Source organism: Danaus plexippus, chromosome 4, assembly GCF_018135715.1.
Source record: "Danaus plexippus chromosome 4, MEX_DaPlex, whole genome shotgun sequence".
Classification (NCBI taxonomy): Eukaryota; Metazoa; Arthropoda; class Insecta; order Lepidoptera; family Nymphalidae; genus Danaus; species Danaus plexippus.
Genome location: NC_083538.1, coordinates 5,533,470 through 5,639,530, shown reverse-complemented (window position 1 = coordinate 5,639,530; position 106,061 = coordinate 5,533,470). Strand labels below are relative to the sequence as shown.

At 32.3% G+C, this 106,061-nt stretch overlaps 1 protein-coding gene across 5 annotated transcripts; it reads right to left on the bottom strand.

Moving 5' to 3' along the window:
• Positions 1–662: 662 nt before the first annotated feature.
• LOC116768381 (dachshund homolog 1) lies at positions 663–101,939 on the bottom strand. Of its 5 annotated transcripts, none has more exons than XM_032659088.2 (12): positions 101,336–101,939; positions 84,424–84,450; positions 60,152–60,291; positions 49,933–50,119; positions 47,849–47,908; positions 36,802–36,872; positions 36,461–36,718; positions 33,587–33,805; positions 23,886–23,969; positions 7,385–7,531; positions 6,553–6,750; positions 663–2,451 (listed from the first exon to the last, which is right to left on the bottom strand). In XM_032659088.2, the coding sequence occupies exons 1-12, from the start codon at positions 101,902–101,904 to the stop codon at positions 2,321–2,323; spliced, it is 2,091 nt and encodes a 696-aa protein (XP_032514979.1). In that variant the 5' UTR covers positions 101,905–101,939; the 3' UTR covers positions 663–2,320. The 5 variants fall into 5 exon arrangements, with proteins under 5 accessions (XP_032514979.1, XP_061382241.1, XP_061382235.1 ...); XM_061526257.1 differs by having other exon boundaries at positions 36,461–36,706; XM_061526251.1 differs by having other exon boundaries at positions 60,152–60,285.
• Between the last annotated feature and the right edge of the window lie 4,122 nt (positions 101,940–106,061).

Genomic DNA, 106,061 nt, shown 5'->3' with positions numbered 1-106,061 from the left:
ATCGCTCTCATTCTGAACCGAGTCTCGCAGAATCTGCATATCTAATAATATGATTGATTTTCTTTTGTATTCAATTAGATAATTGAAAGTAACATTTTCGGATATCACTACGCGTTTTTTATTACGTGAACTCTAGTTTCATTGAAGCTTCATACATATATGTATGTATGTATTTGTGAGGCAAAACACTTGCCCTATTACATTTTATAGCCATTATTTTTCTTAGATTCGTTTGGAGATATTATTCCAGAAATGATGTACAAGCAATAATATACTTTCATTATAAAAAATAATAATGAATAATATAAAACAGGTTATGTGTTATAAATTATTCTAATTTTAGTAATTAAAATAAAATTTTTATCATGATTTTTTGCGACAATAATTAATTATAATTAAATTTTACAACCATTTTTTGTACGTTCGATTAAAATGAAAATAAAATGCATGCGTCTTTGAGAAATTCTTTTAAGAAATAAATTACTTATAGATTTCTCTGTGGCATCTTGAGTTCAAACCGGAGTAAGGAAGAGGTAATTTTTTTTTTGGTCAAGAAGTTATTTCGTATGCAATTCCTCATGTAACGTTACTAGTTAAGAGGACATCGTAGGTAGGTACTATACATAAAATAGCAGGATAAGGGAATAAATTAAACAAAGCTGTGATAATTATTTTTTAATCTTGATATTTTTCTCTACGATACAAGGCACACACACAATTTTAAGTAAATTAATAATAATTATAATAGAAATAATAAATAATAAGTCGCTTATTAAACTGCAAATAACCAAGTCATCAACGTGTACTGTCAAGCCTCGACATCTAATTGACAAAGGAACTCTATTCTAATAATGCTATAAGTGTACGGAACTTCACAATTAAAACTTTGAACAGTAATACTTTCTCACATTATATCGTCAAATTAACGAACTGATATGAAATTGCCGCATTCACGCACTGTATACAACCACGCACTCATCCATCTAAACATTTATAGTAACAACTAAGTATTTATTCATTACTTTATTACCCATTACAGATAACATTTCAGAATAAACGTACCAAGCCGTATGACTCGGCGCCCGACTGTTCTCACTCATGACACTCGTCGAGCGTCCCTTTTAACAGCGGTTCAAATGCGTGTAACAGCCGAGCGCCAATATCCCGATACAATGTCTAAATCTTATTTAAACTATTTTAGACATTCAAAGTCATTTCGTAAACTAAGCATCGATATAAATAACGCTATCATTTATAGTTTATCTATTATATTATAATTATCGCACTTAATAAAATACTGCCCGCTTTCACCGGATCATGGATATGATGAGACGTTCGATATTTATATTACAATGTATTTTATATGAAATTTTAAAGGAATCGCTTACATTACATTGTACGTCAGAAGAATATCATTATGGGCATTCAGTCATTTTATAAAATGAACCATCGGCACCGCTGTCTTAACATAGCTATCATACATTTCTATGTTTTTTTTTTATTATCATTAATCTATTATCAGTTAAATCTAATGATTGCACTAAAACTGAATACGTTAATGATATTGAAGATCACATTGCATTAGAAAAACTTTATATACGTTCGTCTGTTGTAAATTTTTAAATCATATGCGCTTTATAGTTGAATTTATACAAAGCAAAAATATTGTTCAAGTGTCATGAATCGATTAGCAAGTACAAAAGCAGACCGTGGTACAAAAGCAGTCTTAGGTCAATTCCAAACGTTGTTGCGATCAATTACAAAGCTTTCTTTATATTCCACCGTGTGTTCCATAATATGTTGTTACAAACAATACGCAGCTAAGGCTGTTTCTTAATTTATAATAAATCGTAAATCATCATACTTAACGTATAAATATGGCATTTAACAATTAATTTAAAGGTACATTTCGTAAACGATTAAATGTTGACGCGTAAATTATGTGTATCGTTAGAACTGTCAAGACTTATATCTAAAAATATTATGAAATATATACAAATTTCACTATGGAAGAAGAGTTCAGCGACCTCGCGTCACATCACGAAATCTACGGGCTTAAATCTAATTTATAACAGTATTTACAGATAATCTCAAAAGTACAAATACTCGGAGATCCGATACACAAAAGAATGTAAAGCTAGATAATTAGTTATGTATTCAATGTACACAGACGTATTGATCGTTTATCGAGAGGACACTAAAGAAATATCAGAACGGCCTACTTCTCTCTGAACTCGGGTTTAACGCTTATGATTGGTTTCCTTGTGTCTTCGTGTTTATCGTGTTGATTGTCGGGGTTCACAGCCCCGGAGGTCGCCAGCTAAGTGGCTGAGCTAAACAACACTGAGTTCTTGTAGTAACCAGCGCGGTCTGACAACGGACTCTTGACATCACGCTCCATCGCCTGCTGACGAGATTTGCGCTCCATCTCCAACTCCTGCGCCAGGGATTCTGTTGGAAATAATTGCCATTTTTAAGTTATATATTCATCGTATAAGTATCGGATTTCTTAAAATTACTGTAATTATTAATGTATATATCAATATTACGCGTAAGATTAATGACTTCACTTTATCATAAAAAGTAGAAAGATTTTCAAAAAAGTATACCAAAAGAGAAAAATATTATAACAAGGTTACATATTTGTTGCAGTACTTCTATTATTAAACAAATTTTGTTTAAAGTAAAGGTTAAACAAAATCTGCATTCGAATGGCGTTACCTCATTTAATATCAAATATAGCTGTCAATGAAGATTATCATTTGGTACAAAGGTCGCTTTCGTTGTATAGAATATATGACTAAATCACATCTTTAAGGCATATGTATTCGCAATTATTAGTTAATTTCCTTTCACCATGAATATACAGAGAAGTAGTTAGCCTGACTGAAAAGACTTATAATTAATAATTCCAAATGATACGGTATAATATAAATATGCTTTTATGGTTTAATGAATATTGTCTATATTTTGATAATTAAATCGATGAATAAAACTCCCTTTTAATATTTGAAATTATAAAATGAAAACCTTTGACTTCATGGTTATGAAAAAGTAAATCATAGCTCCTTTAAAAAGATGCTCACAAACGAATGAAAAGATGTTAAACGAAATACGTCTAAAGCAGTCAATATTTTCTAATAGGATTTTTTGGTAAATTGACAAAGTTCGCGGAAAGGTAAGAGGTGAGGTAAGGCAATTGTCTCCCAAAACGTCTACGTTTTACGAAATATGCTTATTCAATTTCATGCAACGCTTGCCGCCTCCTGCAATTTACGAGATATAAAAGATATAAACGGAATCACGTTTTTTGCTTACTCCCATGGAACATTTTCTCGACAGAGAATTCAATTTTATGAGATATTCATTTATTATCTTTTAAATAACACGATTACATCTCCGCTTCTAAAGATATGCTGACTTGAATGTATGTTTAGTTATAGCCAACGGGTGTGATACATTTTACTGTCATTTGTATTCACATTTGACTGGTGTTAAGTTAAAGAAACAAAGGGTCAATGGTTGTATTTGTTTTACATTTGTCATTAAAAAAAACTCAATTATAATCCGATTTGTCTCAGCGGAGACTTGCTGCAGGGCATCACACTCGCAAGTGTCGCTTATCGAGGGTTGTCCCGAAACAGAAACCTATTATCCCGGGCGAGATTATACGCCTAGGGCGTTACAATTAAATATTATACACTTAAAAGCTTCGGCCTTTGCCGTTTCACTTCGCTGCCACCCCTAAATGTCCCATTAGATCTGTTTGAATACGTAATATTTTTGCATTTGCCGCTTCTAAAACAGAATTGCCGGTTCCTTTGAGAGCTATAATCTATTTGTTCTTTGAAATAAATGTTACGCTCGAGTGCTCCAGTTAAATAAAAAGTTTGTCTTTCATGTAAAATCCAATTAACTGAATGAAGTAAATCCTTTTTCAAAAAAAATTAATAGCTTCATATACAAATGACGCAGATACAATAATTGTTATAAAAAAACTATTCAATTGATGAAGTCATTGATAGATTTGTGACGAAACGAATCGATTTTGTAATTACATTGAAAATTGAATCAAATGAAGTTTTAAATATTCATACATTTTCATTTAGCAGCAAATTGTCTTCTAGCTGAGATGTACGGAACCAGCCTCGTATTTTATTTACTATATAGCACGATTAATTTACTTTTGAAAAGAAGATCATGGAATGATCTAAGGTTTTTTTGTTCATAAAACTCATTACTTTTTGAAATCAAATACTTCAAACAGTCGCCATCAAAGTCGACATATAATACTTTATAATTTGGGAAAGTAATTAATGATAAAAAATGGTCACTTGAAAATATTTAAAATTTTATAAATTTGAGAAGGTTGAATACAAAGGGTTATAATTATAACCGAAATGATTATTCATAATTATAATTTTGTTAGTTCTTTACATTGATAAATAAATATTGTATAAACGATTTTTTATTTATAAATAATATATTTAACTAAAATAAAAGTTTAACATTGTTTTCAGTGTTTAAGTTTTAAGCAAGATTTTTCTATTTTGTAATACGTTCTGGTGTTGTTTTAGTATTAATAAATTAATAAATAAAAGAATAAAAATGTATATTTGTTTTCCATAAAAATATCAAAATTAATATGATTAAAAAAGATTATGTAGTTTTATTATATAAATAATATTAAAATGAATAAATTAGATAATTTGTAAATAATTGAATATCAATAAATATTAAGTACTTTATAAAAAAATAAATATTGTACAAAGTAAAACCAATGTTATATAAAAGTTTTGTCGAATTTTAATTTGATTTTGATTAAAAATTTTTATTGAACATTATAAATATGTATAAAATTAAATAAAAATAAAAATTTATTTAATTAAGCTTGAATTTATTTAATATAGGAAATTTTCAGTTAACATATATTTGCATATATAAGTGTATATAAATATAAAAGTATGTATTTTGTTAAGAGGGAACAAAATGTTAATATCGTCAAAGGTTCCGCGCACCTGTGTTTTACAATTTTATTTCCATTCATTTTGTAAGCGCACCTAAAAAGTAGCCGGAGAAGTTTTCTCTTTATTAATTTTTCAACTTTATATTACTTAACATCATGATTTATTTATTTCTACGAGGCACAACGAATATGCTTTTATATCTTCCCATTTATACAATATATTAAAATACTATTTGATAACGGTTTGACTGTTTTTTTTTTAATTATTTGTTGTGTAAGTACAGAACGTTATTTATTAATTTAGACGGCTGTGTTATCACAACTCGTTTATAAAAAAAAAAAAATAACTTTTGGTTTATCTTGTTTCATCGGAGGGAAATGTTGAAGAACTTTTCTAATTTACGAATAATAAAATATTTTTTTCTGTTACCGGCGGCATTAAAGGAAGTTTATAAAAGGCCAAGTTTTAATTTCAAATTTAATATCGTATCAGCCTATTTGTATTGACATCGCTGTGAAAATTGCAAGCGTGGATAGTAGAGCATAATTATGCAGTTTGATTTATGTGCGTGCTCGCGTGTTTTGTACAAAGGGTAAAGTGAAACTAAAAGCTACATTTACACTTGAGATCTAGATGGTGGTACTTGACAGTTGAAACGGAAATGAACTTAGCACTGTTTTATAAAAGCACAGTTCATTGTTAGAAAATACGATGTATATTCTAAGAGAAAGAAAATTCATATTCTGTACTCATCCCGCAGAATATAAAGCTTTAATATTGAATGAAGATTTAAAGGGAAAAGAACGACAGGTTTCATATCCATCAAAGTTATAAGGGAGTATCTGCACACAATAGTATTTGGTGCTTCACAGCGCCGGTGCATTTTAATGAAATTTCTGGGCTTTCCACAAAGAGGAAATGAATGAAAAAAACTATTACTCGTTACGGTGCGAGAGTGCCTGGCTCTTGTTAGTTAGTATTTGATTTTCTTTTAGACAAAGACCAGGTTATTAGTTATCATAGACATTTGAGTTTTTTTTAAGTAATTTGTCAATTTAAAATCCTTCTTTTTAATACGCATGATATTTTGGTAATACGTGTCACCACCCTGTAAATATTTCTTTAAGTTTCTGGAGTACTGGTTATAAAACGTGGATAAGTATTCGTATGTTCCACATTTCATAACTGCAGTAAGAGTTCTGATTATCAAAATAGCTCCCCAATAAAATTTCAACCAGAAAATAGCAATGCGTGTATCGTACATTTTGTACTTTTAAATACTTGACATTCTCAATTCGCTTCGGTATGTAATATGATGAGTATAAATTTCGTTAGTCCATTTTTTTTAATTTCATTTCCGAGAAACCCTCTTGTACGCCCATCGCGGGATGCATATTTTATGAATCTTCGACAAATATTACAATATCAAAAATTTATTGTAAAAAAAAATAGTGAATTATTAGTGTACTGTTGGTAAATTCATGTTTTTATATACAATCACAACAGATCTTGGATTTAATATATCAAATTAAATGTACCAGGAAAGTAGTAGTTTTTGTATCAAATTTAATTTAAGTTGTCTTACCGGAGTAATTTTGCCAGAAGGCTGCTCCTCCACTCATGATATCAACGGGTGGTGGAGGGTAGTTCCATTGTGGTTTGTCTGGTGTGCGTGGTGGGTCACGCTGGAAAGGTGGTGATGTGGTGGGCGGCTCCGTGCTCGGTGGCTTGCTCTCCGTACCATTCTCGCGTTCCCTATTCTCTGGGGGCGGTGATAGATTCTCTGTTGGCAAAAAATCGATATTTGGTCAATTTTATATGTACTATAAGCCGCATCGCGAGCACGATTTCTGGATACGTTATAATTAACTTTGCCCTTATAAATGTCAGGACCCTTGTCTGTTCCGTTTACTTAAAATAGGTTGCCAATAAGTTTAAGTAGCAAACAGCGATTATACAAGAAATTTAACTCGAATGCGTGTTAGTTCAGCTCTGAACCCTCATTTCAAATGGTCTGCGAAACGATTTCCTGACACGGAGATTAGTACAAGCCTTCACTACCGTTTACCACCCCTCTTACGTCACGCACTCCGCATACAGAGCGATCAATTGTGACTTAAGCGAGATTATCCAGCAATTATAAATAGAGTCCTATCACATACGAATTATAGTTCAGATTTGCATAATGTAAGTATATAAATGTGTTATTTTGAATCAACCGGTTTAAGTCAGTTTTAACTGATATGGAGATAGTTCGACAGACGGTAAGTTAACATGTCAGAGGCACTCTAAACTGTCGGTACGTGATGTATTTCCTTGGTATGGTAATTTAAATTTCATTTTGAATTACAATTACATTGTTTGAATTTAAGTTTTAGTATGGATATATTACTAGTATGTGTGATATGGGAACTGACCAGTGACTATTCTGAGTATCTCAGAAGGCGCCCCCGATTGCTTCAATGCTTCTTCAATCTTCTGTCGTCTCTTAAGTTCCATTTCTAACTGTTCTTGTATTTGTTGTCGTTGTTTTCTTTCCTTTTTTAGTCTCTTCTGATACATAACTGTAACAAGAATAAATCATAAATATCGAAACAAAAAAAATTACAAATATATATTTACTTACGAAAATATTATTAACAAAAACAAGAGTTCACAATAGATGTAAACATTCCTTTATGTAGAGACTAACAATCTCTAAATCAGTGAATGGATCATCAATATTTATGGTAAAGATGGAATCCATCTTGCTCACTTGTACCGTATCGAAACAACAATTGCCTTATAGCGAGAAACAAAACAAAAAATCAAACTAAATAATCGGTTTAGTCTCGCATCGTGGTCCATCAATACTTTATACAAACATGGACGAAATTATAAAAACTAACTGTCTCTTTCTATCCTATCTTAAAATGTATCCAGTTTAATATGAGATAACTCATAGATTGAATGCTTGGAAAGATAATCACGTTTTGTGAATTATATTCTCAATAATCGTTAAAGGTTTTAAAAAAATATTCCCTTCTCTTTCTTTGAAGAGTTATACCGTCCAATGACGTAGTCAATGTTTAGGCCTGCTCGCAATATATGTACATATGTATATCAATGATCGATCTTTATTGTGACCATACAAGGAAATGTAGTCAACTTACTTATTTTCTTCGTGGAATTATAATTAAAGAATGTTTTAGAAAAATCTCACTCGACTCTATATTTTTATTTTACAAATATTTACACCTTGTAATTATTGCAAGAAAAATATATTTTTAAAACGAGATATATGTTTGAAAATTTGTAATTAAGTAGTGTGAATTAAAGCGTATTGAAAATAAAAGGCGATGTTTCTCATTACGTATTCGCTAGTAATTAATGTTGTTGCTAATGAAGCGGTCGACGGTCGGGGTTCAAGCGACTCCTACGCATCATTTGTCATATAAGACGCGGCTTAATAACGTACCACAGTTTTGTTCTATTATTTATGTGATTAGAGAATTTTTTAAATATAATTCGAATAGTTATTACTTTTATTTCCTTTAAAAGTTAATAATGTCAACGCTGCACCTAAAGATTTTAACATAACATAAAACCATATTAAGGATGAAAGGTGATCCCGAAACAAAGGTGTGACTGTGTCCAAAGGTCCAATGAGTGGAAAACTTAACGGACCGACGAGTCCGAACATACAGACCAACACCTCTGAAAAACACTTTCCCACTCCAATGACGTTCATTTTTGGATCTTTTCATCTCACCTCATTTGTAAATAATGCGTCAATTTAATCATACACCCATAATAATCTATTTATGAAAATTCATATTCTTATTATACCTACTCGTCCTAAAGCAATGGATGTACTTCAACGGATCAGGAGCATTATAAGGCCATTGTTTTTATAAGTCAATATTTGTTCGATCGGCGGCGCTCTTTGAAAGTAATACAGCATTTAATTCCACTGAGATAAGCTCGTGAGTAAAGATGAATCGTAATAATTCTTGAATAGATTATTCATCTCGTCTGGATGGATGCGTCTATAGAGTTTAACCTTTTGTTACTATTGTATTAACATTTATAAGGAATCAAATTCTAATTTATTACTAAACATCTTATCTAACCTTCGACCGATTACGATGAGTTTCTACTTTCAATTTAATATTCTTAATTCAAGTATTCTATATTGTTAAATATCAAACATCGCATTCAAACATGACGGCATATGATATTAAGCAAAACAATTCGACGTATGAATAAAAACGAACCACCGAAATATTGAAGGAATCCGTTCAAAGGGGAAAAAATGCAATAAAAAGTCCGACCCGATACAGAATGAGTGTGGTTAAAAAGCAACGAGCGAATATGGTTGTGAACATCCGCTGCAGACAAAAGTTCGGCTACTTTGCTATGCAAATTATATTTGCGGACCGCGCCGCGCCGCGGCTGAGAACGATCTACGAGTTTCCGTTTCACTTTTACGTATAACGTGTATTCTTTTCATATTTTCATCCGATTTCCTTCCCCTCCTACGTTTTGTTCCGTTTTAAAAGTCTCAGAACAATACAGCTTTCTGCGGGGCTTTAGCCGCGAGCACTCACCGTGCACGGTTATTTTTCTTATATCTCTTTGTATGTATTCGGTTTCTTTCTTTAATACTTTCAACTCATACTGATACGGGCCCCTTGGGTTCGTTGCGCAAATAACATGTAAATTAGTCGGTTTGTGTACACGTCTTTATTTCCCCAAGCGTTATTAAAATTATTAAAATATACTGATACAACATATTTTTGTAAAGCTTGCCAACACAATTCCAAAGTGTTTCGATTTAATTGGCATAAAGTATTTACTTTTATCTCCCGTAACTATTCCGGTGCTGGGGATTCTTGATAAATGTTAAAGATTAAATTATTGAAATACCAATAAAGGATTACTAATATTTTATTATAGATTAAATTAAGGTATAATATTTTTACAAAATGGAATTGTCTTTATTATCGTTGTGTTGTATTTTTAATAAATCAGAACAATATTTTTCCTATTTCTTCACTAAAAAATAAATAGTTGAGTTATATTAGCGAAAACATACATTTCCTTACAGTCCAAAAATATCTGTAAATAAAAAGATCTAAACATTTTAATTATTTTTTAAACAAGTTTTATTCAAATACTTGAAGAAGCGACATTTGACAGAATATATATATATATATAACTCATTTTTAATGTACTTGTTGAATTTTGATGTAGTGTAATATTTTAAGAGTTAATATGTTTATCTGTTGACATAAAACACAATACAAACAGACGAATCAAATAATTTGAATAAACTTTTAATAAAATATATTGTAAATTATTTTAAAGAAATAATACTATGTAAGGTATAAAAACATTGTTAATGCAAATGAGTAATTATGTATGCGTCACCTGCATTTCAAATAAAAGACTTAGTTTCAAACGGACAAAACAGGTGGTCTGCATTGAAAAGATCACTGAACATTCACTATCTATTCATTATTCGTTATTTATTGTTAAAAAAATACTAACATACTGCATAATTTAAATAAAACTCGAAGCACTCATTACGCAATGCATTAACAGGCATACATTTTTGTTATTTTCTATAATTGTAGAAACACAAAAACAATTTTTCTCACTCAGATTTAACTTAAATAAATATCGACATTTATGACAGCCACTCCCCTCAGTCTGCCGAGCCATTTAGATAAGTCTTTTTATAGTTCTTTATTGAAAATAAATTGCGTAGAATAAAATCAGACACAGATGAAATGGCTTTCCGATAGATGAGTATGAAATAATGTTCAAAAGATAAGATGTGTCAGTTATCAGCGTATGTTCGCTTCTAGGGATATTATTTGTGAATAATGATGTCTTTTTGGAGGTAATCTTTATATATATATATTCATTTGTATATATTTGTAATCAAAATATTTAGAACCGAACAAAATTCTCCTTTTAAAGTCTTCCGCGATTCAGGTGTACAGACCGAGTCTCCTTTTTTTGCCTCAAATGTTTTACTGTATCGTGAGATTGGGGCTCTCGCGATAAACATTTTCCTTAATATTATCTGGATTATTGTTCTTGTCAGATGAGTGGGGACTCTGAGTTACGAGCTGTTGACCTTCACCTATAAGTGATATATTCACTTAAGGTTCTGTATATCATCACAGCCATATACGACGACAGATACGTTGCACTGTCATTATTTTTACATATAGTTTTCATAAATATAAATTTATGAAACCAATACTCGAGCACTGTCCAAATGCGAGATAAGTATAAACATTCCATCCATGTTCACTGGTGCGTTAGCAAGTGAGATGAAACTAATATAACATTTCTAAAATATCTGTAACGTACATTCCATAACATGTTTATCACAATAACAGCAACGAAAACTTTTATGAAAAAGTAGTACGAGGGAAAATTGCAGGCAGTTTTATCAAAACGATCAAAGGGCCGATCGGACATTCCGACTTCTTACGACGCTAGTAAAAAAATACAATCTCTCTTTATAGTTACCATTCCACTGGTTATTATATCCGTATCGATACGGTTAAAGTTACGGAGCGTGAAATGTTGGATTCTTGATTTTGCAGCCCGCGCCGTGACGGACAATTGTAATACAACGAATTTAGAAAAACTTTTTACTGATCGGATTAACTTTCAATTTTCTACTATTGCTTGATGTCTGTTTTTGTCTGTTTCAGCTATTGTGTTATTATGGTTGGGTAATAAAAAGCTTACAAAATTCTTAAGGCAGTTAAAGTACTTGATTAATTTTTAACGATGGCTGTCTTTTCGGAATATGTTGACATAGCACATAATCAGTATCATTTTATTGCTGGTATTTTTTTCTTACATCAAAGTTTCCATGTATGTTTATATGGTCTAAAGAGATATTATTTTATCTAAACATCTAAATATTGAGGTCTTAGTTATTAAAAAAAGATTAAAAAGAAATAAAAAAAAATCTTTCCAGACATCAAGCAAAAAGTTCCTAATAAATTAATATATTCGGGATCGAATGTATTATTTTCGTTCGAATAGCGCAACGGTCCATGCTTCCTGTGACACGAGTGTGGTCGTAACAGGACACCTTTGTTAATATGCCTGAATTAATAACGTAGATGTATGTTGGAAGTCGCGTGCAAATGATGATATCATGAGGCTTCAGTGCAATCATTTGAGAAAAAGATCCATTTACATACGATTGGCATTCGTATCATGGGGAGTCTGTTTTTTACATGTTATATTTTAAATCGCCTAATATTATAAAATGTTTTAATTAATGAAAATTATTTATCTCCAGTTAATGTTAATTAAATTAGACTGAGACTTAAACTTATATGTAACGTTTCATTTAAATCAGTTTATAATTATTGTCACAAATAAAGAGCAAATAAAACAAATAAACATTTCATTTATCAAATTTTATCAAGTTAACAGTTGACAAACATTTAGGCTGAAGTTATAACTATAGTTGGATATTATCAAATATTTATGTCGTGTTTTTATTATAGTGTCGACGCGATATAACTGAAATTGGACGTCTCGTCGTTAATCGTTATGGCCGACAAAAAATATTTAATCATTATTTATGACACATTGGACATTTAATTTAGGGATGACATTTCATAGTGCCATAAACATAGAATACAGACTTTGAATATATCGTGTTTTATGACGAACATTTTATCAATTATTATTAATTTTCGTCGCTTTTTCATATGAAATACAGGACTGAAACTTTTTTTATGTCTGATCAATAATGTACATAGCCGAAAAACAGAAAAAGAAACGTGCAATATGATAAAACAGGCGCAGGTAACATTTAACAAATATTGACAATGGATGATTGCAGCCGGCTAGCAATCCCCTTGGCAAACTGCGAATTAAAATGGGGACGAGAAAAATTAATCCTAATGCGATTTTAATGAACCCGAAATGAATGAATGTAATAATGAATTGTTAAGCCGCTGAAGATTCTTTTTATCAAAATGAAATAAAAATGTCTAAATCTTTAATAAGCTACATTTTCGTGTTGGAAATATTCTTGAAATTACAAGAGTTGTATTTCAGTTGAGCATAGACGAGATAAAGTGTAATAATAATTAAGGCTTAACATTTTAGTCAGACGTGCGCCTTAACATCGAGTTTAAAGCACACAAGCTCTGAAATGTACACCTGAAGTCTTCGCCCGCTTTTGCATTAACGAATGCGGAAGCGGCGTTGTGCATACAGGACGCGTGGCATCCACCCTTTCCACAGCCGGTGCACCTCCCGATCCCCCTCACCCCTCCCCTCCTTACCTCACGAACCAGACGCCTCCAGCAGCGAGCCATGTCCCGCCCGTGTTCATTACCTCTAGCGACCAACAATTCAAGTTTGCTTTCCGCCACACAATCTACACTAGACCCTCTAGATTGCGACATACACCAGCCACTCGAATAATAAAGATGCAGAAATTAAACCTGTCTGCAGTGAAAAAGCGGAAACTAAGTGAAGCTATCTCGACTTGAATGAAGGTAATTCGAAGCGAGCACTCGTAGAACGAATGAAAGAAACTCGTCGGGAATAGGATGAGTTTGTTGAAACAGAGGGTAAATGTTAACCACGAAATAAAAACAGTCAACAGATAAATGCCCACGATAAACACATGTCACAGTTGTAAAGGTAAGATATAAAAGTCAATGTTGACATTTCACAATGAAGACTTGAAATGTTTTAAATATTGTGTCGGTTCATGAAACTTTGACGAAGTTTCATTTGTTCATATATTGATGCAAAACTAGAAACCAATAAAGTTTAGCCACTAAATTTGCTTTAGCCATAAAATATTCAATTACGCATAAGCACACATTTGCTAAGGCCAACAACGACCACGCGGCACCCCCATTAAAGATGCCTAAGGGCCATTTAATCGGTCAGTGGATGTAAATTTGGCAGCCCCAAAACAAATATCCCCAAACTAATAAGGAAACGAAATATGTAAATCGTTTGCCATATTGTTTCACAAGTGAAATCTTCCTTTAATCTTATAACAAATCCGTGTCCAAATGGCCGGTTGGAGCTAAATTTGAATACAGGAGGGATATATTTAAGGGTTAGTTTAAGGTACGGTGTTCCAAAAAGGTGGTAAATGTATGCAAGACACGCACTGAGAAGATAGCGCTCATAATGTCGTCCTATGCACATATTGCAACAAATTAGTTGTCTACTTGTAAACATAGCCAGGAAGGTAAGCCCGCTAAGACGTAGTCGCTGGGTAGTTTGCATGGATATGAGGACGGCAATATGGGGCTTCACAGGTGCTGGCGGTACTCATTAAGATGTTTTATGGTTGGCCCACCGGACCGTGTTGCCAATTTAAGATATTTCTGTTCGAAATGGCGTCGCGTTAGTTTGGCTTCCGATTAGGGGATTAAGGTAACCCTTTTAGGGCATTAGAGCAATAATTGTAGGGTCTGTATGCGGTTACGTTTCCATTTACTCCCTAGACAACTATTGTTAGTATTAGTAAGCATTAAATAATAAATATATGACTTATAGACCAGAAATAATAATGAATAGGGGTACAGACAAAACAAAGGTAAATTTAGTCCAATATGTCCTAAACCCTGCACAGCAAGTAAATCAAAGGGTGTTGAAACTTTACACCCACTTAAAGCCGGACACAGTAATAAAGCGTCCGAACTTCATCGACCCTGGACATCAAATGGGCACCCCTTCTCGCATTTTGTTCAAGAGAAAATTAAAAGTTTGTAGATGTCTACCGCATGAAGACTAGCTATATGAGGTAATAATAATATGAGCAAAGTAGAATGGTTATATAAAGTTATGATTTCTTTAACGAAGTAAGTTCTTTAAAAGATCTATATGTAAAGATTCCAAAAATTATATGGTTATTTAGTGATGAGAAATAACTTTTTATAAGTTATTTTTGCAATATTGCTAAAATATTATTACTATATCATAAAATGTAATAATTGGAATAAAATATAAATTAATAGCTATTTATGATGTCTGGTTTGAACCGGTGTCCAGTAGACACCGTAGAGACATCTTCTAAGTGCAAGCCTTAATCAAGATAGAATTAATTGTTTCTAAAGAGGTGATTTTGTCGACTATATTCCCTGATTAAGTGAACAGGTTGGGACCGGGCTGAGGGTTATTAAATAATTTATTGTCTGACAACTATTCGTAAGGGGCACCGCTCAAATGTTCCACTAAGATTCTGCAAACTTGTGTTATAGTATTGCTAGTAAACTTTGTCTGCGAAACTTATATGAATTCGTAAGGTAATCGTATTGCGATGTTGAATAATTAATTAGTTTAAGATTGGATATTGTTTACACAAATGTTTATTCTTGTTAGTTTTAGTACATAATGGTTGAAATACAACTTAATCACACGGATAATTACATACAATATTAATGGAAATATACTTGTATTTATACTTTATAATATTAATTCATTTAAATACTCGGGTCTTGGATATGTATGGCACGTGAAATTAAAAGTGGAAGCAATATATTTAGCTTTTTGTTTATAGATTCACACAGAATTCACCCTGATTGAGTTTTGCCCAGTCCTTTATAGCTTTCAATGTACATTTCATCCTGTCAGTGGCAAATTACACTGGCTGCCCATTCACGCTCAAAAATCACTCTCAATCGAGTCAAGTGGGACCAAATAAAAGGTGAATTCATCATGGGGGTGCGATTTGGCGCCCCCGACGGGAAACCAAGGCGGGAAACGTATGTCCGGAACATTTGTAAACACAAACAGGTGCCGACAGTTAGTTTATTAATTTAAATTGCGCGTATCATAAAAAAGCGGTTCCAAAATCGTAAATTGTCCATTTTGTTAGTGTATATATTAAACATGATTATATTACAATGCAAAATTGGTTCAAAGACAGTAGACGCGTTTCGGTCAGATTGAACACTTCAATAAAGTATATTTCACGTAAGTAATTAATCGAAAAACGTTGTGTAAGTAATAAATTTTTATCAGTTATTTTATAAACGCTGAAGTGGCATCAAGTGTCACCCACGTTACCATTTTTGAAATTTTCATTACTTTTAATTCATCTAGAGTAACCATTAAAAAATTGCACGTGTGAAGAGCTTTTAAACGTATATTAGTAAATAAAATTTTGTATTTTGGTACATAAAGAACAAGTGTCCGGAAAGGGTTACCATAAATCAATTCGGTTCACGTGATCTGATTATGGCCACGTCGAGAGCGCCCAAAGTAATTCATTTTTGTTGTACCGTCTGGTCCATGTACATATATCTATTCGGATACTATCGATTAAAGTTATATTTAACAAAACAAATTATTAAAAGTTTTAACTTTTCAATTGTAAGAATAAAAAAGTTACACTAAAAAATATGGGTAACAACAGTTATTGTTTTAGAAGTGTCAAAAATGCCCATAACCATACAAAAGTTATGCGTTTCTATTCAAGCAGACGTATTTGTTTACGTTCGTTTCAATTGGAGAAGCGATACTATAGCAGGCTCAAAATTAGTCGTCTAAATATGATATTAGCAACATAAATACGATATCCTGCAATCAAATCAGTACGGCTTCAACGGTTTCGAAGTCTGCTTGGGTGGTCTTTGTAAACAGATCTCTAAACGTCTGTTTTAACTATCAATAGTTTACTGCCACAATCGACAACGAAATTACAATAAGACGTATGGATTTGCGTTCATCGAACTAACGTTTGTTTGAGTTCAACGCTACGTGTAATGTATTTGTTAATGTTTCGAGTTTAATTTTAATATTGCATGTTAAGTAGTACCTATATTGCATTCATATATAAATTTTAATGTCAACGGAGCGGTATTTCAGATCTATAAGCAATTTCCCCAAGACACCGGATGCGGTCTAGCGAGCACAAGTTGAATTATTATTGAATTTCCTATGGACGGGGACAAAAAGCAGAGGGCTGTGATTCCTTTGAAACATTTATGCATGTTAAGTGCATAACTGGGAGGAATATTTTAGCGTTTGGGTGACCGAAGTATCAAGGTGAAGTAAAAAAAATTAACTTTTTGCTTTTATTCAACTTAAACAAATCATTCCGAAGTGTTAATTAACAATGAACAGTAAAAATTACCTATTTGACTTTATAATTAATCCAACTTCATAAATTTAAAACCAAACCCTTTTTTGTTTATTTGTGTAATTAATTCCATAACTTTTCTTATTAATAAGATGTCACTCGTTGTTGTTGTTTTTTAATAAGTTTTACAAGGGATCACTTCTTCGACCAATTTGTATTGCTAAAGATTAATTCTTTGTTTATTTACTTAAAAACTTTGTCGTATTCCTGATCCTTATAATTAAATAGCATCATTATACTTCATAAATAAAGAATTTACTTCAGTGCAATAAATAATAATTAAGATTCTTATTTTTTTTATATATTTTTTTTATTTTCTTAATTCAGTAACTATTTAGTATGGGTGCTAAATAGATTGAAGTGGACACATTACTTGCGAATGAGTCATTCCAGTTTTGAACCCAGTACTCCCCGCACGCAACGTGGGACTAACTAACTCATACGCTCCGGTGACCAATTTAGAAAATGAAGCTTAATTTGAACTCGTATTATATTCAATTTTACCTACGAAATGGGAATTGCAGCTCTTAATGAGACGTTTAACGAATAAAATTAATTTAATCATCTAGACACTGGAAGACTTCGTATTTAAATTTTTTTTTTTATTTCTTTTAATTAAACTTAAATGATTTTGGCTCACAAGAAGTGAGTATTAGATTACCGGTGCGATGTGGTGGTCACATGGCGTGTGCAGTCAATTGAGGGCAAATCGACGTTTCGATCGTGTCGAAATAGACATAACATCCAGAATTGAATATTTCAAGCCTATATAAATAATAACTCTGACAGAATAAAAATGTTTCTATACATCTTAATATTATATTTATATCAAAGCAGAACCTTTCATTTCGCATTAAAATTCGCATCATGTATATTGAAACCTGTTCTAACAATTTCACATACAATCATAAATTCTAATTTAGCGTGTGGCGGATCGCGTTACCTTCAGTTTGAGACTCATTGTATGTACTCCCAAGACGAAGCAACCCCGTAACGTATACAAAATTAATTAGACAAAATCTTGTGCTCTTGTAATATTTTATTATTATTTCCGCTACTGAGATTTTATTAGCGTTTTATATTTATTGCTCTTCTCGTACGTTGGATCTGAATAGGGTCTTGATTAGCATCGTTGTTGTATGTGTTCTCTTTAGCTACAAGTTCGTAATTACAGAAGTTGTAATTACAAGGCTTATATTGAGAAACCTTCGCAGGCTTACGTATAGTTATCGCACTGCGAATGTTGAAGGTTTGTTAAATTAAACGTCTTATATTCTGTTACTTTTGCTCTCTCAAACGCCTATCTAAATCATCTTATAAATTCCAGTTTATATTGGTTTCACATTAAATTCTCGGATCTTAGTTATTTCAAGTTATTCAGTGGATCTACAAGACTTTAGTAATAAAATAAAATTTATAATAAATTGTATTCATTTGGTCAAAGAATTCTATTTATCTAATAACGATATAAATAGCTTAGAACAATTAGCGTTCAAGACGGGTAAAGGTTTAAAGGAATACAGGAATCACTTCTTATAAGGTAGTCCATTTGTGTAAAGCTCGTCCAGGACGTACATCGTCTTCTACTTAGCGGTGAAATGTGTAATGCCTTTCATTTGAATCTTTCTTATGCCGCCTTACTGTTCCTTACACGACTCACGGTTTTCTGAACACTCGATAATATATAAAGAAAGACAGTTAACTTAATGTCACGCGCATAACACAAGAATTCACGCAAGTATGCCATCTAAAATGAGAAATAAAAAACAAAAACAAAATGAGCTTTGAAATAGCTAAACATATGTTTGGATAATAATATTATAATAAGCTCTTGTAAAATACGAGTTGAACCATACTATTCCAACCTTACATGGTTACATCTACGTTGTACATTAGGGAGAGACGAGTTGACCAGTCAGCTAAATCTAATCATCTGCATTAGTCATGCGCGGCCGAAGCCCATACTGCGCTTCATTTCACCAGAACATCCACCCTTGATCCGATTTGTACGTTTGTAGCCTCTCAAATTGAAATTTTCCTCAAAATAAAAAAAGCAAGGAACCTATTAGCAGCGGTTAAAAAGACTGCGGAATGAGGAATTATCTCCGACGTCTAAATTAAGAAAAGGAAGAATCAACGGTTTTGCTAATGAACTTAGTGTATAAACCTGTTTGTTTTGTACTTATTGTGGTATTGGATCTATAAAATTTTGTTTCAAAATACGTGTAGCAATTACTAAGTATTAAGCAAACGTGTACTGTAAAGATAACCTTAAAGTTAAAGTTGTAAGGCAGCGACAATATTACATCTTCGTGTATCCCCCGGCGACGTGTCTGGCATTATTGGCATTAGCAAGACGGTCACGTAGTGAGTACTCCGATCAAAAGCGCTATCAATATCATAATCGATTTTTTTAATTATCTTTATTACATTTAAAATATATTTTCACCGACCATGAGAACATTTCAGAAGAGTGTTTTTAAAGCCGCAGCGTGTGTAAAAAATATAAAAAATATTGTGAATTGTTTTGTTGCAAATATTTACTCCACGTTGATTCAAATTTCGTAGCGTTGGTAACTCCGCGGTATCATGCCGCGATTGTTAAAAATTATAAACGAAGTGGCTCGATAGAAACTACGCCTAAACGTTTATGGTTCCGTAATTACAGCTGATATCCATATCAGGATGTTTCAGGTAACGTGTCTCTCTTAGTATAGGATTACAATTGGTATTTGGTATAGGCCATTGCGATTGTAACACAACCTTTCTTTGTTATTATATCTGATGAATTGGTAAAACGTAGATCCTTCTAACGTATCCGATAATCATTGTTTCAAAATGGAGGGTTATGTATGTTTTTGTTTAACTATATTAATTAATGATTAATTTTATTTATTTATACGGAACCAAAATTTTTCGTTTATTGAATTCTTTACATGACAGGCCTTAGCTGTATTCCGCGCACGGAGTTCTCATCCTGCGGTCTGGATTTACCGAATATCGGAAGAATTTATGTTTTCTTCAACTTCTCTCCGGGATGTTTGTGGTATGTCTGAATGCATTCCAATATCTGACACGAAATCGTTTCACACCTCCTTTGGTCGCTTATGATCCTCTATGATTATTATTGTTAATGTTAATCAAATGTATAATTCTTAATTCTTATTCCAAATATATTATATTTGATATCAAAGGTTTCGCATCAATAATTCATTAAATTAATATCTCATATAATTATAAAGCGTTTGCCAACTTGACATGCTATAAGACAGGACGTAGCGGACACATTATATTAACTTGGAATTTTGAGGTAAAACTACGCTATTCCCTGTTCATTATTGTTGGACTTCTATACACAGTGAACGTGTCCATCACGTGTGTTATTGGTAAGTGTTTGCAGAGGGACGTCGTAATGGGAGGTTTCCGTCTAGTGGCAGCGCACAATGCCACCGGTGATGCTCATTCGAGAGTGCAGATTGCATCCATTACCTTCGGATGACCAGACTACGATGTTTGCAGAAACTGAATCAATTTCGTGCATATGACGTTATATAACATTTGTATTGTTTTTATAATTATATTAGTATACAACACAATTATCAATATATCTTAATGTGTATTTCTTAGTAAAAATGTTAATGGAAATTAATAATATATTAAGATGATATATCTTAATATTAATTAAATATCGTTTTTGCTTGTTAGTAATATATTATTTATTTTAAGTTGTATACAAAAAAAATGTAGGAAGCTTAATTATATAAAATGATATAAACTTTGGCTGACTACAAAATAGCTGCAGTTGCGGAACCCCTCTTGTTTTTTCCAGTGTAAATTCTATATAGCCGTTTTGATGAATGCAATCCAAATGTTAGGGTTGCATTAGGTAGCCTAACAATAGCCTAGTCTGACTACTGATGTACGTTGATACGATTGTTTCAGAAAACAATTCATTTGAATTTAACCACTCGCCTGTCCAATTCCAGATAATGATTTGGATTGGGGGATAATTTAATGCGATACCTTTGATATTTTTAGTTTCCATACCAATTAACAATTATATAAACAGTAATTTTTATCAATTCTTTAATTAATTAAGATACCTTTGAAAGATCAATTAATGAATTTCATTTCAATTAAAGATAAAATTCTAAAGGGGTGTACATTCAACATGAGGTACATCGATATCCCTCCATTCCGAACATAATGTTCACATAATTGGCGAAACATTCCTATTCCAACCCTTTCAAGACGCCATAATGTCTACATGTTATTTAATTATACAATCTCAGGCACAATGTAATTCCGTCTTGTCTTCAACAGAGAATTGAAATACAAGGAGCTTCACTTCACATAATTATAATGTAATATATTAAATATATTTTATTTTGACATTGACATTAACCTGTTGAAATTAATTTGAATTATTAAATTTCTTTAAGTATTTTAAGGACCATTGTTTAAATTTGAATATATTTGTTTATGTTCATGAAGTATAGAAAATGAGAATGTCATCAAATATTACGACTAATGAAACGTAACTTTGATTAAGTATTGTAAATTTCCAAGCAGTATCTAAGGATTCGTGTTCGCAGTCCGACTACTATCTTGCGGTATTTAATGATAACCCTTCTAAGATATCCCTTACGAGACAGTGTCCATGTTAATTATATACGTATAAATCAAAATGATTGAGTAACTTTAAACTAGTTGCTAATTGAAATAGACATATGATTTATTTGTAACGATAATAAGTATTAAGTGCGTGTTATTAAAAGTTGTATACACTTTGTATGTTTCTCAATCGAGTTTGATAAGAGAAGATATGGAAGCAAGTTTTTATTCATCATTTAAGCTCCATAATGCCTATTTAAATGAAACCGCTCAGTACAGTATAGACGTGAATGCGATAGTGGTCTATTCATACAATATCTATTATGAATGCCCGTCGGACGTTGATTAGACTCGGGCTCTATTCCAATTTTCAAGCTGGCCAGAGAACCTCCCTGATTGATTGTTATGGAGTCCGCGGTGTAGCTTAACACAAGTCTATTTAGCGAACTTGAAAGAATTGATACATTTGCTGAAATAATGAAGGCAACTACCTCAAACTTCATTCTTAAAAAGTGTAAGATATTAAATGTACCTTTATTAATTTACGTGATTATAGAATAAGTATATATAATTACTATATTTGAACTTTACCGTGTCTAAAAGTGTCATTTGGTCGAATGAAATTTGTTTTTTGATATCTGTAATGACTGTGATTGGTGTTTTATTTCGTATATTTTCTCCATTGGGTAGCATATTGCATAGCTTTTGTAACCGAAGGCGTATTTCACAGCGTGGACACATGCGCTATCTGATGATTGGTTTTTGGCAATTACCAGTATTGCTCACGTCGGAATCGAGTTCATTCACCATGTGAATTATGTATGGGATGTGCTTTACGTCTCTTTGTTGCAACATACCATTGCTAATAATGGTTTTCTATTCAAATTAGGACATTAATTATATAACATTATTGGCATCTAAGTGTTTGTATTAATATGCAAATTATGACGTGTTCATTTTACGTTAATTATAACGATAATTCGCTATTAACCTCAGTGATTGTTAAAGCTTTATTACCGTTAAATAAAAAATACATAATTCTAGATATACCTAGATTAAAAAAAATTAACACCGTCAATTATGAAACAACTGGGGACGCCAATAATTTTAATTGGGCAGCGAGTCATTGTCAAAAAGCTTTTAGTGCATCGGACACAAGATTGTCAAATATCGGGCGAAAATCCATTAACTGTCCACGATACTGACCAAAAAACTGAATCGATCGTTTAGTTGAAATCTAATATTTATTTTAAATAGACTGTAAGATCCCCGTCAGTGTGTATGCTTGAAAAGTCAATATTTCCACTATTTACAAAAATTATATGAACAAATTATACTCTTCGCGTTATTATCGATGTAAAAGCTGACACAAACTATATTTTAATTTCATTGTATATAAATTTGAAGACAACAATTGGATTTGAACTTTACCAGTTGATGATAAAATCGATATTAGTTTACAGTCAGCGTAAATAAAAGACATAACCCTTTGTCTTAAGGCTACAGGTTCATCGCTACCGTGTCGCTTGACATTTTCGCAAAGGTTACCTTCATTCAGTACGTTTCCTTTGCTGACACACTACTTTATTAGCGAAGAAAGGGTGTTATTGTGTTGCCAGCAATTTAACCTTTCAAGTTCTCGAAAAGGAGTTATTAAATTTAATGTTACAACGCTGTTTATCATATGAAATTACTGAGTTATCATTCGTACTATCGATGAACCTATAAATATCTAATATCGAAACATACAATCAGGTGGGAAAGTAAGAAACTTATATTATAACAGTAGGATCGGAATAATAACGTGTGAATGTTAGAATAAAAATGCATTTTAATTGTACATCCGTAACCTATTGTGGTGCACAATTATAGTGGAAAGACCAATGATTTGATGGCACGGAAAGAAAATTAGCTACGGTCGTTTTATAAAAGATAATAGTTAATGTAGGAAATAAATAACGTGTCTTGTAAGAAGACAATGGTACCGTAATAAGATATGCTGTTAATTTTGGCCAATACGGAGCGCGCTCGTGATCGACGATTTATGAAGGCATTGAAATTGGCGGGATCTTTGCCCTTGTCTATACAAATACTTCTAGGGAAGCTTTTAGTTGTTTCATTCATTACATACTATAATATGTGTGTAGCTAATGACTCACCTCTCATCTTCTGTTCATCGAGTAGTTGTCTTTCCAAATTGTCTTTCACTTCTCGTTCTCTTAGGACGTCCATCTTCAGTTCGGCTGTAACCAGAAACAATGAATATTAGAATATTAATGATAATCTTAATAAAAATATTGTTTTGAAATACATTTTCTTAATAATAACTGTTCCTGAATTCCAAGTGTTTGTTGTTAGCTATATTAAATAATTAATCTACAACGGTTCGATATACAATGGAATTGATATCCAACAGTGATTGAAACCCGTAACAAGGCCGAAACAAGGGGCCGATTAGAACATAAACACGGATTAAGTCATTCGGAATCCAACCATTGTGAAGGAGTTGATTTGAGAGATTTGCATAACTTTCAATTAAATCTAATCTGACTGATATTATTAGGGGGTAAGTTAGATTTGAATACGATTAGCAATGGTAGTTCACCTTGAATGTGTTTACAAATACAGTTCAATTTATATGATATAAGACTATTGAATAACGTACGTGTACAATAATAAGATACGTAGGTACACATTTATATGATGTTTAATCGTATAACTAATATATTAAAGTCTTGTAGAAAAAAAAGTCATGTTTTACTGCTACATTCGTAATTTTTTTAGGAATTTTTTCGTAGGTAACATACAAACACACATAATTTTTTAACACTTGTAATATTAGTAGAATTAAATAGTAACATTAAATTATTTATTGTAACAATTACAATAGGTTTTAATACATTGTTTTTAAAAAGTTACTTGCTACCAATTATAGGCCTCACGTATTTCGAATAGATAGTGTCTATTCCTGTAAAATGGATCTGTTTCATGATATAGAAATAAAAATGTTTTTTAAATTTCAATTTTAGTTTAATATATGATAAATAAAATCAACAAACGTCAATCTGTCTTAAAGTAATTATATTAGCGAAATATGTAGTGATGTTTCTAGGTTTGTGTTTTAATATAATCAATGATGATTTGTTTGTAAAAACTACAAAAACTTAATTAAATGGCACTCTGGTCATAACATAATGCATTGGACATTCATTAAATTATTATGTTACCTTTTACTTGTATTATGTTACTATAGTTACTTTCTTGGTTGCAATGATACGAGTATAATCTATGGTCCCTAATTATACTCACCGAGTGTTGTATTTATTTTTCATTTCTCACTTTTACTTATTGTTTTATAATGCTTTATTTCATCCCGTTAATTCATTAAGATATAGTTTACTTCTGGACAGAATGTCTTCGCTAGGAAGGTTTTGAAATTGAGTTCTAGTAGTGCTTTATTTTACCTCATTCAGAATACAATACAAATCATTTTAATACTGTGACTTAAAGTTTTTGTGCTTTAGTAGCGCCAATAGCGGCTTTTTATTTAAAGAAAGTTCTTGTATGGATATATGATCATAAAATTTAATGGGATTTTCTTAGATTGAGAAAATTTAGTGTAAAATACACCGGACAAAATGTAACAAACCGTGATATTTGCTGGAAGGCTCTGGTCGCTTCCATATCGACAAACAATAATCTTTAAGATAACGCAGAGACAAGTTAACTTGCTCTCGTATGGCGTGTAATAAGGAGCAGGAATAAAGCGGGTCGGACGATATCTCCACGATCTTATAAAGTGAAACATTGTCTTGTTCATTGTTTGTTCAATTTAACTGCTAATGTATGGCGTAGAGTAAAATATTTATATTTTATCCCATTATATGTTACCCTTCAATTATATAAGCAACCTGTTCACACACCTCCTTTTACGAGATTACAAATAAAACTTTTTTAAAACCACTAAAATTTATTAAAATTAATTCATAATTTGAAAATAATAAAATAATATCACATTTATTTCAAACCAATTCAGTTGCATGGTATAATTTAGTGGGCTTTTAGTTAAAAGTGGTTTCGCACATGAGACGTAATTTAGCTTCAGCGAGGCGGCCATTAAGGTCCGCGTCGGTATGCCTCCTATCAGCAAATCTCGCGATTTGTGAACTAAGGCGTCTTAACAAAAGATGCACCCGGTGGTCTTTGAGCCAGCGAGATCTATCTCTGTATTGTTTGATGGTCGTGTTATAGATACGAGTAATGAGTGCTATTATTACTTACTCGCAACAACATGTATAATTAAATTAAAACCACGACCGAATCCATTCAATTCGTTGTGTATGTTTAATGTTAATTTCTTTTTTAACTTTGTAACAACTGAGACAAAAACATGAGGGTCCAGCCAGCGGAACACGATTATAACTAAATCGATCTTTATATCGAATCAATCAAATTTAAAAACATGATAGAGTGGAGTCGAGTAAAAAATTACCACTTTATAAATAAAATAACAATAAAGTGATGCGCCGTTCAAGGGAATATATAATTATGGACAATTATTATTATACCGAAGCTCAATGGTTGATAGATGATTGAAAGGATCGAAACCCATAAACAAAAGGATCGATTTCGGTTACGCAATTTAATAATGGCCTAAAGTAATTAACTGATATCGTAATCGATTTTCGAAATATTTTGTTCCAAGCATAAGTGGGCCTCGTGGATTGAAAATTTGTTTGAGTGTATTTTTATAGAATATAGTCGAAGCAATTCAACTCCCAGAGGGTCGCAGCGGGCAAATTTTATTTCTCTTCAATTTCGTGCACTCAGCAAAAGCAACAACAATATTTAAATTACGAATATCATAGCCAAAGAAAATTCTCAATGAAATTTTTATATTTTAAATTAACATTTACATTTGTTTGAAAAACGAAATATATTTTTATATCTGTTGAATTATAAACAAATATTACACAATATTTTAATTAAATATAAGACATTTGGAGCAATTCAATGAGCCTTAGCACATAAGTCATAGGGCGAGCGAATTAAGACATATTTTCACCGCCCCTATTGCAAGACTAAGTTGTTCTTGCAGTTAAAATAACAATTAAAGTCCGCTTTAAATTTACGACACAAAACTGGCAAAATAATTTAAACGAGCGTTAAGGTGAATGCGAGTAAAACGAGGCTTTGAAAAGGGAAACAAAAGAACGCATTCACTTCTCCCTCTGGTGAGTCTTTGGTCCTTTTAAAGGCGGATGAATGGAAGTCTTCAGCGGTTGAAGGTAAAATTTTAACAGTAATAGCATAAGGAAATATTACTCTGGAATATCGCTGATTAAAATGCTTAAGAAAGCGGAGAAGTGCGAACAAAGCTGGATTAGGGAAGCAATGTTAAATCATAACACATCTTTATTTATGTAAAAATATTTCAGTTAGCTTCAATAAAATAATTGATTTAACATTTTATAAATCAATTATAATATTGACGATATATTTATTTCGTGTAAACTCAGAGTAATGGTAATGGTTGTCACGGCGCTCGAAACGAATTTTCTTCCCTATGCTTTTTAAATTTACAAACCGTCGGCAATTTTATTTTATTGTTATTAGATTTTTCCGGCTTATGTCACAGTGATGTTACTGCGAAGGATTATTCCCGCAGTCTCTACGATAATAATCATAGGAATTGCCTTCGTTTATTACGTGTGAAATTTAGATCGTAAAACCTTTGCATCCATTACTTCGGTGGTTTTTCATTTATTTTTCCACTTGAAAAATGTGCTGCGAAATATTCGTTTTAACGAAGAAAAAGTAAATATACTTAAAATAAAAATGTATGTAGTATTAAGTATATAGTAGGGATATTCAACCGAATGTTTTAATTAGTTGTGATATATCACGTTTATTATTTTTGTCGTTATTTATAATGTAAGCAATAACGAAGATGTTCACGAAAAAGATATAAAAATAGCAAAAAAACAGTAGCGGCGAAATATCTGGTGGTGTTATCAGCGCACGCGCACCCAATCTGCGATCGAAACACACCGGATAAGATTATCCAGTAGCCCTGTATTATTTTAATGAGACTACACGACTCCACGAGATTCAATGCGATACAACAAAAGCTTAGGTAATGAAGCAAAAAAATCTATACGGGTCAAAAGAGATATCACACGGCCACTGGGAGATGACGACGTTTACAATGCGAACGATCCACGCTGTGGGGATTTTTAAATTAGCCACCGAACACGATAAACTCAGGTACATCTACATACCAGCTGACGGCAGATCGGCTGATACCATTATGTCCCCGGTATGGTACCGATTAAAAAATATCTACATTTATAAGTGGACAACATCTGGTATTTAAATAAGATATAAATACGCGTCTTCGCGGCGTTTTGTTCTTCAGTGCAATTTTTTCATCTCCCCGTGGATGTTCCCCTCCGCGGATATATTGGTATTAAAAATGTAAGGGAGATTTATGCGAATGGCTCTAAGCTTTCATTAGTTCTTCCTTATGAGATGTTTTTGCGGTCTCTCCCTGACCGGTAATATTTCATTTTTAGCAAACTTTGTGATGTAATGGGAGCGTTGTTAAAAATTTAACTGCATATAAAGAATATTTATTCAGCAAGAGAGTTCCAGCTGCAGGCTACGACTCATAATGTTACGATTCCCTGTTCCTATTTAATAATTGAAATTATGATAAGTCTTAATGAAAACAGATGTCTTTATATTATTGCCTTAAAGAACTAAATAGGCCCAGTGAGATATTTATCTACATAAATAATATAGCAGATATAAAAAAAAAAACATTCTTTAATGAATCAATTAGAGATACCTGTTTTGAGAAATGTATTCCAATTTATAAGATTAACCCTGACATCTGTTAACATATTTGATGACATTTAAAAAAAAAACTTGTTTATACCATAAAATAAATAAAAACAGAGCAAAATTGTATCACGATTATCTTACTTCATAATAATATACTGAGTCATAAACATATGCAACAACGTTATTCCGGCATGTAATTCTGTATGTAAATTACAACTAGAACAAGGGTTCTGTTTCACCCCATAGAGACAACCAACTACCAGTGATACGTGACCTTATACCAGTTGTGATCATTTTAAATGTAGGGCTCGTGGTAAGCTGGATGGTGTATAACTGCTCTTAAACCTCATTTTATGTCAGTTTTAAATATTAAGATCAGTGGGATTCACCTAGATCTGTGATGATATGTTTACGTGCAGAGGATATAGTACAACCATATATAATCATATCAGGAATATATTTAAAACTGACTCTAGTTGTAGTAATAATTTAAATATTCAAATGAAATTTATGAACATAAAAGAAAGAAAAAAAGGTTAACATGAAATATATTATTAAAACAGATTATATGGCATTTCGAGTTCACTTCTCAATAGACATCTTGCACATCATGAATAATTGGGCGTACGTCACATTAAATTATTTCGGCTAAGTAATTCCGAGCGGTTAATTATTGCGCACAAGCCGGGAGGAGAGTTGAGAATGTAATTATTATTAAACTTTACGATTGTCTCACTTTACCCCTTTATACCAGGTGAAGTATTTATAATGTCGAAGGACGAGTGCTTATTACAGTGGATTTTAAATACTATTGACGTAATGGAAAGACTAAAATCGCTTGTTATATTTATGAATTTGTGACGTTTGAATTTGGTGTTTTGTATTTAAGATCCTAAGGGAGTATCTTAGCTTGTTGCGGTACAGGATTCATATTTGAGCTACCGTTTCACTATTTATAGCTGTATGATGTATGAATCAAGGAAATTTGATACTTATATGATGCTTATATGTATATAATCAAAATACATTTAATTTAATTTAGATTTTATATTATTTAAATATGATCACTTTGTTTTGTTTTAGTAAATACTTGATATTTGTGTATCTAACAAATTTTATAAGTAAGAATGCTACGTATCTGTAATGAGGTTTATGAAAATTAATATCATTTAAATAACTAGGACCTTCGAATTAAATTTAATAATTCCGATGTTAATATTTGCCTAAAGCGCCTTGGGGAAACACGCTCCAAATTCACCCTAAGAAAATTTTGATAATCATTTATTCTTACACAATCATATTAACGTAAATATTTAATTGAATTTTAAAATATTATTTTTATTTATTATTATAAAGACACAAACGGGAGTGATCTTCTTTCTCGTAATTGATCAGTATTAAATCCATTTCAGCATATTACGAATATGGAGCCTTTTGAAAACCTGAGAATTACATATTTTATTAAATTCGAATTCTATTTAAGTTATACAGTTACATTAAATATGTATTATGTGTTCGATTTGATGTGTACCAATATTGAAGCCATTGATACACACGTCGCCGCCGCTAGATGGCTTGCGTGTGGTCAAGTCGCGTGCGCACTGTAACCAGAGCGACACGCGCAAGTAATCCAATATGGCCGATGTCTCTCACATATCGGTAGATTGCAGGAATGGCATTTTAATACCCACTTTAGTGTCACTTATTGTTTACTTGCACCCATGGCCGATTGGCAAAGAAACCACATATCAGTTTATATTATAAAACGACAAATAACTGTTATATAAGAATAGTTTTGATACAAAAAAAATCCCTTGGTTTATCAACTAAAAAAAAAAATTTAAACGAGAATACGACATATGATTTAAAAAACTTTAACTATAAACAACCATTAAAATTTTGTGTGTTAGATTAACATATAATAAGTAATGTTAGAATCTCCCCATAAGCTAATACGTAAAAACCAAGTAAAACGACTACAATATTCCATAACAGCACGTCGAAGTAAACAAACAAAGATTGACTTCAAAGATTTGGCACTCCGGCACAATGGTGCGAAAGCTGGCGCGGTCAAAAACAATGCATCGTTGGTGTATCTGCGCCCGCGCATCGCGCAGTGGCTTGTTACCTGAGGGCGGTTTGCAACTTGCAAGGTATGTGCATGATATCAAGTTAAAAAAATGATTTCACTGAGTTTAGATATTTTACATCGTCAAAGTTAGTTAACTTGATAAAGTAACATATGTTTAAATTTTTTTAATTATTGAAATAAGAGCGCACTGCTTTATCACTATACTAAAAGTCAAGTATTAAAAGCAATTCTGTTAATTTGGTTACGTCGCAGTACAATAGCAATGTCCATGAAAGTATTGTAAAAGCTTTCATATCAATTGAATCCATTAGCTGAGTACACAAGTCCTGTGTGTCTATTTGCTCATCAGTTTTTATCATTGGCCAGTTCTTGTTTGTTAGATCGGTCACTTCCACGTTATTGATGGGCTGTTTCCCTTCAACGCAACGCGATATCGAAGTAAATTATATCATAAACACATCGCAATAAGAAACTTTTCATTTTATTTGCAACGTCGCATTTGTGTATTGACTTTGTTAGACATTTCAACTGTAAAAGCTTGTTTATACAATTTCGTATATAGTTGTCCATTTCATAGTTCAATCAGCGAACAGCTGTCATAAAGATAAAGTTATTGAAAACTGAAGTAGCACTTTACGTGTTTTAAATATTAGCTTACTTTAAATTGGCTACTGACGCTAAAATCTTAGGTACCGTATCTAAAGTATTGTTTAATTTTCATGAATTACTTTTTAATGTCATTCCTTTTTACTTTTGAATTTAAACTTAATAAGATTGGTTGTTTGAGATGTATGTAACAATAATAAATCAAAGCTATTGTCAATATGAGCATGGTCTTCGACATAGACTATCTCTAGATATGGAAGTGGAATTCCCTTTCTAACAGAACCCCATAAAATACGCTTGTCCTATCTACTTGCGCATGTGCCATTTGTCCGTAGAACAGCACTTAGCTTAACAAAAACTGATAGTTGTAAAACAAAAGAGGTGAACAAAACCGGGTACAAGACCGGACCATTTTGCTTCAGAAATAAACTAAGCGGACGAATTAACAGGGATAAAGGATTAAAGAGTAGCCGATGCAGATTTATGTCGCGATGATTGCGATCGGAAAGATTCTGCGTGTTACGAATGTTTTTTAAAGAGAGAACTTTAGATGTGAACAATTAAAAACACTTTGGAATCGGAGATATTCACATACTTTATATTCTTCAACTATTTTCTTTATTCGTTTATTTTATTACTGCAGTTTTTTTTCCTCTGAATACGTGCCATCATGTAACTTTGTTTTTCAAACTAAAAACACATACGACGAGACGGTATCAGATTACAAACATTTGAAATGTTTCACTCGAAACTGTTAGCTTTGCCGCGCGAAAATCATAACTTCTATTTTTCATTCAATGCCAAAATAGACAGAAATGGAAGGAGGTACGTCATGGTCCTTTCAATGAACCCTCTAGTCTTATCTGATGATGCAGTACATTTGTCTGCGACACCACTACGCACGTCTAGTGTAAAAATTGTTAGCGAATGCATCTGATAGCGATCTGCCATTTGAGAGCAACGGAGGGGCGAATCAGTTATGAGTTATGTTTAGCTCAAAGCAATATACACCTGTTTAAACAGCTGATGTTGTATTTCAAGGTGCTTTCATAAACTACATAACACATAAAGTAAAACAACTATTTAACGTTATATACGATTTAAGCCTTACACCTATCAATTCAGCCGATAATCGAGCGAGTGATTGCTGTAATTTCATTAAAAAAAAATTAACGGTAAGGTTCGCCAGACACATCGATTCGAAAAAATGTTTCATCAATAATAATTTTATTATCTTAATAACAAAATTACCGGTTCAGCAAATAGATAGACGATTTTAAATCTTAATAGTGTTCTGTTAGGAGGGTATTCCTTTAGCTCAGTTACATGTCAAGGGGAGAAATGGAACCTTTTGTTAGCCTATAGCATTATTATTTCTCATTTTATTTTGTTTATTAAAACAATTGGCTGGAGGCGCAATATTGATATTCAAGTTTGATGATGACTCGCGCTACGAAACATCTCATCCTCTGTATTTTTATGGCTCTTATAACAATTGCGTTTTACTTCTATTTTGTTTAGACAGTGGTGAACTTGTGAATACATTTTAATATATTATTTTGAATATGATTAAATATGAATTCTAAGTTCAATGAGAAATAATATGTAGCTATAAAGAGGCGTCTGTAATAACATAAAATACCGTCGGTTATAGTATTTATTAAAGCAATCGATTTCGTTTGAATTCTTATAATTCTTTTACTATACACAGCCATAACGCACGACTACATTCTCATGGTGAAAACGAAATGACGAGAATAAATAACATGCAGAAATATCAATTAAACAATTATGCTGTCTGAATGAAATCGTGGGTAATAATAGTGAATTGTGCTATAACTCAGATGCATCTGTTCTACGATTATTCGCGAAGGCACGACATGAGCCGGCTTACTACACTATGAAATATAAACACGGCTGTTGTATGTAGATAAAATTATTCAATTATTATCTTTGTACTGAAATTTTCAACCATTTTTAGTGTAGAAAAAATTTATGAACTGTTTAATGCAATATATATTTTATTTACGTATAATGAAATTATAATATTGTGTAAACGATAGAAACCTTGGTGTTTAGGCGAGATGATTCATAAAACTTGTTCATTTTAATGTGCGTGATTCTAGCAACTAACTGTGAACAAATCTCGTTTTATCGATTACAGTGAATCGATTCAAACGACACGTTAACTAATATCGATAATCTCATCGACATTGGCTGTTTTTATAAAATTATTTCTCTCTAATTCAAGTCCTAATATCAATGTTATATCTTTAAATATCAATATACCCAAAAAAAATAGGTTCTAAGATTTACCTTTTTCGTAGCTAATCTGTCGTTCTTGCTGGCGTGCGTTATCTGCTGCAACCTTGAGCAGCCCCTGAATGTTCCTCAGGAGCGTTTCCGTTGAGGAGACCAGGGTGTCTGCGGACGGGTCCACGGGCACGTTTGAGGGAGATCCTTGAGTCGGGTAGTTGACAGCAGCTGGTGATGTATTCGTTGGCATATCACGCTCACCGTCACTCAACTCAGCGCCTATATAATAAATAATTAACAATATTAATAATAATAAATTGCATTAAACTTTAATCATGTATTTAATTATTTAACGTAGCAAGAAGTTTGAGATGCAGAATGCTATTAATAATAAATACGACAGTATGATCGCGTGCGTGTATCATTCGCATAACAATTATTATAGCAAGGTACATGGAAATCGCGTGGTAAATCCATGCGGTACTTTGATGGTCAGAGGAGGCCTATTCGATATTAAGGAATGTAACTTAATAAGGTTTTACATGTATAACTTCCCTTCACTACATTAAAAATGTTAAACAATAGTTTGTTCAGTTTATAATATTTTGTTTTACGAATATTTTAGTTTGCTAATTTTTATGAACGTATGTATTTTATTATTTCACTATTATAATTATTCATTATTCTATAACATAATTTACCAAACATTTACATTACAAATGTATGAGATATTAAAATTTATAGTAAAATACTCTCAATTACTTGAAGCCATTAAGAATGATAGTTGTTACCTCCGTGAAGCATGGGACATGGAAGGGGCTGTCTATTCAATTTATATGTATTGCAAAATAAACCGTTAACTGTTCTGTGGGAACTAAGATCAACCTGCAATAACAACTTCAACTTCCTAACAAATAAACAAATAACAACTGATTTCTCTCAACTTATTCTTATAATTTGTTTCAAATAAAAAAAAAGACTAATTTCGATGACGTATCCCACGATCCGGAATAATCTATCGATACATATAATTTAACTGACAAGATAGTGAACGCTCATCACATAATGAAGACAACATCTTTCGTCATTGTCGATGCTCACGATAGCACTTTCAAGTTGTCACAACACCATCTTCCTAATAAGCCCAATTAACAAAATTTATAACAAAACCGACAACCCATAATGGACCTTTTGGCTTATTGAATAAAATTTAAAATCGTTTTCAAATAAATCGTAACCGATATTAAAACGCGGATATAAAACCAGAATAGGGTCACAAATAACTCTCATGATTGAAAGAAAGAGGTATTGGTTCGACAAAGATCAAAGTTGAATGACATGAGCATTAACTGAGGTTTTTAATGATCCGATGCGATCGTGAACGTAAGAAATATATATAACAAAAAAGATAAAACAAACATAGAGTCAAGTTTAATACTGTTTCAATATCATAAGTATAAACACTCGTAGATATTTTAAGGTCAGCTAACAAAAAGATCAGTTAATGAGTAATTTTTAAAAGGGAATATTACAGCGAATGCTTTTCATTTATAATTTATATTTAGTCTTTGGTAGTTTACGTCTAACCGGTTCCCACGGTATCGTAGTATTAAATATTGAAACTACAACAAACAGACATCCTTATTGTTTCGCCTACTGAGCTATTGTGTTTTTGGTATAGATGTTATGGTTTTCATCGCGTTTCCTATAGCTGAAAATATTCCCATATTCGGTTCATGGTAATAATGAGGCTTTATTTCACCTTATATTATATTAAGCTTCCTTATTATAAAATAGCAAAAACAGTATTATATTGAACATTTTGACCTATGCTATTGACTATATATGCAAGTTAGTTATCGACAACTTCTAATAACAAGAGACTGTTTGATTAATGATCTATTGGTGAGAGAACGTACTAAATTGATTAAAAATATTAAACCTGCTAATAGCTTTGATATACAAAAAGCTTGAAATAAAACTAATGTCGGGAGGTGCGCGGTTAGAGAAATAGTCATGCCATCCATCATTGGTCTTTAATAATCTTAATAGCGCAAGATCTTCTATAACGGCAAATCTTTCTACACAGCACATTAATGTAAACATTTGTAATCGCAATTTGCATCTTCGTAATATCATAATTCATCTTCCTAAATTTAATGTCACCAAAAATTAACATAAACGTTCATATAAGTTAGCTCAATACATTGATCTTGTGTTTAGATACATTTTATAAAAAAGCATTTTAAATTTGTAAGGTGTAAAATAGAATTGATCCTTTAAGTGCTATTCATACATCATTAAAGGTGATTGCGTCTGATACTTGTAATAAGATTTTATTATATCAGACCATTACCGGTAAACGTGCAATGCCCCGGGATCGCGATGAGAAATCATTTAGGAACTAGCAATCTCGCTACATTTGCAAGTATCATTATCAAATGTTGCTTCCTATATCCCTTTAATAGTCGTCAGTTATAAAAGGATTATCTTGCATTGCTTTTATTTCTTAGCTTTTACTGCCTTATCTTTAATTATACGCCAATAAACGTTAGTCGCCGCGTTACAATGTATGGTAAGATTGTTAAGTGTTTCAGTTAAAATAAAACAGGCTTTATGGCTGATAATGTCCGAACTACGATTGCCGAAGGTATTGCTATTACTCGGTAATTTTGTTCAGAAAAACATGCCTACATGGCTGGTATATTAATCAGGTGTACCAATGTTAGGATAATATATTCTCGTCCCCACTGAGATTACGGATAGATGATTTAGTAATAAGTGAAAGCAATTACGATTTATTGTTATAAATGCATTTTACCATACATCACATGCTTGCATCTACCATGGATAATTTTAAAGTTCAAGATAATAACTTAAATTATTTTATTTCAGATAATGGACTATATTTGGAGATTAATATGAGGAACTTACCGTCATCTTCGTCTTTAACATTATGGTCTTCTTGGTCAGAGAGACCAGGATCACTATCGTCAGTATGAGATCTGGGTGAAGCAGCTGCTGCTGTGGATGGTATGCGGGGAGGTTGGGGTGTGCGGCGAGAAGCTGCTGAGCTTCGACCACTGGCAGAACCCTCCCCCCTTTCCCCACGTTCGCGCTCTCGTTCTCGTTCCCGTTCTCCAGAACCTGATTTCGAGAGGTTCAAGACAGGACTGTGACCTGGAGAGGAGCCTGAGGGTAAAATTATAATATGTCTTCTATAGAACTGCAGATTCCTCGGGACATATAAATGATATAACATTACCAATACTCACCGTTATGTGAACCCTCGCGTGCTTTGTCCATCGCTATCACACGTTCGATATCACCTCTCTCATCCCGCAACCTGCAACGATTTAATTTAGTTTACAACTAAACAAAACAATCAAAGACCCTTAAATTAGACAATATCTTAGTAAATTTATCTGACTGAATCTCAATCAACTTGGAAACTATATCTGGTTTCCTGTTTTTCATATTTGGTTTCTTACATAACTGTAAGAAACTAAATATGAGAAACAGGAAACTTGTTATTTAAAAAGGTTTCAAATTAGGAGTTAAAAAAAAGATTTAATGGGTGGTGTTCACAACATTGGACTATTGTGACAATGTATCATAAGTCAGCAGCTCGTTAGAGATACAATCGTAAACACAGCCCATCGGACACGCTACCCCGCGAACCGAATCTAACAAAGTCACTGACAAACAATTTTATCATTTGAATCCATAAAGCATGCTACCCACTGAGTTGCGGAGCTTCTACAAAGGGAAAGGTATAATATTATAAGACCCCGCTGTGTTCTTTTGTGAATGAAGACGGTACGTGTAATCATGTTGTACGGATACCGCTACCCTATTTCCGTGGGTTCTTTTTGATTGTGAGTTATTGGGCTTTTGATGCCTCTGTTTTTGCTGTGCGGCTGTTAATGCTTGCTATTGTCTACTTCATAATAATGATTTATGACATAAGAATATCAAATCAAATAATGGAAAAACCATATATTTTTTAACCATACTAATCTGATTATAGCCTTGAGTATATAATCAAGTATGTAATGATTATCAGACTCTTTACTTGTCTGATTTTCATTGTTAATTATAAAATTAACACACTTTCTTTTAACAGCTATGAGTCATTATATTTAAAAAAATCTTGAAAAATGATTTCCCTTGTCGGAACCAATTTCGCTCATTTCAAAGGGGTTAATGCTACAATTTTTGCCCAGTAATGCCTTTTGAGCATTTGAATATAAATGACGTCTGAAAGTGAAATGTAACATACATAATAAGTGGCTGTTTTAAGCCTTCGCGGAACCCTTTTGCGGATTACAGAGTAACATCAAACGGGAGAATCAAATTTGTATTTAATTCCTATTCCACTTCTAACTCAAAGTTTATATTCTACAGCTTCTAAGATACGGCAACTACTTTCGTAACTTATATTGTTTATATATTTACTTTAATAGCGTTTCTACCAAATCACCTTTAAAAAAAATCTGTATTTAACCTTTGACGTTTCTAACAAAATATGCTACTTAAAATAACTGAAAAGGTTAGAGTTTCCGTTATTTTAAATAATTTTTAAATATCAAGTTCATGTAAACACATAAACTTAATATTTAGAAATAACTCTACATACAATTACTCTGTGAACGTACCCTAAAAATAAAATATCTGACTACTTTGACGAGTCACGGAACTCCGTTTGAATTTAATATATTTTTCATTGGCACAGCTATTACTATGCTAATCATTCCTTCAATATAAAAAAAAGTTGTCTCCAAATTAGAAAAGTTCCATTAAAATATAATCTTTATAACGAAAATCATTATAATATCTACTTTTAATATTTTAAAACAGGATGTTTTTGACAAAATAAAATTAATATAAAAATAAACGAACATCTTGATCGAATTGAAAAGAAATGACCAAATCATCGAAACGCGATCGGTCGAGAGATAACGCCTGTATCAATGAAGTAATAAATTATTTCAACTTCCTTCGTTTTATTTTCATCATTATAAAACTGTTAAAGTGATCGATGATGCTTAGAATTTGTGTAAGATATAATAAGAACGACAGAGGATTTGATTTATCAATAAACTCATTACAATTAAATATATACGTCAAAACGTGAACCAATTTATAAACGTATTCATTTTACACGCGTCAACAAAAAATGGCGACAGTAATCTAATGCGGAAAATGTAAAATGCGAAGCATGTCACAAAGGGAAGTAAATTAAAAAATGATTTCGTTATTTCCGGTCCTTTATTTTGAAGAGTTTCGTTCTTTTGAATATTTTATTGGCATTGTATCTTCAGTTTTTTTGCATTCTAAATCCCAGTATCATGTGTCCCACGTGCAAAGTATGTCCTATTTACCAGGTGCTAGATATGTATATGTTATGGGAACAAAATCATGAAGGTTAACTAAGTTAGTTAACGCTAACTATGGCATTACAGAGCGCGCAGTGGCCTAAACAGATATTCCGGGGAAGCGCGCGCGGACAATGCGACGCAATCACCACCAAAGCCAATGTACGCTGATTAGTTAATTCGGAACCGTTCACAACCTAATATTACAGCGCACCACGTTCCAAACCGTTCTTGTATGCATAATCTGATTAGAGTAAGTATTATACAGAGCTTTTGGTAACGGTGTCGTCGTTTACACTTAGCTGATAAAATGCATTATTAGAACATTGGAATTACAATCCGTGATCCAGTAGTCGAATATGGTAGATATCGATTAAGAAAATAAAATCCAATCTAAGCGTTGCTGCGTAAAACATTTGCTTGACACCCAAATCAAAAATCGTTTTAGTCCACCCTCCCTGGGGGATGCCGGGATCCGTCGACGCCTCAACATTTATTATTTCAGACATATCACTCACATGCAAAACAAACTCAGTCCGATCTATCAAAAAGTTTCTTCCCCTATTCTCCTCTTGACACAAATCGAGTGTGTAAGTACTGCGGTTTGAGAAACTAGGGTCACACATACCAACGTCTATGACTTCAGGAAGAATTTGCCGTGATTGTTCCATTTTCACTCGACTGACGCATGATTAATTTGCGGCAACGACATAATTACTAAGTTATCAACAACCAAACTCAAGTCACCAAGCGGTATATTGAGATTTTGTTAGAACACTCCAAACATTTGAATGTTTCATTATAATAACCTTCAGATCTACTCAAAACAGATATTGCTTTAAAATAAATAAGCTTGTTCATCCAAGAGAAATGAGCATTGTTACCCCCGTAACAGTCAACAAAGCTTCGAAGAAAATCGAGCGAAAAAAGGCTAAAAACACCTTAGGGGTTTACTAATCGAATAAAAAATATCAGCGACCGATGCCAATGTATGGGGGAGAAATGGAATAAATTATAAAGAAAATACAAGTAGCAAGGGGCTGGGAGCAAACAAAAAGTTATCCATATAACGGAACTTATGTTTTATCTACTAAACAAAATGTCTAGACGTTTAAAATTTCGCTTTGTATATGCAACATCGTCCATCCAAAAACATTTAAATATGCATCTAGTTTTGATAATGAACTAAAAATGAGAAGGACTACTTAATACTAATGAAAAGAAGTTGCAGTATTCTGCTTCTTCTTTTCATAGACCGATTAACAATCACACGACGTATTTGAAATTTATAATAACAAAATCCTTATTAAAATACGGTAAATTAAAAATAAACTCAAATTATTTCTAAACATAATATATATTATATGATTAGATTTTTTTGTTAACAAGCTTATCGATGGTAAAGAACCAAAGAAAAACACTTAGGGCGGAAGAGGCTTGGGGAAATGCAAAAATATTAGGAAAGAAGTAACATGATGACTTGTCGGCACCGCGCCCCTCGCATAAACGTCACGATGTCATTTGTAAAAATTGCGGCCTTCCAACTTCTTCGATTTTGGAACAATAACATGCGTAGAGTAGCTATGATATAAAAAATATACTTCCCGATATATTTTTCTCTCTGTGTGTGTCAAGAATATTTTTTTTATTATTATCGCGGAGAGACGGTCTATTTTAGGAATAAAGTGTTTTATATAACTTTACTCATTATTCTTAATTAATTAAAAAAACGGAACTCTACAGGTTTCTTGTTATATAAAAACATCTTAAATTATAAGTAGATTCTGAGGGCGACAACAGAATCGGTAGTCAGTGGGACCTCTGTGGGGGAAACCGGAGACAGTTATTTAAATTTGAATAATATAATATGGAAAAAATTACGTCACTTAATACCGTAATAAAAGTGCACTAAGCGACCGGGGCATTACGCTTGCCAAATGTAAAGAGGGACACGCAAATTTCGCTTATGAAACGTGAAATGAAAAATAAAATACGCCTCGGAAAGAAAATAAAATATGTCTCTGAAGCTTTAGAGCTCATTAGAATATTAGAAAAACGTGAGAAGATTAAAGTTGTCGCTGTTAGATGAGTGATTGCAGAAGATCGAGGGGTTTTTAAATTCCAATGAGATATATTTAGAGGTTTATAGATATGACTTGTTTTTTACCTTTAGTCGAATTGTTTATGTATAGAAAATAATAGTCTATTTGTTCGCAACAGATTACAGTGGCATAACGAGATTCCGATCGGATCTGATGTTATTAGGATTTAAGCGCCAACGCGTCGCCTGTCTCCCAGCGCAATGTCGGATAATTATGCAAAATTGCTCCTACAATTCGTAGTCCTGACTTTTAAGGGGCATAACCATTATCTATAATGGGAATGTTTTTTGATTATGTTAAATTTGGCAGTAATATCTTTGGGGAAATGAGAGTTGTATTGCCGGTTATACCGGTGTGATTTAGAATGTCGTTCTTTGTAACGAACTCTAGACATACAATTGACTGACCACATATTGCATAAATAGGGCTTCAAGGCATGCAGCATAAGGAATAACCGCAGAAAATTCACATACATCGACACACTTCCAATTCAATTCCTTGGATAATGTGACGCGACAAATCCTTCCTTATAATCTAGCAGCTGTAGCGCGTTCTTTGCTGATATAAGTTTCTCTTATGTGGACGGTCAAGTTTGTTCATCGCTGTGATCGCTGGTTGCACAGGGAGCAGTCGCATGAGTAATGATTGCAATCGAAGTGATCGTTTGCGTACACCGCAACATGTTTCCAACTAGATAGTAATGATGTGGTGACACTTTTTATTACAACCTTATAAGTAATCTACTATTATGTACCATCTTGTTGTTACAGAATTAAAAATATGTAAGGCTTAATTAAATTATTGTATTACAAAAGAAACTTTGCTATCATGAAATTATTTTCTTAGATATAAACGTCCGGAAGATACGATCTTACAAACGGACGCTTTATCTAGTAGTTTGCCGGGACAGGACACATCCATCATAGTATTGTACATTTCATTGATAACTTAGAATTATCTTCGAGATAAAGAATATTTTAATGAACTTTTTAAATAAAAAGACGTCCGTATCGATTTAATACGACATTATGCTTTAATATAGATTACTTGACACAATACAACACCATAAAAAACAATGAAAATACATTTGAATAAAGCAATAACGAAGATTATATCAGAAGCGTAACATATTATTGACTGTTGTTAGAAATGTTTGCTTTTGTCCGATAATCAGCGCAATAGAAACAAAGCCATCTGTTCTAAACGGTCGATATAGGGAGTTTGGCTGAAAGTAAACAGAAAATATAATTTTGAAGCAATTTAGCGCGATATGTCCGCAATCAAATTGTCTCGTTAATACCACGGCGCTATCAAAACATTTGATTTGTGGCGTAGGGTTGGATGTGGTTATTTAGCCATACGATGCCTCGGATCACCCTTACTTATGTTCAATCAATTATTTATCCGCACGCTTTTTATCGATAATTTTGTAATTTTAATGAATTACATTATGTACAAAACGTTTAAGAACTCGTTTTGTTCGGGAGCAATGTATAGCTATATACGAAAATTACCTGTATGTTAGTCAATAAGGAATGAATTTGTGTATTGCAAATATTTTTCATACTTAATTTTGTAGTGTAAATTGGCATTCGTCAATAATTACACGTCGACGCCAATAGGTGGCGCTTTTTGAAATCTATTCATAACTAGATAGAGACACTTTAAATTATGTAAAATATTGCATTGCATATATTAAAGTGAAAACCAATTCAATCATTTTAATTCATATATGTAACGTTATCGTTGATTTATGCGCGCTCACACTCAACTCAGTCGGCGCGAACTCAGCATGTAAACAGAAGAATACTTTTTATTGGCTTTATAATTTCCCAGCTGGGATTTGCATAACAAAACGGAAAACGGGAAAAGGTCAGGAAGCGAACGAAATGGCAAGTGTCCGGTTGAAGCCAGTCAGCATTGCTGGTGACGGAAGCTGCGTTTTAACGGATGAGTATACTGGAATGAATTTAGAATCTAAAATTCCTTTATATAGGACTATCTGACAAGTAAAAAACAATTATTACAAATGTTTTGCCTAATAATAACTACTTTAATGGTTTCAATATTGCATTGAATAAAGAGAATAAATTACATCCATGGCTATCGGCATCCATGCAAATAACTTGAAACAGTGTAAAGGAGGCACGGGATGTCCGGAGTCAGGCTTCGGGATGCATATTCATTACTTTGCGCCACATGCAAATCGTGATTTACACACTGTAATGAATTCTTTTGATCTGTGGATTCCATATTTGGATTTACCCCATCGATGTCAGTATTAACATGATATTTAAGTATTCATAGTTTTTCTGATGAAACGTCCGATTGTTGAATATAAATATAGAATTAAAATTATTGCTAATACGTTTTGCGAGTCTGATTCGAGTAGATTAATTTAAATAATTTTTTAATAGAAATTATAATGTTAAAAAAAAGTTTATTAATTATTATATATGTGCTAAATAAAACTTCGCAATCGTTAAAACAAGTCACATTAAAATATTATATATTATATGCCATTAGTGTTGAAGTACATTTTACACATATAATAAATACGTATAGAAAATAAACCAAGATGTAACAAATTACAACTACAATATTGATGTAAATATCCATACTAATATAACAATCACAGGTCGATTGAAAAAAGTCCACTTAAAATTACATAATTACTTTAGCGATACAACTGTTCGAAAGAAACGCAGAAATGACAAGACGATGACAAATGAGCGGAGCCCGCATCCGACGCAGTCGGGTGGCGGACCTCATCAAATTATTCCCCACTTAAAAAATCTCCGTAAACAAAAACGTAGCATGAAAAAAAAAGATCCAAGTCGCGGGGTAAAAAATAGGTATTGGCAACATTGATTGATGCGTACTAATAGGGCGCGAAGGAATGAAGCCGCTACGTAATTAAAGGAAAAGTGACATCTTCTGTCATTGACAATGTGACCAACTTCTAGAAATAGAGCGGTCACGCCTTTTGGGGAGGAAGTGATTAGTACTGTAAAGTTATTAAAAATTACTGAGTGAAGGCAGCTAATTGATTGCCAGCTTGCCCGTCTCGTCACACTTCGTTAGCTATGTGACTTATTTTCTATTCTACCGTTGGTAACTTAATTTATATTGTTCTCTATATACATGTTACAATAAAAACAAAATAGTTGCCATTCTTATAATAGAAACTCATTATCTCTTATAAATAATTCAACGGTCATGAAATAATCTCCACTAATTACAATACGAGTTTTTTTTTGTGAACAATATACTAAAAATATAACAACCTATTTGCAAATCCATTTTCAAAGTGACACCCGAATAATGAAGGGAACAATAAATCTTTTTCACTCCGAACGCGCTACCGCATAAAATTTAATCCTAATTTTGAATTAGCATTCCGAGGTTTTGATACGACGTGTTTTATTTAGAAAAAGCAATGTAGTATGACGATGTTTCTAAATTACTCCAGAAGAATGACTTTCCATTATTATAAAATATTGTAACATCAGCGAGTTAAGGCAAAATCGATAAAGAAAGTTGATACCTCAGAGGTTTTTATAAAGCATCCCTTATCGCTGTGTACATATCATTAGTAATGCAAAATAATGGGATACGGACACCTCGTGCTGTTTGCGAGCTAATGATTAATGCTGTTCGCCATTAATTCTTATTTTTGATGAGAAATTTGACTTGTGCTGTCAGGCGCCGGATCCAGATTAATATTGGCTGACGGTGCAACTAACAACAATGTTTGTAACTCACAGATAATAAAATATCAACGCTGTCTTTGTTTTCTTTGAGTTAACTATGGGAAGAGTTAAAAGTACTCATAATACAAAGAAAAAAGCACACATAGAAAAAAGGAAAAAGCTTAGATGTTTAATTATATAAATACATATGTAGGTTGAAATTCATAAATAGTAAAGAGATTGCTAATAAAACTGAATTCCAGTTGAACATCAAGCAAATACGATAAATAGTTCGGTTCACCGTATAAACTATCCAAATAGTTTGAACCATAAAAGGGCAAAGCACAAAGAGCTACATAAAATGCCAGTATGACCACATCGGTGACAAACACGGGAGGTATTCAGGGTTGTCCGTGACTCGGCCCTTTATGAAGCACCCTACGCATATTAGCCGACTGAAAATCAAAAGTCGTTATTATTAATGACTTGCGTGACAATATAAATATCTCTGCCTAACACTAAACGCGAGAAAATCATCTCAAATAGAGGACTGACGTAAATGTACAGTCACCAGATGCTATCTCGGATATCATCCTTCAAATGGTAGGAAGCATTATTGAAGATTCGGAGCATTCAGCATCTTTATCTTTCGAATATAAGAGTTCATTTTATGACCATTAATTTTGTCTTTTCCTCGGGTGTTTTATCACAACGACGAAGCTCTGTCGCTAGTCTCATTAATCAAAAGCATTTGTTTACAACGAAGGGAATTTGATTTGATTAAAATAATTCGCAATATCCTTGATAAATATCACCCTCGGTCTTCGTTTGATCTTCGTTGAAATTAATGGTGGAGGATTCAATCACGCAAATGTTACCAATGAGATTCTTGACGTCTCCTACTAAAGACAGTCTAGTAAAGCATAATTTATACAAACAGGAATTGATTTGAAGCGACTACAATAACAACACCAAAAAAAAAATTTGCTGGAAATAATCGAGGTTCAGAAGCTGATATAGATAAGACGTAAAAAGATATATCATAGAGTAATTAAATTATTTTTAAAAATGTAGAATAAAGGGTGACCAAACTGAGCTATCTTTCCGGCACAAGGGTCCAATGAGTAACGAGACCCGTCAGTGCGATGTGTGCATCGTGTGCCCTCCCGGCTTAACCCGCCGTACGCCGATTAATCGCAGCTAATTCGATCCGAAACGGAATTAAACCGGACGAATGCATAGATCCCAACGATTTGTTGACTGTTAATTGAGTCACCGTTTGATTTACAGCGGATTCTGCAGCGCTCCGAATTGGGATTTTGTTACCATTGCGATACAAACTGGGGTTGCAAACCAACAAAAATAAAAAGAAGTGAAAAACTGAATCCAAAAATATTACCCTATCTCAACTGTTACTTAAAAAACTTAATTTTATAACTTAGTTATTTATTTAATAATTACAATTCATTAAAATTATTTGTTTATACACGAGATACTTATTCTTTTATAAGGATCAAAACAATTTATAAATACTTCAATAACCCTTCAATGTTAAAGTAAAATCAAAATAATCGTTTTAAAAGCGTCTAATAAGCACGCTCGAGTGCACTTGGAAGATGCAAAACAAACAGTACCTACAAATTATATTAAATCAAAGATAATCTTGTCAATTAATTGGACTTAGGATCGAGAACCGGTCGGCGCCTGCGCCAAGCGAGCGGAGGAACGAACGAAGTTGGTATTATTAAACAGTGTTGCTTGTTATAAATGTCAATATCGGAATGATACGATGTTAACATCGGCAATCAATTCATATTCACGTTTCAATTATTCAAAATCTTTTAATGATTTAAATGCTAAATCTTTATCAGTTTTTAATTGGACTATTAAATATAATTTTTAGATCAAGAAATACTTATGTTTACGAATGGAAACGAAATCACCTTTATAATATATAGAAAAAGATATAAATTCTTGTATTATAGGTATAATATACCGTTTTAGTCATCGATTTATCACTAAATAACAGCCCTTACTTTGAATCCATACAATCATAAAATGTGTTCCTAATATCTTCATTGTATAATAATATAGTATAGCAGGTGCTAGTTCTTTTTATTTAACATTACCATCTACAAATTATTACAACCATTTTTTAACAACATTAAAATTTATATTTCAAGGAATTATTTTATATATTTCGTAAAGCGTAAATCAAATTTTACAATTCAAAATACTATATATAGATTTTACGCCAAAAATACATTGTAATTTCTTTAAAACAGCCTTAATCCTATACCCGTGGCTGCGATCTGACAGTGACACATCGGTACAAGGCTGGCTGTCCGACTGTAATTCTACCCAACTCGCATGGATACGTTTATTTTCAAATCTGGAGGATTAATTGAAAAAAAAGAAATTAATTTAATTGGACACCCAAAAATTTAAAACGCTATCTTTAATAACCGCTTGTTAATTTGTGATTATGATATCAAAATATTTATTAACATATATATAATGATACAAAACGAAATAATCATTAACAACAGATAACTATTATAATCCGAAGTTAGGTACTATTTCATTAATTTTATATAACAATATTTAAAATTTGAAAAAAATAAATAACCAAAAATGACGTAACTGTTTTTCATTTCAATAGCATCCAAATTGAAAGTGGTATCGAAACACTCAATCGCGGCTCTTCGAAATGAAGTCAAAACCGCGGATTTCATTCGATCCCGCCGATCAATCACCATCCATTAAACAAGAAAAGAAAAGCGTTTCCCCTAACCATTGGCCCTCGAATTGGCCCAATTTACATGAGAGCCGCATTTTCCTCGCATCGAGATTAGCTCAGAATGAGTTTGATGAATTGTTCGCACCCCGAGCCGACGCCAACCGACCGGTCATTTGTTAAAAATACACCCGATCCAGCGATCTAATTGTGTCCTCTAATTTCACACTCCCCTGATATCTAGGCGTTTAAATTAAAAATGCTTTTATTTGTATCTCCCTTGCTCGTCCTTCGGCAATGATGAAGTGAAAAATTAAAGTAAGAGTTTCAATATAAAACAAAGTAAATAACAAGAGAACTTAAAACAAATGGCTAATGAAAAACATTATCTTTTGATCACACAATAATCTTACCTTTCTAGATGTTTTACGATGTCTTCGTAAGCTGCTCTACAATTCTCCCAAATACCAGATCTGTCGACAAAGAATAAAATAAAAATGAGAAAAGAATACGGAAAATGGGATATTAAAATTAGAAAATAAGGCCAATAAAGATGAAAAATGATGGTTAGACGGCTCCGCGAAGGTATAAATTGAAAATTATTTTTTCACAAAGACCTTCCCTTTACCAATTTAGAGTCTACAAGAAGACAAAACTTGCAACAAAGTGCTCTCGAGTATTTAAAAATTAAAGTTTGCAAATAAAAAAAAGGGTTTGAATGTAAAAGGAATAATTATGAGCACTCAATATTAAATGTTCCGTTAGACTGAGCGAGGGGTCGAAGAAATTAATTATGTTTTTTAAAACAATCGCTTATATTTGTGTCGTAACTAGTGATGCATGATCGTCGAAATTGTTTCTCAATTACTTTAACACTTTGTTTTCATTAAACTTTTCTTGAAGGGAATGCTTCTTACAATAGTTAGAGAGTTCTGTAAGGGTTCATTCATTCCAGTCTGATACTCGAGCATACTTCTGTGTCCCTTCGTAGGATCCTTTTCGATACTTAAGTGTACTCCACCCGTTGTAATATTTTTAAACATTATTATATTAACTGCATGGTTAATTATTGAAAAGCCTAAGAAAATAAAACCATTGAAGGTGAATTTGCTTTGAGTTGTGACATTAAACTTATATAAGGTAAGGTGTAAGTATATCAGTAACCTATGTAGGTTATTGTAGCTGGCTGAATCAGACGACAGTAAGACAGTGGGGTAAGTCAAGTGAAGTGAACGCTGCGGGTCTTCGGGCGGAAGCGAGGGCAGTCAGTGTTTGTACTTTTCTTATTGGATTAACTCAGACATTTAACCTGTATCACTTGTGACCCGCTTACAGGCTTCCTTTTCATTAGCGTATGTTTAAGCTCATTATGTGTTAATTGGGTAAAATTGTTTCACAGCCTTAATGTTTTAATATTTTATTTTCATATAAAATTAATCTGTTTGAACTTAATATCTTGTTTTAATTCTTCAAACACAATACAAGATCCGCAATAACAAACTAAAAAGTCACTAGAAGTTATTAAAAAGCATCTCGTAAACAATTTAGGTTATTAAAACACAAATAAACATCGAGCGTCTGTCTTTACTAATCAATAAAACAAAAATAGATCTACCTTTTGCCCGTATGATTTACGGCAAATAACTATAGAACTCTATACAATAACGATGGATAAAATACATAACAGTGAATTAATTTAGGCTCATGCCGTGTTTGGGAAGCCACAGTTTTACGTAACCAGTATCCGCTGTAAGCTCGCTTATGTTTATTTGTTCATTGACGTACGTATATACGTAACGTAAAATCTCTTAATTAATATTTATTATGTTGCATGTGGAGGATCTAATTCTTGGAACAGTTCAGTTCTTAATTTGTTCCGCTCAGACCAATGTATTCCGCAAATGTCCTATAATTGTATAATATATGTCAAAATTTTGGTTAAATGTAATAAAAAATATACAGGACACACGTTAAAGGCATAAATTAACATATTGAACAACGTTAAGGAAAGCTTAAATCTTTCTATGGATTCCTCTTTAGTTTATATAATACTTACTCAGGATATGTCTTAACCTTATTACCTTTAGGAATTATTAGCAAGAATAATTTGATTCCATTTAGATTTTTTATTTCTTGTTAACAATACAAATATATATATAATATATATATATATTATTTGCTTGCAGAAAATCTCAAGATACCTCAAGTTGCAAGTTAACATAATTTATTAAACTATTTCTGGTATTATTTTCAGCTTTAAGACATTTTTTTTTCAGGCACTATGGTTGTGTATTCGTCATTGTGGTAAATAATTATATTACCTCTCCAATATATCTTCTTATTCTACAACTAATACAAACATTTAGTATCTAGAGAATAAATAATTAATTCATGCCCTCAAAAAAAATAGAAGTATTTATAACATTTATAATGCAGGTAATATTAATTTCCACAAATAAGTTATTGTTTATGAAAATAAACCAAAACTACGACTTACCTCGCCAGTGCCTCCATATTGTGCATCGGCTGGCCTTTGATGATGGATCCGTCAGGTCGAGGGACTCCGTGGTGCATACTGGGGGACATGAGCGCGTGCTGATGCATGAAGCCCATGGGTCCCAGGTGCGTGGGGGGCGCGTTGTACCCATTAGCGAGCAGGGGGGACTTGTCCATACGAGCCATTTCTAGAACAACAATTGTTATAAGTATCGTGCTTTTCGTTGAATCCATATTTTTTATAATATAATCACATATTTATATTTAATTTCCAATACCATTAACATTCTACTTAGAATTTCCAATAACATTTTGTACGCAAAATTCGTACAAGAATAAATAAATATAATTATCACCGACATATTTAGAAAAAAAGCAAAGGTCTAACAAAATATTTGATGATGGAATAGAATTTATGATATCAATTCTCGTTTCCTTGATATAAATAGCGCAGCACTTAAATATAATCACGTACCTACTCAGGTAAAATCCAATTAATACCCGGTATTATCATTTAATTACTCGTTCCAATAATCGAATCGCCCGTAAAATGGTGTATCAACAATAATAAAATGAGCAATGAATTTCGAGACCATTGTTTTCTGGGCACCACAAACAACCTGTGTAAACATGAGGGAAGGAGGGGGGGGAGTCGACAAATATTCTTAAAATGACTCCCTATGGGGGGTTTTGGTCTTTGTCCACCCCCGGTCACCAAACGGACCGGGGTGTTGGAAACAATTAACAAGGTGTCGAATTAAACACGAATTAACGTTTAAATCGTTAACGAAAATACCCTTTCCCATTGTACTCTCTACAAAGGATTTTAGGATTGCTGAGTATTTAATATGTTTTACTTTGTTACCCGATTAGGGTCCAGGTATATTTGGTGGCGGTACAAAAAGTGTAAGATTACAAGTCACCATGGTCACCATTGAAATTTCACTTAATTATTCCAGAACAAAACTACGTTTAATACTCTTCAAATGATACAAATCAAATAAATATAGCAAGTGACTAACTAAATGAACTTAATTTATTTTAATTTTCTAAAAAAATATATGTATCATTTTCGTCTAGATATAAATAAATCCATCTAGCAGAAAAAAATTACGGTTCTGTAATACTAAATAAGTATTACTGGATGTACTACAACAATTTCTAACCTTACAAACTTAATTATACACTAAAACGTACTCAAAGCAGTAATACCCATTAGAAAATAGATTACTACTATTATTTTATGTATTATACTTATTTATAAAGCGTTGTTAAGTGGTATTTATAGAATTAGTTTTATATAATATAATTCAAAACACAAAGCTACTTTCATCATTTTTATGTTATGTTACTGTTTTCATTACTTGTAATATGTTTAATTTCTGTAAACATTATATCATGCTTTTAAAAAAATATATACATGATCTATTAATACAGATTTTATTCAAATTTACCGATAAAACAATTATGAACTAAAGTCATTTCTTCAACTTAACCCTGGTCCGTTTGGAATACAAACAGATACCATCATTATTTATTTGTTTTCACAGTTTGGTGAAGCGTAAGTTGGGTATAGTATATATATATAAAACGGGTTAATATAAAATTTCATTAAATCACTCAAACATGTATCCACTTCTAAGGATAACACAAAGTTAACAAACAACCATCATGACCAATGGGCCCTGAATTAATTGATGGGGTGTATTTACTTAGTTAACCGCCTCGGTTATCTTCAGAACCATGCGCCGAATTTAATGTATTTGTTGTTACCTTACAGTTTTATAGTTGTTCGATAAACATCAGCTTTCTATGAATTAATGAAGCGTATAGATTCAAAAGCATAAATTAATATACACATACATTTAAAATTATTATTGTGGAATTAACTGGGATATATTTAAATGAGATGATTATGGATCAATGTTATGATAAAACCTGTTTTTATCGTTTATTTAAATTACAATAAAAAAAAACGGAAATAAATATCACAATAATTCTGGTAATTATTAATGAAGAAGCTTCGCTTATAATAAAATTATCTGAACACGCTAACCACAACTGGGATACTTCACCAAAAATCATATTTACATTGCCCCATTCGTACAAAGAACCCGACCGCACCGGTCAACCGCACTTACTAATTACCTAAATACGTGTTAAATCTCGTAATAACGTGCGGTTTCAACAACCCTTCTTCGCTGTCTCATTTACACTTATTCCTTTTATATTTGTTCGTCCTTTTTGATTTGAACTAAAGACTAGTCTTAACTAGTCTCTCAGGAAAAATAAACACCGACTATTATTTTTTTTCGGTTTGAAACAATTGTTTAAGTCAATTTTTATAAGACGAATTTAATCGTCAAGAGTAAAAAACAAAACTACCGATCAAAACATTCCGTAACAAAGCACCATTATCATCTATTATACGTATTATTAAGCGAATCCACTGATAAGCCATTTAGAGAAATGAAACGTCAATCGTGAACCGCCATTATAACAAAATTCATCGATTTATTGATCGGATATCGACTGTCCTCGACAAATGATCGCAGGAAATTATGGGCTATTATTTAGAATTATAATCGATAGAATCGGAACCCCAATTATATCACTTATGTGTTTAAAGGAGGCTGGGATAGAGGCAATCATAACCGCAAACTTTGAAACTTTTTATATGTTCCGTTTGTTAAATAATTACGATTTATAGTATATTTATTTACTTTTTAAGATGAACAAAAGAATTTGACGCTTCCAATCTGATATAATAAAGCGTACAATTTAAAAGATAATTTATTTAACAAGCCATAAGCAAAAAATATATAATAACCATTGAGTTTTATTACAGACAGATTACAAAATGACCAAACGGTCGAGTTATAAGTGATTGACCATAAAGTGAAAAGAAAGAAGCTCGCGGAACTCGATCAACAATGTAGCGAGTATATGTTATCACTTTAAATTTTACTAGAATTTTTCGTAGGAAATATCATAATTTTACTTTATTACACATATTGAATGATACGTAATTTATAAAGTCAGAATCAAAAAAAGCATAATATATTAAATAGTATCAATAAAAAATAAAAAATTGTTGTATTCATATTTTTTCATCAAAGTATTTACATATTATGTTATGTTATGTTATAAATACAAGTGTCTCATAAATATCCTAGGTTTTACAACTCAGTGATTAAAATGGAAACTTAACATTATGGTAATGGCCCGTAAATCACACCAAAGGAATAAATTATTGATTACATTAAGGTTCGAGAAATAAATACAGAGGTTGTAAAAGTACAAAGTATGCGAATAAATAACGTGCACTTGAATCATAGACAATGTTAGGTTAAACTACCAGATGTATATATTGTTACACACTTTACATCAAATGTATATAAAAGTAAAAATATTAAAAAACAATCAAAGGTCGAGGAAAACGACTTGTTAAAATTTATATGCAAAAAGAATTTAAACCTCCACTATGAGCGGCCAGTTCTACAGCCATTGGCAAAATAAAGAAATCCGAAATGATACAAAACAAGGCGAATTAAAAGAAAATTACAGTCAGCCGGCAATCGTAGCGTTTACAATAAACACATAATTGTACGGTCAGTATACAAATGGCATATACGATTGGGCAAAATAATTGTCTGCAATTTTAAGAATAAATCGCAGCTTGTCGCTTGCATGCGCGCTGTAATAAAAATATATATTTTAAAACGATGACTACCGATGCGATGCGATCATTGAACAAAAATGAACGACCCGTTTCGATCATCGTAAAATGATATGGGCTCAATAAAAACTATTAATATAAATGAAAGTCAACTTCAAATTACTTTAATAAGTAAAAACAGCTATCAATTTTGAATATGATATTTGAAATTATTCCAATTTGTTTTGCCACGTATACAATGAACTGTAATAAAACGTAATAAAAACTTTTAAAACAAATAAATGTTTGCATTAAGTATACAATTTCAAATTATTCCATCAATTAAGTCAATCAAACATTGCCGCTACTTGATTATACAAGAGTATAAAAAGATGAATTTCTTATTACATTTGTACACTCGATTGTCCATAATGTTGTACAAAGCTATGACCATATTAGAGACGGGGTATAATCGTCAACACAAGTCACGTGCGAAGTACAATCAATAACAGTAATACACAATCGCTGCACAAACGGACGGTCAATATCTTGAGTCAACAAGATGAATCAGACTGTGTTGCCAAACTTAAATTATTTCAAATTAATATAAAAATTAAAATATATTTTTCTTTAACAGTTAACTTATTATTAGAACTAGAGTTAGTTTGATATAGAGGTGGAGCAATTAAATTTTCTCTTACATTCTAATTAATCACAAATATGTATACATTAGTCTGTAATCACTGAAGCTTGTAATGAATGTTCCTACATATCTATCATGTATCATTCTAACGAGACAATTATCGCGCGAGACAAAAAGATACCCGCAATTTCTATAAAAACCGGGAGAACTCCCTCTAGTTGCAACACCGACAGACTTATGTGCTAGCCATAAACTCTTTCATTTGGCTCGGACGAGTCTTATGAACAATAAAACGTCGAGGGCTGGAGATTTGGTCTGTAATAAAATATTTGCCCAGGCACACGCTAATCCGCGTCCCTTACTTACGTACGCAATTTGAGATGTTATAGCCGACGTCTAGTTATACCTATCTACGCGATTAACGTACTTTAAAACTGAAGTTTCGTTACTATGAAATTATAACTTTTAGGTTGGTAGTTATTTTAAAAACGTAATAAAATAAAAGAATTCCATAGAAATTCCTACAATCATAAGCAATGGTAATAAAACGGCTCGTGACAAACTTGTAATATAATAAGAAATTATGTGTAAGCGAATCCTCATTAAGAAGACATGTTTATACATCCATTTAACGTCCTAATACCAATCATATAGAAGTTTATCGCATTCGGAACCATTTCTACGAGCGAAATAAAACTCCCTCTGATGTGTGAAAGAGGGTCAAAGTTAATTACTCGTAAATAGACCGGGGTACAGTTTTATCTGAGTTATATACATACATATACCGGGATTAGTATGTTCCATAACCGTTATTATACGAGAGACTTGGTGTTGAAAGATTCTAAGTTTTATGTTATACTAACATCTCCCTGTGGCTTTTCACGCTTTCATTTTATTATTACGCTATGATAATCCAATAGATAATTATATATAAAAGTTTTACTCCGGTTGTTAATGGAAATCAAACTCATACAACACACAAAATCAATGTTGCTTATATGTTTGGGGAAACATGAAAATCTATGACATTCTTACGTGGCTTTCCAACAAGACGCATTGTATTAGTGAGGTCAAATGTCAAGAGTACCTAATACTCTAGGCATGTAGGCTTAGACCGTACTACTTGTTAATTCTAGTACAGAAGCCATATCAGTGCTATTTTCATAATAATTACATTTCATACTTTTGTTCTTACTATACTAATATACGATTATTAACTAAAACTCTGAATAATTATATTTTTTTTAAATTGAATAACTAGAAAATCAACCCGAATATGTCTGATAAAATAATCAACAAAATAGTTTTATTGAAACGAAACAAAATTATAATTATTATAATTCCAATAAAACATATTCTTTACAAATCGTACCGACCTAAAACTCATCAAGATCAACTCATCCGTGAGTTGTATGAATGGAGGCACGCCATTGTTACATAATAACTATCAAAGATACAAAATCGTGGCATATTTTTATTAATATTACACAAAAGACGGATTATGTACGAACATCCAATGCCAGCTGCAGCTACCGAATGGATTGATATTCCTTATTCTATTTATATTTATCCAACGTTTTGTAATGATTAAATTGATAGATACTTTAAAATAATTTTAATCATTCATCCGAATTGATATATTAAAAAAGAAGACCTATAAAACAACGCTGTAAACATAAGAAACGATTATCGAACATACGTATGTATATATTGAAGAAAAAGTAATGTCAGTTTTTTTTATGATTTAATCAAGCAACCAAGCCAATACAACAATTTCTAGAACTGCTGAATAGAATGCTCGAACACGGATCTTGAAAAGTAAATTTTAGTTTTTAATATATAATCTAATGTAACTATTCGATAGAAAAATTTAAAAATTCAATAAAATAATTCCAATATATAATTAAACAACGAGTTATATTAAACCACGGACGTAGAAGTGGGAATAAGTTAGTTGACACTAAACATTTTATATATAAATTATACAAAATCCTTTATGCTAAATCGAATCTAAATAAAAAATAATTGACAAATATCTTTGAGTCAATAACTTCGTGACGGGCGGTTACTCTGATGAATTAATACAGTGTTATTAAAGTCGCTGAACTGAGTTATGACACAACCTATAATTTTGTTATAACTCGATCGATAAGTTTTGGTAATTCTGCCACGTACGGAGACAACTGTTTTATTTTATTGCACCCACCGTAAAGAAACGTACTCTGTCTGATGAAAATAAATAAAAATAATATAAATGTGATGATTTGTTTGTTTGTTACTCTAAAAGGCAAAGTCTGTTGATCGGAATCTTTTCATACTTTTGCAGTTTATCTTACAATTAAAGATAGATATTATCTACATACATAACTTCTAGCAGCAACTTAATTAACCGATGGTAAAGATAGAGACGAGAAGTTAAACGTACGAAAAATAGTACAACATTTAGAACGTTAAAGAGCAAGGATTAAGAATTTTAAAGAATCACCTCTGCCGACTATCAAAATACGCCGGTATTGCTAATTAAAAGAAATACCATCGTTATGCTTTTACTCAAGCAAAAAACGAAATGAATGCGCCATGATGACTGCGAGGTGTGAGTAATGTCGTAAGTGGAAGCAAAACAGCATTTTAATTGTAAACCTCGTTCCACACGACAAACAAAACGATGGGAATTAAATAGTTTATTGCTAATGTTGGTATGGAAATACAGCGCTGACGATGCTAATGACGGACAAGAAATTTTTATTGCTCGTTGCAAACTAAATAAAAACATATTCTTCTTCACGTTGCAGCAGACAAAAGAAGTTACTAATAACTACATTCGCTTTATAGTTACAGTTGCTCAAGCTATATATTATAGCTCGGCTTATTTAATTCATAGCAACAATGAATAAACATTTTTGCTCCGATAAAAATTATAATTGTATTTCATAAAATCTTCTACGATTATTTTAATTTTGCATAATACGTGTATATGTAAAATGCGATCCTTTATATCTTTATTACTTATTTGTATCCATCAAAACATTTGTATATTGAGATGACTCGCATATTCAGATCGTGAGTACAAACGCTCGGAATGCGTAACGGAGTGTCCTACAGAGGGAGTCCTTCCCTTTATGATATTCACTAAAATATTGGGTCACATTCCGTTCACATCAATGTATGTTTTATATATTATTTGTTATATTGTTTATCTTTCATTTTATACAGAAGATAAATATTTTTATAGATCTGTTATTTAATTTACATCGCTTGTTGTGTTCATTGGTAAATTAAAACTCCGTATAGAGCAAGACATAATTTATATTTACGAGTAAATAAATCTGTTTATCAATTATTTTGCAATATGATCTAAAAATTCAAATCGATTGCTGTAACTGTATTCGTTCGTAACAGTTGCTAATGGCATATTATTACCGTTGCCAGTATTTATCTCTGCTTCGAACGTGGAAATAACACGTGACCAGTTGGCCATCGTAACACTTCTACAGTTACGCCTCACTTCGGCGTTTAATTGTATCAGTTTTATTTCCTTGTAGTTCTGTAATTTGTTTTATTATCATCAATGGTAATTACATATGCAAGTCATATATACGATTCCGGCGATGTTTATGCACCGATTTGTTAAAAAACAACTAATTGTCGACTTTCAAAACACTGAATGCAGAACCCGTTCGTTTTTATGGGATCCGATAAATGTTGTATTGCGTGTTGTGTATGTGTTCACGTTTTTATTTGATCACTTACTTAGATATTAGTACATAGATGTAATGCATGAAATTATCAATTTGCGTAAAATAAGCGAAGCTAATAATATGATGGACGGTTAAAGAAAAAAATTGGAAACTAACAAGTAAGTATGTTGTTATAATTAAATAGTTTTTTTTAATGTTGCATGACAGACGTGTTTCAACATTGAATTTGAAACAATTTTCTAAATAATTAAATAAAACGGCACAGACTTGTAAGGCAGTTAATTAAACCGTGCACTAATATTACGAGTAAATAAACATTACGATGTAACATTATCCGTAACATTTGAACAATCGCTACGAAATCGGTAACAAAGGCGTGAACACAAGACTCGCAAATTGACTGATCCATCATATCCCTCTCCCTTAACATAAACAGGCAAATCCTTACTTAATTTCAGTCGCAGAATTCAATCAGAATGTAAAGCTTTATACCCCTACTCGTAATGTTATAATGCCTCACATTATCCCCCCGTTTATATGTCGAATCGCGGCGACATCCCACGAAACCTTTAATTATTATCAACACATAATTTTCATGCCAGTATCAGATATTATAGAGCTACCCCTGAAAAACAAAATACCGGTAACAATTAAACTCACTTGGACGCACCTACATATTTTGGTGACCAAAGACAATTAAAACTATTTAAAAAATTATTTAATGTAACATTCAAATTGTTAAAATTACAATAATAAATGATCGTAACTGTTGAAAACTATTTAATTTTAATTTCATAAAATAATAATTTTTAAAATTTAACATTAACGAGATAAAATAGGCATCGAATTTGATTTATCATTAAGAGATAAACATCAACCCTTTCAAGGCACACGTGGGCCGACACGTCCCTTCAACGCATTTCATATTCCTACTTCCATTCCGTTCAACCTTCCGAGGAGGATTATATTCTCCGATGTTTTCATATCCTATTATTTCACGGGGTGAAAATGGGCCACCCGCCACCTCACTCAAACATTGACAGTCGTATGCGAATGTACATATTCAAAATTATACACGTGTGTGCGTTTGCCCCAAGAAAATGTATTAATGTGTGAGTTTGTTTCATCAACTTTAAACCACTGTCAACGACTCGTCAAAATAATATTGGCTTAACATAATGGGACCGTTCCACTGAGAATGGAAAGCATTACCTACTTACACATGAATTTAATTTTGGAAAATGATTGATTCATAATTATATATCCGAATAGAATATTTTGTGGTTGGTCGTTTCTAGTTTTAATACGAGTATAACACAGGTCATAACATAAGTCGGTAACGAGCTGGCATCAGCAATACAATACCAACGATAGAATCCACTTCAGGCTGTTTCGAATTGCAAATTTAAGGTAAAAAAGCGAACAAACTGCACTTAAAGTCAAATGCGGCAGTGCGCGATAAGCAAGTGTCGCTTATGCAAGATCACGAATGTAATTGCTCCCTTGTCTGGCACGACACTTTAAGCTAAAACGGGAAAGAGGATCCAGAACATATAGGCATGAACGGGATAAAAAACAAAATAATCAAGAACGGTCTAAGCGACAAAAATGATTGATTGCCAGCCGTCTTGCGCTGAGCTCTATTTAATCACTTTATTCCCTTTTCTCCGTTTGCGTTGGGATAATTTTGTGTTTGTGTAATTTGTATACGAAATGAGAAAGCATACCCGAGGAGCGTTTCATATCCGGCGTGAGGAGTATCCGGGAACAGATACCCGAGGTCGTGTTATCTAAGATATGATACGCTTTGATACAAATTAAAAGATCGCTTATTTAGATGGACAAATATAGTCTTATATCAAGATATAATTACATTGGTTCTCGCGAAAATTATTTTAACTTAATGAAAATAAAATAAGAAAACAAATTTTTTCATTACGAAATTTTTAATAACTTTGATTAAAGTAAAATTAAGGATTTTGTACAGACGAATTTACCCATCACATAGGGTATTGTAATATTATCAAAAAAGGAACCTTTTACTCTTCAAGGTGACACCGTATTACATATAAAAAAAATCTCACAGGTTAAATAATTCCTTCACTGTTCATACATAAACGAATGTTAGTCAAACATCACACACATTTTGGTCCAACCGGGAAGCGAACCCGAAAACCATCTCACAAGTACGAACATTTAAACAAACAGAATAAATACTTACCACTCATATGTCCGTTTTCATATGGGGAGTAGTCTCCGTTCTCAAGGCGATGCTTCTTGAAGGGATGTCCAGGGAATTGGGTGGCGGCTAGCGACAGGCCCACACCCGAGGCACGCTTCGGAGGTCGCCCCGGTCTAGAGCTGCGGACATGTAGCACGTTACTGCCGTTTAGGACTGTACACTTACATTATATTCTGTATAAGCATGTGTTCATGAAACAGCGATATCTCTTGGCACATGTACATATTTAGTAGGACTTTTCGAAAACTAAAAGTTATTTAATCACTCATCCTCAGTAAAATTGTGAATTTGTTTATTCTGCTACCTAACCATACAGCCGACAGTTATGAAAATTTGCATATATTATATTATAAGTATGAACTAAAGCTGTTTGTACAATAAAGTCAAATAATATGTATATGTTCTGATTGTGAACCCAAGGCAAACAGTATCTATTTAAATTATTGGAGTAATCATTGTTTTAAAAAATAATATAAGTTCATAACATTACTAATATACATATAGAATTTACTGAATATGACATATTGCGATAATGGAAGGTCCAGAATATACTGTGTACTTTTAGTAAATGAAGATTATTACTATAGTACTCAAACGATTCTGTTTTGGAAACTTGAAAATCATTAAAAAAAATCACAATACATCAACACATATAATAACTGTAAGCACCTTTAAAAATTTGCTTCTCTAAAGAATGATTTCTAATAGTATAAATAAAACAGAAACTTCAATAACTTATACATTTCTGGAAAATTTTAGATCAAAATTACTTTAATCACTTTTCTAACTGGTGGTATATATAGTCTGCTCTAAAATTATAACCCTTTTGTCAAACTATGACCAAAATTGATATTTTTTTTATGCTAAAGGGGCAACCGGGCGGACGGCCTAGCCGATGAAGGTATTACCGTCGCCCATGGACATCCACAACATAGTTTTGCGGCTATGTTGCCACCATTCATTAAGGAAGAGAAGGGGAAGAAAACGTGGGAAATTAAGGGAAAAGAGAAGGGGTAGGGGTACGAAAGGATGGGAAAAGGGAATGGGCAACCGGCTCTCTCGCTCATCGGACGAAGCGCAGCCATTAAAGACTACTTCACGCCGATCTTCTGTAAGAGGGTGGTACTTCCCCGGTCGAGCTAGCCCATGGTCGAGCTGCAGTAACTTGACCACAATTATTATAGGCTCTATTTATAGGCTCTACCACCTATAAAATGTTACTAGTCACAAAGATGGAACATTAATATCTGAATGTTTGCCCAAAATTTCCAAATTGAGGTTACTTATAAATCTATAGATTGCTGCAACGGACTTTAAATTATCCTATCTTTTTCAAATATTGAGTATAACAAAGTGATCTTATATAAAAGTAAATTAAAATTAGCACCTAAATGTAAAGAAACCATCATAACAATGACAACGCAAAAAAAAATCCGACTGACTAAACATAAATATTTTAAGCATAAATATGCAAATAGTTTTTGTTGACAAAGGGTTTTTATATGAAATACTTCCAGATCTATAAATAATTTTTTATGCAGGTTAATATATAGCTCTGTTCAAAGCTTGATTGTTTGTAGTACAGATAATACGTTTAATGAATTGTAGTCATATACTGATGAACATTTAAAATATAGTTTTTCCGATATTCAAATATGTATGTATATACGTACACTTAGTCCGAGGTTCAAAAAATGGCTTGCAAAATATTCTCTTTTAACTAGTGTTTTCCTTAAAATGACATTACAATAGTTTTTTAAAGAAAAAAAAACGATGTATTATGATTAAATTTTGAAAAAAAATATATGGACCAGTAACCAAAGAGGCAGAAATTATGAATCTTCAATCTACAATCTGCAATCTACAGTTATCAAAAGATTGTAATATAAAAAATATTTATAACACCAAAAACGTAATAAGTAACCAATTAATAACAATTAAAACATCGTATCTGTATCTTGCACAAGTTTCTTTAAGGGAATCATACAATAAATCATGTTTTCGCGAGGGTAGATCCAGATTTATTTTTATTTATTTCACTCCCCTAAGATTTAATGCTAGACATCGTCCACAGTTTCCACAATTTCACGCTTATTGTTTTCCCATCCGTGATTTATGTTCAAGTAATAGCAGACAGTATATTCCTGGCCGCAATAAACTTTGTCACCTAAATCTTTGTACTTAAGCCGATTACCTTTCTTAACAACACGTATACAGCGTACATTCATAATTGTTTTTGGATATTTATTTGACATAACCTAAATTCATTTATGTTTCATTCAACATATATTAAGTCTATAATTTTTAATGTACTTTCATCTATAGACGCAGTTTACAAAAATCCTAATAAAATAAAAACGTTTGAATCTGTAAATGTATCAAACGTCTTAGAATAAAAATACGACCCAAGGACTTTTTTTGCGATTGACCATAAAGCATTACAATTAAAGCTTACACACTACAGCAAGCACATCACAAGTTCAGCAATTATCGAGGGAGCGATGCTGTTATCATAGTATCAGCTTACGCAGAAACCGACTCGCCTATTTATTTTTATGTCAGCAACCGTCATTATGAGACACTCCATTAGCTCGTGGTATCTCGTTTTTGGTAGGGCATTCCGTAATATGACGATTCTGTGAACGTTTGATGGAGGATTTGTTGAAAATTGATGTATCAGATCGTAAGACGATATGATACTATATTTATAAACCTGTTGTAATTAAAAAACTAAAACAATTTATTGAGTATTAAAAGAAAAATAACAGAACAATAGTTTTATTAGACGCTGTAAAAACTCTTTCCGGTGGTCGAACATCGACAGATGTATACAAAAATAGCGTCAATAAATTAGAAAATGACGCGCACAAAAATTGTAACTAATTTATTTTTAACACCTTAGTCCGGTAATGCTGGAAGCGTAAAAATCAAACAAAATGCTTGACGACGGTATCGAATATTGGGTGTTCACTGTTCAACGTTACGGTTGACTTGTTCATAGTATTTCGCATCACCGGCATTATGACAATACATAAAATCTAGTTTTAATATAAATCAAACTATCAAATTATATCTCGTCTTTGATTAATGACAACAGTTTTGGCCTAATTGCACTTTAAAATTAAACCGTGTTTATAGACTAATTTCAAAGCCAATTTTTTTTAGTATTGCGAATTTCGATAACATATTATTAAAATAAATATTCGGAAGCGAATGTAACAAAACGAACACGAACCCGAATATTGAAAGTGTCGAGGGACACAGATAAGACACGCGTGTCGCTCCCTCGCCGCCACTTAGGCCACACGTAATCTGAACACCAAAGCTCACTCCGATAAACTGCCATTAAAAAGCGTTCGATTTATTACACAACGATTTCCGAACGATTTATATGGCCATGCAAAGTGCAGCCTATCGAATACTTACTTATTTGAGGTGATATAGCCAATCGTTTATTTAAGGATTCACTGTAGGTTTATTCGCGCACTGGCTGTGCAAATGTGTGTTATAGATAAAAGATTTATTTAATTAAAGAACCTAGACATATTTGGTCCTAATATTGACGAAGTTATAGCAACTTGGTTATTATTATTATTATTTTTTTTTTTTTGTCACTTTACATATCGCTTAACAGTGCTACTTCGATTTCATCAATGTTTGTATTTACAGAATGTGCAAGTTGATTCCATTTTTACTCCGTGTTTTTTCCAACCCTACCCCAGTGAAACTAACACCACTAGTTCTGCTTTCTCTTATATTTGCGTCGCAATATTCATCACTCACTATCCACGTCACTGATCAAATACCATATACAAAGAAGTCCCCAATAGTTCCTACCCTTGATAGATAGCACCGTTACATGTATACATACAACATAAATCCGTACTATAAATGGATGTGTATGTTTTATATCGTAATCTCAACTATCATCTTATGTTTAAGCTATTAAACGAACAGTCCTTTACACTATGAATAGACCGGGTCTCTGTTTTTATATTATTATATTTGGATCTTGACTTAGTGGACCTGTTAGCACTCACTACCAATTACTGACACTGAATCATAACATTCACGTCTTGTAAACATCCTTTCCAAACGGCTTAAAAATGAAAAGACCAAATACGACTTGCTGACAGGCTATCGAGGGCTAATAGTCATAATCTGTTTATATATTGTTTTTGTTCCAGCCGTACGATTATTTACACGGCACTACCCGTATGGGAATGTTTACGTATTAACTTATACTCTTTCAGAAAGCGTTGTCCTAAAATTAGTAAATATATATTTAAATATGAATACATTAAATTTTGTTACTAGAAGTATATTACTCATATTTAATTTCAATGGTAACTGTATTTTTTTTTATTTAAGCACCTTCCATAATCAAACATGATTCTATAGATTGTAACTCTTAGCGAGATTGCTAGACGTTTCCTTCTCATAATCGTTGGCCGTGTGTTATAAAACAACGAGCGTCTGTTTTAAAAATGGCTCAGGATTCGGAAGACAAGGTAAAACAAACGTAATGTTATACTAGTTATAACAGTACGCAATCTTATCTACGGTAAACTAAAGAGCAGTAGCAGTTTGTCTTGGGTTCACAACAAACATGATAAATGATTTCGGTTATAAAAAAAAACGTTGTCCTATTTTATAAACGAGTTCCGGTCGGAGGAAGACGGGTTCTTTCCTTGATTAAGTTATAATACCTATTCACCTTGAGAAGTACCTGGAGAAGAAGAAACCAACATTATTGATTTTTTATATTCTTTTCTCTACTTATATCATCTAATATTAAATTAATGATCAAAACTCAAACTGCCATAACAAAAAACAGACTTAACGTCATTAAAAACAATGTTATAATAAAACAGCAAAAAAATATTTTAATTGTAGCCAAAAATTAGAGGGTACATCGACAGTAACAATAAAAAATGAAAGCAAAACCACATTTAAGCGTGTCGTAAAAATAAAAATTAAATAAAAAATGCTTAGGGTGGTAAAGTTTTTGGGAGCGTAATTTTGCTTTACAATTATTTGGTGTTCAGATGGAGCGCAACGCTCTCTTAATGTTACCTGTCCCTAGGCTATTAACCTAAACCAAAGAGCAATCAAATATAAATTATGCAAAATATTGCAAATTATTTCTTCCAGGGTTATTTTCCTGCATCTGATAATATTTTTTGAATGGAAATTGCAATCATCGGAAAATATTAAATATAAAAATCTTGTCAAAACATTTATGTTTAGAAACGTAACGGTTCAATATAAACAAGTAATATAGACGGAGAAGTTCCTCAGCAACCGTTTGTAGTATAAAGAAATCATAAGTTAATAAAGCAAGTCACCACAGCGTCAGGTAGCCGGTGCGTTTCAATTTCTTGAGGCATTTAATTTACAAAACTAATTATGTTTGTTGATGGGATATTACCACTCAGTACTCCATGATTCGATGACAGTTAATAAAGACATTCCGAATGAATTTAGATCAGATCGTTTTATCTCTATTTCGTAATGAAATGTATAACGTTCTATTGTGTTCTGCTCTTTGTCAAGAGCCGTTAAAATCTTTCCATGTTAACATGTTCTTTTAGTCAATTTTAAATACCTCTTAAGCAATAAATATAAAGGCAATGTTGTAGTTACAATACCAAAGTTATTATAGTACTAATTTCATATATGTTTCTATGGAGTATAAAATTTTAAGTTTAATTATATTTTTTGTATTTTGTTAGTATTCGTATTTCTCTAAATATTAATTTTAGAAAGCACTAATAGAATTATATTTAAAAAAAAACTAATTGCTTCTAATTGTTACCGAAAAAATGTTACTTTTTGTTTTTTTTTTTTTTGTATTTTATTGCTGTTGGCACGAAGTTTCACGGCACGCCACGTGGGTCGGATAATTGAAATGTCCAAACTCTGAATTTATGTTACTGCTACTATGATTCTTAAAACTTTTTATTACTTGTTTAATTATTAATACGTAATATTTCCGTATTGTTCGTATTATTTACTTTGTTTAAATAATATTATAATATAAGATACGTTAACATGCTACTTTTGAAATTCTATGTTTGATTGTGATAACAGATATCATATTTAGTGTACCCTTATTGTAAGTATAACATTGCAAAGCACCGGGTTGGCATCCCTTTCCAATGCTAGGGCAACATAATCAGCCCTCAAGGGACAAGCTCTCGTAATTAGCGGCTGTTCATTTCTTAATTTCAATATTTAATTACAAAGGAAACTCGATGACTGCCAACAAGAAAGAGACGTCATCTTCAGAAATTTTCCCGAATCCGTTTTGTTTTATTCATTTGGAATTAAATGTTGCCGTCTTTTAGTGTATTTCTTTGTCTTCATTATCAAAGGATTCGTTGGAATATGCAATTTGAGTTTAAATTTCTCTTATAATAATAATTTCTTTATAAAGAGGTACAACGAGATTTAATTAGGAGTGTTTAGTGTATATCTATATGCAATTCTGTATAACTGTGTATCAGAGAAGAAAATATTTTTCAAAAATAGGAATAATCCGCATATCGTTAGGAGTACCTTGCACAAGTTATACCAGAACAGTCATATATAATAAACGTCATATTGATGTGCCTATCACGAATATGATAAATATTTAAACATAGCAAGACTTCGAATCTGTCTCATTTTAAATATATGAGAGCAATATTAGACCTCTAAGACATGATATTATTATCTTCATTGTAACTTTATCTTTTTTACTGAAGAGCCTTCTTTCAATTCCCTTTGTAATAACTCTATTGTGAGTCTCGCTCCCGACATATTGTCGTTTTATTTCATTTCCCCTCGCCTTTATAAAATTTTCTATTTAACTATCCCATATATTCTTATTTTTAACAACATAATAACAGAAGTTTAATTTATATCAAGCTTTGGAAAAATATAACATTTTCAAATCACTAAGTTACAATAGAATGTTTAATACTTTGGTTTTGCATTCTCGATTGAAAAGGTCGCATTGCGTTTGGCATGCTTTGTTCGACTGTTTGACGTGTCCTGCAACAGACGCATCCATTCACACTCAAACTGCCTGTTAGACTGTTTCGGAGTATAAAATTAAACAATATCTGGACGACTGACCATGCAATACGCCCCCATAACTATTGCGCAACGCCCCACCATTGATTTGTATCAGAAATATCTAAGTAATATTATAAACTGTAATTCGCTTTAATGTGTTGAATACATTATGTTTCATAAACATCATTAAAGCCCGAGGGATATTTGAAAAATATTGTACAACATTCCTAAAAGTCCGACTATAAAACTAAATTGCTTTCTAACGAAGTCTGATCCTGATTAGCGTGTAATATAGGTCCGCGTTTCTTTACATATAAACGCAACGGCACCAAAAAAATCCAAACTAAAACAAATTAACAATGCATCAGTCATTCCGCAAATGAATATTAGATCTCCGTGGTTCGAATGCCGGCGCCATGTTTTTTTCGACGCAAATGATCCAAAAAGGAATTAAAAATCTCGACCCGTTTCAGACACAAAACGATTGTGTTCTACATACAAATTCATTACTATTCTATGCTCCTTTGAGGTTTAATAGTTTTCATTCACCCTGATATGGTTCATCATTAACAATCGAGGAGTTCTGCTACCGTTGCCGTATTTTGTTATGTTTTTTTTTATCTATAAACGGTGTAATAAAAAACCAATTGCTACCTGGCCAACACATTTTGTTGCTTCCTAAATTAATTTCATCTAATTCTGGCAACCGATACTGTCGAGTCATATAAGTCATATGCCAACAGCGGCTTTTAACTACTTTTGGTGTATAAAAAAGCGACGGTCGCGTTTTTCATCTGGCACCATTAGAAAGACACTTGAAAGATAAATGTTGTTTTATTTCAACTAGCGATCGGATGCAGATTCCTCTAAAATATATTATTATTATTCCAGTATTACACTTTTACAAAATACATAGATTCCCTTAAAATTGCTAAATTTAATTAAATCTTTCGATATATTTCTATGAACATATTATTGAAAAAAAATACGGTTTAGTGATTTTGAGCCTGTGAATATTTAAAACGAAACTAAACGTTATAATTTGTTGAACGTGTTATTGGGGAAACACGAGCTGATGAAAATAAAAGCAATAAGCTTTCAAACTAAAGTGGATAGAGTGTTCACCTGTGAAGCAATGTATTTCTTACTTTTTAATTAATTTAAGTTGCAATATTAAACAATCCCTACTGCCAGTATTGTTACAAAATATACAAAAATAAATCCACGTTTTGGAATCTATATCAATACTCGGGAATTTTAAAGTAAACAGAAGTTATTCATAAATCATAAACATAATAGTTACATTTTGATGCTATGTAAGTATGTCTGAAAAATGTTTTGTTTGATCAGACTAACATCTGGATGTTGAACAGGAGTTCATAATAAAATATGAAGAAAAAACATGTTAAGTCCTTTTGTATCGACCGCTTCTGTTTGTACTTCACAACGAACGAACGATCTTGATGTTTAACGTTACATTAGATATTTAAATTGTGTACAGAAATAAAATTGTCGTTTATACACTGTTGACGTATTTCTTTTATCAGTTAATCATTGCCAATTATTGAACGATGTTGAACTAAATAAAACAACCATAAATATGCCTCTAGGGCTACACAGTAATACGTTAATTGCTAAAATTATATGTCGTGTCGTGGATACAAAACAGTCACTAACCCTTAACTATTTTTAATAACCAGTTCAATAATTTTATTATATAAAAAAAACATTTTAAACATAGATAATGTCGTTAAAGAAAGCAAACAAATAATATACCATTATTATACTTCATAAAACTGCGTACAAAGTCGTAACTATAATAATTACGAAATGAGAATTATTTAAAATATCAAAACCGTTTAGTTGCACTAATTGCAGCCGAAACTCACTCGTACTTCATAGTAACTAGTTGAGATTTGTTTTGATAATACATCATAAAACTATTATATATTCCAACGCTGAGTGAGAATATCCGAACTGTTTTACGTTTCAGCGCAAGTGATAATCGATGAGCGATCTATATTACAAATGCTAACAAAAGAAACATACGTGTTTCCAACCGAGAAACATTATAACCAAATTAGAACGATTATTGTTCCCAAATTAGTTCCTCAATGAGTCTATATCTTGAACCGAGATGTAACACTGATCGTGGCGTAATCGTTTTGTTATTTCAGTATAGACGATGTTTAAATCTTGTTATGTTTTGTCGAAGGCATGTGGGAATCATTCTATTGTTTCGCATCCGGGTTATGATTCGATATTTTACTATTTCAGATGATTTATATCGTATTGAAAATAAACTACCCCATTACTGGCTTAATAAATTATGTACATATATTTTTTATACAGTTATAAATGTTTATTTATTTAAATTTTTCATGTGACCTGCCTGTTTCACATTAATCGTCTGAATGAAGCCAAGTATTTTAGAGAAAACGTTAAGTTAGATAGATTCTACTATGAATTTTTTTTTATATTAAGATACACTTTTAACTATTTGTTGAAATTAATAAACCTATTGATGCCTAAGATGTACACTGATATCGCGATGATAAAACACAAGGTGTGCTTTACTGTGCCATGAATGGAACATTATTTTTCAATCTCCAAGTACTTTATCTGCTCCACATGACAAGCGTCAGATCAACTCACTTCCGTTCCCAACCTTTGTTATCTTAAACAAATATAAAATTAAACTAATGTAATGCCAACGTGGATCTCTTTTTATGTTATGAAATAGTGTAAATAATGTGGACGTGTTTGTTGAAGCCGGTGGAAAAAATATGATCAGATGGAAAATTTGTATCAGATCTTGATAAGAGGTTCACTTTGTTAAAGAATGCCGATGAGGTAAACGCTTCTGAATTCGAAAGTGTTATTTTCACTGTCGATATAACTTTTTGTCTCGCCGAACTTTGATTTGAGGTCAACGACCAGGACCCAATAGCAGTCCATAGCATAAAAACTTGTCATAAGAAATGTTCTGTGTGATTGTAATCTTGATTGTATTCGATTGGAAAAGATTGGATTAGGATTCCCAAATACTTCGTAAGTTTCATTGGTTTTAAACATTAAATAAATGATCACTGATTATTATATTATACAGTGAATAATGCGAACCTAATACTCTACGAATAACACGTCACAGTCTTTATCTGTTCAGTTACTAACCCTAGATCGAGACGATATGACGTTTAAAATATGGAATTCTTATCAACAGCGAAAGTTGTTGATTCAAAACATATCTTAATATGCGTCTGAATATAAAGTATATGTATGTATATCTATAGAATGAATCATGCTTTAATAATTTTTATTTTAAAAAAATTTAATTCTTCTTAAAAATCATGATATGTATGTAAATCAAATGTCATTCTTAGTTAAATAGACCCGCGGCGTCGTATTTAATATCTAGGGCTGTCACTCTCAAGAAACATGTTAATGGAAACAATCAATTTGGCTGAAACTATACACTAGAAAAAACGTATTAGGCTGACTAGTCACGCGACGAGAGCTGTCAAAAATTTAAGCTCTCATTTGAAGGGTCGCTAACGGTTTTTTAAATGCACCGATGATAGGATGCAATATCAATAATTGTCTATCTCATTGCCTCAGCCGTATAATTATAGTGACTTAGTCGATCTTCGGCTTGACCTTTGACTTACTAGCACTTGGATATGAAATTGTATACAAAATAATGTCAAATATTTTAGTATAACACATACATTAATTAAATATGGATATAAAATCTTCTTTTCTGTGATGCACACAAAATAATTTACAACTACATGACCATCACTTTGAAATATCAAGTGGATTAATTCACAACGTTTTTTGTCACGTAAATACTCCTAAAATAGTAGAGATATATAATTTAGAAAGGTGTATAGGCTTGAGGCTTGGGTCGCGTGCTGCGGCCTGTGGTCGTTTTATGCCCCATTACTACTTGATAGATACACCATCTAACATCCTATTAACTGGCATAAAACATTTAATTTTACCCAAAAATTCCCTGATATAAGGATACTTTAAGATTGTCCCAAATGAGTCTTTGGGACAATCTTAAAGTCAAAAAGTAAAAATCTTAAAATTCTTCCTATTGTAGGCCCATTAATCAAATAATGTGTATTCATTAATTCATATTATATTATCCAGAGGGATCCAAAAAACAAAGCTTAACAAATGAGGTCATGAACTACAATCGCGTGCAGCGGCTTGCGGTTAGCCCATATATTGCTTGCGTTCAAATCGTAACCATAGCAATACTAGACTCTGTTTACACTGACCACTCGATTTTTCATAAATTTTCACACTCTCATAAGATATAATACGCAGGTAAAGTTGATTGCTCCCCAATTTTTCTCAATTCTATTTTATTTTTAGTCGAAGCCTTTAAAACAAGTATTTTGAAAGAACGAATTGAAGCGTATCAAACGTTTCTTTTTATTAATAAATAATTATTATAGCTATCGGCAATTTATAAATTTTAATTAACAGTTACATTTTCATTTAAAGTTCAAAATTACATTACCGATTCACTCTTTCATATTGGCGACGAGGAATCAACACGCTCCCCTTTAATTAAACTGGCGGTACTGTGTCAACTGTAACTATACGCGAAACTAGCTATTAGATGAAATAAAGTCATATATTCACTTGTATAATTATCATACTCGTTTGTTTTATGGGACCCAATTGGTAAGCAAATATCGAGCTCAGTCTTCAAATTAACAAAGCCCAATTAAAGTTATTAATTGCTCATGTTACAAAAAACCAAATGATAAACGGTATAATTTACATGTTCTGCTGTATCATTTTTTTCCCCCGTTAAACGTAGCAAACTATTTATCTATATCAATTTATAATGTGCACTTAAAATATTTGTATCTAAAAACGAAATCATTGACCGTTAAAATTTCTAAATTCACACTTATTCACGTCCAGAACAGCCTGTGTTGCTATCGAATGGAATAATCGAAGCAACGCGACGTCCATTCAATTATCCCTGAAAATTGAGTCTCATTAAAATAATAAAGCAGCCGGCGGGGAAATCAAATTGAACGATAACAAAAGCTTGTGTTAATTTGAGGCGACAGCTCGTTTTGCTCATGTGAGATAAGAGCATTCGGAATAAGTAAGACAATCTGACCTGTTAGGGTACTTAGATCACCGTTTCAGATGTAATCTACTTTATTTGTGACTTCTTAATGGTTCGTAAACACCCTTTCCAAATCACGGTTTAAAATCTTCAAGTTAATAAAGCCATGCGGAAAGGACTTTTATTGAAACTATTTAAGAACGAGATTAATTATAAGAAAAATGCAATAACTCTTTTTTACTGTTTTAGAAAAAAAAATAACAAAAAATGTGTACATAAAAGTATATTTTAATCCAGTTTCCTATTCACTGCATATTCCTACAAGAATTTATCATCCGTATCCCATAATTCATATGTGTAGTAGTATCTGTAATTCAAGCACTAAATTTAGTTAATGCAGAACCCGATGCATAGATCATAGTGCCCTGTTTGAACAATAACGGTAGATGCTCCTGAATGCGACCCCAAATGCAATTGTGTACATTTGTGCGAGTATTGAGTTACTGTAATGCGATGGAAACATTTGCATCCTCACTGGCGATAGTTTGAGGTGTGCAGATATATACTTCATAGTGTTGCCATGCTTATTTATCTATACATTGATAATGTTTAGAGTTTCATTTATCATTAATGCAAATATTTACTACTTTTAAATAAATTTACGTGATCAGTAAACGGTCTTCGAGCACTAATAGTCTGACAGAGCTGAAGCTCATTTGATAATTGTAGATTCGATTCGCCAATAAGCCCTATTCTCCCCTATTTGGTGACCACTTGGTGACATAGGGCGGCCATCCCGCAAATTGCTCTTTCCAAACAAAATTGTCAATAAAACTCATCTGATTCGCAGTTAAACAAGCGAACGACATTATTAATTTATGCGATGTAATATGGCGCAAGCGTTGTCGGGATACAGTGTAAATTATTAATAGTGCTGGGGTAAAAATTAAGCTTAAATCGAATGGGTAGTTTGGACAGTAACGTCCGTTTTATGTTTCTATAGACAGATTAATTTGTAGGGTGATAACATTCCCCGAAATCTCTTCGATAATAATAATAATCATTTGAATAACATTCATAAATATCCCTTTTATTAGGTTCCGCTTCATTAAGCAAGGCTACTTAAATACAAATTGTTTTATAAAATATATATAAATAAAACACTGTTACACCTTTTTCACAAGATTTGGCAAAAATGAAACAATTCCATTATCTCTTTGGGCCAGTACTGAAAAGCAAATAGCTCCCTTGCGTCTTGATGTTATCTTAAGAGAAAGCGATTACACAAATCTGAAGAAGCTATTAATCCGGCTCGCTGCCCTCGAATGGCATCATGGTTTGTTTAATAAAATCGCGAATTTACATATCAAAACCTACAAAGGGGCATAATTGGACCCGATGACTTAGAAAACGTAGCGGGTGAGGCGGGAGCGCCACCCCCGGTAACAAACAAAGGAATTATACCCGCCTCAAGAAACTTTTAGCAATGGAAAACGCCTTAACAAACAAACGCGTGTGTATCTAATGAAATTCCTATGGTTGCATAACATACCCGTGTAAACGCTCAGCGTTATTAGCGGAATTATTTCTTAGGGTGAGATCTTTGAAGACGGCTGCTCTTTTGGAAAAGTTGTTAAGAAAATGGGTTGAGTACTTTTCGAGATTTCATTAGTTTATAACTATTTGGTGTGCTACGCTAGGCATGTAAATTATTGGGTAGGCGTAGTTCAAGGAACGAATGGGCAGCGAGCATTCGGAAGAGAATTAGAATTGCCGAATCACGATTCTTTTATACGAAGCCGCCACGACACGATTCGTTAAAAGACAAATATTTGAATTCAATTTCGATATTTTTTAAGGCGAGAGACAATAAGTCACACAATATTTTTAAACAACCTAATATGGTTCTCGGTTTCCGGGATTGCTTTGAATGAAATTAATGTAGTCGAAGATTCCCTTCTTAAAATTGTCTCTATACCAAAATTCTTCATTTAAATACAACAGTTATCATAGTGAAATAATAATAGTTGGAATCTATAAAGTAGCGAAACCAATTGGTTGGTATTCCAGATCGTTATACAAAAAAACAATCACAATTGGAGCAAACAGATATCATTTCTCAAACAGATTTAAACGCACAATTCGTTTCTCACAAACTGAGGATACCTACTTTCAATACAGAGGCGTAACGAATCGCCTACTGAATCGTTTCAAGCTACTCTTAACTTATGGGAAAGCGCGTCAAAAGAGCAAAAGCCCATCCAAAAGTGTGTTATGAAAAACAGGTGAAATTAAATTTTAGTTACATAGAAATGTCAGCGATTAGTTCCAGCAATCGCGCAAGTTGCAATATACTTTTAATTACTGTTGCTAACCTACTTTGAAGACGGGTAGAAATTGTATTTATCTGTCTCCGATATGAGCGTCATCCATCGTCGGATCGAATGCAAGGCGTGACGATGAATTATCGGATCTATTAACTCGCGCGGCTACGGGATTCCAGCGCAAAATGATGAACTATTCACGTATAGAGGCGGCGCAGATATAGACAATAATGAGGTATTTTTCCGGACACCTTCAATAGATTATTTTTTTTTTCTGTGTTTATAATTTGAAAATAAAATTGTTTCAAAATATTTTAAGTTACAACTAAGGTACTGTAACTCCACTTTTATTTGTTTTATTTTAGCATGACTTGTAAATTAATATTTAGTTTAGAATATAAAAAGAAAATAAAAAATAATAATTAAATAATCGCCCCTTCTATACATATCAAACTCTATAACTCTCAGCAGACGATTTGTACTAATTATAACGCGCGAACGAAGCAAAATACGATTATCTTTCACTTTGGTTTTCCAAACTGATCCGCAATAAGCAACTAGGATACAGAATAACTTAAAATATACTCATTAAAATGGCAGACGTTTTTTTTAAACCTCAAGGCCACCAGAAAAGCAAACTGTAATGACGCATTAAAGAAAGGATTCATACGAACACGTGTTCCTATATGAGTAGTGTAACCTAACACGTGATAGAACAAAGACTGACTGCCAGAAGTGTCAATATCCCTGATGGGATTTCACAAGACGCCCCTATGACGACGGCTGCACTTCATTCACGACGCATAATAGCACTTTACATGGACTGTGAAAATATTAGATTCATCACATAGTTTATTATAATTATTTATTATATCAGACACAAAAACTGAAAGAAATACATTTATCTAAAAAAAAATATTCATATAAGTTAAGTAAGTTGTGTTTAAAATGTCTTCTGCCTCTCACAAGTATAGTTAAGATAAGACAAGTCGTTGGTAATTTACTTGGTAAGAAACCTTTTAGATTCTATTAATGTCGATATTTCGAACCCCTAAAGAGTTAGAGACACGGAATGGAATTATGGGTTCCCCTATAAGTCGCCATCGGAATTAGAAGCACAATTTATTCTACATTGGGGCGTAATATTTTCGCCTTTTCTTGTACACTCGTTGATTTATCTTACGAGTTTTAAGTTATTTTAGAGATTATGATTTAAGTTATGCATAACAATTAATCGTTAATAATTAGTTCGCGTAATGGATTTGTAGCTTATTTTTTTTATAAAGCTAGTATAAAAAATACAACTATAAGTTTATAAAATCTCACAATTTGTCTTGATGAACCGGCTTTAGGTCTGATTTGTACAGTAAAAGTTAGAAAATCTTAAGCGGCGACATGCAAACACATTAATTAATAGAACCAAAACAAACTTCAGAAGTCTATAACCGTTGGCCCCAACTTTTACATTAACACCGGAAAAGGGGAGCGATACGATTGTGCCTATTACTGTGCCGTTAATTTCTGTTGCGCTTTCATCGATGTTGTTTTCATCATAATTACATTTAAAGTCAACAAAATCACAATAGAATACAATACAACCACAATCGGCTAAAAGATTCCTGAGAATATTACCTGTATATTATAGTTTTTTGCTTCTTAGATATAATGGTAAAAAACTCAATGAATATTAACTGCTATAGTTGGGCATACTAATAACTTTATTTCAATATCCAACGTAGCTCTGCTACTTTGAAGTAAAAAGAGTTAAGTACTCCTTAATTTGAACAACAATGTAACAACTAATAAACATTTCAGTAAAACAAGCCCGTCAAATAAATCCAAGAAATATTTTAATGGGCACATGCATGGAGGCTCTTTATTGGCAGCATAAAAGCGTTCGTAAAAGTACCAACCCTCCCAGGACAAAGTCTAGCGGAACTATAAAATAAATCTAGCAAAGTTATCGTCCACAATAAACAGTCACCACAGAAGGCAAACGATTCCCACGCAAACTTTCTGTTAATAAAAGCAACAAAATTATATATTCAAGAGTTAGATGGTGGTATAACAGTTAGGACCTTCTACGTGGTCCGAGTTACAATGCAAATTGCCACGGAGGGGTGCGTCGCTGCCCTCTAACTGTGGGACTGGCAAAGATGGCCGCCTTAATGGTGAAATGAAATTATTAAGCATTGTCTTGCAAAATCGGCTGAAGTCGACACCTGAGACTAGAACAATGGTGTCTTACTGTGGATATCCTGCTAGTACTTCACTAATCATCGCATTGCACTCCAAAATAATATGTAACTGAGTATTTACTTTTTGTGTTATAAAATAATAAAAAAAAAATGTTAACGATTCATTTTTAAAATTTTATTATGGTGTAAGCCTAAAAATATCAACTACCCAAAAAATACCGAGTACCCAAAGTTTTGAAACTCATACAAGGAAGCACTTCCACCAATTTCCAACGTCAAGACATTACTTACAACCCTCGACTGAAAGCTTTGTATTAAAATTTAAATCTACTTTGCAAAGTGTATTTTATACACTTGCTCCTGCAATTTTGATCGTTCATAAAGCTCCTAATAGCGGCCATTATGACTAGTACGTTTTACCTCTGCGGTATTGAGTGTTACATATCTCCCTAACCATTCCATGAACATTTTGACTAAGACTCCCATAAATTTAGTATGCACACTGTTAATTTATAATAGATGATTTAATTACTCGTTTGCGGTGAGCTTGCGGCTTTAAATTGATCTTCCTGCCTCTTTGAAGTATTGACTTATATAAGTTAGACACAGTATGTACGAAAGATTTCTTTAAGAAATCCCAAAAGTTATTTCTTATTATTTTTTTTAAGTCGATCCTTAAAATGTTTCTATAGCACAGTAATGGGAAATCGATGTCCGAATTGGTTCCTTTATAAAAATAAATTAATTTCATAAATTTGTTTGACAACAAAAGCTCGGATCCCTACTTATTGGTCGTCTGAAATTCCTCTTTAATCCAACGCATGCCCATTCCAGGTTTTTAATTTCACACAAAAAACTTTAGGTTGGTGATCAATCAAAAGCCGCGATAGCTTTTTTATACCCCATTGCAGTACGTACACTTTCGACTTTCTGTAACCGCTATAAATGTATCTTTATTATTTTGTTTGCAAAAAGGAAATGGATATACTTTGAATTAAATTAGTTTGATGGATTTTTGTTGAAATGATTTATTTCCACACTGTGCCCATTATGTACACGGTCCCTTGCGATGTGATTAATTTTTAATTTCAAAATGCATTACTTTTTTCTTTATTAATAGCACTAAATATATCAAGTTGCCCATGTTTGTTCTAAACTTTTATAGAAATTTCACTATAACACTCAACGATACGTCTGAAGCGAGGCACCAAATTGACTGGGTATATTCCTGGAAACTTGACACCCTAAATCACAATTAGAAATTCTTCAACTAATACACTTTTGCCATATTACGTACTCATTGTAACATACCTAATTAGTTTTGACTTTTAGGATATATACATTAACAATATAAAATCATAAAGTTTTAATGTCATATATAGATTAAAAACAATTGCCTATTAAACATCTTAACAACGACCTTTTTTCTCTCCTTCACTCTTTCCAATCTACATATTGAGCTCTCGAGAAAGTTTGTAAAACACAAAAACATATTTCTATTTAACATCAGATAATCTTTACAAATTAGTTATTGCTTAATATTGGAACCATCATCCATCAATGCGCAAAAAATATATGTAATAAATAAACTCTTGACAGCAAGAATATTATGTCGGTAATTATGTAAATCAATATGCATTTTGTCATTGCTGCATTTCCATTTATATTATAAAAATTACTTTTATTACTTCTTTATAAGAGATCTTTTTCATCTACTGTTCTAATCTGATGGACCGATAATAATTAATTAATTCCCACGAAATACATTACATAGACTAATGAAGCTTTAACATTTTGAAAACTCTGTGTTACATGTATTATTAATGCTGTATACATATATAATGTATTCAAGTTACTAAAACCTAAAAAAAATATATTGTAAGAGGTAAAAGATTAAGGTGTTTTCAATTGATTTTATGTGATAGAATTTAATTTTATCTTGTTCATTGAGTGTATCACAATGTACTATCCAAGCCATGAGTTCCATAAATGGAATTTAAAAGAAATCGACGACAAACGAACGACTTTTTTGAACATAATCTTTACGAATATCGACTATCTAAAGAAAATCCCATTTGAAGATCACGGGGTAGTGGTTTTTAAAGGACAGCTCTTAAGCACTTTTGGCTTTTAGAGCGCTCCCACACACAACTTTTTACTAATGATACGCGAACTTTTTGCCACTTCTTTATGCAATGGCGCCCTTGCGTGTAGCGCTGGAATCTTTTGTCACGTAATCGGGATTAGTGCTTGAGAAGGTATTATTGCTCTAATACTATTCATGAAACTATTTGCTTGGATAACGAGTAGTTGGTTGCTGAAGGAAAAATGAAAAAAAATCTGTAGAAAACGATAATAATATTTGTAATGAACCATTCTATTAGGCATAGTTGAAGGCAAAATTACTAAAATTCATATCCATGAAAAAAAAATTGAGTTACATTATGTAGTCTGTAGACTTTAAAACATTTTTAACTTACAAATGATGGCCACTGCGAACAAACAGAGAAACACATTACAAAGCCATAAACCAGGCAACAAAAGGACCGACGTATACGTGTTGAAACTGATCCATCATGTCTCCTTTTAAAATAACAAAAACTCATATGATGTTCACAACAGATGTCTTCTTAAAAAAGCGACCCCATCGACCCTTGCTTAAAAAATAATACAATAAAAAAGTTACAAATATAATTTCCCCCACAATATCAGTAATTTTCTATTAGTAATAACATAGACGTTTAAATGCAAATTTAGTGAAATGCATTAATAAGGTTATAATTTTGACAAATTGAAAAAGACCTTTGGACTAAAGTAATTAATTCTGAATTAATGTTTTCAATTTCGATATATGATGTTGTTCTTTTAGCAGCTGGTCATAAATAACCTAATTTATAGTCAATCATAACAATGTATTCTGAACAAAGTAATCAAAATGTTATATTAAACTCTGACGATGACGGTTCAATTTATCAGTATTTGTTATGTTGCTGGATACCTCCATTTGAATTATAAACATCAATATCAAAAAGCAAACATAATATCGACCAATAAAGAGTCTACATATCAACATGCAAAATTCCAATTAGATTCCAAACGTATGAACGTGATAAAAGAACCGTTATTGAAGTTGCTTATCTGTGTAATTAGAAATGAACTAAGCTGTAACCATTTATGTTTATAATGGGATTTTTTGAGTGCAATACAGTTGTATGATAACAGATAAAATTATTTATTGTATTGATTAAACAGTGAATGAAATAGTTCTGTTTGACATAAAATTATCGTTCCTATTGCAATTGTGTAAACTTTTCCCACTCCTCTATTTTAATATTCCAATGTCGTAAAAATACTGAATTTATGATAAGCAACAACATACTAGATTATGAGGTGATCGCCAAGGCTATAAAAGATCCTCTCAAAAAAATAATCTCCCACGGAATTGGCCTTTAGCACTCACCGCGGATTCGTCATAAGGGAATGCGCCATCAAATATTCAATTTTAAAACAGCCGCTAAAAGCGAAACGTCATCGCCTATACAGAAACAGCTGGGACTCGACGATTTAGAAATTTTGCTACAGATGGGACGCGCACTTCACTAAAGATAAATAAGAAATTGCATTAGCAAAAGTGAAATTTTAAATAATGATGGCGGAAACATTGACATGCTAAAGTGAAATTACCTCCAATAAATGTTTAGAGGGTGTGCTGATGACATATCATAACGTTTTAGACAGTAGACCCTTCTGAAAATTATACTGTCAAGAACAAGAAAACAGCATAGAGTAAGAAAAATTTCATTAGCGCCAATCAAAATGACGAGGTCTAAAATGAAGCTCGCAAAGGAAGTCGTAATCATGGACTTCAGCAGCACCCCTCGACGTGAGGTCTTATTAAAGGAATAATATTTACAAAACGAGACGCCTCAGAAATCCCCAAATTAAGATTTCGCTGAAACCCGCCCAACTTCCACAAAGTGGAATCATTAAATTAAAAATGTAAACTTTTCTCTTAGCAAGGTAATGGGCATCCCGATGTAGATAAATAGATGGAATAGCTGCAAAAGGAGCATTTTCCTGTTCATTAAATTTTTCCTTCGCTTTTTTATTTCGACCCCTGGTGCTAATTTTGTTGGAATTCACGCCCCTTAACTCCACCCGCTGGGGCTCAATCACAGAAATTTTATATCCGGAATTAAATAAGTATCCGAGCGAATTACGAACAAAATTTAATATGAGCTTATTAAAGCAAAGTATCTTACTTAATTAAGAAGATACTGCGAGCTGCTTATTACATTCATAGAAGCTAATCAAGCTTTCCTCGAGATTCGAATATTCATATCTAGCAACAGTGTTCATTACTTTTGAAGTTATTGCAGATGTCAATCAAGAAATTTTCTCATCAGAGACATCTTATTCCGAGGGTGGTTTGTGTAACTCAATTGTCTATAAGATCGAGCCGTAGACACTCTGCAGGAAACGTCAGCGAGGTTGGTAGTAAATGCAATTATATCCTACTGATATGCCTTCTGCGACCGACGCCCACCACCGCCCTGCTTCAAACGATGCCACCCTTACACTGTTTGCAGGGTTAATTTTGAAGTTAGTTATTATGACGTTCCACCTGTTTGGGAATCAATTTAAGCGTTCACCACAGTTTATATCTGAAGAAAGTTTAGTTAAATTCGAAACTCAGATAAAAGTACTTGAAACAAAAATTTAATAATTTACATCTACCTAACAAGTGAAGCTTCCTTCACTCTTGCTATACTACCACCATTAAATGTCAAATTAACAAACTAATCCGCTATAAGTGCTTTAGGAGTCAATAAATTGGTTCATGATATCAAATTCTCTTATAACATATTGATTGCTGCAAATAAGGAAATCGAATTATTCAACGTCCGCCCCTCATTTGTTTTCTCTCCCCTAAAGCAAGAGATAAAGAAATTCTTTCCGAGTTTTCGATTACTTGTCCAATTAATTTTATAGATTCATTTGTCTCAGATGTTTTGAAATATGCAGTTTCCGAACATTAAGTAACAAATCGAGTTTATGCTAGATGGTTCAATATACCGTTTGATAGAAATACGAGAACGTTCCGAATACAGATTGTTTATTTGTTATAGAGACTTATTTAATAGTAAGAAGACTTCACACAAAATAAAAACAAAATATTTAAGTTTGAAACGATGACATGACACGACAAAGTGATTGTTTGGTAGCTATTTATTTAAAAATTTGTCCCATTCGAGAAAATATTTGTTTATTTTTTTATCTTTTCAACATGGACATACTCAAAACTTCCTACCCGTCCTCTCAAGCATATGGTTTACATGTATTACTGCTCGGATGACCTGCACCCTCAGTGACTTGGGAACTTGGGTCAGGGATGGTTTCATAACTCGGTTGGGGTATGATGAGAGGGAAAGTTTCTGTTTCTCACGCCTTACCGCGCAACTAGGTGAGTGCGGTTACCGACCACCGATGCACCGGCCATACATGACATAATTCGCCAGAGACCTCATTATATACGTACAGTACGTTTAAATTATTATTATGATTGATTACATTATTCTCCATTTGTTTTAAGTGGATTTCCTTACACGGCAATACTATAAATTGCATTTATGATTTATATCTTAATAATATAATAAACATAGACGATTTAAAATGCAATTACATTTAATTAATTTCTTCAATTTATGATCTTCATCAGTGGACAATTTGAACGGTAAGTATATTTCGCTAATGTAATTCATAATGAAAATAATCTTCATAAAAATCGCCATGTTGATAAGTGTCATTCGTAAAAATCAATACATAAACACCTTGTGGCGTCGACACTTGGCACCCTCTAGGAAATCATTTCCATTCCGTTTTCCAAAGTGAAAATTACCCTACGGTCAAAGGGTTAACGATTTAGTGTTTATTCGAATTCGTCCTTTGTTAGTATAAAAGGCGTTAGAATGTAAGCGGATCCTTTGTTGTGATTACTGTTTGTTTTGCTTTAAACATTTCTCGCCGTATAAAGCTAGGTAAATTTTAACCCGTTCTTCATTGAAGTTCGTGATATTTAATTAACGCTATAATATTATCACCGTTATACGAATTTGTTTAAATCTTATTTATAGTAAAACGTGACAGATAATTAAGAACTCACAGTCACGAACTATTAAAATAAGTTTTATTGAATACAGATTATAAATTGGAAGCGCGTTTGAATGACATATATCTGTTATAATTTGAAATCCATTAGTCAAATCGAAATCTTAATGTCATTATATTATCTGTGTCTCTTTGTGTCGGCGGCTAGAGAAGGGATTATACCAACGCCAAAATTCTTAAAGTATTCGATGAAGATAAATATAAATCCATTCGAATGTAATTATACATAATTTTTAATAGGTATTTTTTCGTTCGGAATTCTTTTAATCAAACAGCAGCTTTATTTATTTTAACATAGCTACATTTTTAAAGGGGATCGATCCATCAATATCAGGTAATAATATAGCAGATGGGTCAGCTTTTCTCACAATACACGCAGAAATGCAAAGTTAGACACGTATGGAATTCAACAACTATGCTATGCTAACGTATAAACTGCCAAAACACGGTAGAGAATGATATACATCTTTCTGTTCTTTATAAGTACCACAGCATGGCATCGGTCTCAATGAGGTCTCTCAGTGGGGAGTCTACGGTAGCTGCGCGGTATCTTTTTGTGCGGCCAACGTTTTATCAAACATGTTAATGGCCGGCTTTATGTTACCAACAAAAGAAGCGTGCCAACAGAGGCGTTAAATCCTTTACGATTTGATGATGATCATCACGAATTTGTCACGGGATCAATTTGGACTCTTGTTACTGCTCATGCGTACATTCACAAATCCTATGCTTAATTTTTTTCACTTTAATGTAACATTTGTCGTTCTTTACATTACTTACCTATGATGATAAGGGATCTTTATAAATAAACGTCACACGGTCATGCTTAAAAAATAAAAAAATAAAAAACAATGCATTTAATTATACACATAACTATAGTACTACGTATAAAAAGTTGTAAATTTATCTGTGATTTATTTAGGAATCAAATATCAAATTTAAATAGAAAGGGTGTAACCTGGAAGCAAAACATCGACAACTAGCAATCACCCACAACTGTTCAGTTACATTAAAACAGTAAAATAAAACACACCACCGAGACATGTGCAATCGACCTTACAGAGAGAAATTGGCCAATCAAGCAATTTAAAAAATAATTTGTGTATTATATTCAAATCTATGACAGATGAAATGGGTAGAAACCTTAACTAAGGATGGAATCGGCAAAAAATAAACAAAAATAAAACATTTAAAAATTACACACACACTGATAAGCAATTTTGATGGTAAAATAATACTGTGCTTAAATGTCCTGCGATGCGGGTGTGTAGTTTCATCGTGTGGTCTTCCAAGCTAACCCTTTGGCGACCGGTCTATGGCCGAGCCCGCCCGAACGTTTCCGAACGACACCGAAACTGGCCGAACGAAATCGAACGCGCGAGTGACTTAGCGACATACCTGTCTGGCGCTTTCATTGACAGGCACCTGAAATGAAGAAAAAAATCCATCCAATTCGTTGAATATTATAAACTGCAATCAAACTTTGTCTTTGGCATTTTACGTTTCAATAAACACAGATAAATTTACATGCATTTTATAATACAAATTCACAGATATCAAATCACTTAACAGCTGCTATTCGTATGTGTTGCAGAGATGAAATATTATATCTAGAATGATCAACGAACCCAATAAAAAGTAACAGAAAAAGAGATAACCGAAACACAAAAATTAAAAGTAAACATTGAAAAAGTACAAACAATAATGTGGCAAAAACAGTTAAAAACAACATTGAAAGATGTATTAGGACAGTTGTTAAAATATGGGGTAGCGTGGAGCTTGACTCCGTTAATATTGTGCGCTCGCACGCGATCTCCTCGTGTTTGCATTCGCGGCTACAAACTGCGCTTGATCAACTGAATTGTTCTATTTTTAATTTAATATTTAATTATTTTAATCTCATATTCATTTCCAAAAAACTAAATAATACCCTTTTAAATTATGTTCCTCATACAATTTTCTAACGGTTTATTAATATTAAGCAGTAACATAACAAAGTATGACATCACAATAACCAATAACGTAATAATAAAAAATCGCATCGGTGGTAATAATCTGAATTCATTAATTTTTGTATGATTTTTCATACAAGGGCAACAAAAGTATATTAACCAATTGACCGATTAATATTGAGTCATTACGGTATTGTACTGCCCTATCCCAGTGGACGAATTATAAGGTTATTACTGGACGAGATCACGCAAACGAAATCGTAAAATTAGAGGAAGTCAATTTAGTTAAATTGATTTCAATTCCATAAATTTAATTTGTAATATATATCCGGCATAAGACCATCAATTTTATATCTGTTAAACCTTCACATATGTATATTACAAGAATAATTATAATTTTTATTTAAAATTTATCGTATTTAATAAATATAATTAGTTTAATATTTACAACGTAACCAATGAGAATAACAAAAAAAATAACAATAACTCATAAATTTAAATGTTGCAACGTCACAAAAAATATATACATGCATCTGTACCGGTAAATAATTTAATTTCAAGCAATACACTTCACTTCGCGTGTACGGCCCGATGACTATCGTTTTGTGTTATTCCGTTGCCTGCTACTTTTCTCATCGGTATTGTAATCGACAGCACTCAAACGCAGATATCAGAGCATACACGTAATAAATTCAAAAGAAACGTACTCAAAAAACTAATCTATCAATATTAGAACACAAAAAATAATGCAAGTCAGTTAATAATCCTGAATTGGCAATTGACAATGGAAATAAAGTCACAGTCACTTTTTTAATAATGGCAACTCAGTTTTCTTTTTTATCGCCACCCTAGGTTCGTTTGACATTTGAACTGGCTGATGACTTAGCCGCCATGATTGATCGCCGCGACCCACTAAATAAGTGCAATTTAGCGTTTATTTTCCCTTCTATTCAATACTTATTATTAACGTAACTGCATTAACTTACATTTCATATATATACACATATATATACACATGTACAACAGCCAACACAAAAACACGTTTTTACTATTCCCATACATGAAAAAACAAATAGTCTGTTGAAAAGTCTGGTATTCATTTGTCAATCTGAAATGTCATTCAAGCTTCGGAGTTGAAAGATGATTGCCATCTACAGTAAAATGATTTTTCGAAGCAATCTTATAAAGTTCAAATTAAAATTCCTGTTTGGTTATGACTTCGAGATGCTTATTTCATATCAATCATGCAATTTTGTATCCTAATACATTTAGTATATGACATACATTTACATGTAAGAAAACAAGAAAGAAGTTTAATAACTGAATGAATATAATTTATCATTAAGCCAAGTATCCGCCCAAACCGTAACCAATGTCTAGTAAATAAATTGACCACTGACTAATCTCATAACCCGTTTACAGAAAACATGCGTTAAAAAATAATAACAATAAATAAAAATGTAAGTACTTCTGGTGCAAAGTGCATCGTATCAAATAAATTACATTTGACAGGTCGGAAAATTAGATTGATATGTTCTAGGCTACATCCAATTGACAGTGACGGCTCGGGATGTGGGGGTCTAGTGTCACATTTAAGGCTGTTTAAATCATTTAATTGTACAAAACAACACACCAATAAAAATCAATAGTGTAAATAATACATTAATCTGCGATTACGATTCATTAAAAACGATAAAACTTTGTATAACAACATTTCGAAATGATCTCAAGAGTCTTGAAATTACAGAGCTCTCAATTAAAATGAAAAATAATTACTTTCCACCCCTTTTGTAAATCTGATTTGATATATTAATAATTAATACGCAGCAGTACATTAACCTGTGTATTTGATATTAAAATGCTCGCATTTATATTAATTAAGTCTTCCTTTAAATCTTTACAGTGTAAGTGAAAGGAATATATATGTTTGTCCTTTATAAAAAAAAATTAACGAGAGTTAAGATTGTTATTAATTTCATTTAAATAAGTTTTTTTTAAACCTTTACCACACCTGCTCCTTAACTTTTGTGTAATCGAATTTTTTTTGAGAAAATATTACAAATTTACCTCCCAAAGGTACATTAATTTTCCGACACTCCTGATTTAACCCAAACAACCCAATTAGAACATTACTTCTTACGTAGATGTCAGATTTCACTAAAGGGCGATGTCACACCACCGTATTTTGTTATTTATTTCTTTGAATCTACATTATGCTAGTAAAACTAAAATAAGTTTTTCAACTTTTTCTACTACTTTGATTTAACGAAATTGTATTGTGATCAAATAAAATTACCAAAACAAAATTATTATACGTTTTAATTTAAAAACATAGTTTTGCTTTTTATTATTTATGTTTTTTAAACAGTATTATAATTTTAATGAAAATAATTTCAAAGCTTTGTCATTTGTAGCAAGCGGTGTGTTAAAGTCCTTAAGAAGCTTTCCCCTTTTGTTATTGGTCCGAACGGGAAACCTGTACTTTTCTTATTTATTACAGTCTAAAGAAATATTATATCTGAATCGTTTAAGTCCTTGCTCGTTTCTTGTAATCCTCAGATTAAAATGTTCTTCTAACACTAATTAAAAGGGGTAAATTGTAACAAAAAGATTAACCGCTTTACGGACAATTGTATCAATCATTCTGCAATTTATGTTTTGTATTTATAAATTACTAGTTTTTGCCAGCGATTCCGCCCGATTATTGTTGTTCATCAGAAATGCGCTCAGAGAGAAATATATAAAGTGTGTTAAAACAATACATGTAATAACCTCTGTCGCCTGTTCATTCAAAAAACCTACATACCAACTACAGCGCCATCTGACGGGTTGATTTGTAAATCGAAACCATCTACGGTGACACCCCAATGTGTCTAAAAAATTTATTTAAATCGGTCCAGCCGTTTATGAGGAGTTCAGTGACATACACACGTATAGTAGAATTATATGCTGACAATGAAATATAAATACATAGTAACGAATAGCAAGTTATTTGCGAGTAGTAACCAAGATAAGATATTTACATGGCCTTTGGCAGCTCAGCTTCTAAGGTTAGAATCTAAGAAAGGAATGAGTACAGGAGCGATTAGCTGCAGGCAACGGCCGTTCTGGCTCACGATTAACTTCTCCTTTCAAATATCATCTTAAGTTACATACATCCAATTAAGGGAATTAATGCCTTATTTATAGCGCATCAAGATTTTAAAATCCCTCAGCAAAAAAGGGAGCACTACGTCTAGGTAGTAGTCTAAACAGTTTAAGGAAGATCTTGTCTTAAAACCAGTCTGTATTGAATATGAATCTGAGCTTAAGCCTAGTTTGCATTGTGAATGTTATTATTCACCGTTACAAGCATAGCAATTCAAATAAAATTTAGTATAATATAAGAAAATAAATATTAAATATTTGTACAAGAAGACGTGAGACTTATTTTATGATTTGATGACATTATTTCGCAATATATTTTAAGTCACTTTACATATTACTATTTTAATTTTAAGAAGAATACCAGTTTTCTTCCATACCAAATTTGAATCATAAATATTTATACTATTTTAAAGTAACAGCGTGAAAGTTTTGCTCCTTAAAAGAAAACTGTCTGTTTAATAAAAGTGATATTAACAAGACCATTACAACCCTTACCACCTTCGCTGTAACTGTATCAGTATATCATATTTATGCCAGCCATACTTCCGTTCAGCATACATCATTCGATATTAAGACATCACACCAAGAAAGGAAACTTTGTATAATTTACGAAAAAGAACGTTATGGTGCATAGCAATAAAATATGAGCCGGATATTGTTCTATCAAGGAAATTTCTCACCTATATTTATTTTCCGTTATTTGCTTAAAAATCTTCTTTAAACTCTGCCAAATGTAATGACAATTCTTAACTTGTATTCAAATGTTTGATATAGTTTTTGTATGTTTGTATGTCTATACTTTATTAAAGCTCAGACATTATCATGTAGTTTGGACATAACATATTGTAAATATATAAGACGGAAGGACATTTTTTTATGAATATCAAAAATAACCTAAAGCCTCTGGAATGATTGCACTACACTCTAAGCAAATGCCGTCCAAATTTTAATGTTACGAACTTTCACTTGAAAATAAATTGATTTAAAAAAAACGTACGAATATTACCCAAGTCATGCGAGTCGCTACATTCGTAATTAGTAGTATTAGTAATCGTCTAATTGAATCGCAACAATGCCGCATTGTAAATTACAACTCAATCAGTTTATATTATTAATTAGTGAACACGAGCGAAGCGCCCGGGTCCATACCGAACGAGGTGATCGAACTAATATGAAGCCCATAAAAAAATCAAAGCGACGTAACAATACACTCACTGGCGCCAGGTCGTACCAACAAATGCACTCACAATCACCACGAGATCATTAGCAAAGAACATAATTTGCCGTCGTAATGCTACTTGACACTAAACAGCTTTTATGTCCAACGATAATAAACAAACATGTAGCATTGTACAGCCATTGCGTGTAACAATCACTGGAATCATCGGATACATTCACTCGGACGGTTACATTACTTTAATTATTCAGCGAACGTCTTGACCGTGTGTAGTCCCGTTTGATGTTCGATTGACATGAAACAGCTTACGAAACAGCACAATAATTAGAAATGAAAAATACCTGAGAACAGAGATTAGATGATAAAATGCACGATTGTGTGGGATTGCATATTGATAAAGCATGCAAGAGATAAGCGTTATATGCTCCAGCGACGAAGGCACCACCGGCAAGCGCTAACTAATTGCATTTCCTACCGTGTTACTACAATGTGCATAACGTGCTTTGCTGCTATTTAGATATACAGCTTTGTCAGGTATTTTTATAGTTATGATCACTCATCTCAACCGCCTTATATTAATAATGGCCGGCTTATCAAACTGATCTATAAATTGGCAATCCAGTGATTATAATAGCTGTTCACATGCCACGACTAATAAAAGGTGCAATACACGGACGACCGCAATAACAATTAATATCTGTTTTAAAATTTATATTTTTCTTACATTACCAATCAATAGAAGCATCTTGAAGTGTTGCACTACTTTACTAAAAAACAAATCATTAAGTTGAGAGCTATATTCTTTATTTTATTTATTAAAATCAACGGATAGTCTGTACTAGCTTCATCTTTGGAATGTTTGGACATAATCAAAACAAAATAACTTTAAACTAAACTTTATTCTTTGTTTTGATAACACCTCATTCTAAAGTTTCGTGAAGTTCAGTTAAGTTATCTAAGAATTGGCAAGTATACACCGCCTGTCCCAACAAAACTTTCTCACTTATAATATTACTAGTAAAATAGAAAAAAAAAATATAGAAACATTTTATATGCAAGGTAAATGCGTAATTGCTCCGCCAATCGTGATGCACACAAACCGCAGCTGAAACCCTAGTTGCATTTGGACCTTGATTTATGTTATATGTGGTCATAAATGACATTATTGATGCACTGGAAATGCTTTGTTTAACAAATAATTACTTCAATAAAGTATACACCGGGGCACCTATTAAAATTATATAAAAATATCTACTTAATATATTGAGTAATATTTACAATGAAGTAACTTTCAAGATCTCCACATAGTTATTTATAGCTTGGTATAAAGAACTGTGTATAAAACTATTAAAATTAATTCCGAAAGCGGCAGTTTTTTTTCTAAACAATCATTAATAAAACATTCATAAATTTCTACCGGTTGTGATAAGAATGAGATCGGGCCACCAGGATGGCAGGATGTGGTGCTAATCTTGTTTACTGAACATTGAGAAACTTCCACCACCAGTTGCTTTGAAATTCTATTGCCAAGAGATAAGGAAAACTTAATACGACCTATCCTTATAAAATTATATCATAAATTTTGTGGATAACACTAGTGGATCACCCAAATCGTTTGAAAGTAAAATAAGCTAATATTTCCCAGCGAGATCGTTGATACAGAAACAATAAGATGAAAGTGTTCAATAAATCAAGTTTTTCAAAGCTTATGAATTGTACGTCACATATTTTCATCCCATTAAGATGTTTACACGCAACACAATGATAGCTAGAATCGCATAATACAAGCAACAAAACTATGAACACAATAGAGACATAGGATTCCTAACAATGTGTACTAGAGAATTTATTGGTTATAGGAGTGTTGTACGTTACATATGCATGCTCCGTAAACTTACAACACCTATATTTAAATCATTTCTTTTAACATCCTACCAAAATAAGGAATCTGTCGGGAATTTAATTACGATTAAAAATATGTTTTCTTGGCAGGGGAAAATTAAAAGAAAATTAACGATGAGTCAATTACATCCCGAAACAAAATGGCGTGGAATGTCCGTTATAAAAAAACTGTTCCAAGGGTTGGCGAATTTCTTTCCGGCTCTGTACATTTATTTAATTAATCAAATTCTTATGACTGGGGTCCGAGTGTCCGAATAATTTGAATTGTTTTTGATCACGCAATAAATGGTACCGTATAACAAAAAAGAAACCACCCACCTAGTATTTTACATATTAACAAACTTAATAAATAATGTTCAATGCTATATGTATTTATTGGAAGAAAAATTCTAAAAGTTTCCTAATAAATAAAATTATTAAAAACAACAATTATTACAAAAAATATATAAATGGCTTAAATATTACATTTGGTATTGAAATGATGTTTAGGAAGGGTTCGTATCACGAGTCACTTTGCAACAATCTCGCTTGTAATTATGTTAGTCTGACAAAAATGGGGGCGAAGCAGTGTTATATAAACGGACAGACACGGCTTTAATTATTAAAATTTAATAAAATATATTTCAATACTTAACATTATCTGCATTTTAATCTCAGTTTCATTCTCGTTCCGCAACTTGAAACTAACAACTAAATATGTCAAACACTAGCAAAACCTAAATAAATTAAAGCACTTCGATCAACCGTAAATATATGATTAATTTTGAAACCTAGAATAGAATAGTAATATGTCCCATCTATAAATTCATAACACTGCACCACTCAGAGCTAAAACATATAAAAACAGAAATAAAATAAAAAAAACTGCCAAATCATATCGCTGTTACATCTCGAATGGACCTTTTTATTTCAATTTCGAGGGTGCGCTAAACGTTTGAGCGAACTCTATTATTTTGGTGTACACTGTGACGTAGCACAATCGACTCAACAGCCGTTTGCTATTAAATATAATAATATATATCATAAAGTATTCATATCTCATCCCTGATCTCAATGGATATGCCAATTTCATTATTTTGACTCACAAAAACATAGGCACGGGACGCTGCTGGATATTTTTCAGTTTTGTTGTATGTTTATAATATTGTTCAATGTAAATAAAATGATGACTAAATAAAGGAGAGACTAAAAAAAATAAATTAAAAGTCGTAATCTTGTAATTATTTGTCATAATAAATAATCGGATAAATCTTAAATGTACGACAACTAATTATTTCTTACCGGCATTACCTCATCTATTTACATCAAATGTTTCATTTGCATAATAGCTTTTTTTCCAACGATTACTATTTACTTGTATTCTGATTTGTTTGAGCGAGGGTCGCACGCACAGCAAACATAAAGACAATCTGTATGTAGCGACCATTTATGTAAATAAAACTACGATACTCTGCTATTATGGAAATTGTAGATACGGAACAGGAGTGGCATATAATAACGTAATTCGTGGGCGAGGACGCTAACAAAATTAATTCATTGCATCTAAATCATATAAATATCATGTTTATAATTAAAACAATTCAAAAACAAAAATAATAAAGAACAAATAATATCAGCGGAACGTATCATTAATGAGTTCGCGTTTAATCAACAGAACATCGCACAGCGACGAGTTCTATTAACAGTCCGATAGAATTTCTCATTTCATTCGTCTTAAGTCGTCAAAAACAAAGTGCGGCCGTCGTCGGCGGTGTTATTAACGCGTCTAAATAATTACAGAGCACATCAATCAGAGGGCATATGCAGATAGAGCGTTTTGTGCGAGTCAGCGCGCACTCGGCCCACTGTGCAACCCTTTCTTTGATATCCATAATGATATTTCGAATGGAATTATTAAAATACGCCTCGAAATTAACGGAAGGGCATGGGAAAATAAAGCATACCAGTATGTTGTTTCAAATTTTGTATCAGATATTTGAAGTTACTCCGTCATGGAAAGTTGAAAAAGTTTTAATTGTTGATAATTCGATTCCTTAACACACGGATTGATAAGTCGACAGCGGTTAAATAAAATATGTTTGAGAGCCAAATTGTTATACGTTAAAAATCTATAAATATTATGTGCGAGAAGATTGAAAAATATTAAAAAAAATTAAGATCTCTCATAATAATAAAACAAATCGATTTCACTATCGTAGACAGGAATACTTTGAAGTATTTCCAAAGTTCCGTTCACCCTTCATTAGCTTTCCATAAAACATGTGCGAAATATATAAAAATAGTTTATGGTACAGCTAATGAGATGTGTTTTAAAAAAAGTAAATCAGATGTTTCTTAACCGTGAAAATAATAATTAGTGCTATGGCCCCGACAGAGAATTGTGATCTGAACGACGCGACGGCGCACGAGTCAATATTTGACGGACATCTTTACGTGATCTCACCAATCATCACTGCATTATATTGTCACGACTGAAAACGCTTTCTTACCAATGCAAACAAACTAAAAACAGATACATTCTAATCTCTATAGCAATCGTAACAAGGTTTAATATTGATGGACAGCATTCAGAAAGTTCAACATAAATTGGTCATCATCGCCTCTCTGTCTTTGAAAGCAGTCTAATTAAGTTTTTAAGACTATTGAAATCCGTTGTTGATTGACAGATGACGCTAACGGCGTATTTAAATGAATATGTTATTATCAATATGATTAATAATCATTTAGTTACATTTGTTTACGATTATCTTCTTGGCTATAATTTTAAAAGACTAGTTTTGTGTTTGTTTATTTCTATGAAATGTTTAAACAAAGAAAAGAATTCACAAATTGAGTTTAACAACTCATGGAGTAGAAGTTGTGCGAAGTCACGAACCAGTTTTATATGCATCCCCACGTTTGTTAAGGACTGATTTAAGTTGCCATGCTTGCATTTTCGGAGTATGTTACATATATTTTTTGCGTAATAGTATATCACATAAATACATTACAGCCAAATTCCCTAATCACATAATACTAGTCGTAGACACGGCCCGCAAAGCAACAAACAGGAATTAAAAAGGATCCATCAAAAGCGGCGCAATCGCGAAATCCGCCATCAATCATAAAACATCAGAAAGGATTAAAATCTACGTTGCACCTTCCGAAGCTCGAGTACCCTTGTTTTTCTCTAACCCGTAAATACTAAGGGGCGTAAGTATAGCCCGGGGGCGGTAAATATTATAGAGGGGGTCAGGGTGTACCCCCGCCACTGAGGGGGGTGCACTATCCCTTATCGCGAGCGTTACCCTCGCTGGCGCGACCGCTAGACCGCCAAAATGTGGGGCAAATCGATTTCCGTGCCCCATTTTTGTGCATCTGGACCATCATCGATTTTACACTAGATGATTTAATATATTCTTACAGGCCTAACAATATCAAAACAAAACAAACTAATGTAACTTTGTAATTCTCCATAGTGACATACATAATCTTGGTCCAATACAAAGTATTTTAAGAGTGATCACAATAATCTTGTAAAATATTTTTGCCGTCGGTAAGGAATAATTTTATATTGGCCATAAATTAATTCAATCTAGAAAGATGCTTCGCCATCTACTGAGAATGTCAGCAGAGAGTTCAACTGTAACTATGTTGCAAAATTGTCATTTACAACTTACATACAACAATAAAATCTTAAGTTTTGTTTCATTGCCACTTATAGCACTTAATGAAGTAGTAGTCTATATGATAATAAATATACTAAAACAAACAATCACAACAATTAATTTTTAGTTATTTATTCAACTTAACGACGACCAACATAAAGGATATTACTATAAGTTTTCATTCTTAACTCACTTTGTATAGGATTTCCGCGTTAATTGTAATATATTATTAAAATAAGAAGTACAACATTATAGCTATAAAACTGAGTTTACTATCTCCGTACGTCCACTTGATATTCTACTAAGTTTTTTATCGATTCCTTTTTAAATTGTTGCGAATGTTTTATTGGTTTTTATTACTAACCGTATATCAGATTTTAACGAGGGCCTTAAGTAGCCCGTACCTCATTTCGTTGCTTTGTTGTGAACGTTTCGAGTTGTTTGCGAGTTAGTTAACTCCAAGTTTCCATAAGGGTGAGAGCAGACAGTGGGCAAATCGGTTTCAGAACAGATTACCTTTGGGAATAGTTGAAGGAACCCTTAAACTGATATCGCAACTCCATCTTATAACAATAATAACGAATGTTCGTGTTTTAAAATGTATATAATTTGTATGAATCTAATTTAATAATAACATCATTGAACTCAGTAATATGATATTATGGAGCGAGACAGAACTCGATCGCTGCATCTAATTGCATTTAATTGTGTGAATAATTGTGTAACATTTTCTTACCGCTAAGGCGCCAACTTTGATGCAATTATAAAAGAAACACATTTTTTTTATGGTCATTGTTCTTTAATTGGTCTCAATACTACAATATATTAAATATCCTTACATATTACTTTTAGTCTTGAAATGTTATGAGTCAGAGGGAAAAACTACTTGAAATTTTTAAATAATTTATTACATTATAACAAAAAACGTACATAACATGTCTCGTGTATGGTACATCGTGTATGATTGTCAAGATGTTATGGGCTTAAAATAATATTTTAACTTTTTTTATTATAAGAATCGAAAACGTAAATTTTGAATGAATCTCTCGTATGTAGCCATGTGACCGTCTCAATTATTTCGCAAGGAAAATATATTATTTAAAATGCAATAGCTGATACATTCGATCTCATTCTCATAGAGTGAAGTGCACCGCAAAAACAACCCACTGTACATCCGAGACCTATTGTCTTTGTGTTATTCTGAATAAGATAAATAACTGTTAACTAAGTACAGACAGAATAATACATTACTATAAATAATAATAATTATTATATGTTTAAAGCTATTACTTTCATTTTAGTCAAAATATTAAGTTGTCACAATCACACTAAGAAAATAATTACCCATTTATTAATATGGTTTTTACAATTCAACCTTCTACTTAAATTCCGCCTAACCGAAGAATGTACATAAACAATATTTATAACTCATAACAAAGAAGTCAAAACTAGCACTAAATATATGTCTATAAAGGAATTATTGTTGTGTTACTGTCCGTAAGTACTTTCTAAGTGTAAAACCACTTAATCTATGATTCTCCCGCCATTTATATGTTTGTAACAGTTCATATCATGATAAACGGCAATGATTTCTTCTGTCTGTAATTAAACATGATTAGAGCTCAACACATAGTGAAACTATAGACGTTAGTAACACATCGTCATCAACACACGCTAAGCTGTACAGTTTCTAGCAGCATTCAACAATCACGGAAGCCGATTCTAATTAAACCAACCTATTTATTATCCGGTTTTTGTAACAATTTTCATATACGCCAAGTTACTGTACATATAGAATTGTTAATGGACGTTAATAAATCAAAAATATAACGTGAACGGGACGCGTCGACGTCAGCCGTCCGTGACTGTACACTTGTGGAATTGCCAGCCACGTACCGAAACCATTCAAATCCACAATCATGAATGAAACGGAATGCGAAAGAGACGACATCATCTGGTCCCAGATGAGGGAGAGAGAGCCGATTTAAATAGTACGCGAAACGGAAATAGAGAGCCCGAGATAATTCCGTCTAGCCGGAGGGATTCCCTCGTGTCATTTGTGTGCGTTTTTAGAATTGTACAAGAGCATTACGAATGTTTGCGTGAGTTTCTACTGTTCACTTTGGCGTCGGGACTCGGAGGGTCCTTTACAACGGGCTGGGGTTTTCATTCTTTCCGTTCCGTCTGTGCCGTTTTCCCCAGCTACTTGTTGATCAATCGTAATAAATTGCCTCCATGATATTCCCATTGTGGAGCTGTTTGTCGCTTTACTGCCTTGGAGGAAATTGCGTTTCCTTAAGCCACTCGACTTTATTTGACGCTCCAATGTTCTTTGAATGACAATTGGAAAATTTGTTTAACCACTGTTACAATTGTATTAGAAGCATGTCGATTTTATAACACCGTTCAGTATCGGTGACGTTACGAAACATTTATCAGACACAAAGATATAGGCGCCGGGACATCATTAATATACGTCTATAATGAATATTAATTTCTTGAACTCGTGCAGTGTTAATTGCTTCTATAAATAGACGTCAATAAGAACGTCTGCAATTAAAAAACAAAGTTGGCACTGGCTGCATGTTTTCTTGGAACATTTAATATATTCAATTCTAGTTTCCGTTCCACTGTCACTAAATATAAAATCTCAAAGTGTCTGACATCATCATAATGAATGTACGTGGTAGCGTGTCAGTACACTCCGTCGAACAATGCCGACACTAATCTAATCGTGTCTTAGACACAGTTTCAGCTGCCCACGTTGAATCACGAACAATAATTTTGGAATTTATCGATACGTTATTGCTTTATTACATTAACATTTCAGTTGTAAAAATACGATTATTCTAAATTCCTTGCTTGAATAAAATATTAAAAATATTACCAAATATTTTTTTCTACAATTATTCTAATAGATTGTAAAGATTCTAGTATATATTTATGAAATACAAAACCAAATTCGGATGATTATTATGACACACACATTGAGTAACAAGAAGCGTTCACATTTAGAGATACTTCTGTTTGAACTGTGTTTCATCCATCTACCTGTTGCTTAGTAAATTTAAATTTTAAGATATAAAACTTTATCACAAATGTGAGCCAAGTTTTGGCAAACAGCAAACATTGATGCCGCTATGATGGTATCTATTCAAATAATGTTTTTAACAGTTTTTAAATATGACTACTGCAACTTTATTAATAAGTCTCCATTGATATTTCAGAAGTTATGATCTAAGTGAATATATAAATAATATTTCAATTATTAAGTCGCCATTTTGTTTTGGCGTTACACTTATATATTTAATATTTTATCTCTTTCTATCTAAATAACATAGATTGTTAATTCACAGACAATCAATCTCGCTCTAGATATTAAGGTCTGGAACACACATTCACTGTACGCACAGGCTATGTACTCGTAAATGATTTTCTTGAAATAATTTGGCAACATATGTCTGAGACTGCATTGCGGCGTCTTGGTTTAATATTTCAATGAGTACAAGCTTGGATCCGAGCCAGTCGGACTCCGATCATTCACACATGCCAACAACCATCATATAATTTGATCAGCACTTGTTACTTTCATGTACCAAGCCTTATATTCAACCTGGATACAAACTAAATAAATATAACATATAATAACAATCGGTTTCTTGTAATATAGTAAAATGTGAATATGTGTTCTTTGTAATACAAAACTTTTGATAGAACAACTTCATACTCATCGTATTTTACAAAAGGAACACGTTATAAAGAATATCAAAATCAAATATAATTAATATTACAGATAATAAATGTTAAATGTATTGAAAATGTCGAACGGATCTTTCACTGTGACAATATAAACAGTAAAGTCGGTAATTAAAGTAGTGCCACACCGTGAGAAACGGTTCAAAGGCTGCCGCCGTTAAATCCTTTTTGTACCGAAATCCGTCATATCAAAGTATTAAACTACTGAAAATGTAGCAAAGTTCCGTCACACCTACCGGCGCTACAAAGGTAATGACGCTGTTATTTCAGTGCCTTGTTTATTTACAAAATATCACTCTGTTTGAAGGCGGACCATCAAAATACGTCGTAAAACTGAAATTCCATAAAAAGTCGTGTTGATGACCTCCATAATTGTACCTCGCTTTGTAAAGCAGAGACAATGGAAGGAACTGACGCTTTCAATTTAATTATTAACAAACATATATACAATTGTATTGAAGTTAATTTATTATTCGATTAAAGGAATATACATAGTGATACGACATATTAGTTTATTGAATACAAACTTAATTATAATTTTTATTATAGTCGAGATAACATAATTGCATATAACACTAACGACGTATGAGTCGCATTAATTCAAATCAATTTTCTCTATCATTACATCTATAAAGTAACAGTAAATAGATGTATTAAGAATCACAAAACACGAAACATAATTAGAAGCATCTGGATAAAAGACAATCACACTGGCGTTCCGTTGTAATATGATAGCAGTCATCTGACGAGCAATTACTGAAGCGTGAAAAGGAACGTCCAACTATTATATTTTAAGTTTTGTTATGCGGGCTATTATAAAATATCAAATTACATAACACAAAGATATAAAGCCTATTTTAAATTCAAATAATATTAATATATGTTTACAATATTAAAAGACAGTATGGTTATAATCAATTTCTTAGTAAAATATATAATAGATGATATAATTCACTTTAGTCTGTGGTCTAGGATAGATTATGATTTAAAAATGACAACTTGTAAATGATAAAAATATTTACTATCTGTTATAAGGAATGGAAAGAAACTTTTTTCTTTTTATATGTAAGTCCATATACCGAAAAATGTTAATGGAATTCAAATAAATTTAATTATAAATTGATTTTAAATAAAGAATGATCTTTGAAAACTAAATCCGATGACTCAATAAGACCTAAATAATTAAACCGTTGTTAATGCCATTGCGAATAAATAAAATAAAAACGAACTCGGAGGTAGGTAAAAAATATTCCCGGGCTGGATTCCTTATTAACCGATGGCACAGAACCAGTGAAACCGAAATGGCGGAAACATGTCAATACAGATTACTTTAATTCGATCGCACCGAACTCTTACAATCTTATCTTTAAATAGCATTGTGTTATTAAAATATTATGTATTTGTCTTATACTTTCGATTTTATTTTATTTAATTAATTTAATTTATGATAAATATGTTTTCGAAAACATAATGTATTTTTTTATCATTGTCAGTAAAAACTGAGGATAAGTTTTTCATCCTAACAAATTGTTTGATACATGCGTTTGAAATATAACACCATAAATGCTTTAAAGAAATTATTAACTCTGATACTAATTATCCAATTAAAGAATCAACGACCAACGACGCGGAAACTTTAACTAATGTTGCCATAACAATAAAAAATATATCAGATTTTTTTTTAATAAGGAGTTATTTAAAAAACGACGTATATAACAATGTTACAGTTTTAACAAATACAGATAATATAAATATTTCAAGTAAACAAAAAATAATCACAGATAATGAATATTTCTAACACGATTTTCTTTAACACAATGTAACCTACTTTTATCTCAAATACAAACGCAACCTAAATTAGGTTTACTTAATAACATCATCAGTCAAATATGGAAGCAGTGATTTCATGAAAAAATCAACAATGGAACACATCATTCGGTCGGTTTTAAAACGCAACAACCACATATGTACGGACATATAATATTAAATTGTCAATACTGGATAAAAATTAAATTGGTTACACGTCCCAAGAGCACAGTTGCTTTGGTCATTACATTTTAAAATGGCATTCACCGATATAGGCCTACCGGGCGATGTGCAGAAAACAAAATATTTTTTAATCTAACTTTAGCGTTTGTAAAAATTACTATTTAAAAATTTAATACGGGGCCGCTAATTAACAGTGAATTAACCCTTCCGTCGCTTTAAAATTTAACCCTGTGGAAATATTTGGCGCGTATTAAAATATGAAAAATTAATGTGGAGCTGTCGGCTGTCGGCCCTCTGTCGAGATGTTGTTTTTACGAGGCACTTGTTTCTTTAATATCACTAACTAACCTCTGGACTAAGTTCATTAAACAACAAACAGACGTACTAAAGGAAGTTTTGTCAGTGTAATATAATTTTTTGTTCTTTATTATTAAAAGTCTTATCAAAATTCTTTTCAATGGGACTAACTAAAAGCAGAATAATAAAAATTTCTCATAGACTTTCTCACGTCATTTTCCTCATAGTTATATTATAAACACTTTCATTTATCAAAGACGATTTTAGTTACGATTTATAATGAATAAAGAAAACACATTGCACACAAAAAATAAGAAAACACAAAAAAAATATGCATAAATAAAAATCTACACAGAATTTGTCTAACTGCTAACGTGATATTGGACTAAGTTGTCTAGGAACGCAAAACAAAAACCACATAGAGTTTCAAAGATGAAACGTACCTTGCCGTGGTGCAGTCGCGGTAGAGCACGTCGAAGTCCTTGCAGGAGAGCAGCTTGCAGCGGTTGACCCCAGGCTGTATCGCGCCCAGACCTCTCAGGATGCGAACCTGCTCTACATTGCACACCAGCGGCACTATGTCCAGTCTCTTCAGCTTCGTGTACACTGTGTGCAGCCCGCCCACTAGATGCTTCAAGAACAGCTCGAAAGCCTGCGGCAAGCAGAGCATGGTGTCGCCCTGGATGATGAAGGCTGCGACCTTCTGTCCTCTGTAATCCACCAGCTTGCACTCATTAGCGGATGGGTCGGATGTGGATATAGGCGGCGGGCTGCCATAGCGCGGTGGGCCGTGATGGTGAGCGGCTGCCATCAGCTCCAGCGGCGAGTGATGCATCATCTGCAGCGAGCCCAGCAGCCCGAGGCCCGGCGGCGGGAGAGGCAGTCTCGGCGCCAGCAACGGCGGGCTGAGCGCTCTAGCTGGCGACGCAGCCTTCACTCTGGGCGAGCCTCCGCTAGAACCGCTAACTTCGCTCGCGGTCGACGCTGAGTCCACGGCGGACTCCATCTTCATCGGATGTGACTACACGCGCATCACACGCCCGTCGCGCGCGGTATATCGCGCTACAATAAATAAAAATACGGAGCTAAACGAGGGCGCGGCGACCTGCGCGCGCCCGCCCCGGCTCTACCTCGCTATTGGTCTCACATCCGGTAGAGTCCGACATCATTGGCTGATGTCTCCGTCGCGATGTAGACGCCCTTTTTTCCGTTGCGTTGCGAACGCGCAAAGAAACGTTTCTGTTTCTTTTGGGCGTAGAGCGGCGCTAGCTCTCTCCGGGGGTGTATTGATAAGAATGTCACCAGTAATCAATATGAGCTTAGATGCCGCGTCGTAGAGTCGACCGTCCCGACTCTGCACAACACAACAGACTTCACCGCCATAAATTACACACACATTAATGTTTATTGGTTTGTACATTATTTATATCTCTGCTGAATTAATCCGTTATTGTTATAATTTCATTGAAATCTATACATACTATAATTGCATTAATTTGACAATAAATTCGTTGTAATCAATGTTTCTATAAGTAAATAAAGATATATTATAAGTGTGGCGAATTATAAAGGAACTTTAGAGTGAGGCAAAGGTTTTACATCAGGAGTGAGTCTTGTAGATTGCTCGACGTGGATCTGTGTAGGTCGTTATTTGATATTGGGGTCAGGGTCACCGAAGGTTATTAACTTTGAGCTTGAGCCTTGTTCAATAGAATACGCTTATTAAATAAACATAAAATATTTTATATATTATTGTTCTGAATAAAATATTACATAAATAAAACGATTTTACAGCGTAATGAGTGCTAACTTAATTATGTACTTAACATTAATCTTAGGAATACTTATTTACTATGTAGAGGTTTTATCAATGAAGGACGAAGGAATAGGTACGTCTTTAAGCTTAATAATATTTCTCTTTGATATACAAAAATATTCTATCTAATACGATTATGAGAAATCTATTCCGCCGACGTTATTTGTTGATTGAATTTTTCTTAGCATCTGTTAAATATTTTTAGAACCTACTGACTAAGAGATTATTATATCAGACTCTACCTGTAGTCATTTTTTTATTCAAATCAAAAACTAACAAGTCGTAGTTCAAATTTATTTTGATTCGAAGTTTTTATTTAAATTATGTATTATTAGAATGAAAAATATAAATTTGGATATTCATTTTTATTTAATTTTTGAACTTGATAACTATAAACAGGTTCAGATAAAAGAAAATATTTCTGATATTTTTTTTATTATTTTGCCACAATAAAAATATTTACTTTGTTTATAATTCGTATTTTATTATATTATGTTATCCTTCAATTTTAGTATATTTTTTTAGAACAAATATTATTCGAACGTTTCACAGATAATTAAAGCGTATTTAAAACCCAGTAAGTAATTGCATATCTATTTGTAAAATTTAGATAAAATGACATATATTTAAAGCGAATTCCCTTAATGTCGATAAAACTACTTTATGTTAAATGATACAGCAATGTCAATGTATTGGTTATTAATTTAATTATGCACTAGGTATTTAAAGAGGTTACATAAAAATCCGTTTTTATACGGCAACACATAAGATAGCGGACAATTTTATTGTCCAGTAGGTATGTGAGACTAAGCTCACAAGAAGGTATGTGTATTTTTGTTGAAGATAAATTAATAAAATAGTTTTTATATTAATTAAAAAACTAACAAGACACTATTATATTACATTCATATTAATAGTTATTTGTAAAATTTTAAATTGAGAACAATTTTCAATCATAATTATTGGTTCATTGTTTTTATAAATTTATTGTCTGTGTAATTAAAACCATTAGAGCCTCAATCTATTTATACGTATGTAATATATATTATATATATTTGATATAAACATCTATATACAAAAACGTTTATATTTAGCATAGTGGATGTGAAATTTATAAAAATTCAAACATAACATAAAGCTGTGTAACTGTACTCATGTTACAAGTAACATTTTAAAATTCAGATGCTTTCATATAAGATTTCTATTCAATACAAAACAAAGGGTTGAGAGTGTCGATACAATAACTTCAACTCGAATCTAAGAACACTCGATATATTAATAATAATATAAACTCTATCATATTGTTATAGAATTTAAATTTCAATGTAGATTTTATTTTTAAGTTTTTCATTGTTTCAGTATTAGAAAAAAAATAATAAGGGCTATATTAACTGAGTACTATGGTTCGATAGCTTGAATCTATATTAAATAGTGGCACACAAATTTAAATACAATTTTAGGGTAGCGATACATAGAAGATTGTTTTACATCACAACCCTCCGTCAGCTTCTTATAACGACTTTATTTACGTCTCGTCCAAGTAAGCACAAGAGTTTTAAAACAACTATGCATATTATACCATTGTTATTATTACAAAAAAACTTCACTACACTAGTCGTTTGATAATTTTTAAAATAATTGTTAGTTAAAAATGTTATAAATAATTGTAGGAAAAATATTAAATGTAGATAATATAATAGAATAAACAATACTATGTGTGATATCAATGATAAATCTTGAAGATAATGACATGCCACATTATGTTTAACAAACTAAAAACAAAGGACATTCTTATCTTTATTTACTGAAACACTAATTCATAACGGCTTCAAATCTCAGTGACTACTTTAAAACTTAGTGATTTAGGTGTCGGCTTCTTAAGAGGAAGAGCCATGGCTGCGTACAGTACTAATTGGTAATTACACACAGTTTTATATTTATATTATCTTAATTGTTATTTTTAAGGTACTTTATACGATTTGAACGATTTGAACATTTATTATAAAGCCTATTTAATTATAAGACTTAAGATTTAAATGATAATGGACCTATTTTAATACGTTGTGAACAAAAAAACTATGCAGTTAAATAAAAGGTCGAGAATCATAAGTACCTAGTGAAGCTGTTATTAAAAGTATCATATTAAATCTAATGTGGAATTAATTAAAAAAAACTGATCTCCATTCATCAAACAGAAAAATATTTATTTAAGGTACTGTCCTAGGTACTTATATTAGTCGTTAGGAATAAAAAATAATCTCGAACCTATAATTTTTTTCATAAACAAGATTCTTTTTTACATATTTGTGACAAAACTGCATTACAAAGTTGTGAACCAAATCAAACATTTCAATTTATTGTTTAAGTAAGCAAGCATTTTACTCAAATTTCATCAAACAGAGAAAGTTTTACTGTTTCATTTGTAAGATTTTTCTTTTAATATTTTGTTCATTTTGAATTTATTTTAGTAAGGCAAAAGGACAGTTACTATATTTATTAATATTATTATTAAATTACTTTCAATAATTAAGTTATTTCTTCATCAAAAATAGATATAGGTAGGTTCGTATTAAAATACTGTGTGCACGAAAACATCGATAAGGTTGTCATAAAACCTTTGTAGTGAAACCTACGACTACAAAACCTACCCACTACTCAAAAATATATTTAGGTATAAATGACTTTTTCTTTAAAAAGTTGTAGAATTATATACAGCCCTTTTTGTTCTGATTGAAAATTTCTATGTCCTTAATAAAATATTTACATGTTTCATTGACCTGCAAACTCTGACTGAGTGGACAAAAGTTAGTGTAACAAACTTATATACATCCAATTATCACGATTTCAATACTTTTGGTTTAAGGTGCAATTTTATTTAAATATGTTATTGAGTAGCTTCTCCTTAACCGCTATGTGTCGCATTTGAAGCAGAATATTTTCCATGTAAGATAATCCAGTACTTATTATCAACATACAAACAAATTACACACTAATCTTGATCATACCAGAGATTTCACAACTATTTTAGTTCTTTAGACACTGTTCGTACATAAATATAATTAGTTTGGTAATTCAAGATTAAGTTTTTTTTAAGTACCTACCTACATAAAAAATAAAGCATTTTTAAGAAAATTACAATGGGTTTGTTTGTAATTAAATTGTATGGATTTCTTTTAATATTAATTTCAATAAGTTAGGTTAAACAATCTTCGTTGTGTTATTTGTCTTCTAACAATTGTTTTATAATTATATACCTATAGACGTCTATTTATCTAAATATTAACTTTAAGAATATAGAGAAATAACATAGCTTGCACACATTGCTCTTTTCTATTGACAGGGGTTGATTAAAA

Bases quoted from the DNA above. Each gene is read 5' to 3' on its own strand.
- LOC116768381 (XM_032659088.2), bottom strand. From the start codon at position 101,904: ATGAAGATGGAGTCCGCCGTGGACTCAGCGTCGACCGCGAGCGAAGTT. The intron at 7,532-23,885 runs GTGAGTCATTAG...TTCTTGTTACAG, and splicing joins CGATGAACAGAAGATGAGAG to TTATGTATCAGAAGAGACTA. The intron at 2,452-6,552 runs GTAAGACAACTT...TATTTCCAACAG, and splicing joins CTTCTGGCAAAATTACTCCG to AATCCCTGGCGCAGGAGTTG.